We start from the raw sequence: 144,179 nt of genomic DNA on the forward strand, positions 1-144,179 counted from the left end.
ATATGTCAGTAAAGATTACTCCTCTCGGGTGTAGCCCACATCTCCTTTCTTCCATAAGAAAGGCCAATATCAACTGACTGATCCCTTCTTCCAATTCTTTTAAACCTTACTCTCTCCTCTATTACTTTGGACCTTATAGACTCATGCAAGAATGTGTGTGTGTGTGTGTGTATACATGTGTGTGTTTGAATGTGCCCATTTGTATTAATTTGTATGAATTTAATCTTCCTGAAGAAATCAGTAGATTTTGTGTTGTAAGCTAAACTGAAGTTTGCACTTACTCTGGAAATGATCCAGGAGACTAAAGCAGTGAAGCCAATTCATTTATTCCACATTTTTGGCCTTCTAATGGTCTATTCAGCTGTGTCTAAATAAGTTTTGCACGTGTTAGAAATATCCACTCTAGCACCTCTATCAGAAGAAAATGGTAAATAGTGGTATTTCTTTGATATGTCTGATTACTTTTTTTGAAACCTAAAAAATACTAGCTTGAAATAAATGGATGGTATGAATAATCCAGGTTAAAAATGATCTAATGAAAGAATGACAGTGTTAGTTAATTTAGCTTTTATTTTGATACAGCGGTGACATATAGACTTGTACTAGTTTGCTAAGCTAGTTTAATAAGCTTATTTGAGAGAATTGTGCATTCAGTGTAGTCCAGGTCTGTGACATGAGCTTACAATAAGTATTTTTTTATAAGTGGAGGAAATATTAAGGATGTGCTCAAGATGGATTGGAAATGCATTTGGATAGGAAAGTAGGGAGACAATTGAGATTCTGATAATAGTGATCAAAGCTAGAATTAGATAATTTATAGCAGTCTGTTTCAAACAATAACATACTTTGTGCAAAACAGTCTTATTTCCTTTCTTTTCCTAATTTTGCTCAAACTTTAAGTGTAATAGTTTATACTTTAAAATAACATTCCTTTATAGAGAATATGATAAAAATGATTAAGACCATAGGAAATAATGATATCTGTGAAAGAATAGCTGTTCCCAATAAAATCAAAATGTATTGTTTCAAAGTTACTTTGTACTGTAAAGATCATTTTTCCACTCAGCATTTCAGTGGCTTAGTTAAGAATAAAGGCTTTTAGAAACAATTTTTTCAAAACTCTCAATTTTCATACTTCTTAAAGTAGAATGGGAAAGCTGCCTCATATTCATCTTTGTTTTAGGAAACAGTCTAATATAGAAAGCTTTGTATCCATTCTGTGAACCTCGGGACCCGGACGTACACCCCTGGGCGATTAGGCAGCGCACACTGGTATCCAAATGATGTCACACCAGCGAGAAACCATCTGTTGTTTTCTTCGCACATTAGTGGTCCTCCCGAATCCCCCTGAAGAGTACATCGCAAAAGAAAGTTGTAGATGTGTGATCAATTGACAGAAATATATACAATTATTTTTAGCAAATAAATTCAAAACTGAAGATCAAAACTTTGGTTTAATTGCTAGTCATCTGTATATAGTCTCACCATCACTTAAATCAAGGTCGAGAATGAGAACCTTTTGCTGTTCAGTAAGGACACGGAGAAACTATGACAACGAAAAAAAATTTGTATGTAATTTTTTATGATTCACTTGTATAGCAAGCATTTCCTTACTTTAATTATGGCAATTTACTGGGTACTAAGAAATTTTCTAAGGCACTACTGTGAGAGCATCCCAAGTAAAATATGTATTAAAAGCTAATCCTTTTAATAAAGGAGGTATGCCCTAAATATTATGAGGGTCTTTGTGGAAAAGACAATTATCCCACATTTGGTGCTTTAGAATAACTAAAACCTCACACATAAAGTTGATTTTAATTCTCTTGGGTAGCATTCACTTTTTGGCATTAGACAAGCCCAATCAGATTTGAAAAAAACTTAACATTTCAACTGAAATAGGCACATCTATGATATAATTTCTAGTGATAGGCACACATGTTTTCAGCTGAGATTTTAATTGATGAAGTTTTTAATTTTCATAAATATTAATTATAGCAATTCACAGTTAATTACCTAGATTTTACTGCACATGATTATTTCCGTGTAATGCAAGTGAATATCACATAAACACATAGTACCATTATTTAATGACAGAATTGACAAAAACTTTCTCACATTAATTGGGCAAAATTTTTAAGTTAATCTTTTTTATATTTATGAAGGAACTTAAAGCCTTGTGTACTTTGGTTGAAGTCACTGGTACAATAGAATATTTCACCCAAGCTTATGTTAAAAATTATCCTGAGAGAGACTTTTTGCCTGATTCTTTATTATCTTTGGGACCTATATTTGAGGGAAAATAATGTGGTCTAGAAAATCACCCTCTCTCTCCTGGGTATAGAGGAGCATCAGTTGCATTGGCAACCACAGGTTGCTTCTTTTCTAGAAGTAACAAGTGCGTTCAAGCTGTTTGAAGGCAGGGATTGTGATTTTTATTTCTGTATCCTAAACCCTTCGTCTATATTTATGGAACAGTATCAATCCAAGGTAAGAATAAATACAGGCCCAGTGGAAAAGAATCTCAAAGAATACATATATATGGATATGTGTGTGTGTATATATATATATACACACATATATAGATATATAACTGAATTACTTTGCTGTACACCTGAAACATTATAAATCAATTATACTTCAATAAAAACAAAAATAAAAAATAAAAATAGAAGGATAAATACTGGCTCAAAGTTATACGTGACCTTGAAATTCGTCAAAATAAACCTCAACTGTTTGGGTATTTTTAAAAGTAGTCATTTGGTTTTCTTCATATTTTCTAAACTGATTCAATTTTTTAACAGACAATAGAATCCAGACGTTTATTACACGGACACGGGTTTTCAGTTACCCCGCACATACCGGCTCTGTTGCAGTTATTCAAAGAATCCACCAGCAGGCTTAAGGCCAAACAGCTGGGCGGTCCGTCTGGTTGCGAGCCCTATGTCTGGTTCAAACACTTCCCACCATCTGAGACCCCATTTCAGTTCTATTCCATTACTTCTCTCTGCCTTAATTTTCTGATTTGTTCAATGAAGGTGTCTCCTTCTTCCACTGTCCCAGAGATGTGTTAAGTACTCCAAAAATAGAAGTGGAAATGTCCAGAATGTACAGTATTAACCTAAAATGTCTGCTGCCACTTAGACGCTCTACTGGAAAAGAAAAACCTCCTTTGACCTAGCAGCTGAGTGTGAGGGTTGGAGACCATCTTTGTTTAGAGGAGTGGTTCTTTAACCTCAGATCACGTCGGAATCCCTGAGGGCTTGCTAGCACACACTGCTGGACCTCCACGCCTGGAGTTTCTGACTCGGCAGCTCTCTGGCAGGGCCGGGAACTTGCCTGTGTAGCAGGTATTCGGGTGATGCTGATCTGCTGGACCAGAGGCCGTGCTTTGAAAAACCAGTGGCGTACAGAGCAAGGCTCGGAATAGTCAGCAAGATGGGTTTCTGCCATTTACTTAGTTTTATAGAGAGACAACTTTATACAGCCACACAGGGCACCTTAAAATCCAAACAACTGCCCCACAAGCACAAGCCGTTGGTAAACCAGAAGATATTCAAGAACGTGTAAATGATTAAGAAGGCAAGCTCTTCACCACTATAGGGGGAAAAATAATGCTTCAGAGAACGTACTCAAGTGATGTCTCAGCAATGAAACATGCATCATGTAAAATAATGCGTTCTTATTTAATCGGTTAGTCCTCTTGTTTAACACAGTATTAAAGCTGAACAAAGACAACCTAGTGACTCGAGACTATTGATTACTCAGTCATGATAACATATCACACAAGGTATTGCCTTGTGTGGGAGCTTCCTTACTTGCTAATGGACAACATACTTAGACTCTCTGGAAATCAGAGCCAAGTATGACAGTTCAGAGATGTGGCATGAGTTACTGGCTTAATGTGACCCTAACATCAGTAGCGTCAACAGTCATATTTCCTACCTGGTACAGGAGGCGTCTGCCACGCAACCCCTATTAACTCTAATTGAAGTTGTACAGCTGATTTCCCTCTTGAACGATAATTCTATAAATCTCCCGCTAAGTGGCAATATATCTTACCTTTAGCACACTTTTCACTTTAAAAGGAAAGTATAAGATCAAAGATAAATTTTAAACAAGTTTGCTCTCCTATTTGTCTTCAATTTGCAGTGTTCATCAAAGCAGAATAAATGTAAAACAAAGCTGAATATTTCACATGTCACAAGCCATTGACTTAACTAGAGGACACTTAGATCCACCTTCCTAAGTGTCTATTAAGAAAGTCTTGTATCAAGACAAATTATGACATATGCATTAGTATGTGTTAAGATAAATAAGTTGTTTCCACGTTAACAAAATGAAACCATTTGTCCACAATATAAATTGCTACGTCCACATCTGTAAATTATTTGCTCAGTTCTGCTATCAGGTTTAATCTAATCCAGTAGATGTTAACGTATTAATATTTTATTAATTTTCAAATACAGAAAATATGCCAGAAAACTTATTTACAAAGTCTCTTAATAAAAATTGTTAATATTTTTGAGTGCTTACTTAGTGTCTTATATGTGTTACCTCTTTGAAACCCCTCAGCCATACCTAAGTGACTTGCCTGGTCTCACTGGTAAGTGTTAAAGCAAGGGTCAAATAGTTTGAGCACAGAATCTATACTTTCATGGCTACTCCATACTGCACCTACAAATTAATTATAATTCTAAAATCTAGCAGAATTTACTTTTCATTGAGTGTGTGTAGATTTCATGGAGCTCACAGATGGCTACATTATTTCTAGGTGGTTAAGACTTTTTTTATCTTCCAAGAGGGTAGTCTGCGAGTAAGGGTTTTCTTTGAAAGCCATGCAAGTCAAAAGCTAGTGATATTCAAATATGTTGCGCGCTATCCAGGTTGGTTTTCATTTGGAAATTATTTTGAGTCACTGGATACCTGGATCATCCTCTAAACCAGGGTTGAAAACAAGGAGTCTAGGCCAAATTCGTCTGCAGATCTGTTTTTGTTTTCTTTGTATAGAAATTTTAAAGAATTGGAAATTTGGAAATAAATGCTTATAACTAAGGGGTACACTCTCCAGCTCACCCCCAGGCCCACGACTGCATATTTTACTCAGCTGTCTGACATCCGCATTTTATCCCTAAAGACATCTGATTTGTAACCCTTGTCGGTAAAAATCCATTTTGTTTCTAACGCTAAGGTCCACCCAGGAAAGCTATGCAAAAGCCACACAGAAAAGTAAAAAGTCACAGTTTTGAAAAAGAAGAAATGAAAAATTAGCACCCTGAGGATTTCTGTGTTCCCTGATCCTTGTTGAGCAACGAAGTCATCATATAGCAGTGCTTTCTGGAAATGCAGCGGAAGCAGTTTTACCATTTACCTGGCACGAATCTACCCCTCCTTCTTCGTAGCCGGCACACACCATATTCGCTGTAATGTTGTATTCGGGCATCTGTTGTTGGCATTTCTCATTTGAGAGAAGGGGAACATCAGCTTCTTGCAATACGTCTGCAGGAGGACCTGTTCAACACGGATAATGCAGCCAGCCCGTCAGTCAGAAGTGATCAACATGCATCACTGAATGAGCCACCATCAGTCTTCTTTATTTCAGCAGTTCACGCTCATTATCAAGTACTGTGTGTACGTATAAAGGAGCTAAATGCTAAACCTCGTACTTTCAAGCACATAATAAAGCCCATCTGTGGATTTTGCCAAATGGATAACAGTAAAGCACTTCTTTAGTTTCCAAGGGCCAACAGGGTGGTAGATTAGACTAGATAGCCTTTAGGTATTTTCAGTAATTTTAAACAGTTACAGCATTACTCATGGGGGGAAAAAAGCCGACCAACATAAAGAGTTTCATTCATGGAAATTAGCAAAGGCTCAGAAATCCAGGCGTGCTTTTCATCTGGCACCTGAAAAGGTGCTCCCGGATAATGGCATTCAGCTCCTGTGTGATGCAGTGTGAGCGAGCAGGTGCACACTGAGCAGGAGACAAAGCTCAGATGAACTGTGCCCTGGTCTAAGGGCAATCAGCTTGTCAGCCACGTGCAGGTGAAGAGAAAGGAGGCATTTAGTGGCAGAGTATACTTCCACGCTTTTTACAAAAATGACTCATCTACTGGAAGCACGAATCTCTGTTTACAGGAATACTGATCCCAAGAGAGACATGAAAAACGCAGGTGTCTAGTGCCCTAGAAAAGGTAACTGGTAAGCATTTTCTAATAATTGGCAGGTTTATTTAGTTTCTCAAGAGAGGCAGAAAGTTGAGGATAAGGGGGTACATTTGACAGCCAACATTGTTGCAAAAATGCAGGTGATCTCATTTCCAGCTAAGTTTAACACCCACACTAAGAAGATAAGAAATGTATGTATGTGTGTGTATGTGTGTGTGTCTACCTGCGTGTGTATAATTTAGGTGCAAAACAATGTACGTATAACCTAGTGGTGGGTTGATAAATGTTTAATAACTGATCTTCAAGAAATGAAAAACAAAGCCCCAATGTGTATTGTCTGCCAATTAGCCCGCTGTAAACACTCCAACCACGGTCCATTTCAGGGTGCCAGAGTGACAGTGAATGTGAAGTTGGGAGCTGATGCCAGCTGGTACCAGTGACTCCAGCAGCTGGATGATTTTTAAAGCTTGACAATAGACTTTAAGTTTAAAAAGTGAATTAGAGAGGTTATGATGGAGGAGAACTTTCAGCATTTCACTGTCATTTGCTCTATGAAGATCAAGAATGGGCTGGTAGACTTAGCTTTATAATAAAGATCAAAGACAATTTTGCTGCTTGTCAAGGGGTAAAAAATTGGCTGGGTATGTGATAAAACTTTTTGGTAAAGGAAAATTTGAGCAGTGTTCTTACATGTGACATCTGTCAACATGAGTTGCCAAGAGAATAATTGAGAATACACATATTCACACACACAAAACATAAAAATGTCAGTAATGATATTTTAAGTTGACCAATTGCCTTAATTTAATTGACTACTTCATTACTTCTTAGTAAGCAACATGTTCATGATCTTCCTAGAAAATTAATTAGTGTAAAATACTCAAAGAGGGGAAAACTGAGGTTTTAGAAGTAGTTGGAAACCCTCAGACAAAGTTCATAGAATTCATTAAAATTACCATCACCCAGGAAGTATTCAAACATGATCTGTTTATTCCTAAATGAAATTGATCTCAGATGTAGATTTTTTTTTTTCTTGGCTCCATATCACTCTGAGAGACTTCCCTTAAGCCAATTAAATGCATATCTTTAGTACCAATAAGCAAATGGGAGCAAGTTTACTCAGCTCTTAAAAAAATAATAATTTCCTATGGAATAGAGTCTTATATTTTGTTAGTGGATAATTTGTTTTTTGAAGAGTACACTGTGGTCATAGATGTATTTTACTTGAAGTCCGATAGAGAAAATTTTTATCTAAGAATCATTGTTACTCTTTAGATTTCAGATTTAATAAGTCATGACATTTTTCAAGTGGAGGAAATAGAAGAATTTACAGTCTTTGACTTCAGTGTATTTTATGGATGGCAGAAATGAAGCATTTCAGCAACATAATGTAATTGCAGTGAATAACGTTTTTTGGAATCATCAGGCAAGGATTCAACTTAGACTTTATGCTCACATTCACAAGAAGTAAGGATATTTTAGCTGTGAATCCTTTGTTGCTGGCATCTGCATCTTTCCGCAGGATTCTATGCCTTTTCATCTCAAGTGCAATTAGGATTTTTAAATATCACGGCTCTGACCTGTTGTGACTGCAGAGACCAGGTTCTCCCACCAGACAATAGTTTTTCCTCTTTGCTTAACTATTGATGAGTTGTCAAACATTATCCTACATGGAGTATCTCCTATTAGGAATTTCAAAACCAATGAGCCTCACAGTTACATTTAGAGAGTATGAAGGCTTTTTTAAAAGTTTGCTTATTTTTAATATGCATCTTTTCTTTGATTGGAGAATGTGCTATTAAATGACGCTAGTGAGTCAATGGTATATCTATTTATATTCTTCAATGGACGATTCAGGCCATATCTGAGTCTCCTTGTCAGTAGGCAGAACCAGCGTGATAAAACTGATCCCCTTCTCATTTTAGGGAATGTGAGTGTGAAGCCTTTATGTGACAAATAATAATAGTTTTATTGATTTGAGAAATGTAACAGCTAATAATTGGGTTTTTGATGAGATTTTATTTTGATAAGACTTTATCCATGTTTTACAGAGATACAATTTTGTAGCCCTTGGTTATATTCATTTCAATAGCTGTATCTTTTCCCTTTATCAGAGTGTTTGTAATACTTAAATTAGATATTGAGTTTGGAGAATGCTTGAATTCCCCTCCAATAAAAATTGTAGTTTTATAATATAATTCACACAATTTGGGAAAAAAATTAAATTATGCAAATATACAACATATGAATATAAGCCTAACAGTGCTTTTAAGAGATTTTGCAGAAAACTGTTATGAGTTTTTAAAGTGTTGAAAATATTCACAGGATAGAGCAATAGCATGTTTTTTACCAGCAAATGTTTTCTTTGTTTTTGAGTCTGATAATTTACCTTGATATACAACCGTCCCCCAGCCAGCAATAGAACAAATTCTTCCTGGAGGGAAAACTTGATTTTCTTCTGGTAAGCAAATAGGTTGTATATAATCTGGAAAAATGAAGAAAACAGAAATAAGAACAGACGCACATGCATATCCAAAAGGTTTAACAATCAATCATTTTCAACATTTCATCTAAACAAAAAAAATGTGTTTTTGTTTTATCCTGGCTGGACATTTTTTTGACATCAATCTTAGGGGAAAGAAGCTTTCCAGAGCAGCACTTCTTTGCTAGTGAATCAGGTACCACTGGTGGCTTTTTAAGTTCCTCCACATTGTCTCCTAGTTACTCTAATGTAGACAATGTCTTAGTTCTGGAATTAGTCATTTATATTTGATTTCTAAATAATCACGGTACTTAATAGAATGTGGTGCCAGTTCTGTGAAAATCTTGGTAAGGCTGTTTCTCAGCATCAACTAAGAGCAACTTGTGCCAATGTTCTGAGGCTTCCTTGATTTTCCCCAACTATCTCCACATTAACAAAGCTTTTAGGCGATTGTTTCACAGAACCCTTATGGAGGCATTAGCACTGGTTGCTGGCTTTTTATGCACTTCTCCAACAACTGGCAAGCCTCCGAACATTTATTCAGCATCCACGACCTGTAAAACCCAGGGTAGACACCAAAGGGAATAAAAGGACAGGGTTAATACAACTAACCGTGGCAACAGTCTGCCCTGGACAAGTGCTCTGATGCACGTGGAGACCCAGTGCCACAGGAGCACAGAGACAGCAGCACTTCCTCCTGCCTGGGCACTGGAGAGTCTTAGAGTGAAGGCTGGAGCTGAGCAGAGCCCTTCGGGGTAAAGTTCACTCCCCCAGGTGATTTCTCGCACATTATCCAGGTATTTGGAGGAAGTCCTCCACCTGCCATTTTCATGGATGCTGTTGACTCTCCTTTGTGGGTAGCAGTTCTTACTCACTTTGCTCCTGGAACATACTCTCATCTCTCAGTTTGCTCTACTCTGACCTTTGTGGCAGGGGGATGTGCCTTTCTTGCACAGGAGAGCCAGAGAAGGCATGTATTAGAGTGTGACATTTTCTCTGGGCTGCTCCTCCGAGCCCACTGTTACAGAAGGCTCCGAGGGTTATATTTTACTGGTTAATTTCCTAGAAAGTTGGATTTAAGCACCTTGATGAAGGTAATTTAATATGTTTCTCTCCATTCCCCAATTCCATTTAAATTATAATGATTTCTGTAACAAATGATCCAACTTTTATGGACTATTAATGCACTGGTACTGATAATACTTAAATCTAATTTTGAATTAACTTGGGCAGATGAGATGACTAAAACTGATTTATTTTACCTGTGTAATTCACTTTAAATTCAAGGTGCATCATGGCAATGTCGCTGTCCTTTCTCCGTCTATTGTAATGTGGATTTATGACAATTTGATCAATCTGCCGAGTTACTATTTGAGGAGAAGTCAGATTTGATGTCATATGCAGGCCTAGGATTGCTTTCCACTTGGTTGGCTCTAAATTCCTCCTAAAGATTATGAAAAAGAAGTATAAGAAACCCTTCATCTGCCAAGTTGCTTTCTAGAGATCTTCATAGCAGGTGCTTCAGGGCTATGTGTTCTCATCCTCAGATATCCTTGAATTTCTCTGAAGAATTCTTCTTTAAAAATTTTCCATTAATTTTTATTTTTCTGATCAGATCATAGATGAAGCCTTAATTAATGCTAATCTTTATCACATCTTTTAAATCATCTCTCTTTTTTTTTTTTTTAAACTGCAGTATAGTTGACTTACAATGCTGTGTTTCTGGTGTACAGCACAGTGATTCAGTAACACATACATGCATACATTCTTTCAAATAACACTGTTACTTGCCCATCTCCCGTCTCTGATTTAATGAATCTGGGATGGAGAGGAGCACTTTTAAGAATTCATTTTCAAATTGAATCTTGAAGATTATGGTGCTGTATGGTGAGGTTTGAGAACCACTGCTTTATAGTGCATTCCACTGTGGTGACTGCATCTTGGTCCAGGGTCTCCTCAGACAACCACGCAGCTCGGGTAATAACGGAAAGAGGTTCAGCAGCATCTCTTGTTCGGGGGGGGGGGTCCTTGAATTTACAGAGTTCATATAAGCAATACAACCTATTATAATGCTTATAAACTAACACACCAACTTGAGTGATTTCCACACAATGGTTTTCCACATACAACGTTGATATTGAGAATGTACTGGTAAAAGATGACATTTGTATTGTAGGCAGATTAAATTGAAGAGTATATTGTAATTTGAAAGTGTACAGGGACTCCTAAATGTGCTATTGGCCTGCAACACCTTCATGCCAATAAATGACCAGTGAACAGCTGGAATTAAGCCACCTGAGCCATAGTCACAATGATGTAAAAATTCAGTAACACAGTCTTAGCAGAACCAGTGACTTAATTCTCAGTAGTCTCAAATGCCTAGTGTCATGTGCTATTTCAAAGGTTAAAATCCAAGTTACCTACAAATATAAAGGGGCATGAAGTTGTTTGAAGTCCATCTGTTTATCTTTCTATCTATTCATTACGTCGTTATATTTCCCAAAGGATTATGTTTGATCAAGTAGCAGTCATCCGCAAAGCCCAGGCATTCAGTAAGCGTCCACTTACAACCACACTGCATTAAAATCTGAGGGAACTTCCTTGAGTGCTTCATAGCAATAGAACAACTCCCATTTATGGGGAAGCTGCTTTGTGCCGAGCGTGATGCCAAGTACTTTGACGGCATCATCTCATTTCATCCTTATCCCAGTTTCTACGGCTTTTACAGTTGGAACAAACTGGGTGCTGACGGTTTAAAATGATAGGGTGGAGACCTGACGTGGGACTGACTTTAGAAGCTGCCCTTGCACCAGGAGCTGGGGAGCCTCATGGAGCTCTTGGCAGGGTTCTGTGGGAAAAGCTGAGAACATTAGGGGCAGGAGGGGGAGACACAGAGTTACCTAGGCTCAGCCAGGGGCTGATGTCTCTGCTCCTAGCAGCTGGTTGCAACTCCTTAACTGCCCAGATGCTGGGCTGGGAAGGCATTACGGTGCCACAGAGGCCCCTCTGATTGTCAAAAGGCCTTCTCACTCTCTCTTTTCCAGCACAGAGGAATCAGGACTTTGGTCAAGCTGGACATAATGATTATTTCAGATGTTCTGACCGCACCCACTCCCACTGAACCCTGGAACTCCCCTGCCCGCCCTGGCCTGCTCAGGGAGAAGGAAGGGATGGAGTGAAATCTCCTCCCTCATGTCCCATCCCTGAGTTTTTCCCTCTATCACAAGTTTGTTTCCAATAGCCAAGCTGATTGGGGCTGTCACTGGATTAGCATGCCTGTTAGGTAACAGCTGGTTACTCTTTTTAAAGAATTGTATGTTTTTATTCAGCATTTGATTTCTATATTTACTCAATATTTAGAAGAAATTTAATCTTAAAATTGCCACACCATGTTTCCTCCTTTGTATTTGATTATATTTATTTACACATATTATAGTCTGCATTATATGTTATATACCCAATGCATTTATATATTAAATTATAAATAATACTAACTATATTAATGGTATACCATTTAAATAATAACTATAAAAATTTGCTCAAAGGGAGTATGAGCCCATTATATAAATTCTATTTTGAAGTTAATAGAGTACATTTATTTAAAAAAATGATAGAATTATCTCCTTAAATGCTTTCTGCATATTTTATTTTAAAAAATTACATAAAAGTTCAGAGTGCTATATGCAGTTTATTTGCTATAGATTTAAGTCAATGATAAAATAATGCAGTGTCAATAAAATAATGCAGTTCAGTAGCTAAATTCCCAAATTATCTCTCTTGGAAGCACTGTACTCCATCTGAGAACCATAAATATAATTACTGATATGAGACAGCTTGTAGGTAATGCAAAGTTTAGTAATCACCATTTTCTCTCATTATTTTAGAGTTTTGAGTAGAAAACCAATACGTGAACCACCAACTGTGAAGTTTAAACATACATGTTTCAAGCTCCTGGTCTAATGTGATTTACAGGAATGTTGTTCTGACACATTCTTAACGATACCTGAAATTGTTAACGTGCTGCATGGAATATAGCATTTTTCCTGCATCTGTAAGTAGCACTGTGGAATGGAATTATCTCCCCAACACGTATCATTGCATTTCTCTCTCAAGTCTTACTCCACGTACACTTAATTTACCCACCACGAGCCCAACACCAACACAAGACCACCTCTTTCTCTCAGATGATAAAGACTTGAGAATACAGAAGTCATAGCCAATGGTACTTAAAGTTTATGAATCAACAGAAATTTGCTAAAATTCAGTTTCTTAGTTTCTACCTCCAGAGATTCTAATTTGGAAGGTTGGTGTGGGACCCAAGATTCTGTACTTTGTAATCACTGTTGGGATACTGAGCAATACAAAATCCTCCCCAGATTTTTCTATCCTCCTAAAACCAAGAGATAGAAGAATAAAGCCTTCAGAGACATCATTGCAGATGAAGAAAGGAGACATGTTCCAAAAATATCCCTGTTTCAAAGCATCTGCATTCTAATTGACCAAGGAAATGTTATAGGACAGAAGACAGGTGGGGATGGGAACAGGAGATAACCCACTGGCTAGGCAGACCCCAAGCCAGCAGAGGCTAAAGGGAAATAGGATAGCTTTAGGTAGGGAAAGTTGGCTGAACTTCTGCTACATTTAGCCTTTGCCTGCTCTGTCCAAGCAAAGTGTTTTCCTCAGTAGCAAGGGAAAGAAAGGTACAGGCTGAGAAAAAGCAGAGAGACATGTTTCTAACCTCAAAGACTAGCACACTTCTTGGTACACAGTAGGTGCTCCACAGATGCTGCACTGGATGGGATGAGCTGGCGCTACCCCACTCTATGTTGCTATGTGCTGCGGTGTAAATAATGTCACTACTCCGAACATGAAGCTATCCTCTTCTAAGTGGGATTTTCATTGTGGTAGGAAATAAACGTGGTAAGGTAGATAGAGCAACACAATATGCTAAAAGGAAAAAAAAAATCAATGGGAATATATCAATAATATAAACTGAAAGTTTTTTATGTTCTACCATTACTAACGGTGGCATAAAGCGACCTCAGCAAGTTTGCCCACCGCCAAGCCCAATGTTTACCCACAGCACAATGCTTTTGGTCCCTATTACTATTCTCCACTGAATGGAAAGGATTCCTAAGAAAATTGCCAACTCTAATTTTTAAAAGCAATTAAAATTTAGACTGCTTCCAAAACGTAGTGCTGTTGTCAGAGAGTAATGAACTTTTCAAGAATCTCAGAGGTAATTTTAAAAGAACAAAGGAGCCAGATTAAATAGGAAAACAACTTGAGCATCATATGAATCGTAATTATCCTAGTTAATAAAATGAATGCTTAATGAAGGGCCATGAGTCCATAATGAAACTTGAAAAAATAAAAGTCAAGTGTGTAAAGGGTAGTTCTATTGTAAAAGGAGGTGGACATTGAGGATCTGTTCACTTATTATTCCTTTTCGTGAGTAGGGACAAGAGTTTTATACATGTGGGTATTTTTATTTCATCTATTAAGTAAAAATCTGTTTTTAAAATATAGGTATGTACTTACTTAAGTGTAAAAAAGAGAAGTACAGCGAACCAAGAGTGAGCCAATTAATCATCAGCATTATTTGACCTGGTAGATTATTTCTCAAAACTAAAGGAATCATCTCTGAGCTCCCTTCTTCACTCGACTTCCAAGACTATCCATGAACTTGTGATTTTCTTTTCATTTCACTCTCTGCTTGTCCTAGGTTTTCCCCCTCAGCTCTTTTTCTTCTCAAACTCTAAATATTTAGAACACTCTAGAATGTTGCCTTCCATCTTCTCTTCTCCATTTACACTAATGTCATGGATGATTGCATCCCATGCCATGACTTTAAATGCCAGCTATATGCTGAAAGTTTCCAAATTTGTTTTCCAATTCTTGACTTCTTCTCTGAACTCTAGACTCACATGCCCACAACTGGCCAACAAATACCACCTGGACTCTGGTAAGAAGTCTCAATTTAATATATAAAGATCAGAACTTTTATTCCCTTTCCAATTCCATTTCTTCACATTTTCCTTATTTCAACACATCCTATTGCTCAAACCCAAACCCTTGGTTCTCCTCTTTCCTTCTCCTTATCTCTCTGCGATCATTAGTACACTCAGATGTCTCCAAGCATTTGAACTCACTAATGACATCCAGACACTTGCTCGTCTTCCTCAGCCATAATCTTAGGACCACCGTTGTTTCTTTCTAACTGGTCCCCCCAGTTTCGCTCTTGCTCTGCCCAGCAGTCTCATCTCCACACAGATGCCTGATTAGTTAACATCACTCTTCAGCCTTCCAGATGGTCTTACATCCCATTTACCATGGCCATCTGAGTTCTCACCAGGGCCTCGGATCTTGTCTTGCCCATACATCCAATCCTATTCCTACTCCTCTGCCAATCACTTCCTTGTCAACAGCAGTAGCAGGGCTTCTCGAGGTTTCTGTCTTTCTGCCCTTCCCTGTAATATAAGCATTATTAGGGCAAAGACTTTGTTGGTCTGTAAAGCACTATCATCCCCAAAACTTAGAACAATGCTTGGCACAAGATAAGTGCTCAGTAAATATCATCTGACTGAGTGAATATATGAGAAACAGGAAGCAATCCAGGAGCCAGAAGGACTGAGCGTGACCAGTGGGCACACACAACAGCCAGGTAAAGGGAGGGGAGGTGTATATCAGGCCATTTCAACACAAGTGGTAGCACAAAATAAATAAGGAGAAAGAGGGCACAGTCACGTGATTCAAGAAGATGAAATAGTTCTCAAAGTAGAAGTAACTTCAGAGCTCTGATAATGGGAGCATCTAGGAAATAAAACTTCTGGGTAGACTAAGAATTATAATGTTACCTGCTAATGAGAAATATGTTATTAAAATAACACTGAATAGAATTATATCAAGGAGATGGGTTATATAAAATTGACCAAGGGAGACTTAAAAAATACGTAATTTTAAGGAGAAACCAGGTTGGTTGGAAATTGGTAAAACCTGTTAGAAAGGCATAAATCAAAAAAGTCCTAGTGACAGAATAAGAAAATTTTAACTATCAAAAAGATGACTAGCAGCTCAAACTTGAACTCCTTTAGGAAAGAAAACAAGAGCCATGCCTTAACCAAAACCCAATGTCACTAAGCTAATCTTGCACATTCTACTGGCCTAGGAAAATGCTCTTCCTTTTTTTTTTTCGGATCTATAAACATGACTATAATCTTGAGAAAGTATTTATACTTTTAAAATATTTAAGTAATTATAGTATATTAGTAGCTAATCTCCTAAAGCCATAAGGATAGGTAGATAAATAGAGAAATTAATTAAACCCATGATGTTCATTTTTTAGAGTAGGTTTAAGTAGAAATGAAATAAATTTTAAAATATTATATTTGGATAGATTCTGTATCTAGACCTATTTAAAAATTTTGAGGCATTGAAAAGAACTCAAATTTTAAAGTGTAATTGCTGCATCAATTAGTTAAGTAATGCTACTTTATAATCAATACTTAACTGTTTAAAAAGTTGGTTTTTGAATTTTATTAGATGTATCAGTTAATTTAGCACTAAATAAAGTACAAATATTAGTGTGCATTTCTTGCCCTACTCCAAAACACCTCATCGTGAATCATCTATTTCAGAAATGTTGACACCTATTTCAAGAAATTGTTTTAATAAGAAATGAGGTAATCCATATGCTGCATTTGGTCCCCTCTGAAGAGCAAATTTAAAAATGGAAGATTGGCAAGAGACTTCTCTATGGACAATTTCATCATTGATATATGTCTGTTCAATAGATGTGATCCAGACAGTAAGTCTCTACATGACTGGCCAACCCAAGGGACTGAATAGTGGTCCCTTCTGGGATCCACGCTTAAGATTTTGCATTTTGCTATATGTTAGTGGGAAAAAATTGAAAATAAATATAAAACTCTGGTTGGTAAGTTTGCTTTACACAGTGGTCTGAGTTAATAATCCTCAAACTACTTTTTGTGTTCTAAGCTTGAGCAAACCCATAAATACTTTGTGGATGCACAAACAGGGTTTCTCATTATTGGAGATAAGAGTTATGAATACGGAAGGAGACAAGACTAGAATGTACCCTGTGGTCTTTTATTTGGACTGGAGCTATCATTTTAGGTTCATATCTATAGGTATAGAGCTACGTCCATTAGGAGGGTCTAGAAGCAGGACACACCAGCAGCTGCAAGGGGTGAAGAGGACCCTGTTTTTTTTTTTTGTTTGTTTTTTGTTTTTATTTTTAACGTAGAAGGAACTAAAATGGCTAAGTGGATTTGGGGTTTCTTACAGAACACCTGATTTGAGGGCAAGGCCAGGGAATGCATAGAGTGAACCTGGAACATCTTATTTTGCCAAAAAAGGAAAAAAGTTCTCAAAGAATGGGGATATAGTAAGACCAACAAAGGAGCAAGCATGAAGGGTTTCCCCAAAGATAAGCCTTTCTGTAAAATAACTCGCTTATATTAAAAAAAAAAAAAAAAAAAAAAAAGACAAGAAAGACAGAAGGGCTGAGAAAGACAGACAGAAAGACAGACAGAAAGGCTGACAGAAAGGCTGCTCTAGATTAAGGATGAAAGAGGCCTCACGGCTAAACACAGCGCCTTACCCCAAACTGGCTCTTGGGCGGAAAACACACAAACAAACCACAAGTGTCATAAAGGACTTACCTGCAACAATTGATAAGAATGAGTGTATTCTGTGTTAGATAATTAGATTGGGCAACTGTATTGCATTAATTAATTCCGTGATTTTCTGCCGTTATGTAGGGAAATATCCTTGTTCTTGTAAAAATCACATGGAAAGAGGCACAATGTCTAACTGACTCTCAACTGATTCAGAAAATAAACATTTCTCCAAGTCAGAGGGAATGCAAGAGTGATAAGGAAGTTTTCATAGCATAAAAGGTAAATAATTGTTGCATCTCGGCGAGGGTGCACAAGAGTTCTTTGTGCTATTATTTGCAATTTTGTGCATGTTTGAAATTATATCAATATAAAAAGTTTAGAAGATCAATGCATTACATGTGTAGAGGGTAAGTCTTAGACCCTTCTTTCATGGAGCTTTCCCACACAGGAACAGCAGCACAGTAAACTTTGTGTTGCACATTTATACAGTTCACAGTATCCAAAAGTATTGCGGCGTCTTAATTTTGTCCTGACCATCACCTCAGCAGGTAGGTATCCTACGGACACTCTACTGGTGAGGATGGTAAAACCCACAGACATTAAGTCACACAAGGTCAGTAGCACAGGTAGGACCAAAATCCTGCTCTCTGGTTCTAAGTTAACCTTGTCTTTAAATCATAGCAAAGTTGGCCCATACTTTTCAAATATTCCTTTGAAGGTTGGAAAAGAAGACAAATCAGTGAGAGAGAAACAGAACAGACACAGAGAAGTGCAGTGACATCAAGGAACACTGAGGCTCAGGGATGGGAATGGGAGGGAGGACAATATGACTGTAGACAGAGAAGACCTGTCCAATTAAACTGCTTCACCACCTACAGGTTAAATCACCTGGAACAGATTTATACTGCAGTCAGGTCACTTGTGTGGTATGGTTTCAATAAGTTGGTTGATCTGGGTTCTTTTTGTTAGGAATTTAAGCTTTTCACTGCACAAGTAGGGTTTAAAAAAGACCAATAACAGGTGGTAATTCTTAGCATACTGGTAAGAATTTTTTTTGATGAAGCTGTCTGAAATAATATCAGAAACTTACTTTCTTGGTTAGAGACATAAAGACAAAAGCCAGAAAACTCCTGGTAACAGGAAAAAGAAGAAATAATATCACAGAGCAGCTAAGAAGAGTAAAACGCAAGGTTGGTGAGGATAACTGTGAATTCATCACAATTCTATTACAGCTTACGTTTGTTTGCTTTGTTCAGACTGAAACCATGTGAAAAGACATTTTATGTCCTGTATGACTGAACATGTGTTTATATTAGATGGAATTGGTCTTCTATTTCCTTTGTATATTTGTGGTTTGAAAAGACATGGTACCCTAGACCTACAATCAGTACATCTGTGAGGTAATAATTGAAAGATGTCCCAAATATTACTGCAAGCCTGGTTGACATTTAGAAAGCATACGTTCTGTAAGAACATCAAATGGATGAATTTACCAAATCTGAGGTTAATACAGGAGGTTGCTATCTTACTAAGACCTATCTAAGTGTCACTGAAAACACTGTATTTTTTAATACCTGAAGATACCTTTTACTTGTAACATAGTTAAGGTCTAGGTTATTCATCTGTGATACGCCCAAGGCATAGAGTACATATATGAAGTCACATTTTGCAGGGGATGGGAAAACTGACGATTATGCACGTTTGTTATGATATAGTTGAAAACAGATGAAAATGTAATTATCAAAATATAATTAACAGATAAAATATGATTATCAGCAAAGTCATGAAGGTGCATTTTAGCTGTGGGAGAGGCTATGTATAGCTTAGTCACCCAGATGCAGGGTATCATGCACTGGATGAGAGAGCTTTGATGTAGATGGGCAGCACCTTGGACAGTCCTTTCGGAGCCCAGGTAATTGGCCAAGCCAGGATGCAGCTGAGGGTCCTCATTTCCAAGTTCCCAGGACTATGAGTTTGAGTTCACCCTCACTCTGGTATGATGGGTAGTTCACTACTCATTCTCCTTGACCCTCCCTAACTCCCCAACAAATCTCCCAGCCTTCTGTGGCTGGCAATTTGTCTCCATCTATCCAAGAACTATCAATGTCTGTGTTTGTCCAGAGTTTGTCTTTTAACCTGATTAACTACCACTGCATCTTCCATTCTGCACACCCAGGGCTCTTTTCTCAGAGATCCTGGACACTAGAGACTCATTTTAATCCTCACAGGTAAGGTCAGTCTCTGGAGGCCTTTTCTACTCAACCAGGGGCAGGAAATCACCCTCGTCAGGGCTTACGAATCTTTATGAGGAAGCTACCTCTTTTTCAGACTAAATTCAGACGTGTGGGAGTACGACTACCATTAGAGGGAGAAGATAAATCCCCAGATTCAGCATGTATTTTCTCATATTATACTACAAAAAAAGAGTGAGCTATGGTTAGTTGATATTTGTTCTTAGTTTTAGTTATGGTTAGTATCAAAATAGATATGATTTGAGAACTAAGTAACATTTTAACCCCAATTCACAGCAAAGTGCTTATGCATGAATTTCAAGGAGCACAGTTTTTACATTTGTAACTTGAGGGCTATCTATACAAGCTTTTTTTAATATTGACAATTTGCTGACAATAAATATTGTCCTAATTGGCTGATAACTAGCACATTTTATACGTTAAAAACTAATTTTACACCTTAAAAAATGCTTACCTTGTGAATAGGTAGAAATTTCCATTTTTATGTTTGTAGGAAACATAACACTTGATGCGAGTATCTAACAAAGAATGAATTTTAATTGAACCTTCTCTATTTTTATGCATGATTTTACTGGGAACATGATTGGAAAGTTTATAGTGTTCTAAACAGTGGGAACGTTTCCCTACTGGGAGGGTTTGGGGATGCTGCCTGAAAGGGGATGCACAGTGCCTGCCAGGATCACCTCATCTGGGAAGGGACACCATGACGTCACACTCACCCGTACACGCAGTGGGCGGCGGACACCAGCCAGTCCCTGCTGACCAGCGAAGCTCCGCAGAGCAGTTTGTTGTCGTAATACAGAGCCACGACCCAGGGCCAGGCTCCTTCTCTGGCATCATCTCCTCCAATAATCTTCGGGCTAACTTCATCAGCCACCAGTTTTTTCCCACAAGCTATTGAGATCATTGAAGAAAGAGCATCTATTTTATTTTGGTGGATTTCCTCTGATTGTGGAAACTGAGTGGCTCACTACAAAGTAACTTGAGGTGACATACTAACTCTAAACAGAATTTTAAACTGAAGGCTTGAAGGAGGACAGGATGAAATATTTACTTACCTTTATGGTTACATTGTAATAGAATCAGTGAATCCTCTAAGCACTGTTTACTGTAATAGAAGAACAATTATATTTAAAAGCTGTGCACAGAACATTTTAAAACAAAACATAGTGTAGGTCATCCTGTTTTTTCTCTTTAGTAAAACGGACTTTTAAATTTGTTACATATAAAATGCAGGGAAGCTGAAATGCACAGCAGACAATCCTGTTTAAAGTCAAATAAAGTTGAGTTTGCATCCTTAACTCTACCATTTACTCTTCATATGATTTTTGGATACGTTACTCATATCCCTGAGACTCAGTTTTAACATCCACAAAATGGGAACATTAGTACTTTACTGGAGTTTTGTGAGAGGTAAAGAAATATTTGCAATGAAGTTATTACTGTGCATTATACACAGTGAATACTCAATAAACAATAGTTATTGTTAGTTTGCACGAACTAACCTTGGATTTCACCATTCTGTAATGCAGGACATGCTTCAATGTTGCTAATCAGACAGCTATTCAGTGTTCAACACTGTGAAGCTGTGCACTTTATTCAGGGAATTCAATGATGAATAAATCATGGGTCCTGCTTTCAAGTGAGGCAGAATGTAAAAAGGCAAATATAAAATAAACTGTAGGCATAAATAATTAAAAAAACTCACTCTTTGTTTAAATATTTGGATATCAACCTTTTTCAAAGCCAAGAATTCTATTTTAAAGGAAAATTTAAACACAGAGAAATTGTTTTAAAGTGTGCTATACTTACAAACCACTAGAGGTCAGTATAACACAAGAAATTAAAGTATTTGCATTGGTTCCTGATCCAGCTACTGTAAGCTGTTGGTCACATTAACACACACATACACATACACAGACATACAGTTTTAATATTTATATACTTAACACCATCCATTGTGAATGTTGTTTAGGTGCTTGTAATTTTAGGGAAGAACAAACCAAAAAATACAAAACGTGACCCAAGATCTGTATGAGCTCATAAGTACAATCAAAGCAGTTCAGTGTTTCTGGAACATACGTGATAAGGTTCATTTGAAATGACATGCATCCATGTTGTCCAACGGATATGTCCTTTAGAATAGACATATTCAATTTAAATGTAAGGAAATATATTTATTAATAAGCAATGTGCATGTATGTATATTTACCTAGATACAGATATATTCATATGCATTCACAGTCCCACAAGGATGACGCCTCAGTTAACTGTCCTTCTATTATCCGCCCATGGTTAGGAGAGAAGTAGTTCCTAGGACGCTTCTCAGCATCCTGTCAAGTTTCATCCAAACATTTCCTACAGTTACAATACCCATCCAGGAAACCCACATTCAAAGTGCTTCACCATTCTTAGGTGTTAATAATGCTTAATACTCTGTGGCACATATAAGATGGATGCATTCTTTTCAGCAAGCACAGAAAAGATTTTGGTTAACTTAATAGTTAACCAGAAAATAAACTGAGCCTAGCACCCCATTTTCCATGTGTTTTGGGCAATCTTCATACACAAATGCACACATGCAGCATCTCAGTAGAGAGCAGTATGTTGCTTCACCTCTGGTCACAATGAGAGTGAGTACATTTGTCCAGGAACATTTAGAGAGATTAGAAAAAATAGAATTACTGTCCTGGCCTTTGGTCCTGGAGTCAGAACTAGGTTAACCTTCTGTACAGGAAAAAAGGCAGTGCCATGATCTGTGTCTTTCTCTCGCCCAGTGGGGCAGTACCAGGAGACGAATGAATGGGTTTATATCTACTGTACTGACAAAATGAACTCAGTTCTCTCCTTATATATGCCCAACAACATGGCCTTTTTTCTTTCTCTTTTTTCCTTCCAGAACTGCTATTTAAAGTGAGCTGCTTCTTTGAGGGGCTTAGAACACAGCGCAGAAGAGTGGGAAAGTGGAGGGCTCTGAAGTCAGATAAACCTGGGTTGGAATCTCCACGGTGCCTACCAGCTTTGTGAACGTGTCCTAGTCACTTACCACCACCAGGCCTGTTTCCTTATCCTGATGGGGGAGCAGTGCTACCAAACCACAGAGCTTTTGAGTGGACTGGAAATAATCTCCTTAGTTAACACCGTAATATTCCTACCATAGCATCTGCACATGATAAGGATTCAGTAAAGTGTTTGATGAGCGCTTCATATCCGGTATCCAGCACCATGCTTAGAACATATTGTCAATCAGTATATCATAAGTCCATTTCTTTTTTTTTCTTTTCTTTTCTTTTTTTTTTTTTTTTTTTTTGCATCTAGAACTACTACTAAAGTGGTCCAAAGAACTGAAGGAAAGGGAAGCTTAGCGCTGGTGGCAGCGTGAACTGTACATTTCCAGTGATATCGGGGCAGGTTGCTGGGGTCGTGCTGAGCGGCCTTTCTTAGCGGTGGGAAATAATCCCCTAGTCGTGCATATGCCTCATAAAAGGAAGGAAAAAATGGAGATCTAGTTCAGTAGACCTGCATACATGGAAGAATCATCTTCCTTGATATCCTCTTCCTTTCTTTAATTTTTAACAATTACAACCACTAGTGAAAGGGTATTTTTCAAAAGTACCAGTTTTCATGGGGCAGTGAACGTACCTCTGCAATAAATAAACACATAAATTAGCTAACTACATAAACGCATACATGTCTGATTTCCTGCTCACCCAGTATAACGTGGCTAATCACGGGAGAGATTAACAATGTCCTGGCTTATTCATGTGATGAAAGTTTCTAGTATCCTTGTCTATAAATGGTGTCTCTTTCAAATAACATGAACATACATACAATAAAGACATCAATGTGTGATGATACGGGCATTTTGGTGCTAAGCATGGAATAACCTAGTTCTTATTTTAAACATGTGTATAATTAATATGAAAGTATTTTATGCCTTTTCCTTTTTTCCTAACTCACTCTTGAATGTCTATAAAGTATAAATGAGAGACATTCTCAATACAAAAACGGCTCAGGATCTGTAATGGTAATGCACATTTAGACACGCCTTACACAAAGGGAATCGAGAAGGCTGCTTTCTCACCTGCAGATGCTTTGATTCACCCCCAATGAGACTAACAGTATCAGTCAAGGCCCTGCAAACATTCATATAAAACATTCAACTGCTAAGTACCTTGGTACTAAAAATTCTCCTTTAACAATTTGTTTTACTGATAGAGCTCACAGAAATGGCCACATTTCATGAAGAGCTGAATAATTATAATATAATATTTATATTATAATAAAAATATAATAAATATCATTATATAATGATTATAATAATATAATTATTATACAATATAATTATAATTTTGCTTTTCACTCTTAAGTATGTTCAAAAAACTACAAGCTAGCGCACCAGCGATGATATCTTAAATCCTTGTTATAGTCTCTTCTTGAAATTACTTTCTTCCCGCCCAAGCTGGCCTTTAATGGAACTGTAAAATTCAGAAGCCAGTTTCAACAAAAATTATTATTAATGCCCAAACAGGAGGAATGGCACAAACTAAGCTAAAACAGATCTTTAAATACAGGAAGGAGGTTGCTTTTAAAACATTGGTAAAAGCTGTAAAAGTGAACCTAATTTTAAAGAGCAAAAGAGAAAATGCAGGCACAACAAGAAGTCTGAACTCTTCACTGAATATCCATGCTCTGTTTGCTAGAGAAATGAATACCATGGCTTTTTTTTCTCTCTCTCTCGACGATAGCTAATTGTGTCACTCTTTTTAGTCTGATCAGCACTGGACCTTTTTATTCTCTTACAATTTCTTTCTATGGGATTTACTTGTTCATAAATCCAAGAGTAAAGATAAAGAGGATATGGAAGTAAAACTTATTGAATCTCTATCTGCGTGCTAGATAATTACATACAATACCTCATTTGACCATCCTACCATCTATCTGAGGATTAGGCAATGTTATTGGGTAAGGTCAGTTAGATGCTGTTGGCGTCACCTAAATAATAAAAAAGTTACATAACTTTCAAGATTACATGGCTAGCATGTGGTGGTATTAAAATCTGACTAGCTTCAAAATCCATTTTCTTTCTAGTCAATATAAAACTAGTAAAAGAACACATTTTGGGACCCACCTTGGTGTTAGTATTAAGCTGCCATTAGGTGCTGTGTTTAATTTTACAAACGGTCCACCTCCAGTAGAAAAGATTGGCATGGATGAGTTTCCACTCCTAAGGAAAAACACAGACAGAACAAAAACACAAACGGAAAAGACCCATAAACTAAACTTCTAGTTATTTAATGCTGTGGACATTGAAATAAATATGAAATAAATAAATAAATAAAATATGAAACTCCAGACAGACATTTTAATATTAGATCCAAACATTTTAATATTAAACTTCAAATGTTTTATGTCTAAAAGATAGTTAGGATTTCCCATAATGACATAAAATATAATTTTAATTTTTATGTAATATCTCTAGTTCTTGTTTGCTTGCTTATATATATTATTTAACAAGGCTAAAGTCAGTGTATATATCACTGGGGTGTTTGATTTTTTCATTTGACTTTCCTATGTTCAATAATTTTCACATCAATTATAATAACTTCAGAGAATTGCCATACCATAATTTATTAAACTTTTTTCCTATTGAGTGGAATTCATCTTTTTAAAAAATGCACCTTGCCTAGGAACAACCTAGAAAAAAGAGATGTTGATTGTTTACCTTTCTGTGTGTTGCTTTGATGTTGGTATTTCATTCAATTCAAAGCCTAACTGCCCTAATTTAAAGCCAGAAGCTATGTTATTGCTCTGAAATGGGTGGGTATGTAGCCTGGAAACCCACTGAGCCAGAATGGGTCAGAGAAAGAGACAGAAAAGCCTCCATGTGACAAAAGACAAAAGACGTGGACTGGTCTTTCTTATCCCTGAACACCTGTTACATCCGTGCTGTCAATTGTGAGCCTTAATTGAAGATTTCTTTTAATCATCCTCTCTCCTCTATTCTTCTGGCTTCTCACTTTCTAATCTTTTTCCTGGCTTTTATTTATTCGAGATTTTAACCTTCATATAAAAATACCCCTTTGGGCTGGAAACATCCTGATTCCCGCTATTTGCTTCTGATTAGCGGGGAGATGATATGGTTCTTATCTTTCGGGGTATCTGAAGGACCCGCCCACTTCCTCTTCAGAAGAAGGTCCAGTGTCTTCCCTAGGCTATACTCGCCCCTGATCCTTTTCTATCTGTGCATGTGGAGGAAATTTCCAAGCCACACTCATGGCTGTTATGCTCAGTAAGAGGAAAAGATCTAAGCAGAGGGTGTTCCCTCTCTCTTTCAGGTAAGACAACGCCTTAAAGAAACTGAAAGTGTCTGGTAACTTTCATCCACTGAATGGAGAGCTGAAACAATGGCGCCTGTATGTAATGTCCCAGAATTTAGCCCCTTGCACTTTGATTTTATAAACAGATAAAAGTAACTCAAGCACATAAATCAACGATTGTTCCTTTAATAAAATCTGGCGTGGATTTACCAAAGGGAAAAATGAGTGTTACTACTATTATTGTTAAAGATTAAGATATTCCTTCCATGTGGGCAGAAAAATCATCTTATCTAAGTACTTACATAAGATGTATTTGTTTTAGCTCAGAAAACAAAACAGGCATAAAAACATCCAAAGAAAATGAAAATGTTAATTTGAAAAGATGCACTTCAGTATTCACAGCAGCATTATTTATAGTTGCCAAGATACGGTAGCAGACTACTTGCCCATCGACAGATGGCAGAGGGATGAAGAAATGTGGACACACACACCCACAACAAACTATTACTCAGCCACAAAAAGAATGAAATTGTGCCATTTGTGACAAAATGGTCGGACCTGGAGGGTACTATGCTAAGTGAAACAAGTCAGACAGAGGAAGACAAATCCTGGGTGTTTTCACTTATATGTGGAATCTGAAAAACAAAACAAGTGAAAAAATATAACAAAACAGAAATAGACTCACAGATACAGAGAACAAAGGGTTGCCAGAACGGAAACGGATGGAGGGAGGGGTGAAATTAGGTGAAGGAGATTAAGAGACACAAAATGTTAGTCTGTCTCATGTTAACTTAATTCTTAGACCACTCAGTAGACCCAATAGAAGGGTAAAGGAATATTTCTTCCTCCCCAACAGTGTGTAATCTATTAAGATATTGAATCACTACATTGTTCACCTGAAACGAATATAATATTGTAAGTTAATTATACTTCAATTAAAAAAAAAAACTCGAAAGGCAGTCAGGAATGCTCTGGATCAGGAAGGACTTCACCACTGCAGGAATCTTTTAGTTAAGGACTCACACATTTAGGGAAGACAGGATGTGGATCAAAATAGATTTTAGAGAACTTTAATTTTTACCATTGGTGCAACTCCTGGTACAATTCATCACATTAATCTTGACTTTTAAGAATACCAAGGAATGTCTATCCAATCTGAAGAGGTTCTAGTTGTGCTGACTTTGCCTACAGGCTCCAGAAATATCACTGGAATTGGTTGGTTAGTGCAAATATTTGCTGGGAGGGAAGAGTTGGTGGAACCTAGTTACTCTCCAATCTCCCTTTTGTTTGTGGGTCTTCTTTTACTGCCTTTGGTCATGTTCTCAGTATCCGTATTCTGCTGAATGCCTGTATGGGCTGGATGTTCTCCTAGGTGGTTTTCTGTGTTCCTGATGCTCCACGATGAAGGACTTTCCAGGTGTCTTCTCCAGGCGAGCAGCATCAGCCTCACCAGGGGTTATCTGCAAATTGTCCAGCACCATTCCAGACCCATGTACCCATTCAGAACCTCTGGGGGTTGGGTCCGGTGATGAGCCTGTTACCAAACCCTCCAGGTGATTCTGGTACCTGCTAGCCGGCAAACCACCATCATAGCCAAATATAAAATCTGATTCTTTACTTGTTCAGGGGTCTGCTCTTTGGCTTCCACAGTGACTTCTGGCTGCCTGATAAGCAATCTCTTTGAGGCACTGACAGAGTTAATCCATATATCAGGACCCACAAAGTAGGGGTCGTCCAGTGGTCTGGCCGCTGTCACACATCTAAACCTAAGTCAGCCCACATGTACAAAAACTGCCTCCCTGTCAGGGAAACATACCACCAATCGCAATCCTCCAGCTCACCTTGAGCTAGCCATCCTTGCCCTAGAAAACAGAAGCCGGTGGCCTCATCAGGGGTCCTCACCTCCTGGATCTTGTAGCCGATCAGACCATTTCTTCCTTGCCTCTTCTAATGTTCTATTAAAGTCACTCTCACCCCAAATCCCCCAGGAAGACTGCCCTACTTCTTGTGAGGCACAGACCTCCCCAAGTCCGTGGGCTATTTACCCTTAATAAAGGACATCAGACTTGTTATTAAATTATTTTCATTTTGTCATTGGACAGCACTCATGATAATGTGGAGGAACACCCAGAAAGGTAATTTCTTAAAAATATACATCAAAGCTGTGGATTTAAGACTCCTCCATTGTCTCTGACTGGTTTTAGTCTATCGCTTGGCTATCTCTTTTAAGACAACATTGAGGGGTTGCCTTTATTTCTCTGGAAATTTAAAACAAAATCTAGACAAAGTTAAATTGCAAGAAATACTGAAATATCTGTAAATCAGTGTTTAATCTAGCATCTGTTTATTGCACTTACCTACCAGTGGCCTTGCACTGTGATGGGATTGCCAGTTAAATTTTTAACATAAGCCTATTCTAGAAGAAAGGAAGGCTAGAGGCAAAGCTTTAAGAATAAAGAATACTTAGTAGATATTAAATGCTCCATCCTAGGATTCTCAGGTGTTGTACCACAGTGATGTTTTCCCTACCTGGCTGAGAAAAACAGAGATTATGTGTGCATATGGACAAAAGACACATGTACAATTTTTATTCTAAGAGTGTGTTCTACATTTGTAGTCTCAAACTTCATATGAGAAAATAGACTGCAGTTAATGGTGTAGATATGTGGGTTTGGGTTATTCAGAATAACTGGGTAAAACATTCTTTTGGAAAAAGCTTCTAAAGTAATCACATAATTAATTTTTTTGTTAAGTATTGATATCTGCAACACCAGAGTGGTGCACAGAGGCATCAGCTCATAAACACATTTCCAGGTGTCAGTGTTGGATGTTAAAATTTGGAATTTAATTTGAGACAGAGTACTTTTCAAATCCTGCCAAGTTGAACTCATCCTTTTTTGAACTGAACACAATTTATTCCAGTTTGTATTCACAGTAAACAGAATATAAGTGGCAGCAGAAGTTGATGACAAACTACTTCTTATTTTAAGAAATGACTGAAACAATAAAAATATATTTAAAACGTTCTCGGCAAAATAAAAGGTTAGGAACCATGTGTTAAGTCACCATCTATTTTTGAGAAACAAAAATCTCAGAATAACTGAAAAATTGAACTGTTGAGAATATATTTTAAGTTCTATAATTAAAGCAAGCCTCAGTTTCCTTTTCTTGCAAAAAAAATTAGTTAAATTTTAGAGAGGCATGCTCTCAAAATTAAAACTAGAATTTGCATTAAAAAAGATCCTAAATGTGTTCCAGTTCTGCAAATTTCAATAACTGTATATGCATTTGCATGACTGTTTGAAATCTGTCGTTTGGTATTACCTAAAAATGCGCCCATGTAGCAGCACCTTGATGACATGTTAATGCCTCCTGACTGCCTGTTTCCAAGCCTTTATTACCACTTTTATAGGCTGTGCGCCCTCAGAGGGCTCCTCTGGCTTCAGGGGAACCTTATTCTGTCTGAGAAAAGAAGCATACAGATGCAACCCACCATTATTATTTTTGAGGTCATATATGAAGGCATAAAAATATACGCAGAGAGGAATTCTAGTGAGAAAAAGAAGGCTATCCCAAGGCGTCTTGCACAGTATTAAATCTGCCTCTCTTCTTGGACCCTGCTTAGGTTTCCTCTCTTTTGTCTCGCTACTCAGACTGCATGTGCTGTGATAAGAATTCCTCCCTGAAGCAGGAGCTTAGGAGGGATGTTTTAAGCTTTTGGACACACTAAAGCTGCAGAGAATAATAACAAATGCTGCAAATGCAGCAGCCAGGCACTGTCGCTCATGTCACACCCAAAAGCTGTAGGTAATGATTTGAGCCAGGTGGGATTAGTCTGAAAAGGGTTTTGGAGAAGGATGGGCTTTCCATTTCAGCTTGGAGGGAAGAAGGGCATTGATTTGGCAGGGCAGAAGGCGGGAGAGAGCATTTTCATAGGCAGGGGCGTGGTGAATGAAAGGGATTCAAGGCAAAGGACGGCAACGCATCCCACTAGGAGAGTCAGGACACGTGGGCAGGTCCTAAACACCACAACTGAACTGGATGCGTTTCAGCCACAACTGCTTATTCATTTACCATGTTTACAGCAACACATCTAGCACTCACTCAGCACTATCATAACTCTTAGCAAACTTAGATAAGCTTAATTAATTTTAGATGTTCTGATCTCAACTCAAAATTTTGTGACATATACAGAAGGAAAAAAAATGTCAACAGAAAAGAACTATCTTCACCTGATCAATTTCCCCCTTTGTGCAAGCCACTGCGTTAAGAACAAGACAGAAATCCATGGGGTCAGTCTGGTCGCTGCTCTCTGTTATCCTACAGACATAACGATATTCAGAAGAAAATGAACTCCTGGCATCTCCTACCAAAACTGCAGCTGAGGGAAGTGATACTTAGATTGTCAGAGGCAGCATCTCCATGGATTGCATCTTGGACAAAATAATCTTAATCCTTTGTAGTATATCCTTGATTCATTTGTAACATTATTTTCTCAGTACCATTGGAGTTTACTTATTTTTGAATAAGAGGCATATGATCTAAACCTCCATGTTTACTATGACGTGTTCTCAGGGCGCATGTTTTTTCAATGCATTATTACTTTGTAAGACTATACATGCAAAATTTCCTTTAGAATTTAATGTCAGAAGAAAATCTGTTTTCCCCATAGAATTGGTACTATTTATCTTGTCTCATAATTAAAGTTATGCAATTTTTAGTGTATTCCTTTTTTGTGTCATCAGTTTCAAGGAATCTCAGACACAATTATTAGTAATTATGCTGACCTTGCATGTTTTATCAATTTACCTCCTTATTTCTTTGGACCTTATTTATATCACTATTCTATTAATCTTACTGCATATACTCTGTTATAAATCACCTCAGTTTCTTTTAAAAAGATAAGGGTGCAAGGAAAAGAGAGAATGGAAGGAAGTAAGGGGAAAAAAGGAAGGGACTAAGGAAATGAGGAGGGAAACAAAACATAGAGAAGAAAGAAAATAGAAAAGAGAAAGAGGAAGGGAAAATTAAAGGAAAGGAGAAAAAAGTATGTTATTCCATTAGATTTTATCAATTTTATTCAAAATTGTCTTTGGCTCACAGAATATACAGCATTAGTTTTTTACAGGCTGATCAGTTGGAAACAGTTTTCAGAAGGGAAGCAGAACGAACAAGAACACTTTTGTTATTCATTTCAGGGGGTGATAGTTTCCTTCCTGCCTTTATCTGTTTCTATTTTAGAATTTAGAAGCCTCCCTCCACCTTCCCAAACAACAGGATTTAAGGGCATGGTGGAGGATATTCTAGTTTGGGGAAAACCGTAATTTTTTGTTGTTTTTACGTAACAAACTTTAAGTGAAAAAAATGGCCTTTGAGTAAAAAAGAAACAAACGAATAAAAATTAAACAACCCCCCCCGAACTCTGTAACAGATTTTTAGAGACTAAATAGCTATGTTGTAGAAAATTTATTGGTAGATAAGTCACAACTGACCAATTTTCTTAACTCTTTGTATGTATAATTATATTCTTGGTAATTTCCTTGCCACATAACTCTTACAAATTAGAGTGTAAGTCAAAATTAAAGAGATTTCTCTCTAATAAAATAAATGACATTTTAATAAACGAGTTCCTTAAGTCCCAATAATGTTCTCAAATACATAGTGGGAGAAATTGGGAATGATTTTTTTCCAAGCAAGCAATTAATACCAGCCTGTGTTTGGTGAAAACTTAGCCATGGAGATATATATGTATATATGTATATACCCTTTTAATGATGTCCTATTTACAGTAGTCTTTTGAAACTCTCTAATTGTGTTTGATCTATTGGGAGGAAGAAGTTTTCCTGAGAAGTTAAAATAGGCTGGTGTCAGAATGACAAGCTAAGAAATCCCCTGGATTAAGTCAGAGATGCCCTCACATAAAGCATTTAAATCTGATTACAGTAGGAAAAAAACGTTTGATTTCATTTTCACTTTTTTTTTTTTTTAATGGAGGTACTGGATGTCTAATCCAGGACCTCAACGCACATTCTGCCACTGAACTATGCCCACCTCTGACTTTGTTTTTAATACCAGATGAAATCAAACTGCCAAACTTTAGAGACGTTTTGTATAACTTGTGTGTTTTCTACTGAAACAAGTACACAAAGGTTCAGGTTCCTTTGACATGAGACAACTACTTATCTTTAAAGACCCAGGCTCTCTGGGCTTCACTCCAGCCAAGGTTCCAGTGTGGGTTCTACAGTGCCCCTAGTGGTCCATGATTAACATGCAAGGGGCTTATAGTTGGAGGAAAAATAATGACACTTTATTTTATTAACCTCTAATTGAAATATAGGCTTTCCATCTAACCACAGTATTATTAGCAACACCTATAATTTTGCAACCCAAACAAATGACAGAGATCTTCAGGTCACACTGCAGTTACTGCATACATCAAAAGTATCATTTATTCTCATCTTGGTTTAGAGTAATCATGAGAATCACCGGTCTGTCGTATTTATTACCTTAATAAAGACATATATAATACCATACTGTATTTTTAATAATTTGATAACTTGTAATTTAATAATTTGATAACTTTTTTCAATGTAATGAATTTCCTTTTGCCATTATGTCTATTTTACTTTATGCCCTTAAAAATATGTACCTAAGAAGAGGTTGGTAAGTTTCACCAGACTGCCAAAAGGGTCCATGACACACAGAAGAAGATTAAGGACACCCACCCTGACGGCGGTTCTCAGACTTTAACCAGCAACCGAATCGCCTGACAGGCTTGTTCAAAAACAGATTGCTGCTCCCTGCTCTAGACTTTCTGATGAGCTTGTCTGAAGTGGGGTTCCAGCACGAGCATTTGTATACATGCATCCCAGGTGTTGCAGATGCAGAAATTTAGCTCTAAAATCACACAGTGGGAATCACTGACCTAGACCGCCCCGAGTCTGAATGTCTGGGACCACAGCCAGGTGACTCTAACGTATCACCAGGTTTGGGAGCTGCCGATCTAGCTCCTGGATTACAAATCAGTGGCTCTCTTATTTTCACTCCCTTGCTCATAGCAAATATAGTTACCCAACCACTGTGCTTTCCCCAACCCTGTTAGATAATAAGCCTATTAAAGATTACTCTCAGGAAGTTATACGATGACTATAGTTTGCTATTAATTATTTTCTCTTTACTTATTCTTAATTAATGCATTTCTAATTCCGAAATAGGAAAAAAAAAATCAGAGTTATACATTGTAATTCAGGCAAATGGTGAGCTTCTTAGCTTGGCCAGTTAAACCAAGTAAAATAAAAATTTTTTTCCACGATCTTGCCCACAGCTGCCCCTGCCCCACCAGCCCACTGCCTTACCCATCCCTCCCCAGGAACATAGCTAAGAATAAAATTAAAATTTCCTTTTTGTGTTGAACTTATAAATTAAAAAACTAAATATTAAAACTAAAAAACCAGAAAATATTATTTACCTATTTTTGTGTCAAGATAGCAAATAAAATCATTCAGAATTGAAGGTCATCATTATATTTTTTTCACCTAATTCCTATACTTTTGTAGTTTTGTTAAGGCTTTGCCCACATAGCTGAAAAGCTGGGGACACTGACAGAAAATATGAACAAGAACATAATTTGTCCACCAATTTCTTAAACTCATCTGAAGCACAGGTTCCATTTTTCAGTTTCCCAGAAAACTATTTTCAGTGCTGAATTGTGAATGCAACTCTGTGGTGGTGCTTATACAGGAAGTTAAATTATCATGCTCTATTTATTTGTAAGACTAATTAAAAAAAATTTTACCCCTTACCCTCCATTCTCCACCAACATTTTCAAAACACCTCTGGAATGGAAGAACCTTGAAGGAATTCCATTTCTTGTTTTGGGTTTCAGAACAAGAGAGTCAGTGTGATGTTTCTGGTATCTGAACAGAAGATACCTAGAACAGGATTATCATGGGACTTAAACATGAGCACCAGCTCCTTATAGCACTGCCTGATGGGGATACATATATCTAGCTCTATTTTTTAAAAAAAACATTAGTATTTCTTAAATTTTGTGCAGCTATACAGACCCTGATGACTTCTAGCTTTTACTGGCTTAGCGGGGCAAATCAACCGCATAGGTCATTTACTGGGTTAGTAACAGGGTGGTGTGCTTTCCTAGGAAATCTCATTTTAAAAATCACTACTCTAAGTTTCCTTAACGATTATTTCTGCATCAGTATAAAATGTTTTCTTTCATACTTTGATCAGAGACATGAAAATGTTATTCAAAGTACCTTCTACTTATGCATGCTGTAAGTGGCAGGGAATGAAAATATTTCATTTAAAAAAGGGAAGGCTGATGAAATCTGCCTCATATGACTTACCAGAATCTGTGGGGAACTGCATTTTGTGCCCTATCTGCATAAATAATCTTGAGAGACTCCAGTGCCTTTTTAATAAATCGACTCCTAAATTACTTTCCACTGTACCAAACACATCATTTTAAACTCGCTAAGTTTTCTTTTGGTTACCATGCACCAGTCTAGGCAAATTCTCATTAAGGCTATAACTTTCTTTCAATTACTAGAGCTCTATGGAGACCATGTAATAAGTGCAGGCCCACAGATTAAAGTCTTTGCAGAGATGACCTGACTCATTTCTGAAGAAAGCAAGCGCCTGACCTTTATCAAAAATACTGTATCGAAGGCAGTGGGATGTACTACTAGCTTTACACCCAGTAAAAAATTTAGTTCTCTGACCCGGTCTCCATCTGGAAGGACTGTGATTCATAAGAAATAAGGTCAGTGAACCAGAGAGCAAAATCTGGCTGCGGGGAAAAACATGTAAATAGATCGTATACAGCTGTGTGGAATTGGCTGTCATCCACACGGCGCAAGCCACTGGACTAGCCATTGTCTTAGAGAGCCTTCCCTGACATGCACGAATTGCATACAGGTTCTCCTATAGCACGTTGTAGTTATCACATTATATTGCAATTATCTATTGATGTGACTATCTGTACCACATAAGCATTTAAAGCCAAAACCATGTCTTATTTATCTGAAGAACAGATAGAATATGATTGCCAATGCTTTGATTTCTGACCTGGAGTAATCAAAATCATATATTTATATTAGCAACTGTTAATAAAGTCAAATATTTCCTTTCTAATATCTTCTCTCATGTAACGGGAGTCAATAGCATGCTATCATATTTTATTTTTATTCAAATGCATTAAGAAACATTTCTGCCAAAGAAGATGTTGATCATTTTGATCTTTGTAAATGGTTCATCTTAACCCCATACGTCCTCTAGGGAACACCACAATGGAAAGCATGCCTGTGTTTCTAATCATATAGTGATTGCTTAGGAAGGTGATGAACTGGACCACAGGCTCCTGTGCAGGAAGAGCCCAGTCACCCAGGGCATTTGGATTCATCAGCTGGGGACACAATGTCAAGTAACCAATCTCCTCAGCCTAAACTTTACTAAGTTTCTCAGTTTGTAAAATAGCTCCTCCGTTTTATTGGCAGATTTAGAAGGGGAAACAAACGACTTCCAAGGGCCGCAGCTGTATGAACTCACGACTGAACTGAAGTCAACATTAAGGTAGGAATCTGGAATCCGAGCCACTTACCCAGCGCTTTACTTGAAGTGAGGATAAACAACTGTCCTTTTCAGTGTTGTGTGGATTCTTCATCAAAAAACAGTATTCTCCCTACGACCTACCTTCCTCCAAGACTCTATGTCTCAAAGCCCCCCATGTTGAAAGGGTTTCTGGTAGAACACAAACTGCAATGTGTAATTAAAGGGATAAATATATATAAAGTGCAGGAATTTTCCGACTAATATACCTAAACCAAATTGATGATGATTTACATACTGGATGACGAAACTCACTTCCTCCCTTGGATCTTGATAGGAATTGCCTTTCTGATGAGGCTGAGATCACTTGGATGAGACTCGGAGCTGGGGAGTTCCTGTTCTGAATGGGTAACATTAGAGGAGGTAAAGGGAGTCGAAAGCTCTCAATCCAATTGCAGGAAGTTATGGAGCATTTCTGATACTCCGACTGGGACCTCAACAAATTTTCTTATTGTAAAATATCTGTATGTGGTGGTTAGGTACTATCTTGGCATTAGTAATCAATTTAACTCTCCCAGTCTACTGGGAATTAAACAGCTATTACGGCGACACCAGGACCTAACCACTGCACTAACATTATTTTTAGTGGAAAATAATGTTTTGGGTTGAAAAAAAAAACACTTTGAAACACTTCACTAATGTTATTTCTAGTGGAACATAGGTTTGGGGGTTAGAAAATAAACATTTTGAAATCAATTTTTAAAAATCTGTGTATAGCATGAAGACTGTTATATGAATTATTAATCAGAGAGAGGTCCCCTGATGAGGAAAGCTATTAAATTTGATTTTGATGAACTAAGAATAGTTGAGATAAACAGGGAAATGCTGGGGGCATGTGTGCATGTGGACTTAAATTATTTTCCTTTGTAATTTTATGTAATCTTTTAAAATAATTTAGAAAATCATTCTCCAGTTCAGGACAGAAAGGAAATTATAATGATTTATAACTGACAAATATAGAAATGTATACTTTTAACATATATTTAGTTAGATATATATTTATACATATATATATTTTATATAACGAATAATTTAGTACTTCAACAGATTATTTAGCACCTGTATTTTGAGACAAAGGTAAGTCTAGATATTAGCAATGCAACAATGATAAAATAGACATGGTTCTTACATTTACAGACTTTGTAGTTGAATATGACAGGCCAGCCTGGTAATGATACAGTGCTATAAGTGATAAACGTTCACATCTGACCGCGTTTGGTTAGATCTCCAAAATCATGAATAACGAAGGGTCAGAATGGTGAATTAGAGTGGACTGATTATACAACTTAAAAGAAGTAAATCCTCACTACTTATTACCTCCCATTTTCATCTTATCACTTTTGAGATTGATGGGAAGGTAAAAAAATGAATATGATGAACTTATATATTTGATGTAATATATTATGACATTAAATTGGCAGGTATAATAAAGTTTTGGTGAGTCCATAACATGCAATTATCACTTGCATCACCCTTCTTGGGAAAGTCTTGCAATTTTGCATATGCTTTCTCACAATTATACTGCTACAAATTTCCCAAAAGAACTATTATAAACATGTTGCGAAGATACAGCAAAAGCATATTCTCTAAAGTACACTTGCAATTAGTTATATATATATTACACCATATAGCAGAAAATGGAATATTTCATTTTCTTAAAAATGATAATCTATAGAAAATATTTAATGCTATGAGAAATGTTCATGTGTAAGTAGGCTAAAAAACAGAGCATAATATGATATTTTGTGTAATTTTATAATATATTATTACTATATCCTTGTATTTATGTAATATTTATAAAAAGGCTATTAACTGTGCTTGTTTTTTGAGAATGGGGTTAAGCTAGATTTTTATTTTCTTCCTTTTGAATATGTGTATTTTCTAAATAGATAATTTTCAGAAATTTTAAATTTCTTAATAAACCCACTTTAAGACCCATAAAAAAGCTTGAGAATAATTTAAAAGAGAGCAGAGTAGAATGACTTACCCTAGTCCCAGCAGCTGACAAACATCATCTGAGATCTGGGTGGTCCAGTTCTCAGCACAAGCTACATGCCATGCGCTCTGGATTCTGAATTGCACCAAACCACTGTTGCTTGTTGTACCATTGAAAAGACGCACTAAAGAGATTAGATCAAGATGGAGTCATTTTGACCTAAGTTGATAAAAGTAAAAAATGACTCTAAACTAAACATGCAATGTTCTTAACATTTAGAGTTTAGAGACTGGCTGTATTTTTTATTAAGGGTATATTGGAAGTCTTAAGTTGAAAAATACAAATTTGGCAGGCTGAATTTTGCTCTTTCATATCAGTATAAAAGTGGAAAGGGCAGAGATATGCAATACAGCAAATAAAAAGAAAGTAAATCTTTTCTGAAGAGCATAGCTTGTAAGCTTAGTCTTTGAAAGAAGGAAAACTCAAGTTCAGCGATAACTTTAGGCATTTTTTTTCTACTTCTTTCCCCAGAAACTATTTTCTTTGGCCTGTTTCTTTTGCTATTTGTTTTCCATCATCCTCCCTTCCATCTTACAACTGTTTTGGATAGAGTGTTAAGGCCAGGTAGGGACTGGGCCAAGCTAAGCTGGCTTATCAGACAGTTAAAACATCACCAACAGTAGTTTTATCCACAGACACCATATTGTAATTCTGTAAGTGAACGTTAATTGTTTACTTGTTTTTCTTATAAAAAGAGGAAAAGCATTGACTTTAGAATTAGACAGACTTAGGTTGAAAACACAGCTCTAGCCCGTACTAGGTGTTTATAGGGAACTTTGGAAGCCATTTAACCTCTCCAAGCCTCAACCTTCCCGTGGCTGAGGTAGAATTAATTCTAACTTTGTTAAGATTGTTTGACAGCACTCAGTTATAGTGCGTGGCACATAAGAAGTTGCATTCAATATTTTCTTTGAAATAAAAGTAGGACGGAGTAAAACTAGCCATTTCTCATAATGTTATAGAGATTTGGAGTAGGACTGAATCGAAGACTCAAGGCAGGAGGAGTAGTAGATACTGAAGAATCAAGAATGCAAAGGATTAAGTCTAAGAATGTGAGTTATCAATGAGCATAACGGTGCCTCTGTATGTAGGCAACATACAGAATAGAACAGTTAGTAAGAATGGTGCTAATGTGCCTGGTGTGGGCTGTTGTCTCTTTGTGGTGTTTCGTGCTTTCTTCCTGCATATGGGTTGTCCTAGACTTAAAGTTATTAAAAGTCGTCAAATTTAAACAAACAAAAACAAAGGTCTGCATGTTAACTTTCCTTTTAACCAGGACGGAGACAGAGGTGCTGAAATCACCAGGAGATCATAACCCAAAAGTACCAAAATCTGCCCTAATAATTACAGGACTAATCTTCCTTTCTTATTTGTAGAATCCAACTGTAGAGGTTAATGGATAAGCAGTATTTTCTTAAAAAGAAAACATACCACAATGTGCTTCATCTGACCCATCTTTACAGTGTGGAAACCCGTCACAGAGATTTACCAGTGGAACACACTCTCCATCTTTACACTGAAAGTTGTCCTCCTTGCAAGGCTCTGTGGGGGAAATAATATGCATTGTATAGGATAAAGAAATGACAAATAGGCAATTCTGGAGTACCCATCCCACTTCTGCTTCCTTAAACCCCAGTTCTCTGCCACAGTGCAAAGTTATGCTGGCTTTGATACCGAATACGATTACATACTTAATTGCTCAGAATGCTTCCGCAGTAGTCCTGTCAAAGCCAGAGACGTGGCTTGAGAAAGAAGAGTGTGACTAAAAGCTTAAGCAGCTCCTTTGAGGCAGGGTATGGCTTTGGTCCCATTCCTCTCTCACAATCTCCGCTAGTCTCTCTTCAATAAAACATCTCCAACCCAAATGAACATACAGATGACAACCACTGGAATGTTATCCAAGCATAAAGAGACCTCTTGGTTTAACTGTCCAAAGGATACCTCCACACCATTACTATACAGAAATGTAGAAGTTGCTATTTGGAGGGACCAAAGTTGGACCTGGCTGGAAACAGTGAGCTGAATTAAAGCATGGTCAGGCAGGAAAAAGTAGTCTAAAGAAATGGGATCTGTAGCAGCAGTGACTTGAAAGGAAACAGGGATGCAGTTCCAAATTAGTAGGACAAGGCTGAAGTCATGGCAATGTGCTTGGACACGAAGACACAGAAGGAAAATGAAGAAGCTGGACAAGGAAGGAACTGAGTAGATCTGGTGGTTCTTGCCAGAGGTTGAGTTGTGCCAAAAGAGGCCTACTTGAAAGACACATATTCATTGCTCAAAGGGAGTGAGAACTATGTTTCCTGGATATGTTTGTTCATTCTTAAAGACGTGTGCCCTGGGACAGCCCTAGTTTCCCTGGAGGAGAAGGATTTGCTTCCCTCAAGTTGTTTTCTGATTATGGCCTGGGAGGGACATCTAAGTGCTGACACTGGGATCTCTGTTGAGGGCCACATGGGATTTGGGTCCCCTGGGAAAGGAAATGGTAGTTGGATATGGAGAGGCTTAAAGTTTCTTCCCCTAAGTGGCACATGGACAATAATAACGGGGAAGCAAAAGCAATTGAAAAAAAAAAAAAAAAGGAACAGGGAAACCTGTATTTTAAAAACTGTTAGTGAATATTAATCATTAACTACTATACTGCTTTCATGAATACACAATTCAAGTGAAAATGGTTTCCAAAACAAATGGTACTCATCTCCATAGAGACTTTCTCAATTTATGATGACCAAATGTAATGGCACTTGTAAGGAATCATTTCTGTTGTTTTAGAATCTAGGTGGTTGTCCCAAATCTGAGGGCACTGACAAATACTGTTATGTTCTAAAGAGAGGTACTAAATGTAGCCATACTAATACTTAAAAAAATTACCAAAACTAGTCTAGCAACTATAAATTTCCAGCTATCACTTTTTTTTCCAGCTATTACAAAAATGATTAGAGTTTTTTCTTAAAAAAGCCTACATAGGAAACTTAAGGAGGAGTGTTTTCATGTGGAAGACGGGAGGAAGGGGCCATCCAGCAAAGCAAGTGAGGGATGCCCCAGGAGAACCAATTCTAGGCTCTCTGAAAGAACCCAACTGGGTTGCCTTAAAGAAGGGAGGCTGTACTCTCACTCCCCAGTTGAACATTTATTACCTTGCAGAGGCATAAGGACTGCCACTTACACAGGGCTAGTACAGGCACTTTCAGACTTTTCTTTTCAACTGTAACTGCAGTAAAAAATATATTTTGAATCATACTCCAGGGTACACAGCAATGTGTATACTTATGTGTGTGTAAGTGTGCATGCGTGTGTAACTAAATTAAAATTTACTCTTATTTTGTTTTATTATTTCTATTCTATTCTATTCCATTCATTCTATCCCATTTCATTGTATCCAATTCCATCCATTCTGTTCCATAACAAGAATGCTGGGCAAAATCCAGTAAGTTGATTTCATGATATGCTTTTTAAAAAATACCAGACTAAACTGAAGTGAAGTGAAAAATTTCATGTGAGGTGGTGACTTTAGTTTCCTTAAGTTTGGGGACAGATAGCTATATCAATAAAGATTTGTATTCACATCCTGTGCAATGAATTTAAAAGTCAGAAATTTGGCTGGAACTTTCCTTGATGGTAGTTAGGTCTAGGAGAGAAGGGGGCGGTAGAGACAACCTACATTTTCTCCATGTCCAGGGCCATGCGTGAGTTTCCTTTCGGCCATGTGGGCGCTTGGAAGGGTAATGGAGTGACAGCTGCCTGTCAGGACAAGCTGGCTCCAGGACAAAGAAGTGCAGGAATGGAGGCTGGTGAGTGGGGATTGGGAACTAAGCAGAGTTATAAGACATCACAAGGGGAAGCAGTGTACTACCCGTGCGTATGGTGTGGGAGTCCTGGGGAAGGGGGAAAGGAACACTCAAAGGAACACGTAACTCTGTTCTGCACATGAGTTAGCATTTGGTCAGGAACACTGTTAGCCAGGAGAAAACTACGGTGGTGACAGAGTTTTCCTTTTGGCCTTTCTCCCAAAACTGAAGCCATGGGAAGATGGAAGGGAAAGAAAGTGGGAGAGAAGTTAAAGACAGTATTTTCACTCTCCTCTACCTTAAATTTTCGGGCCATGATTTGTGCCTGAGTTGGGAGATTTGGAAAAAAAAAAAAAAAAGCTTTGAATTAGATGATATTAAAGTTTTGGTGCTATATTTGACTGTACATTTTAATACCTAAGAGAGAGTCTTAATTACCCGGTTAAGAAAATCGCATAACCTGGAAAAGTGAAGAGATCTGCCTAAAATATCCAGGAGCAAAAAGAGAGGTTTAGAATAAAGTAGATGGAGGAAAATAAAGCTTTTTCTGTTTATATTCTCATTGAGTCCATTCTTCAAATTGAATATGCAATTTACTAGCTGTAACACCCATATACCTTGTTTCTTCATCTTTGTATGCCCAGGACTTAACAAAATGCCCGGCACACAGTAGAAAATCAGTAGATATTTGTTAGCTGTTAAGTGAATTAATTTATGTTAAATGAGTGGTATGCCTCAAAAATCAGTATGAACCTTAGTAATAAAGTTGACACAGTATAAAGAAATCTTTAAAAGTATGATTTCAAAAACTCTATTTTTAAATAAGGCAGTTGACTGACGGTAACCCTATTAATTTGAAAAATAAGAATGGATTCTATGATTTATGAAGAAAAAATTTACTTATTTGAACTTGAATGGTAGTTAAAACATAAGCTGTGGAATTATATGATCTTGGTTTGATCTGTAATTTAGCCATTTTCTTTTTATTTATTTTTGATCATGGGCAAATAAATTAATCTTTCAGAGATTCAATCCCCTTGACTGTCAAATAAGAAAAAATACTACTTATGTCTTGGGTATATCATAAGAATAAATTTAAAAAAATTAAATGTATTTAGTATACCAATATGAATACACTGGATGCAGAATCAATTTTATCTATAGCAGCAAAATTAGTAAAAAATCTTCCTTTTCATTAATATTTTGAAGTTGCCATTCTTTCTTCCAAATGCCTGTTGTGCAATTTTCTCCTCCAGATAACACAAAAAAACACACCTAATCCTTTCTTCTGGGTATCGTACAACAGTAATTGGAGCTATTTGTATACGTTACTGTAAACTTTGATAACGTCTATATTTTTTCATTCTTACCAAGTTTAAATAATAAAAAAATACTTTAAGCAAGGCATGGCTGGCCTAGTTGTTTCCATAAATCTTTACCCGATGAAAGAAACAGGTTACATATATCAAATATAATGCTATTAGGGAGACTCTTGCAAATGTAATTATCAATTTATTTCACAAATGCATATTTTTAAACCAGATTAGAAGGATGATAAATGGGCACATATTCTACAGGCAAGCATTAATGCTTTAACTGACTTTATATTTTAATTTTTCTAGTATTAATTTTCATTTAGAAAACAGGAATACTTAAAACTAGGTATACATGTGTTTAAATTTACGTATTTATTTTAACTCTATATTTAATATATATTATGAAAGTCAACAGACTAATTATGTATCCATAATCAAATATTTTAATATACTTATAGAATGTTAGTCACCACCAGTTATTTTTAAATTATCCCATTACTTTGTTTTCATAGTTTGTTAAAATCATTATGTAAAAATGAGTTTTTAATGCCAATAATTTAATCACAGATAAATTTATTAATAATTTTACTTTTTTACTAGTATAACCAAGCTACATTTAATTGGAAAAGCACATATCCATCGAATGAAAATTTAAATATTTGAATAAAAATATGAATGGAAACATGTAAATATCTGAAAACTAATTCATTTTTGTGCTCTAGCCAATGTGATTAGGGTTATCCCCTATGAACATCAAAAAATGAACCTATTTCTCTAAGATGAATGTATTGGATAAAAAAATGCTGAATGGGGCAAAATAATCACTTTTGCTTAACTGAATAAAAATGTCAAATTCTGAGAAGTGTAAATAAACTCTCTCAAAATTTTCCTTCCTATACATGAACTGGATTCTGATTTTTTGCAACATATAACGGCTCAGCTTCATTAAGCAAACTTTAATCCAAAAGTTTAACTCTCTGTGGCCTCTAATGTCTTATTTCTGATCATTTTGTGCCCATGGTGAGAGCAAGGGAAAGAAATATTGCTAAGAATTGAATTTCTCCATCTCCTTTTTATGAAGTCTCCCATAGCCCTGCCTCATTTAGTCAGCATATGCTTGGTTTGAAATGGAACTGAATTGATCTCTAAGGCACATGCCACTCAATCTGGGGAGGGCTCCAAACCCCCAAATGTAATCAGCCACCTCTTCCACAGTTGCCTGATAAGCACAATTGAATTCCAAATTAAGACTCTGAGATTCAGAAAAGTGCAATACGGGGACATGTATAGGAGAATGATCTTAATAAATCTGTATTTCATATACCTTAGTGTAAATAAAATGTTAAAAATTAGATAAAGAAAGGAGATACAAAAATACATTATACAATAGACATATATTTCAACTGAATGCTTTGGAAGGTGTCCCCAAAGTATCTCAGAAGATAAATAAAGCACATAAATGCTGAAAATGGATGCTGTGCCTTTTACGCTTTTTTCTCCTAAAATGACCAGCAAAGCAGAGCACCAATATAAACAGATCTGTGTGCTTAATCTCTCTGTTACCAGCGTGATTATCTTCCACTGCCAACTCCCTGGTTCTGTAATTGCTTTTAAGCCTTTTGGTGTAAAAATCTCCCTGGGAGAAGACTGTGCCGATGATGACTCAATCACTCTATTTTCTATTCCCCCGCAGCATCTGTCCCGTGTCCAAGAGGAACATGAAACCGCATTCCCAGTGTATTCAGCACACAGTGATGGTCATGGAAGACTCCATTCTAGCTTCAGTCAAGGGAATTTTCTCTAAATGATTTATGCTTAAATACTAATCACAGTAACTAAAATCTACCCGAAGGGCAAATCAATCTAAACATCTACACCATAAATCACCTATTTTGTGTTGGAAGCCATAGATTAAGTTCTTTTGTCTTTTATCTTGAATAGAAATTGCTTGTACTATTTTTCAAAATGCTTAGCATACTTTTCTTATTAAAGCCAGTAACTATTATTTTTGATGGGAGAGATGTTGCCACCTTCTTTTCCACGATCTATTCTCTTTCCACCTCTTTCTTCCCTTCTCATTTACTATTTAAAACATTGATTTAAAGACCTACTACTTCTCTAAAATTTCATTTCAAAATGCTTTCACTTTTGCAGATGGTGGAAGGCTCAATCATTATTTCAGTAGTTTGGATTCGTGAATAAATTCACTCCCTTATTGGTTAGAGCTCTTAGTTTTTTATCTCATTAGTTCAGACGGTTTTTCTATTCATCTCCATTTCTTTAAAAATATAGTACTTCTTTCAAAAATTCCTTGCACGAAATTCTCGGAAAGCAAGTTGGGAGCCCCTTCCCTCCAAGAGAATTGCTGTTAGGTATTTTCTTACTCTATTTTTTGCTGCTTTATAGAACAGAGCACAGAATTCTATTGCATTCAAATACAAGGGATATTAATGCCTATACATTTTTTTTTTTTACTGTGTAAGTTTCTTCTCAAAAATTTAGAAATACCACTCCACTGTTTTTAAATATTCATCAGAAAATGACTAAAATATATAGCTGGACTGACTTTTAACATCGTTGAAAGGTGATTCTATTTATTTTCCTTAAAAATGTGCTGAAAAATTTTCCTATGGAAATTTAAAATTTCAAATAGGAAATGTTATAACACTGATTTCTGCTTGTAAATTTTTTTACAATAAACGATAAGACTGTATCATTTTTCAGTCACTTTAATCTGGTCTAGAAAGTATATAGTTTTTTTCCCCCACTATACCTTTCAATATTAGTTTTGATGGGTTTTTTCCTTCTGAATGACTATCACTTTCAGCTTGTGGGTTGGTGTTTTTTCCTGCATGTCTATCACAGACTCACACATTTTTCTGTCTCTTTATATATTGTTTTAGCATTCTTGATCATGCTTTTGTGCAACATTTTTGTGAAAATGTGGTATTTTGGTGCCAGAGACTTTGAATCAGTGTGCAGTTGACCAAAAAATCATGCAGTTTCCACTGTTAACAAAAAACTCTGATCAAATCAGAAAAAATAATCTAGTAGTGGTAGAATTTCAATAAGAAATTCCTCTGCCCATAGATGAACATAGGGATAGAATTAGTAACTCAATTCAAAATAGTAGTCTCAAAATTGTCTTGATTAACATTTTCCAAGGCAGTGATTTACTTTTCTTCTATGTTTCTGATTTTATATACATTATATATGTTACCCATTATATTTATACACATATATACATAAGTACATAACATCCAGTGATATTTTCATGTCAATATATTTCCTTTTGTGCTGTTTTGAAAAATAATTATAAATGTAATTTAAAAACAAATAATTTAATTTATAAATTAAGATAATTTTAAATCATATTTTCTACATTTTCTCCTTTTTCATGTACTCTGTTTTGAGATAAATTCTAATTGTCTGTCAGTCTCAAAGTCTTTATTCCTTTTCTTTCGTGCTGTAAATTTTTTCATAGGCCTTCATAGTTTTGTTTGCTTATTTCACTGATTTTTTGATTGATTCCTGTCAGTGTTGCTCATAAATCATAAGTAGCTGCTTCTAAGACCAATCACAAAATCCAGAAGAACAGGAAGTTGGTTAGGCTACCATTTACTCCCACCCAAGTAGCTTGCATAATAACAATTCTTATGACTTATTTTCAGGGCCAGAGGGTAGATAAGCTACAGGTCAACTTCTACATTTGTAGCAAAGCTGGAAGTGTACAATTTTCTGGGATGGAGTCTAAGGCCTGGGCCGGTGGTGAATGGAGGGACAGATATTTGCACAGATAAATCTGGGATTAGATAATAGGCCAGATGAAGATCAATGCTCCAATACTACCTCTTTTCTAGACATTCTGGCTAAAGACAAACTGACCACAATCTCCTATGGAAGGGAAAGGTCAACATAGGAGGAATGTGTGTTCTGTTTACCTGACATATTTGTACCTAGAGAGAACCACTAAGTTGTGGGACAGAAGCATTTAAAATCATCATAGTCCAAGTGAAGCAGTAAGCTATAAAAATTCTCTGCAGACTGTTGAATACAGAGTAGCTTCATATCTTGCATATTTGAATGAAAAGACACACACACACACATATATATATATAATCTCCATGATGAGCAGGCAGGCCACCATTTTGTTTTTCCTGCTGATTTTGTTATGGATACTATAAAATTACAGGGTAATAAGGTTGTGCATCCCAGCAAATATCAGCATCAAATTCCTCATCCTCCATGGCAGTGTCTTTACATGGCTTGTCTCCAAGAAGTTAATGATGTTAATTTCTTAATTGGACGTTGTTGGCATCCAAACAGCTCACTTGCCTGTCTCCCTGCTGTTCTCTCAAGACGTTCTTGGCAAAAGGATCATGACAGCCAATCCTCCTTCCTTACAGTGCCAAGAACCTCTCTCTACAGTTTAAAATGCCCCTCTGCAAGGAACAAAACGCACAACTCTTGCCACACCAGAGAAGTGCAAATAGGTCTGCTGAAAAAGCAGTGTGGATTGCTGCTTTGAACAAAATCAGGTAGTGGTTAAAGAGGTTGAAAGGAAGAAAATCTCCTTTAAGATGAGGAAGAATGAATGAGTGCACTAGCATGCAAACATTGAAATTAAGTCCTGTATGTTTGGATGGTTTTGCTCCAGAAGTTACAAGGCAACATGCAATCCTGAGTGCACTTACCAGGAATCCCCAAGTGATACCCAGTAGTGAAATTTGCTTCAAATCCTCCCTTTGCCAACTCTTCATCAGTGATAAAAAGAACAGTCATCCTGTTGGTGGTTGAGAACACATCCTTTACTGGACCAGGCCCTGTGTACACAGCTGCTCCAAAGGAAAACGAGATAATTAGTGAGACAATTCTTCAACTCGAAGAAAATAGATCCTTTTCCTCAATTGTCTTCCAGATGTATGCAACGTGCAGCATGGCTCGCTGCAGAATAGCCACATGTAAGTGAGTGTGTACATTCTTTTACATTTTAGACAATGCTTCTAGGAAAGCCAACTTCCCCAATGACTTTTTCTAGTATTAATTAAGGTTTCTATACCTCTATGATTTAACAATGAATGACTCACAATATTGTCTGGCTTAGCACCACTGTTCAAAGCTCATGTTACCCTAGAAAAATGATTCTTTTCCTGCTTTTAAAGACCTTTATAAAATAACAGTGCTTATAGTCTCCCTTAATAATTTTTTGTCCAAGTTTATTCGACATTTTTTATAAGTTGAATCATTAACTTAATCCAAAAGATGAATTAATTAGAGACAAATAAACCTAAATGGTAGCTCTCAAATTATTTCCATCTAATCCCTGGGCTTGAGGGTTTCATAAACAATAAAATACTCTTGACTAAAAAACACACTCTCTCTCTATGTATATATATATGAATCCAATATACATTGGAGTCCTTGAAAGTGATTCTGTTTCAAAAGAATGTCTTGTCTACAAATTTGAAAACTATGATTATGAGATCTTTTTGGAATTCTTACTTGCTTTTCAATGATTGATGGAAATACTATGAGGTAAAATGATAAAAATGGGTTTTTCTTAGATAATGAGACACTGTAGTTTTTATTAGAAAGACAATGCAAGCTGAAAATGGAAAAACTCCTCAAAATGCGTTTATAACTGCATATATGAAAATCATATTTGAAGTTCCTCGGTTCTTGCTAGCACGAGGCTCCTTGCCTCACTGAGACTTTCATTACTTATCTGTTCTGTGTGTGGCTCTCAAAATCCTCTCCCAGGAAACTTATACTCTAGAACTTGGTGGGATTTTGCTGAAGAACTCTGCATAATGGGTGATGGATGAGTGTGGCTGGGGAACCCTCTCCACCACTCAGCTCCTTCATTGCTATAGAAAGTACCCTCTGGAGTTTTTACCCATTGGTTGCAGTGTTCATGTGATTGCATAGCTATCTGGCCAGATTTTATAGGAAATGATTAATATAGGTCTAAAACACAGTTAGATAAGACACTTTTACTTGTAAGTTGTGTTGTTTCTGCATTTCAGTTGACCTTTCATGCATTTTCATAGTTTAATGCATGACTTATCGAGAGACAATTTCTTAATAAGTAGTTCAATAGGATATTGGCTATTATTGGATCTTTACTATATGAGCATCTATTTTATGATCTAGGTATAATAATTTCCCCTGGAATAGTACACTTTTCCTCTATGTCTATTAAAAAATTAATGATCAATAAATATAGGGAAAATCAACTTTGGTCAATTTTTTAAATCATTCTCAGAGACATATAGAAGCAACTAGTACTAGAGACACAGAGAAAGTAATAATGGAACATAAAATACAAATTATTTAAAAGTTTTGCATAAAACCCACAACTGTTTCTTTAGTTTGAAGTGAAATGAAACCTAATTGAACAGCTATCTATGGACATACGATGTGCACATAATGCATAGAAAACTGCATTAAGGGTGTTCTTAGCTCTTAGTCTACAAGGTGTAATGCTTACTGTGGTGAATTAGTATCAGTTGGAAGGAACTGCTGATGCAAAGCTATTAATCCTGGCTTGCCAAGAACACTCAAGAAGAATATTATTCTGTCGTCATTGCAAACATGCCTCATATTGGAAGCTTCAGTGAAATTCGACATTACTCTGCTGTTGTATTTTCATTTTGCTAGTTGTGAAAGTGTGACTGCACTTATTCAGAGATGCTCTCAGTCCAACGTCTTGAGCCATTTGACATTCACAACACTTCAGTCGGAGACTTACCTAACAGCAAGGAATCGTCTCCTTCACCATCTCTGATTTCAACTACATCTGCAATATTTTCTAAATCAAATTCTTGAAAATGAAGCTGGATATTTTTTCCCTGTTGTGCATTTAAATTCCAAACACCTTAAAAGTAATAAATAGCAACACTTAGTTTAAACAGAATTCTTTTGATTTCTCTTAAAAACTTCAATCTCTTGAGGATTTCAAATCACTTTCCAAGATTTTTTCATTTTATAAAAAACAACATTCCAAGCTGTTTGTGTATGTATGTATGTGAAGAAATGTCTTGTGTAATCCAGAATATTTATAGTAAAATTTCAATTAAATATGAAATAATTTACTGTAATTGAATTTGTTTTATTTCATATAAAATGGAATACTTTAATCGAAGCTTGCAAATAGCCTTTTACTCCTACAATCCAAAAGTTATGAATATCTAAAGTTATGGACATTCTATTTCCATTTATTTTATTTTCCATGATTAAATTCATAGGAAAAATGAGGTGATTAAAATGCAGTTTGTACGGTAACTAAACTTTAATATTCTTTTAAGTAATTGTTGCCATTATTTATATGTTGCTAGTTCATTTTGAAACAAAACTGAAGCAAAACAACACAAATTAGTATCAATAAACACTCGTTCTACTTTTTATATTGAAGTCTAGTTGATTTGCAATGCTGAGGTAGTTTCTGGCATACAGCATAGTGATTTAGTCATTATATATATATATATATACACTTTTTTTCATATTATTTTTCATTATATGTTATTATAAGATATTAAATATAGCTTCCTATGCTATATAGTAGGACCTTGTTTTTTTAATCTGTTTTATATATAGTAGTTTGTGTCTGCTAATCCAAAACTCCTAATTTATCCCTCCCCTATGTTTTCCCTTTGGTAACCATAAGTTTGTTTTCTATGCCTGTGAAACATTTCTTTTTCTTTACTGATTCCTTAAATGATTTTGTCTTTAGATTTTGTTCTAGCCTCTTTCCTCATTCTTGATGAATATTCTCATTCACTCTTTTTTTAAAAATTGAAATATAGTCCATTTACCTGTGTCAGTTTCTGGTTTATAGCATAATGTTTCAGTCATATATGTACATATATGCATTTTCATATTCTTTTTCATTATAGGTTACTACAAGATATTGAATATAGTTCCCTGTGCCATATAAAAGAAATTTGTTGTTTATCAATTTTTTACATAATATTTAGTATTTGCAAATCTTGAACTCCCAATTTATCCCTTCCCAAGCCCTTTCTCCCCAGTAAGCAAAAGTTTGTTCACTATGTCTGTGAATCTATTTCTGTTTTGTAGAATAATTCATTTGTGTAAGATCATTTTATCAACATAGTGATAGTCTTCATTTTCTACACCCTTTTTTGAGAAGTAGATACATTTATCAACTTATTTACTGTGTATGGGTGTAGGTGTCTCAGATTAAACATGTAATAAAGGGAACACACAATTATTCCTTCTCCAACTCATTCTTGTTTTCATTCTTTCTGTCTCAGCAAACGGTACCACTAATCATCCACTCACAGAAACCTCTGCATCTTCCTTGACCTCCTCTCTCCTGCCACATCCAGCCAGTCTCCAAGGCCTGCCAACACTACCTCCTAAATCCTTGGATTCCCACTCCCTTCTCAGTCTCCACTGCCACCCTCTGAGTTCAAGCCACTGTTATTTTCATTTCCTAACTGGTGATGCGGGTGGCTCTCCTCCCTCACCATCTCTCTGATCTCACAGCCAGATGGCTCCATCTAAAAAGGAAACTTGATTGTATCACTATTTTCCTGTAAACCATTTAAAGTCTCCTCAGTGCTCACAGAATAAAATCCAAACTGCTTAACATGGTGTGAAATACCTTCACACCTCAATTTTCTCATTTGTTATCATTAATTAATTCTGCTTGGAGATTCAGGAATAAATCAAGGTCATCTACCTGTAAACTTTTGTAGGCTGAGAACCTTCCATGTCCCTCCACAGCCTCCCGTTTTTGCCCTTATTTTAACAGTACGTTAGACATTTTGTAATGCCTGACAACTTATCTGAGTCTTTATCTAGACTGCATTATGTTTGTTTCTTCTTTGCTTACCTTAATGCCTAACAAAGTAATCAATAAATATTTGTTGAATAAAAAAATAAATTTAATACATTTCTCCAAACTGTTTTTTCAGTGTTCCACTAATTTTTGGATATTTTTAGATCATTATTTTGTACAAATGACATACTTGAAAGAGATTTTCAATGTGAAGTAGAGATGATAATCTCTAGTTCCCCATATAAGTCAAATTAGATTAATGGCTGTTCATTTTTTTGAGTCCAATATCTCTTCATCATAGTGATCCTGTTCTCCTATGGAAGTGACCCTTATCTCTGGATCATTTAAAGGAAGAGAAGTTGAAATTTTCTAAGAACACATTTTTCACTGCCACTGAGACCTTTTTTTCTACTGGTAGAATTTTCTATTTAGATTGGCGGTGTAGCCATAGAAGGCAGAAGAACATGTCTGTTTCCTAGAACTACTGGAGTGGAATCTTTGTGGGATGAGCTGGGGAATCAGCATCTTTAACGCAAGCAATCCCTATGCAGCTCTAACGAGCTTTTGTATTTAGAACTGTGACCTAGAGATAAGCTTTGTATACTTTTAGCATACTAGTCTGGTCGTCTCTCTAGTCTTAGAAATTTTCAGTGAGTCTCGTTAGTTCATCTTTTATACTGGAAATCTAATCACATTATCTAGCTGTCTGTTTTACTAACTTTGGTCTTTATTTACAAAAGGCGTGGCTGTCTCCATTGGCTTTTTATACTTTACACTGACTTTATTTTATGGAACTGCAAACTTGTTTTATTCACTACAGGCATTAGATGCATAATCAAGGAGTGTGGTATCTGGAGTAAGGCTGGCTCTTTTGCTTACTGTTTTTCTGCAACTTTTAAATTGGAGGATTATGATAATATCACCTGTTTTAAAGAATGATTGTGAGAACTGACTGAAATAAGGTATATTAAGCACAAGCGCAGTGACTGGCATAAAATAAATGCTGAAAAAGGTAGCAATTAATTACGGTTACTCTTGTCATCACTATATTAAGCAATCTCATAGATGTGGTAGTTGTGTACAGAAATGGCAAATTTATAATCTACTGTGCTGTATCAAGAGGAGAATCTAACTTTGATATAGACATTTTTTTTTTCTCATGGCCTGAAAAAGAAATGACTCACAGGAAGCCTGGTTAGGGTAGTTGTTTGGGAAGTTCATCGAAGTGAATGTTGTATTGGGCTCCCACAGTTCAAAAGGTCCTCCACAGTCCGCTAAAAAATAAAGCAGAGAAAAACCATTAGTAACATAAGGTTAATTTCAGAGACATAATACTATATGCCAGCAAATTTCCACTTATGTATCTTGGAATATTCGTTTTGACAGACACATTTTAGAATGTGTGTCAGGGAAAATCATGCCTCTTAAATAAGGGGGAAAATATAGGTAAATAAATCTCCTTACTGAAGAACTTCTCAAAATCTGAAATATTCTTATGTTCTTTGTGATTCTCCAAGAAGGAATAGCACTGTTCAGTATTTCCCAAAATTATTTGGGCAAGGAAACAATTTGGATGAGCATCCTTTGTAAATAGACTTCATGCGATAAGGTATCAACCCTCTGCTGCAGATAAAAAAATGAATCTTCATAGTAGAATGAATTTTGTATCTGCCAATCTCTTATCAGAAGGGCTAATAAATCACTAATCATGATATTTCTTGTTTTTCTACTTTCTTTTCTTTTTTTTTTCTACTTTTTTCTTTCAGTAGAGAGGAAGCTTCACCATCCTGAATATTGTACTGTGGCATTTGGCCATCAAGAAAGGGAGACAAACAAAATCTCTACTTGCTAAATAATTGCCCTAGACTGTCCAGGAGTCAAGTTGGGACTGAACTTAATGCTGATTTATTAGAAAAACAGAGCACAGATCTTTCAGTTAATAGTTTGATTTTTCAAATGGGTAGGTTGAATTTATGAAGTTCTGGAGTTTATATTTATCTGACTTATTAACAGAAAATTCTAAAGTACTGTAAAAATTCATCAACTACTTTAAGTATCCTAATTTTATCTTATTTTTTATTACCATGTTACATTTAAAATGAAAAGAATAAAAGTAACCTAATTAGAAGAATATAGAAAACCGACATAAGTATATATTTTCCCAATCATTAAAGACAGATGATAGAAGAATTATTTACACTCAATAATAAACATCAGATTACAGGAGGGAAAATTAAGTGTCTCTACATTTATGGCAGTGAGTTCAGTCATATCCTCTTCTTTGATCCCTCTTTTACATGTTACTTGCCTCATTTATATAGATCCCTTCAACCCATGTGCATCTTCCAAACTTGTATGTAATAATCCTCTTAGATTTGGGTGTTATGATATGCACAGTGGGACAGAGAGAGGCAGTTGCTGTGGCTCAGAGTAGTATCATTGCCAACATATCCTGTTTGCAAGGTGACAAGCCTTGGTCTGCCTTATATGCCCTCCTGGGCCAGGCTTGTCCCAAGCCAGATGAGCTTAGCAAGAATAATAAGACCTCTTACAAAACCTTATTGTTTGCAAAGTTTCCATGCACATTGTCTCATCTGGGGAGAGAAGATGGTGTATAAAAGAAAGATGTGTTGAAGCTGGTGGATTAAAATTGTTGCTCTGAGTTAGTTATTTGTCTTTTTGAGACTGGATTTGCTTGTATATAAAAGATATATGTATATATATTAGAGATTTTCAGGGTCGTTGTAAAAATCAGACATAATTTATGAAAAGTGCCTACACATTACCTGGCATACTCAGTACTGGTTTCCAATGCATCCTTGTGAATTAGGTAATTATTATTACTATTTCAATTTTAAATGGACAATCTGGGCATTGGAGGTATTCCGTTACTTGCTAATGCTGTGCATATAAACAGTATAAAGTCAAGACTTCAACTCAGTTAACCTCAAGCTCATCTCACAGTACGTTACTGTCTCTTACTGGTTGATCAAATGAAATTATTTCAACCATGTGGTCCAAGCCATAGGCAGGGTTTAGACTGAGTCTCAGTAAGTGGCACTTGGTGGGTATGTGATGTTTACTTGGGTACATGACAAAGAGGAGGACAGAAGGGAACACAGATGAGAGCACTAACAAGTAAGGTCAACAATGGGTAGGTCTGGAAGGAAGAAAGCAGTGAACACAGGGTGCTGAAGAAGGCACTGGAACCAAAGAAAGAGTAATGATGCACAACAAGGGCAAGTGCATCTTCTGGAAGGGGTGAGGGAAAGTCTGAGGAGACTACATGCTCCCACAGCAGCTGTGCTTCTGAGCTAATCCTCTCCTTGATCATGTGACTCACTGTCTTGCAAAGACTTCTGAAAAAAGATTCACTATAATCCCTCAACTCCCGTGTACACAATGCATGTAATTTTAGCAATTCTAGGTGCCATGCAATGCTTCCTTGTCTTCTCAAGGGAAATAATGGAGAAGGGAAAGTGTAGCTGCAGGGACAAACATAAAACTGCAGATTAAAGACTGAGGAACACCAGCTCTTTCTAGTTCATAGATTGAGTCACGGCCAGCGTGGCCATTGATGCGGTGGGGGCTGGGGGGTGTTGTTGTTTAAGCATTCTCATTTTCTCTTCAAGGAACAGGAAAATGTCAAAATCATATACTCCTAATACAGTAAATAGTAACCAACTTGGAGAAGGTACTGAATGTTCACCTCTCTGAACACTTGGGCAGTACCTTACAGTACTTGACAGTACTCATTTGTAGACGAGTAGGTGAGACTTGAATAAACACACAGCCAGAGCTAAAATGTTGTCAAGTGTGACTGTTAAGTATGTCAAGGTATGAAGTTGACTTAGCATTTCTCCACTGAATAGAAACCTTGGAAAATCCATCGCTTTAAAATACTTTTAAAAATAATAAAATACTTAAATAATTTTTGAAATACATTGCAAACATAATTTTATATCAAATAACTGATCAGTAAGATAGCTCTGATCCTTGGCTTTATAAGCTATATCAGTTACTCTCTGTATGTAGATGATTGTAAGGGACTGGCAAAAGCTCTTTCAGACATTCTAAACATGACGACACAATTTATTTTCATGGTGGTGCTGCTATAATGGACATGCAGCATGTGCTTCTCAACAGAAGAGCCCAAAACTCATGAAATTCTGGAGATCACAGTCATGCTGTGTCATTTAGTAAATCATCTTCACCCAGAGATCAAGAGTTAAATAGCCTGCGTGGTACAGGGAACTCTGCACATTCACGGTTGTTAAATTCTTCCATTTTTCTTTTTCTTGGCACTGTTCTCTCAAAGATTTGTATTCTGATTAATTTCTTACTATGCCAATAGGGATTTCCACTACATGAAATATGTAAATAATGTGCAGCATCTTGTAAACTGGTTGTCCAGGATAGATATTTTTCGTGAGGCATGTCATTTTTAATCCACGCTCTGGCATAATGAGATATGTGTCAATGTGGAGGCTTACACTGTAGGGTGGAAGGAAGGGGAGGCCAGCTTTCACTTGCAGTAGGAGGGTTCAAATTAATTTACAAGATATTTGTAACATGAAATAAGGATGATAAAAGTAAGTTGCTGATGGGTACTCTTATGCGAAGGAAATAATAAGTAAATTTTAAGTTAAAATATCTCACATTGATGTTTGAATATGTTAAAAGTGGCTGATTTTCCAAATCAGCAATTATTTTTTATTATCAGAGTAACAGATAACAAGCCCTACAGTATTACAGACAACATTTTAAAAGCTGAGGTTGTAAAATGAAAAGAAAATCTGGGGTTCAGTTTGTCAAAATTTATATTTCTGTGAACAGGTTATGGTGATCAGCCATGATATAAATATTTTTTATTACAATTTGTGGCAATGTAGTTCAAATTTTATTCCTTGTGGTTTAAATTTTATTTGTCGTTAATAGCAATCTAGCCAATAATAACTCTAATAAATAAGCTATTCGTTTTGAAGGTAAGAAGATGAAAACAGAAGAGCCCAAAACACACTGAGTTAGGAATGTATGAGTGCAGTTGATGTGGGATTTGCTGAGGGCTTGAATATCAAGTCATACTAATAGTATAAAAGACCAGCAGCTCGACTTGAACGTGGTCATCAATTACAAGGGAATTAAATAGGTACTGATTTATTTTTTACAGGAATAACCAAAATTAAAAATTATTTCACTCTAAGTATAATATCAAGCCTATGAAACTTCACATAAACTTTTATTTTGTCTTTAGAAATGGAAAATGGCCTAATGATGGCAGAATTGAGCAAAATGTAGAAATAGAGTGACTACTACAATAGCTAAAACTAGCTTGTCCTTTTTCTGCCTTAATTAGTTTTAACAGTCTGGAAGTAAGTCAGGGGCTGAAATGTGGATTTCTTTTTGTATATATCTAGTACTATTACTCAGTGCGAACTTGCCATGAATCATCCCAACTGTGTTGCAAATTGGCATTATATTTGTGCAATGGAATGTTAACTTTTTTAAAGTAGGCTCAATACAAGCCCAACATTTAAATTATTTGTGCTAATGTCACAAGGCAAAAATCATAGAGCTGGTGCAGCAGCAGATTAACATCACAAAATGGAAGACTCCCTAAGGTTATGGAAACTGAATTTACCTTTCCCCAAACGAGGCACTACCTGGAGCAACAGAAAAAACTGGCCTTTGCGAGTTAGTTACTTGACTGAGGTTATTTTCTTCTTTAAATGCTCTTTAAGAGCCAAAGACAAGGCTATTAGCCAGTCAGCCATAGTTTCCCTTTGTTTCTGCTTAAACAAGTCAGTGATCTGGAACTAGAAAAGCTCTGCTCAAATAAGAATTTCACTGAACCAGTTGCAAATGGCATTAGAATGAAATTGTTCAGAATGCATTTGATGGTAATTAACATTTTCTGCTGTGCTAAATATTGCCCTGAAGTGAACCACTTGGAAACTGGAACAAATATTCTCTGGGCAAATCTGAAAGTTTATATTTTAAAATCAGATGGTTATTCTACCGTTACAATTTCCCTATTGTGAAAATATGCAGGGATATCATGCTTCCTTGACCTCGAGGTATTACCTTTTCTCTTTCCGATTGGAATAGATATGAGGACTGTGTGGGTTAGATAAAGTTTTAATATAGAGAATCATATTTATAGTTTTATTTACATATGTATGATTTTATGCCCAAAAGTTGCCTCGAATTTTCTATTTCATATAATGATGAGGTTTTGCTACTTTTAAAATATTGATCCTATGAAACTATGTTACTTTCACCTAAAATTTTTTTCTTCTTGACCACTTATTGATTGGTGAATAGAGGAACATATCGGCAGAAAGGATTATGAAGACAATCTGTTTTATTAAATGACTGCAATATCGAAATAGCAAGATGTTGCAACTGTCTGGTATCCATAGCAATTATTTATCAGACCAGCAGTGATTTTAAAGATTATAATTTTTTTGCATGGAAATGTTTTATATAATAGACAGAAACAGTGTGGGACACCTACAGAAAATGGAGACAATTTTTTCTTAAACAATGCCGTGAAGCCCAAATTATTGCATTCATGTTGGTATTCTCTACATCCGTAACCTCACCATCATTTCCAAGCTTTGATTCTGGTATCAAAATTTTGTTTGGCAAAAATGTTTGTGTCACTGAAAGAAACATACAGCCAAAATAAAAGGAGAGAGAAAGAGAGAGAGAGACTTAGTTCACACCTAATAGTATTTATTGATGATCTATTTATGTGATAGAGCCAGTCAGACACTGGTGAAGCAAAGATGAATTAGATTGAGTTTGATGTCAAGAAAAATTCTTGCAACAATTTCGTGGCCAATATTATTATGTGGGAATGCATGCTACTGTCCTGCTTTTGTTTCAGTTTTATGAGTTTCATTCTGTCTCTCAATCTTACTGCTTCCTTAAAGATTTCTCCACTCTATACTCTCTTCTCCAAAGTCCTCTATCACTTAATCCTCTCATTTATAATATTTAGGGGCATATAGTTATATGTTGTTTTTAATATTGATTAATTTGTAAATTTATATGATATAGATTATGTATTTTTCATCTAGCAGTGGTTATTGCTAAGCTTACATTTCTTGTGCAGTGCTCTGCATGTAGTAGACATCTATAAAGTGTGAATGGATGTTCGAAATATTGAGGAGTTTACGTATAACCCATACACGTATCTAAACATGTTAATACACACAATGGTAAATGTAAACCAGCCTTTCGGTGGGATGTAACTGCTCATCATGGAACAAGTATGATAGTGTGATGTCTCTCCTCATCTTAATGGCTGCCCATTTGTTTGACACGCCCAAATACTAGTTATTTGTCTTTAAAACTTCTGAGTTTTAAAAGTCAGGTTTGTTTTTTTAACTTAAAGATTAGAAGCAAGAAAAATATATAATTTTGGAAGTAAAATCAAATCTGGATAGGTTACCAGCTGATTTGCTGATGTGAATATGGGCAGACTTTCAAGGGTGTTTGGCACAAAAGGGGAAGTGGAAAACGTGCTGTGTTTCATGACAGAACTAAAACATCTATGAGATTCAATGCAAGCAAAGCTGTAGAGCTAGATGAGCTTCCAACCAGCATTATCCAAAGACAAAAGGGATGCTTTTGCATCAAAGCTACAATGTACTGAAAACATCCCAATAGAGGGACAATAGGTAATAGATGTTTGATATCATATATCAATACACAGACACACATATATAGTTTATATGTTTGTTTGTTTTTGCTCAAATCCCATAGTCTGAATCTGAAGGTGGTATGAAGTGATTTCTCTGTTGACATAAGATGGTTGGTAATATATCTTTTGCTTCTGAGATGTCACGATCCCACTTTGAGTTTAGAACACAGGTAAACACAAGCTCCATTTTGTTCGTTTGAGATAAAAAAAAAAAAGGTCCCAGAGGACATGGGAAATCCTGCTCACTGCTATTGCAAGGTCTTACAAAGGCACCATTTTAGGACACAAATCTTTTGTGTGATCTATGTATTCAAATTCCAGGCACAATCATTATTATTAAATTATTCTGGAAATAAGCTTGGTGGGTTTCAGGCTTAACCAAACTCTTCTTGAGATCTTAACATCACTCTTTAAGAAGGCTATGAGAATCTTAAGGCTTCTTCCCAAAAGATTACAGGCCATGCTACATGGCGAATAAAGTATTAGTTTGTATTAAATTGAAAATGAAATGGAAATCAGCACCTTAATTATTTTCAAAAATGGAAATATACTAAAATTATCAACAATATGAGCATAACAAAGTGATTTCACTGTGAATTTATATATAACATGTAATATTTTACTAGTTTCCATTTTACATATATTTTAAAGTTTTTGATTTTCAGTGACAAAATAATACTAGGGCAAGATAATAAAAAATAAGCCAGAAAGAGATTGGCTTAAAAATATTAATAACTGAATTATGGAAAACACATGTTAAGGTTACTTACTAGGAAGTTCTGGTGGAGGAGTTGGGACCAAGGTTGGTTCTGGATAAAGACTCACATTGCAAATCCCATATGTTAGGCTAATATCATCCAATGCTATATCACTCAGGTATGCATTTTTAAATGCATTAAAAACAACCTGTAATTCAGAGAGGCATACAATCATTTCATAAAATGATTCCACCTTAATCTTCTCTGCGTTGATTTTTTGTGTCTGTGTCCTCTGGAGAATCAATATTGCCATGTCCAAATAAATGTGGACTAGTCATCGCATAGAGAAATATTGATGAATCATGTTTTTTAAGGTCCTTCAGCTGAGCCCAACTCCCTAATTATAATACAAGTGCTCATAATACAAGTCTGAATTTTCTCTAGTGTTTTTTTTCTTTGTTAGGCAACATTGTCAGAGTTTCTCTCTGTCTCTATCTCTATCTTTCTCTTGTGATATTGTCATACTCCACTGCACCCCACCATATATACACAGATCATCTGTCAGGGGAGAGCATTCTTCTTTTAGGTTCTTCCCCCACCAATATTAAAAATCCAGGTAGCTGTTTGCTTTCTTAGAGCACACAAACCCTGAAGAGAATACACACTGATTAGATAATTTAGATGAGAGAAGAAGGAAATAAGAGAAAATATGAGTATGATACAGCTACCCAGGGCTAGCTGGCATGGATCAGAGTTCACCCAGGAAGCTGGTGAGGGTGATGCTCAGAGGACACAGACACAGGCTTGGGAGAAAGGTCCAGTGCAGATGAAACATATTAGGTTTTTAAGGACAGTGGGTATTTTTAGCTGGATTTTCCTGTATCCTCTCCTGTTTAGGAAAGGAAAGACATAAGCTGAATTCCTGTCATATGTTAATTGTCATGTGAGGCACGTTGCATACATTATCTCATTTAATTTTTCCAACGCTGATGTACAGTTATCTGTTCACTCATTTGTTCATTCATTGCACCTACTTCATGACAGATACTTTTCCAAATAGGAAGTATCTTCTCCTTTTCTCCCCCTTTCACATATGCACAAGCTGAATCTCAAAGACACTAAGGAACTTGCTCAAGATTTCACAACAAAGTGACAAAGCCTAGGTGCAAATATTTGTAGAACTTGGCACTCTCACACTGCGTGATGAGCTCATTTTGAAAATGTGGATGCAGTTTTATTACCTTTAAAAAAATTCTTGGTGAGTTGAGCCAGATTTGGTCACTGCAATACTTATTTCCCTGCTGCTGCCATCTTATTATTACCTTGGTGTTCCATTTTCCTTTACCCTTTCTGGAGTGATCAAAAAACCAACAAAGATGGAGCAGACAACTTCACAGAAGAAATATAGGAACAGAAGAAAGAAGAAAAAGGAAAAGAAGGAAAAAGAAAGATGAGAGGACTAGAGTTGAGGGTCATTGATTATTGTCTGCTTTTTATCAAGCCACAGGAAAGCACTCGGGCTTCACTGATGACAATGTCTTTCCAGATATACATCTTCTGAAAGTTATACTCTCTTGTCTGAAATTATCCAATTAAAGCATTGTTCATTTAGTCAAACTATTAGCCTAGATTATCCTATATTCTAATTGCAAACACCCTTAGGAAGAGAACACATTAAGTTGTTATGTGAAAAATTAATTCACCCTAATGTGAAATAAATGATGAGAGACTTCCCAATGATACAGATCACAGAATTTCTTGCTACAGCAAATATATGGCAATTAAGTCAGAGTGGGGCAGGGTGGAGGGATATCAGTGAGTAAGGATGTTCTAACAGGCAAAGATGATTCCCTAGAAAAGTGCAGGGCTGATATAGGTGCTGTTTGTGAAAAGTTGGAAGATCTAGTCAGGCAGGAGACATGTAGGGTTGATCTGTGCTAAAAAGTTGCTGAAGAAAGCTGAAATATCCTTTAAGGTTTTTATAAATTTTATGGCTCATTATAAGTAGTACTTCATGCAGTAATTTGTTCCTCAATAAGTGCTTTTTAATAAGTCAATGAATAAGTGAAAATAGAGGCACTTAAAGAGTTTTTTTTAGAAAGGAGGAAGATTAGGAAAGTAGAGAAAGTGCCTTGGCTACGTTCAGAAACTGAGTTAGTTTTTTTCACCGTATTACCATAAACTTTAACTATTTTCGTAATACAAATACATGATTAGAAGTTATAAAGTATTTTGCCAACCTTAAATTCCACTGTTTCATTTAATGTTACTTGTGCGTAGTTCCAATTTTCTCCATAATTTCCTTCCTTTTGGAAAATTGTCTTCTCCATGTTTTGGTCACTGCTGACGTTAACGTTTAATTTATAGACATTTTCACCATACATATAATACCTAGTTTGGAAACAAGCAAAAATGAATGATTCCTACAAGAATATGAGTATTTTAGAGTTCTTCTAAATACTTTATTGTCTTTGAAATATTCCTTTTCCCCTCTGGTGAGGGAGTTGCTAGAGAAAGAGAGAGACTCCCCCAGCATTTTGCTACTCTATCAATAGGAAAAGTAATGGGACAACCTGGGATAACATCTTATTAAAATTTGAACCTGGCAACATAAGAAAAGCTATGTTACTCATTAAATAAAACATTACTTCATATGGGTCAATAACATACCAGAAACTAAGGCAGACTGGCTCCAAAGTGGGGTCTAAAGGGAGACTTAAAAGTCCCACTCTTTCTTGTCTCCCTCCTGGTCCAGTTGGGGTAGAAATGTAAAATCCTGTAAAAACAGCAAAAACGTTTTTACTTCACTTGAATATTAGCAGTTTCGTTGTGTGAGCTGTATCATTCATAAGCAGTAAAGAACAACTTTAAGATGAAAGTGTAAGGACACATATTCAGGTAGAGCGGAGAGAATGCTAGACTGGAATCCAGAAGGCAACTTCCATAATAAATTGTTATTTAAGAATATCACTTCTCAACACTGGATCTCCTAGTTTGTAAAACAAGAGCCTTGAACTGGAGCACCACTAAGGATGTATCAGGCTCTGACTTATTATGAGTCCACATGACTGTTGCATCATATTATTATGTCCAAGTACTACTTTAATTCCAATTTATTAATGTTTTGATTAATTAACCTGTTTAGAGACAACCAGTCCATGAAGGTATTTAGATGTGCTGGTGGACTAACTCATGATATAGGCAAAGACTTAAATACGAATTTGTAGGCAAAGTTAAGTGTTTCAAAGATGGTCAGTTTTTCATTCCATTGTGTCTACTGTGTTTCTCTAAACAAGAAGTTAACTGATTTTATAATGGTCTTCTCTTCCAATTCCTTTGAATGATAACTAGTCAAATTACAAAGGAGCAGGAAGCATGCTAATTCACATAATAGCTTTCTAAATGGCTCAAGCCACTACATAAAGTGCTTTTTGATCTGGAATTCATTATTCCAACCAATGATTTGAGTTACCTGAAGTGCAGTTGTGGGTGAGACATCTTGAACATTTTCTTAGGCAAATAATTTTTTAAATTCTTAGTTTGCAGCTCATGTATTTGACAGAACACAGAAATCATGGAACAAAATATGATATAAAGCAAAAGAAATATTGGATAAATTTAATTTTATTAGAATGTAATTTTTATGAAATGCTGAAATGTAGTGTGTGTTTGAAATCAATCTCCTTTCTTTTTTTTTCCAATAGAAAAAATTTTAGAACATTTTCATAATTCCAAAAAGAAACCCATGCCCAATTGCAGTCATTCCTCATTCCTGTCACCTTTCTTCCAGCCTCTTGCAACCACTAATCTACTTTAAACCTCCATAGACTTGCCTATTTTGGATGGTTCATATAAATGAAATCATGCAACAGCTGGTCTTTTGTAAATGACTTCTTTAACTTAGTGAATATTTCAGATGAACTCATCATCAAATATCTTAGTAAATGTAACATATGCACATTCACTGGATTTAGATTACAAGATATAAAGTAGAAATAAATGTATATTTAATACTTTATATTATTAACACACTACTTATGTTTTATATAATGCTGTGATATTTCATGAGTACTTCTTTTACCTATGGAGTTGGTTAGGGCCAATTATTCAATCCAATAAAAATGTAGTATAGATACAGAGGACATGTTTCAGAATCTACTATCTAAATGCTCAACTCTAAGTCCCTTTTGAGTTGCTTAGAATATTGTTGGAGAGGAAATAATTAAAACACTTCTGAATGTCATAAATTAGTACTGAAATGGCTAGCTTATTCATAAGTATTTCTAGTTAACTATAATTACATAAATTAAACACATATCATGTTCCTACTTTTGTTTGGCCATGTTCACAATCTATTAGTTATAATTAGAAATATTTTTGAATCTATTATTTACTCATTAAATAGTAATATACTCTGGGTTTTCAGTCTGAACAAGATATCATGATGCTATGAGCTTTGTATCATTGTTTAGATACAACACCATTAGATGGACTGTCGTACCTTATGAATTTTGCATAAATAAATTGAAAAACCACAATATACTAAATAGCATATAGAATTGTATATTTTGTAATAAAGTAAAATAACATATTAAATTTTTACACTTGTAGAATCAGCTAAATTCTTTAGTTAACAAATTAGAAGATGAAGGAAATTCCTCATAAAATTATGAATTTCAAGAGTAGAGAAAAATTTACTTAGTCAAACTACCCAACTGTCCTTATACTTCATCCACGACATTTTACCTATGGGGTCACTTGACCCCTATTTAGCATATGTCAGATACAGCAGAAATCACTGCATTTCAAAGCAGCCCATTCCATTTCAACATGACTAGAAAATTCTCTTCCATCTATACCTTTTTTCTGCTTGTTTCTCCATGAACTGAACTTAACCTCCCTCCACCCAGTGCTCCAGTTGAAGAGAAAAAGTGCTGGACACGTGCTGATGGTGATGAAGAGACAGCAGAAACCAAAGAGGTAGCAGAACTTCCTGGAAACTCAAGGTCCCTCTCAAAAAGAAAATAAGCTGATATAAATCACTTTGTGAGTTGTGGTGCATATACATTAACTGAATCTAGTAGATAAACATTGAAAGTTTTGGATTGGAGAATAGTGCAAATTCAGTAAGATTCGGTCAATATTGAAGAGTAATGTTATTTTCCAAAATTCTACATCACAGGAAAGATAAGGAAATAAGGACAATATTTTTGGGAACGCTAAAGTTACACTTGTTTTAGAATAAGTTTACATGCTAAATATAAAATACAGATATCTAAAAGATTTACTGTACTTTTGAAAATTGAGCAGTATAAGTATTTTCTTTTCAAGCTTCCTAATTAGAACAGTACCACAGCCAGTTTGTGTCTGTTAAATACATCTGTGGCATGAAAAGAAAATAGTTATTATATGTAATATTTGTATAGCATTTTTCATGTACTAGGTATTTTTCTACATTTTTTTTATAACATAATAATGTAATGTTCATAATATGCCTCTAGATTCAGGTTCTATTATCATCAGCCCACTTTCCAGATGAGGGAATGGCATCTAAATGGCAGAGCTCAAATTTACACCTAGCTAAGATTTCAGATTTTGATGATCCTTATTACAACACAACACTAATCCCCAAGTACTAGAAATGACCATGATTTCCTTGAGAAAGGCCAACAAAAAATGCTTTCTTGTGAGCTGTCTAGCTCTTTTGTGACCCCTATGTTTCTGAAGTTTTCACATGTTACTAACCTCATACCCCCTGAATGTTCTGAACAAAGGGGCCACTTCTGAGCATCCCAAGATGCAGACCTGTATCAGTGGCATGGTCTCAATTCCCTTTGTTTCTAAGTGGTGTGGAGAATCAGCACTGACTGTATAGAGATTTAGGAGCTGGTGCTCCACCAGGACAAAGTTCTTTAGAAGGACTCAGAAAGTTAAAGGGCTTAGATGTTCCTCCCTAAAGCAATGTTAATTCAAAGTTTATCTGTTTCATTTAGACTTTCCTGTCATTTAAAGTGAAGGCAAAGAACAAAACAAAACAAAACAAAACAAAACAAAACAAAACAAAAAAACCCCTGCATGGATAAGAGGAACAGCGGGAGAAATTTAATTCTCTTCCATTTCAGTGGCAGGATGTTCTGACACATAAAAAAGCAGGCTGAAAGAGAAATGCCCCTTGAGGGGGAATGACTGGTAGATTATGAAATCACCGGTATGAGAGTTAGGAAGGAATTATTAAGGCCTCTCCTCCGTTCTCATTACGCTGCTGCCTCTGGTGGGCTCTGAACTGCTCTGACTCGTCTCATTTTAAATAACTCCTGCTACATGACTTTATCCTGAGACTCCATTTCGAACCCAACTATTTAAAAACCTCCACCTGACATTCAACCTGTTTCCCTTTGGTCAGTTTCATCTTATTTCTTTAGTTACTTAATCTGTTGGCAAGCTGAAACCATTTTTCTCCTGTAATGTACTTATATTCTTCAACTATCAGTGGAATTATTTTATCTCTTATTATGATGACATAAAAGTAGAAAATGATGATTTGAACATCAAAGACTTCGACTCCATAAAAGCTATCTGTCATAGTCAATAGATATAAATGCTTTCTCCACTTTCCTCTAACTACTCTTGTCCAAGTGTGGTAGAGACATTTTTCCCTTTTTTTATTGCAGTTATGGAAAAAATTGGTCAAATTATTTGACTGTTTTAGGTCAGGATTCTTTAGAGGGTTGGGGTGATTATCACTTAGGGGTTACTTCAGCTGTGCAGATGACAAATTTATCCATAGAGGATCAGGCTCTTGGAAATAATTTGTTCAGAGAAGATTAATTATGTATGAGACTATGCAGGTCATAATTTCCAGTACTAAACATGTAGGTCAGATGGGATCGGCCATCTACGCAGAGCACATTTTTGGTCCGCAGGTCCACACTGGTGACTAATTTAGCAGGATCCTGTTAACTTCACTTTTAGGTTATATCCAGAATCTGAGTTCTTACCATATCTGTTCGCATTGTTCTCAGAGTCCCATGGTTTCTTCTCTGGATTAAGTGATGGCCTTTCCCTGGTCTCCCTGACAACAGTCTTGTTCCACCATAAACTATTGTACCGGCCAGTACGAATCCCATCACTCCTACACTTAAGCAACTTCCATAGCTCTTCATTTCACTGAGAGAAGAAGCCAAAGCCATAGAAGACCCATGTAATCCGGACCCTACTGGCCTTATTCATTCTATTCCAGCCACGCTGGCCTCCTGGCTTTTCTTCAAGCTGTCGGGCACAAGCTGTCCCTTTAGAGCCTTTGCTCTGTTTCTTCTGTCTGGAGTAATCTATATGGTGAATTCCTTCACTTCCTTAAAGGTTTGATTCAAATGTCACTTTTTCAATAAGACCTGACCTGATCACTTTTTTTTTACATTTGTAACACCTCAACACCTGGCCTCCCCATTGGCCTTACTTAGCTCTGTGTTTTCCCAGAGTACTCATTCACATTTAATGGACCCCCAAATGTAATTACTTGTCAGGTGGATTGCTTATTTCTGTTTTTCTTTGCCAATATGTGTTCCATGAGAACAGAAAATCTGGCTTATTTTATTCACAGATACATTCTGAGTTCCTTGAATAGGGCCTGGGAGTCAAAAATTACTTCTTAAAGGGAGGAGTGAAAGAATACATTGGATGGGGCTTTCAGTGATTTCTTAGGGAAATAGATTAAAAGTAGTCACTTTTTATTAAGAAATACCTTCAAGGTGAAGTAGTATGGTGAACCATATTTTGTTATTCTGGTAATGTATTGTTAAAGGAACCAGGATTAGTCAGATACATTTCTACCATGAAAAAAAAATAACTTTTTAATATATTTTTACTAGATGTCATTCACAATTGACATTAAATCAGCTATTTACTTTCAGATTATAAAAATAAGAATATTGATTTTTATAATATAAATGGCCATTAATAACAAATCACGATGCACATGTGCTCAGGCTGTTTTTATATTATAAGCTATTTAATTTAGTTAATAACTCACTCACTCAGAAATTACTTATTGAGTGAAAGCTGTAGACATTCATTCATGTATTTGAAAATAACTTCCCACATTAGTGAGATTCAGGCACTCAAATGCACTGGCAATTCAAAGACGTAAAAAGATAAGGTTCTGGTTCCTGACGAGAACACTGTGGTGGAAAGAAAAAAGTAAGTAAGCAAATATAACACCACGTGATGGGAAAAACAAACAAGAAAAAAGGTGTTTTAATGTTTAACAGAAAGGAAGATTTCAACTAGGAGGGTCCAGAAAGACTTTGTAGAAATGGTGATATGTGACCCGTGTCTTCAAAGACAAGGTTAGAGACAGATTTTGATATGCATTTTTTGAATTGAATTTAATTCTCATCAGTAACAAGAAATATTATAGGATAGATTTTGTCCAAGGTAATTATCTAAATGCATAAATTTCTATTCTGTCCTTTTTGTAATTTTCCTTACTTTGTATGATCCATATTACTTCCAGATTTGTACTTTGATCATATTTGGTGTTATGAATACAGGCTTCCACGGTTTACATGGGTGGTTTTCTCACTATGAGTTGCTTACCTCTTGATAATTCCCTGTGATTTCTGGTCTTCTCAGTCAAATATTATTGTTTCAATGTTAATGTTTCCACCTGAAATTCAATTCTAATATCCCATTCACGTGCAAAATATATGTACAAAACACAACCCTTCCCTTAGGATCATGCTGTAGAATCAGCTCTTCCATAGCTTTTCTCCTGTGGACTGAATGGTTGTGTCCCCCTCAAGGTTCATATATTGAAACCCTAATTCCCAATGTGATGATACTGGAAGTGGGGTCTTTGGGAGATAATTAGGTCATGAATGTGGAGCCCTCACAATGGGATTAGTGATCTTTTAAGAAGAGACAGGATGTTCTCATGTTCTCTGTCTCCCTCCACTATGTGAGAATACAGTTAGAAGACAAGAAGGGGCTCTCAGAACCATCTCATACCTCAGACTTCCAGCCTCCAGAGCTGCGACAAATTAATATTGATTATTTAAGACAACCAGTCTGTGGTAAGCTGTTATAGCTGCCCTGACGGACTAAAAAAGCTTGTCAGAAGAAGTAAACCTGCCTCTTTATCTGTATTTCAAGAGGACATGATCTTGTATATTAAAAATTCTAAAGAATTCTTAGAAAACTAATAGAGTTAATATACAATTTCAGCAAGGCTGCAGAGTACAAGATCAATATGCAAAATCAATTGTATTTCTATACACTAGCTAAAAACAATCAGCAAGTGAAATTAAGACAAAACAGACCGAAATTCAGAAAAGTTAATTATCTCCCACAAGTCCACTTAGTTAATAATAAGTGGCAAGTCTAGGGTGACAAACTGTCTCTTTATCTCTAATACTCTCTGTGTACTTTTCAGTATTTCATGAATATATAAAAGAATATATTTCTTGAAATATTTTTACTTGCCTATTTGATTACTATTTTTCACTTAAATTCATTTACTAGTTCATGTTTAAAAAAAAAAAAGAATATCTGAAGAGACTGTCTTGCATTTAATACTGCTCACTTTGAACCGAAGAATGACACATGCGACTTTTTTTTTGGTTTATGAATTAAACACGAATTATACCTGAATCGTTGCCAAAAGTGTGGTCAAAATTTGGTCCAGTCAAGGGAGGAAAAGTGTTTCCCTGAACCCTTTCCCACTCATTATCATCATTTAGATCCTGGACCCAGAAACAAAAGCCATCCTCAAAATTACAGTTGATTTTCTCATAATCTGTGAAATAAAAAAAAAAAAACTTCAGATTTAGTCTACAATATGACTAATTATAATAGATCGAGATGAACATAATATAAACTCACAGTTTATAATTAAGTGGCATGCATAAAATTATTTTTTAAACTTTATTTGACTGTTTAACTCCATTTAGTTAAAAAAAAAACCCAGCTTTTTGTTGCCAACTGTGTTAATATGTTTCTTATGCCCCACTAGGGCTTTAGCAAAAGCATCTTGTTCTTACTCTTTGATTTTTAAATCTCACCTCTGTTGATTTACCCACATAAACTTTGTCCTCAATTTTTGTCTCTCCCTTTTTATTTACTAAATGTAATATTCTGGTTAAAATTAAGTTGATGTGGAATATTATCAGAGTTAGTTTTATGCTAATTTTTTTTACTTTGAATACTTGTATATAAAAGTTTAGTTCAATTTTCCTATTAATTCATAATTTTTCTCAAATTGGTTATTTGATTGTTTTGAAAAATGTTAACTATTTTCTAATTCATTTCCTTCCAAGTATCAGGTAGAGGTATACTTAAGAGATACTCATTAAAGAACTTGCATAATGAAACATATAATGATCTTGTTCTGGAATTTTAGGTTCTGCTACTTAAAAAATTCCATTACAGTTTTAAAGCAACTGAAGATTCAAAGGCTGAGGAATAAACAGTACTTACTATTAAGCTCTGTGCTGTTAAATGCAGTATATGTTGCATTAAAACCAATATAATCATTTTCATCAGATTCTATAAGAAAGGTGGCAGTAACTTGGTTGGAAAAAATCCTAATTGTGCCAGGGCTCTTTTCCCAGAGAGAAGCTACAAAAGAAAGTAAATGACTGTTATATTTATCTGTTTATCTATCAGTTGATCTGTCCATCCATCCATCCATCCATCCATCCATCCATCCATCTATCGATCTATCAAATTTTTTACCTGATCCTATTTGGTTAACTGAAAGAATGTCTTATGATTAATTTATTTAACTAAAACATCTCTTCTCCTATGATAATAATGTTTCAAATTATTACATATATTTGTGGTTTAAAAACTATATTTTTATTTCTAATTATTGGTTACATATACTTTAAACATATTTAAAAAAAGATGCATTTCTTTTTGAAAAAGTTCCTATAAGAAACACACAAGTTAAACAGCTATAAAACAAAAAGTGAGTTTGATTCTGTCAGGTATTTCCCATGCCACACTAACAGGGGCTAAATTCAATCACAATAATAGAAATAAGAGTATTCCTTTGGCTTTCTATGACTGTAGGACCTCAGAAAAGTACCAGGCAACTTAAAGATGGTACAGAATTTAATATTGATTTCATCACTTTTCCATCTTGATTCTAGCTACAAAAGGTAATATCTTTTTAGATTTTTGATTCTCAAATGTTAGTATAGTGCTTGGGATATAAGGAGTACTCATATGATGATTTATAAAAGCATTGCTATATAAAATTTGCTTTTATAAAAATAATTATTTAGCACATACATTCTCAAAGTGGGTGATATTTCCTCCTACGGGGTAAAAATTTGTTCTCAAGGGCAAAAGAATCTTAATTTTTAAACGTATAAAGCTCAGTTATTCATACAAGACATAAGCAGGTATACAGAATATCTGAAAAATTAAAATTTAATGGGGGAGCAATTAGGGAAAAAAAGATCTAAAAATTCCTTAGTGGGAATGGTAATAAAAAAAGATAAGAAACAATGGTTTAGCATTTTAGTTTGATGGTTTGAACTGGGCATCAAATTCAAGTTTATGAAAAGTATCATGCTTGCAAATTGAAGACAAAGCACCAGTGTTACTTACTGAGCTCCAAAGAAAGATACTGTCATAAACTACTGAAAAATTCTGTGCTCATCATATAGAAATTAGTGAGAAAATGTGATACATGCACGATAATTTCAATAAAATCGAATGGAAAGAAAATCGTGAGCAAGCATTGATTCGCATCTTTTCCCCAGTAATGCTGTATGTCAGTCTTTCAGTATTTTCTCATGAAGAACTACACTGGTTATTCATATTCCTTCCACTCTCCTGTATAACTGTGTCATCCAAATGATTCTCATATTGAAAATCTTTGTAGTCCATAAATGTCTAGTTGCTTAAAGGATGTGAATATTCTAGAAAATTTGCTTCAAACCTATCTGCCTCTCTTTCTTGCTTTCTTTTTTAAAGCAATGGAATTTGAGGGGACGGGTGGGGAGAAATGGCTACTGGTTCAATAGCACTCTTCGTGGTTGTAATCTGTTGGATTCCCACGTTGTCTAATGTTATTGCACTAGTCTAGATAGTCTGGGGTTTATGTCCTGAGATCCTTTAATATGCTTCAAAGATACACACAAACTTCTGGAAATGGTGTAGAATATTTGCATCTGTAGAGACTTCATAAAATTTTCATCAGATCCTTAAAGTTGTGACTAGAAAGAGTCCCAGACCACAGATCCAGTGGAAGGAACATATCTTATGCATTCAGGAAAGTAGTACAAGACAGTGGTTAAAAACAGAACTCCAGAGGCAATGTGAGATTTATTTCTGATTCCATGTCTTATTAGACTTCTCTGTGCCTCAGTTTTCTCTGCTTTGATATAATAACACCTTCCATAAAGATTTGTGGTGAGGAGTAAATAAGTAATTTCCATATGATAGACTACCTTGTTTATAGTAAATGCTCAGTGAATGCTAGCCATTATCCCTCTATCTCCCCCACTGGATTGTAAACCCTGAAGATGCAGAGATTATACTTAACACCTTCTGTGCCTCTGCCATTGTGTCAGAGCATGGGCAATTTGTCATCAATATTTGGGTGCATGAATTAAGATGTGAGTAAATAGAGCAATAGAGTTCGCCTACATAAAAGAGTCATCAAAGAGCTGGGACTGGAGTTAAAAGAAAAACCAATTTCCTAATCATTTCTAAAGGCTGGATTTTTCTCTAGCTGACCCAATAAACTTTCAGGCAGTAATTCTTTAAGAGAATCCGGTGTCTATTACTAAAATAAACAATACTTCTATGGATATTAAACTTGCCAAACAGCCACATTTAAGTGTGAGTTTACTCATTTATCTTCTAACAATAAGGGCTCCAGTGAATAGGTTTTGCCAAAGAGGAAAGCTGGGAAGTATAATTAAGACACAGGGGAATTTGGAATGAGGGCAATGGTCAGGGATGACAGACTTTCCACAGAGTATAATTCAGCAGATCTAGCTCGAAACTGTTTATTTTATCTAATTTATAGGAGAAGAAATTCTGCCATTGGATTAGCTTCTTTGTGAATTATAAGAGATTTCTAACATATTCAACACATATCTTTGAGTGCTCACTGTGGATCTGGTATGGTCTAAGTGCTGATGACCTGGAGAAGAAGTAACCAAGTTCCCCATTAGCCTCCTAGAAAGTTCAGATTAGTGAATTATATTAACAAATTACTTTGGAATTGATAGATGTGGGAGAAATGCCATGGGAGTACTGAGGAAGTAATTCTTAATTTTCCCAGGCACTATGTCTGGGGAATAGTCAAGAGCCTCCTGGAAGTCCAACACATTAAGCCAGTTCTAGTCAAACTTTTCCGTATAACATAACCCCTATGAACAGAAGTGAAAGCGTACTTCTAACCATACGTGAAAGTCTTCTAATAAAAGCACAAATTTTAACGAAAATGCTGTGAAAAATGTTTGCATCTACTATTTAGTTCTGTGTCTACAATATGATTATTTTTGCTGTAGGATAAATTGACAATTCAGAAAGATTCAGTATGTTTATTATGTATCTTCGGCTATATCTATGCACACTTTTGGTTTTAAAAACATGGTCTTAAACTGTTAAGCTCCAATAATATGGATATGTTGTTAACAGTCCTTTGGGAATGGAATAACAGCTAAGCACTTAGGAAGGAAAGAATGGCATAACTACACACACACAAGTGCATTTTCTCGGCTTGGCAATTTGAAATCAGTTTCAGTGTGCTGACACAGGCTGTCTTTCTTTGAGGATGTGCAAAAATATCTATGCATTTTTCTGAACAAGGAGTTAAAGGAGCACATTTACCATCTTCTACCACTTCCATACCCAGTACAGATAATTATTACCACCAATGAATTGAATATTGTACCTTCATCAACACAACTTAAAGAAAACATTTTTGAACTAATTATCCTATTAATCTATTCTGATTTACCCCAGTTTGCACACTTACTTGGAGAAGACCCTATTTACTCTATACAATCTGTCTTTATGAAATGCCCACCTTCCTCTGAAACTTTTTACCAGATAAACTTTTTACATCATGACTGTATGTAAAAACGACTGAAAAATGCCTTTAGAATTTGTTTATACTGACTTATGCCTTAATCAAGTATATAAGAACTGTTTATGGTACTGAATACTTTTATTTTCTTATAATTTCTTTAGAGAATATTGTTTTCCTTGATTTAATTAAACTATGTAGACATTTCCCATGTGATAAAGATAATTACATTATTTGAGATCCACATTCTGAATTGTAATTTAATGAAAGTAAATTTGTATACATCTCTCACAAAAAGAAATTGCTAAAATATTTAGAAAAAAAGATGGGATTGTGAATCAAGAATGAAAGTATTATTTCATTATCAGCATTATTACAAAATTAAATAATTTTAGAATTGTAAGAAATGCTATTGCTATCCATTGATTACATACTGTAATACCATGATATATAAACTGTTGGTTTAAATTTAAATCAGCAGATACTGGGTTTTACAATATATCAGGCACATGCTAGATGTTGGAGGTAAGGAATTTTTACCTTCTTGTCTTTCAAAAAAGTATTATTTTTGAATTTAAAAAATGTAATTTTAACAGGCAATGTCATTTCTCATATTTTTCCAAGTTAAATGAAAACAATTAAAAAACTTTAAAATATATTTACATTTTTTAAAAAGTTGTTATAATTTAAATTTCTTAGATTTTTAGATTTTCTTAGATTTTTTTTCTGTTTTGATATTCAGTTTCTTTTTTGCATTTTCACAATAATTATTTGTGCATTATTCACATCGCTACACCTTACGATTTTAAGATTTAGTTATGTATTACTGACAGTCTAAGCATATGAAGATAGGTAAAATTAGCATTCAGGCAAATGATATTTGAAGAGAAGGGAACCTGAGGGAAATTTACACCTATCACTTTTGGGCAACTAACCTCTATGAAGTTAGTTTTTATCATTTGTAAAGACTGTAATATCACCTACATAATATGGTTAGGGGGAGCATTTTTTGAGTTGAAGTGTTGAGAACACAACTTTCCATATTGCAAGTGATCAAAGTATGCTAAAACTTATTATTAATATCACCTTAGCCCTTGGAGAAATTTATATGAACTGGCTTATTTGTCCAGATATGTAAATATTTATGTTGACATTAATTTTAAGGAACTAGATTTATCAACTACAGAAATAAATAGATTATGAAATGGCTGGTCCATTCATTTAAGCCAAATGTGACTTACCATGAGTTCATCTGTTTTATGTCTACTCATGATTATATTTGTGCTCGGGGCTTGTAAAGCACAATGAATAAATACATTGTGTTTGAAGTCAGAGTCTGAGTCTGATTTCTATCTCCAACACTAACTTTGTCGACTTGTGGTCATTTAACTTCATTAGACCTCATTTTTGTCTCTTGTAATGCATACTTTGAAGATTTATTGAAAATACTAAATAAGAACATTCACATAGAGTCCTCAGTATGATAAGTCCCACCTTAAAAGCACCTAATAAAAAGTACATATTATTATCATATGCTTGGCTAGTTCACAAACCAGTAAGTCAATCAAAAACTTTTATTCGATAGAATCTAGCTTTTAATTACTCATGAGTGCAATGTAAAATCCAAAATTATTAAAAGAAATGCAACTATTACATAAACTTTAATAACAGGTGTCACTTGTAACCTCATCTTAGCTCTGCACTTGACTATTCCCCAAAAGTGTGAGGAAAGCTAGTTATTCCAGGGACTCCATTTCTACATTCTTGCCTTCATCTTTATTTTATTCCTTCCTGGAATTTAACTCCTACTTTTACTGGCTACTATGAAGAGGTCTATGCATTTGGGGACCAGATGGAATAACGTGGGGTAGACACACACATATCGTTAGTGCATTCCCTGCCTCTTCTCAGTTTCCATCGATGTCTATGTGCATAATGACAAATGGTTACATAGTAACAATACCATCCACACCTACCATTTACAGAGCCTACAACCTGGTCTAATTGCTTTACACACTGTTAGTAATAGTCCTGCAAGAGACTGAGAAGCAGAGTGCATACTGAACAATAGAAAAAAAAAAAGAGATTCAATGTTGAAGAAAAATCGTCATTTTTTAGGGTTTGAATTTTGTTTAATGGGGAGTAACAGAAACAAAGCATAGTAGAATTCCACCTGATTTTTAAAGCATCAGTTAGAAGAGGATCATGTGAAAGAGTAACTATTTTATTCCTAAGAAGATTGATATCATAAAGCACTAAAATATTAATTTTTATAATGAGTAATGAGGACTAATTTTGTTTTCCTTTCAGTAACTTAAAGTACAAGTTCACATTCAGTTCAATATCAAAGGGAAAACATGTCATTCCAAAAAGTTTTCCACACATTTTCATTTTGATAATGGAGTGTTATTTGTTTTAACTTACCTCTTAAAATCTTGCTTGAACCCACACCTTCATAAATATTTAATACATCTGTATAATATGTATTAAAATAATCGAAGCTCAATTTAATGGAAAGTCCTTGTTTTACTCTGAATTAAAAGCAAAAAAATAGATGATTACACTCTTAACAGTTGGTACAACAGTTGGTATTCTTGAATTTGGATGTATTTTTCTAATTGTGATAAAAAACACTTAACATGAAATAGACATTCAATACATTTTTAAACATATGGAACATTATTTTTGACACAATAAGCACAATATTCTATGGCAGGTCTCTAGAACTTTTCCAATTTGTATGGATAAATTCTGTATCCATTGAACAGTAACTCTCATTTTTTTCTCTCCCAGCCCCTGGCAACCACCATGCTACTTTCTGTCTCTATGAGTTTGAACACTTCAGACATTTCATATTTATGAAATCATGCAGTATTTGTCCTTCTGTGACTGGCTTATTTCACTTAGCATAACGTCCTCAAGGTGCAATCATGTTGTCACGTATGACAGGATTTCCTTCCTCTAATGACTGAATAATATTCCATTGTATGTATAGACCATGTTTCCTTTATCCATTCATCTGTCAACGGGCGTTTAGGTTGTTTCCACCTCTTGGCTATTGTGAATAATGCTGCAGTGAACATAGGAGTGTTTATCTTTTAGAGATCCTGATTTCAATTCTTTTGGATAAATACCCAAATACGGGATTGCTACATCATGTGGTAGATCTATTTTTAGCTTTTTAGGGAGCCTTCATACTGCTTTCCATAGTAATTACATCATTTTGCTTTTCAACCAACAGCACACAAGGGTTCCAATTTCTCCACATCCTGGCCAACATTTATAATGTTTTGTTTTTTTGATAATGGCTATTGCGATTTTGATTTGCATTTTTCTGCTGATTATTGATATTGAGCACTTTTTCATATGCCTGTTGGCCATTTGTATGCCTTTTTTTGAGGAATATCTATTTGAGTCCTTGGCTCACTTTGTAATTGGGTTATTTGTTGTACTTTGCTATTGAGTTTTGTAGGCGTTTCTTACATATTTTGGACATTAACCTTTTATAAGATATATGGTTTGCAAATATTTTCTTCTATTCCATAGGTTGCCTTTCCATTCTATTGTTTCCTTTGCTGTGAAGAAGGGTTTTAATGAGATGTCCTGCTACTTGCTGATTTTTCCTTTTGTTGCTTGTGCTTTTGTTTCCAAATCGAGGAAGTCATTATGAAGATCAACGTTAAGAAGCTTTCGCCCAGTGTTTTCTTCTAGGATTTTTACAATTTCAGGTCTTATGTTTAAGCTTTGAATTCTTTTTGAGTTGATTTCTGTGTATGGTGTAGGACAAGGGTCCAATTTTATTCTGCATCTGAATATCTAGTTCATATTTTAATTTTCAGATATTCAGTTTGGGGAAAAGGTGTTTAGGACAACACCTATTTATAATTCCACTGTTTCACTGAAGTGTAGGTTAGGAATGTGAATAATTCTTGAGTGCTTCGGAAGTACAATGTTCCCCTGAACTCCTCAGAAAGGAGGAAGGCTGAACAATAAAGCAGAGCAGGGGTGATGATAATGTTAAAGACGGCTGGAGGTTGAAAGGGCTGATAATAGAGAGAGAGATCTCATCTCCAAAGCCAAGAAGGAGACTGAGAAGATACTTGGCTTCAGAGGCTGGCTGTGGAGGCTGCTGATTGAATAAGGGCTCCTGGCCAGGGGCATTGCAAGCTAGGAATTTTGGTAAATTATCAGTAGTACCTTGATCAGTTGGGGAATTGGGAACATTCATCACAAATGTAGTTAGTTTTGAAACCCTACGTTTCATTGCTGGGAAATGTCCATGTGGGGCAAGACCTCTGGCTTGGCAAGCCCTGTATTAGGTTCCTGGTGTGGGGCTGGAGTTCAGTCCTCTAGGAGTGAGGCTGACAGCACTGACATGTCAATGACTAGCAGGACAGCATTAAAAACATCTAGACAGAAACTCAGGTTTTTGGATCTGACCAGTTTTTGGTGCTACGGAGGTGATTTTAGAACAATAGTGAGTTATTACATGTGGACCTCGATCCTGGATATCAGATTCAGCAGTTCTGGAGTGGATTTGGGGATGTATATTTTTAAATACTTCAGGAGTGACTGTGATGTGCTATCAGGCTTGAGGGCCACTGGAGGAAGACAGGTAAACCACAGGAGGAAGACAGGGCTGGAAGGAGATCAGTGTGAGGGGGCAGGAGGTCCTTCCAGCCCAGACCGAGAGGAGGAGAGCACAGCAGATGGTGACAGCTGATTATAAAAATTCCGCCTCTGTTGGGTCTCTTTAACGATGACGAAAGTGAGACCTGCTAGTGAGACCTTAAGGGAATCCAGCATCAAAGGTGGAGAAGACTGAAGAAGAAGAAGAAATAAGCAGCCTTCAGGGATGATTTCTGTTCTTTTGATGAAAGTTTTGGTGTCTCCAGGCAAGAATATAGTTAGGTGTTTTTTTTTTTTTTAAATGATGTTTTCAAGCTATGAAACTAAGGCATGCAAGAGAAACTCACTAGGAACCTATGTGTTCAGAGGCCCTTTACTTTTTCAAAACAGACAATTGAAGGTAGAAGAGAGAAACAAGTGCATACTGTTTTCTACTTTTCTTCTGATTCAGAAAGACCATCTTTACTTGCAATAAAACACAGGCATTTACAAAGGTGAGATTAATGAGTGAATATTGTATCTGATGTTTTTATAATATTAGACATGGTTGCCTTCTGAATTTTTGAGGGGAAAGGATACTTTTCTAAATGTAACATATATTTTACATTTTTGTATCAATAGTTACTTTTTTTAAAGCCCACTTTAATGGAGCACTTAATATAGTGCTAAGTGTTTTACATTTATTATTACATTTAATCATGATCTTGGCCCCTGTAGTTAAGAGATGTTGAACTCTATAGATACAGAAATTGTGTATCTAAGAGATTGAGTCATTTACCCGAGATCACACATCTTGAATCTAAAGAAGCCAAATCTGAATGCACAGAGACTGTCTCCAGGGCTCACATTCTTAGTTACTGACACTCCGCTACTTGTGGTCTTAATGTAATTCAAAAATATAGTTTAATTGCATCTTAACCCTTTCTCTGCTAGTTTCTTCAACTCCCAAGCTTGTAGGAAACATCACTGTCTTTGCTCTACTTTGATCACAGTTTGGAAAAACAAACTGTCAGGTACAATGCAGTTCTAATATAGTGATCAGTCTTAAGAAGAAAAGATACTTAGATCATTTACATAATTAGTTAAATCATAATTCTATCATGAAGTATAGTATTTATTTAGGGTGATATTTTAGATTCTATGGGTTTTAAAAACATCCCTAGATTAATGGTATATTTCTTAAAATAGCTTTAAAAGTTAAGTAATGAAAAAGGAAGTAAAAAGAATAAAACTGTGTAAATCCCTAATTAACATAGTGTGATTATTACCTAAATGATGTTACTATTATAGCAAAAATTTATTCTGCTTGCTAATACAACTTCCGTGTAGATTTGACGTAGCTTTGTTAAGAAGTGGATTTGACAATTAAGTTATTATTATTCGGTATTAATAAAACTCCAAAGATTGTGTGAAGAAATCATTGTGCACTTAGGAATGTAGATTAATTAGAAGTTATGTTCTTTCCATGTTCAAAGGAAGTAACTGAAGATTTTTCTAACATTTTCTGCTGACATTTTAGGTAAAGAACAGAATATTTTTCATTTTATTCATGAACAATGATAATAGCCATTTTTAAACCCTTCTTTTTAAATATGATGTGACTATATTTGAAATGATATCCTCTAAATTGTTAATTCTTCACTTGGCAGGAATTACTTAAAATTGCCATTTTTAATACAAAATCTTATCTTCAGCACACAAGTAACATGTTTTTAGAGCCTGAAAACAGAGGAAATTGTGCTCCTATTTATATCACATAACTTACACGGGGCTGAACTCCCAGACAGAGATTGTTTAAACTGAACAGGATGTCCTTCTTTCCCTGAACAAGGCCAAGTAAATGTGTTTAGAACAATCGTCCCTTCATACCTCATCTCATCTCTGGACTATATCTACACAGGGAAACAACCCCTGTGAATCTTCATGGGGCCGTTTCCTATCATTTCTTTGGCAAGAACCCGAGGCTCTGTCGTTTCACCTCCTTTAATTAGCTGTTATATTGATTCCCTGTTTTCTAGTGAGTCATCACAATCATTAAAATAATTACACAGTAGGTCAGATTGGGAAACCATAATCCCATCCAGCTGTTAAGAGAAATGAACTAACTAGAACGCATTTCTCAAAGCGAATTCCACAGAGCACTTGTGCTGAACGCTCTGTGGGGGAAATGTTCAGTGGCTTAATAGGAAATATATACACACATACATACAGTTTACTCTTGGACAGTACTGGCTTGAAATGTGTGGGTCCGCTTATACATGGATTTTTTTCAATAAATGCATTATCCAAACCTAGAACAGAGGGCCAACTGTAGTGTTCAATGTTAAGCATGGATTTTAACTGCATGGGGTGTTGGCACCCTCACCCTCCTGTTGTTCAAGGGTCAACTGTATATTTTTCAGGAGATTTACTTACATCTTGGCTTATTTAAGGCTATGAAAAGTCTTATACTTTTTAAAAGTTATAATGAGTTTATTCCAATGTTCCTTATATTAAATTGAGTACAAATAATCTTTCCTTTGGAATATCTCAGAGAAACATCAAGTACTACTCTATGAAAAATGTTTAGGCAAAATATTAAGGTAGATCAGCCATCAGCATTTGACTATTTTGATCGTCATAATGATTGGATTACTCAGTTGAATTTAGACTTGGAGGTCAAATGTATAGTAATTGAACTGTTACTCAAGATCCAGCAAACGAGATGAGTACAGGCAGTGTCCCAGCTCTGGATCTGCCATGACCAAATCACACCATAGCAGATTTTCATCCAGATGCAAGCTGAGTGAGAAAGGAACTATCCTGTCGCCAGGATGCAGCTGAGTGAAATACAGTTTCTTGTGATACACAGAAATACATGTGTGCTCTTCATTTTGGGAGCATCTGACTTACGCCAACCATAGGGGAAAAACTGCTATGGAGTCCAATGAGATGGCCCCATTTATCTTCTAGAAAGCAAAATTCCTTTTTAAAAGGTTAAGAATGAGAGAGAAACTTCTTGGATAGGTTACCAGTTGGAAAGGTTTTGCGTCACATTTAAATAGTTACTGAAAACAAGTGTCCAAAAAGTAAACACATTACTAAGGATGGTAAACTTACTGTATCACAGGAAGACTTTATGACTTAAGAATATGGAATAGAAGATGGTATATTACCGTATAATCCACCGGCAAATAATACTTGATTGAGAGGGCTTTGGATAATGGGCAGCATCGAAGGACCCAGCAGATCCAGTCAACAAAAACTTTCCGTCACAAGCTGTGGCTGTGAAAAAATGGCGACTAATGTCAGACAAAAAACGATCTTCGAAGGATTTCTCAAATGAAAGGCGATTCAAACTGGCTAACGAACCTTTATAGAACATGCGACTAAATCTGTATAAAGCTATTTCTCAAAAACAAAATAATCAAATGGAAGTAGATCAAATTTAAAGCTTTAAATCTATTAGCTATTTTCATATATTCTTACATATTCCATTATAGAGGACTTTAGAAAAGCATTCTGTTTCTAAATGCCCGTAGCTAAGTTGCATTTTTAGTATATTCTTCCATAATTGTAAGAAAACAAATATATCTGAATTGTAAACTTCCAATTTAAACAAACAACTATGTTTTGTTTTCTTTTCCCCATGAAATTAGAGCTAGGGTGAATTTCAACCACATGCACCAAGCGACACGTCTCTGTGAAAATATGGTCAGAACATGGCCAGGAAAATGATACACATGGTACAAGTGGCCTGGAGAGAGTCTTCCATTCAGTCTTCTGGACACAACTTTTATCAAATTTCATCACTTTTTCTCCTTTTGTATGCAATCACAATCTAGCTTAATATTTTCATTCAGTATTCCAGTATATGTGTTTTTCCTCGTCAAGACAACTTATTTTCTTCTTTTAATTCTTGCAGAACATTTATTTCACGTACCTCTCTTTAATGTCATGCAATTCATTATTAGTTGTCTTAATTTATGTCTGAGTCATTTCCAACCATATTAAAATCATCTTGAAAGCATGAACCAGGAGTCATAACTTGTAGCTTTTTATTTTATACTTCCTATGTATAGTCTGTGTTAAAAATAAAATTTATTTAATCTTCACAATTTTTAGCTTTTCTTAGGTTATTTTCTGTATACTTAGTTCTGTTGATATCCTATGTTGAATGACTCTTGGAATGTGTGCTTTTTTTTGGTACATTGTTAATTCCTCATATGCCAGACTTGATGGAGGGCCAGGAAATCAAAGAAAGTTACCAAAATTAAATTGTTGCTCCTGGAATCTGAGTTCTAGATTAAACTAATCCTAAATTGGTAAATGGAAAAGCCCATTGTAATGTTACACAGTTATTCTGTCAAGTTATAAAATACAAGCTACTATATGACATCAAACATTTTTATGAACAAAAGGAAGAAATTGAACAGCATATAGAAATCTTGCTATAAATCTCACATATTGGTTGGCTTTTTGCTATATACTTTTTAAAGACACAAATGGTAAAGGAATGAAAAAAAGTTAAATAAATTTTACGATTCAAAGTCTGTTTAAAAATAATGGCCTAGGAAGTAATTATATTGGATTATGATAGCCCAATTCCCAGCAGGAGAAAAAAAAAAAAAGGAAAAAAAGAACAAATTAAGAACAAAAAAGATAATAACCCAATCTCACAGACTTCAAGAAATGAAAGAGAAAATATTATGGCTTGTTGAGAGAACTGCATCACTTTTTGTGTAATACTTACTGGAGTAAAAAGGACAATTAAGGCTAATTTGTATGATTTGAAGATTAAACAGTAAAACACGTGACTTTATTAATTCAGAGATAAATCATTTTCTAGTTGTAAAAAAATTTTGTCCTTCATTCTCACCTATCTGCCAATCACAAACCATGCCAAATAAATGGGACAATTAATTCCTTAGTTTCAATGACCATAAAAACGAAAATGGTGTCTGGGTGTATTTTAAGTGATATATGGAGACTTTTAAGCATAGTTTGTCAAGAAACGTGTTGACTCCAAGACTATAAGCAGTGCAAGGAAGTCCACTACTATTGTAAATAGTTTATATTTAAACTCTGATACTTAGGAACCCAGTGAGAAACTTATACGCAAAGCTGGTAGCATTTCAGGAATTCTTCACATCCATTCATTACATATTTTGGGGAAAAGTATCAACAGCTTTCTGCTGCACGACAGGATTCATAATTTTCCAGAAAGCTGAGTTATGTCCCTGATGGCTGAGGTTGTTGTATGTTTGCTGTACCCTTTTTCAGTCCCCTTCTAGACATGTGACTAGACTGCACTTTCCAAAATGGGTCATATGACTGATTCTGGTTAATAAAATGTAGAAGTAATTGAGTTTATTTGCAGATGTGATTTCCAAAGAAGATCTATGACATTCTTCTATTGTCTGTCAATATGGTGGTGGAACTGGCATCCTGAATGCCTACAGAGCACAGCCTCTTGCCATCTTTTTTGGACTGTGATGTAAGTGATAAATGACCTGTAATCATCTTACATTGGTAAGACTGTTTATCATAATATTTAATCTGCCCTAAAGAATATGATCAATTTGCCTGTTCAGTTTTCCATGAAATTGCTGAGTTTTAGTGAAAGTGGGTCACCTATAGGTCAAGTTCTGCTCTAAAGGGCCTCTGGGAATCCTGCATGTGAATAAAGAGTAAGAAGAATATTCTTGAAGATATCCACAATAAAATTACAAGAGTGTTGAACTAGTTACAATAACACAATTCAGAATGCCAAATTATTATCATTTCAAGATGCAGACTTGTGCTAGGGACTTTCTCTTAAATTCTTTCCTTTAATTTCAGGATGTTTTTGGAGAATCTAATTTTATATTAGATAAGCAGGATAGACTTCTGGAAAAACAAATATTTCATCAGCAGCTGAATAAGATTACTGAATGTTCAGGATCATAATTTTTTAGACTACAAAGTGCTATTCCACGAAGCATCAGAAAAAAAATTTTTGCGTGAGAGATAAATGAGCCTGTCAAATAATACCAGGTATTCTATTGCTCTATCTGAAATGCTGCCTGCAGTGGGATGGGATTCCTAAAGGTATGATCTTAGGACCCGCTGAGAGCGCCCTCTGCTGGCTCAATGTTTACTAGTTGTCTGCTCAGGGCACTGAACTCTCCAGGACACGGAAATCGAACACGATCTATGCTCATTCACCCAGGTCCTCTGGGCACATACATGTGAGACATGCAAACAATCAGTGAGGACACTTGCCAACTTCCAAATAGGCCTGAGCGCTGGCCTAAAAGCTGTGAGTCAGCATCTCTTCTTCTCACAGGTCAGCTAAAAAGTGAACTTTCTTTCCTGCTGATGCAATTCACATCAGAAGGAAAACAATTTAAAGAAATCTTGATTCTACTATAGTCAGCTATAAGTTGTGCAAACCTAAATCTCTAAAGACTAGTAAAGGAAGCTGCGTGAGGAAGTCAACATTAATAAGACTCTATTAATAACACAAATTAGAATTAGAGCTCACAGCTGGAGGGTACAAAAGAGAAAAAAGAGAACAAAGGTCAATTTCATAAAGAGAATTCTCTTAAAATGATTTTGTGGTGAATGCAGGTTGATGGACAAGGGCTTCCGTGTAGAAATTACACTACTAGGAGTTCAAGGTGGTGCTTAGGTGAAGAACTCATCACCATTAATGATTAAGTAATGAATGAAACAACTTACATGCCTGAAAATCCTAGACAGATAAAGGTAAAGTAATTGACTGATTTGTCCACTTCCTTATTCCACAAAGGCTTTAAATTCCTTTTCAAAGCTAGGTATAATGCTAACTTTAAAATACAAATAATGGATGGACCTAGAGTTTATCATATTAAAGGAAGTAAATCAGACAGAGAAAGACAAATGTCACATTGTATCATTTATATGTGGAATCTAAAAAAAAATGATATAAATGAACTTGTTACAAAACAGAAAGTGACTCACAAACGTAGAAAACAAATTCAGCCGTACCAAATTCAGGGAACGCGGGGGAGGGATAAATTAGGAGTTTGAGATAGTTTGGGATTAGCAGATACAAACTATGATATATAAAACAGATAACAAGATCCTACTGTGTAGAACAGGGAACTATATTCAGTATCTCATAGGAACCTATAATGAAAAAGAATATATACATATATATATGTATAACTGAATCACTATGCTAAACTCTGGAAACTAGCACGACACTGTAAACCAACTATACTTCAATAAAAAATAAAATAAATAAGTAAGATACAAATAATGAAAAGAATCAAGAAAAATGGAACATGAGGATCTAGAGGTTTAAGAAAGTGACATGGACAGTGAATTGACACTAAAGTTCATTTAACACAAATCCTTCATGATATTGAAAAATAATAATGCAGTGTGATTGTGTCTTTAGGCAAATTTAGAGGATTTAGTTCTGATACTGAGGTTAGTGTCATGAGTTTATAGTGACTCAGAAGAAGAATTCATGGCCTTATAACTTATTTTAGGATAACTTATAACTTATCATTGAATATTTCTATGATTATTTTTTGATATGCATGGATACTAATTTATTTTAAAAATGATAAACTCTGTGACAGTGGTGAGCAAATAATAGGTGTGGTTCATTTTCTTATTATTTAATTCATCTTATATATTTTCCCCCATTTAAAGTTACCGATCATCATTACACAGGCTTGAAAGTCCATGTCTCACTTTGATACATATTATTTTTGAAATATAAATCAATATCGCCTTTATTACCTCACGATGGCACACTTGTTTCAGATACTCTCTGACAAGGTTTTGAAAACCACCTAAAAACCGTAGCAAAAAAAAAAAACCAAAAAAAAAAAAATAGATATTGCTTTCTTCTTCTTTGAGTAACTTGGTTATATAAAATAGATTAAAAAAATTCTGTAGCCTGCAATTTCTTCCAATATGCTCTGAGTGCACTTCAAAGTGTGTGGTTAAACTTTGAAGTCTGAATTTTATCCAAGAACATTTGAATTGGGATTGCTTACTAGAAGCTCTTTGGTCAAGATGCCAGTTTTTGAGCTGGTCTTGAGAAACGGACAGACTGCCTGTCTTTTCAAGTATGTACCAAGTGGAGAGGTTAATTTTTGCAACTTTGGTTGGTATTGGAGCATTCCTCTTCAGTTAACGTCAAGCAACAAGAACAAAGGGTAACAAATAGTAGGAGACCAAGTGTAGCAAATTGTATCTACAGCCTTTACACATTTCAGGAACTAATAGTGCTCATGGTCAGTTTTTAAACTGACCATAAACCACACCAAAAAATTGATTTCCGCTGTTTAATTTTTCAAAAGCAAATTATAGGCTGGAGTTATGTAATTAGTTCCTCATACTGCTTACCAACCTGTACTTAATCTACGTGGTAATCTTTCATTACCCAGCTATAAAACGAAGAAATAAGCCAAAGATTAAAGATGTTTAAATCACCTAAATGATTGGCCATGGATATGCCATGTTTGGTGTTTGGTGCATAGTAAGCACTACTTAAGTGTTAGTTAATAATAACAATAACAGTGATCTTTAAAAAATTATTAGCACTCAAAACAGATGCCAAAATTTACAAAGAAAACACAGATTTTTAAAATTCATCAGCCATGAAGATCTTATTCATAACTGATTTTCCTTATTCACAGAACTGCAACTCAGGTACACTCTTTGTCTGTGTTTTGTTTCTTGGCCAAAAGGTGAATAAAAGCAACAATTGGAATTAAGGAGTGGTGATTACTGAGTTAGAGACTACTAAAATGGCAAAAATAAAATGACAGATATTATGATATGAAGGTGAAAAAGTGTCCAAATTCATAATAGTTTGTAATAGTTTAATAAGAGATGAAAAATAATGTCACTCTCTTCCCCAGACAGGGTTAACCACAGCCTTTTTCTATAGTTGTCAAATAGAATTTGGTTTAATCGATTAATATGTTTAATATCATATGATATAGCTTAGAAAACTTTAATATAATTATTTTTTAGATTTTTGACTAAATTATAAACATGGCTATGGAGATAGCTCATTCTCCAGTAGTTTCTGGCACCTGAGGGGTGAGTGTGTGTGTGTGTGTGTGTGTGTGTGTGTTTGTTTGTACACAGTGGAAGAAGATGAAAAGGAAGAGGGGAGAGGGGAGGGAAGGTCATTACTTACCACAAATTTTATGGTCTTCATCAGAACCATCTGGACAGTTTAATTCTCCATCACAAAATAAATCAATTGCTATACACTTCAGTGCATCAGCACATGGCCTTGAATCAGGTGGACACTCTATTGAGATGTTTCCTTTTGAAAAAGATTCAATTTATAAGTTTCTTGCACAGTAGATTTAATTTCCAACTAATGAGATGTGTACAAAGTTTGGATATTTATTATGTACTTTTTCATCACTTAGGTAAATATACACTTACTTACAAGCATGTATTTCAATTCCCAAAAGAAGTATTTATTTCATTTAGTGAATCGATTTAATTTGTAAACATTTAGAATTTTAAATTTTGAAAAAAGATACATATTTCTTCATAGGTGTTAAATATGATATTTACTTTGTTGATTTTAACACTGATAAATCAATACTACAGTTTGGACATTTAGCCCCCAGTATTTACACCTCCTAGGGTTGTTACGTATTATACGGGCAATTTATTGAAATGTGTATCATATCATCTGCAGTATCTTGAAGCCACTTCATTTACTTAAAAACTTACTATTTGAAAATATAGTGACTGAAGACAAGGTTTTCCATATTGCAGACCAAAGTTTGTCAAAGAAAGCTATTTTATAGTAAAATAAAACACTTAAGATCCCCAGTGCACTGAGCAAGAGAAACCCAATAGCTATTTCTGTTCAATATCTCCTTGCTTGGGTCAGAAGTTATTAGTGAGGGGGGGAAGATGCAAACATAGCTCTGAAGGGTTCCATGCCATCCTCTGTCCAGGATCTGATCAATTTGCACCTCTCAGCCTGTCCTGTCCTTCACCTGCTCCGCTTCCTCATTTCTAAATATAAAGATGGACTAAGAAACACATTTTACCTTTAAAATTTGACTTGGAAAATTTAGGTGCAATTCTAAAAATATACTTATATGCCCACTAGATGAACACATATCTTTTTATATTTCTGAGAAATGTGAGAATTTGAATACTTAGGTCTATGATTAGAATAACAATGATGGTGTAAAGGTTTTGGAAAGTCTTTAAGCTCAATAGCATTTTTTGCTATTGTTCTTAATCTTAAAACCCGCACTGCACTGCCATCTGCTGGATTGAAAAAATAAATTTGATTTTGAAATTTCTCTTTATACCCCATAAAATTAATTGGGAAAAGAAAAGTGCTGTAATCAATCTGCTAAGCCAATACTTAATTAGGAACATTATAGACAGGGTTGCTGCGTATGTATACAACTAAACTGGACTTTTGTAATTGGCTACAATTAAAATGGATATAAACCACTGGGGAAATCATGGAGCACCTAATATCTAAAACAGGACAGGATAAAGACAAGAGCCACTCCCAAATGACTGAATACTCCCATTTAGGAGAATAAAAAAATGATAAAAATGACAGTGAATAAACTCATATGCATGTTATAATTGTTGATATATATGAGACACTCATCAAGAGAATCCTCAATTACTGAGTCCCCGTGAAAGGCATTGTGTTGACAGTATTCCACTAATGCTTGATAAATAAATGAGAAAAAAGCACATTATTCTAGAAACTCTATGTCTCATGTTAACAGTAGTTAATAGAATTCTAATTGTTCAGCATCTAGAAGAACAGATTTGCAGATATAACTAAGACAATAATTTTGTCTGTCCTAATGCTTCTCATGGGAACTTTACTTTCTGATGCTTCACGACTTTATCTGTTGCTTTTAACTCTACAGAGTGAACTTCAAAACCACACTGGCAAGTGACACCACTTGGGACCTTTGATCTCAATTAATGATCGTTCATTCACTTAACTAGTGTTTATTTTCTGCTCATTTATGTCATGGATTTTTAAGGGATAGAGATAAAAAGACGAGGAAGGCGGAGAGGCTATCATCATGGAGCTTGGAGTTTAGTGGGAGACTGGTTCAGAACTAATCATTTTTTTAAAAAAAGAGATAGAAAAAAAGTGATATGGGAACACCAAGAACTGGACTGCACCAAGGATTAGTTTTCTTCTGAGGCATGGATTGAAAACATCTTCATATAAACTATGTTTTGAAGGATGCTAAGACATGCACAAGGAAGAGAGGAATGTGGGACGTATACATGGAGATGCCTCAGAAGCACATTAATATATGGAAAATAGAGGCATCTAACTTATCTGTATGTAGGATGCTTGTTGAAGCTATGGTAGGGAATGTGGTGCCAAATCTTGGGGGACTTTTAAAAAAATCTTTGTAACATATCAAAAAAAATTTTTTTCTATAGGCCATGGCATTGAAAATTTTTACATATATGTGTGATATGATCAGTCCGTGTTTCATAAAGCAATTCCGGGACTAAGTGGAGACTCAAGTGAAGGGAGCAGACCAATTAAGAAACTGTTTCAGTGGTCAAGGTGAACGTTGCTAAGGGTTGGAACTCTTGCACTAGCAGAGGAGACAGGGCATATTCAGTCCACTTGCTATTTTACAAGTAGATTCGATGAGCTTTCATGACCAAATGTGCTCCTGATTGGAGGGGGGTGGATAAGGAGATGCCGAAGATGACAGCTTTGCTTTTGGGGTGGCCAGTGCATTGCCAGTGGTCATTCGTCATGACAGTGACTGTAAGCGCAACAGCTGGGGGGATCACAAAATGACTCTAGTCTGAAATATTCTGACTTGAAGGTGGAAATACTAGAATCTTGTTTAGGTTGTACACTCTATCTCTCTGGACTTTGTTGCATAAACACTCAGCTGTTTTGGTCTGTGAATAAAGAGAAGTTCCTCATATTGAAACCAATATGGAAAATATGAATGTCGTCTTGTTACATAGATGGATTGTTTTAGGATTTTATCAGGTTGTATTTTTACCTAGTCTTCTGTCTCCCTCTCATCTCCTTACATGCACACTATCATTACAATTTCCAACAAAACTACGAAAAAAATTAGCCAGATGCTAGTTTGTAGAAATGACCTTCCGTTCTTAAAACTAGAGTTCTTTGACTTGTGGATTACTTAGCTTTCCATTCCATTCCTTAATTTTGCTCTAGTCTTTCTCCTTTTCTAAGAAATCTATCCTATACTTCTCAATAGGGAATTTTTAGGAAAGGAGCTAAGGAATTCTATTGAAGGAAATGTACACAAAGAGAATAATAATTGATTCTGTTTATTAGAAGCTGATCAAGTTGCCTGAATATTAGTTACTGTTCTCTTGAGTGGGAAAACACCTGGCATATTTTTATGTCTTTATGGTTGTTTATCTTCAGGATATTAATTTTTTTGCATAGTATGAAAACCCACCAGTAAATTAGTATTATTTGGAATTCTGCAAATGGGAGGTTTTAATTATCTATTTATATTTGTATTATGAAGGATTCGTATACACTCAAATGTGATTATTTCAGACTGAGCACAATAATTTCCAGAGATTTAGGGTGAGAAATCTTTTGTGCCTATTTTGTACAGCCACTGTGGTGAGCATTGTGGGGGACAAAAAAGACTGAAATCCATTATTTTTTTTCCTTCCAAACCAGTTACAATAAGTGTTATATACAAGATTATAATTTGAAAATCATATTTTGGAAATCTGAGGTTTATTTGTTTTTCCTATGATTTAAATGAGGGTAATAATAATGCTTGGTGGCCAAAAGTGAGACAAATTAAACTCAAGGTCCTTATAGCTCACTTAGTAATGAAATTGTAATCTGAATCCATGAACGTTTGCTCTGAGAGACCAAGTTCATTTCATTGTACTGCATTAGAAATAGAGATCACCTTACAGAAATTCTCATCTACTTTGATAGAATAAATTTAATCTTTTTGGCAAGACTATGGCTGTTCAATTCAAATGAAATTACAGTGGAAAGATACTTTAATAGTTCTGATATCATGTGCATCAAAATGTCTTAAATTACGGGAGAGTGCTTAGCTGTATATACATATATATATGTTGTTCTCTCGAATGCAGAGGAAAAAAATACTTAAAGTCAAAATGCATTTTTATGTCAGATACAGTGGTTGTGCCTTAGTCCTGGGGCAATTAATTCAACTGAGGAACATAATTCTACTTTAGTTTCTCTTGACTCAATTTCATGTTCTTCACTAAATCAGCCAGTTCTTTTTCTTCAGTTCCCAAAGCCTTCCACATAGTAGAACTATAGCAGGATTGCATTTTCTTTGAGACTGAGAAAGCCCATGATAGTGAAACTTTTGTTTTTCTGCAATCATTGCCTACACAGTAAGCAACAAAAGACTAGAACAGGCCATTTTCTAGAAACCCTTCAAGCATATGAACAATTGCCCCAAAGAGCCCCTCCAGGCACTCTGTAGCAGCCAGGACATCAATTGGTGTAATGCACCCTCAGTTCCCATCTCTCCCCTTAGTGTTCCAAGTGGGTTAGTAAAACTTTACAGTAATTGGCAACAAAGGCAGCTGAACAATAGAACACGATCCTCATGGACTTTGTACCGCTATCATCCAAAAATTCTCTTCGGCAGAATTTATAACAGTACTAACGCCTGGTATATGATGCATGCATTTGTTGATTTTTCTCAAACTCTGTCTTCCAGGCATATAAAAATGAAAATAAACTTAACATCCCTGAAAGGCATATTCATAATAAATTACTGCTTGGAAATTGCGGTTCTCAAGTTTAATTGCCTCGTTCCCCTCTATAAATCTACGGTCTCTTGCCATATGAGAGGAGTAAATGGGAAGGATGATTGGGGACTCACAATCCAGTAAAAGAGGGAATGTGATATTTTGCTACCTACTTACTTTAATATAATTCTTTGAGGTTTGATTAAGGTAATTCAACACAGTCTCTAATAACAGGAAAAGGAAGTTTTTTTTCAGATAAATGATCAGATTAAAATTAGCATGACCAAGTACAATCATCTTGTTTTAACCTTAGTTCATTTTTTGAAAAGCCATTTTATAAGAAATATCCAACTGCTTTTTTACCTTTTTCTAAGTCAGAAGAGGGAAGGGAAAAGGATCTAATATAGGTTATATCCCTCCTTTGTGCCAGTCATTAATTGAGATAGTACAATGGTGTCCGTATTTTCTCTCTTCTTCATGACCACTCTCTAAGGTACATATTTTAATCTTTATCTTTCAGACAACAAATACAAAGTTCAAAAAGACTAGGTAGCTTGCCAAACATCATGTATAGGTGGGATCAGTTACAGGTAGATTCACCCATGCCCTTTCAATGACTGAGAATTGCATGTTACTTTTTGGTCTTCATTTTGATTATCATATGCCTACATAAAGTGTAAAATATAGGACTAAATATGTACTGATCCCATTCCTACAGTTTACATGTAGGAAAGGAGATTTCTGCTCCCCTCCCCAGGAGAGAAAAGCATGGGTTGAATATTACTCTCATGCTCTCTGTTCCCTAGGCACCATCTCCTTCGGCCAGAGGAAACTGGGTTGTTAGCAGACATTTGGTCCTGCCTAAAATGACCACAGGACATTTGCTCCATAAGACATTTCGGTCTTTGAGATCTTTGGTCCTTAAGACATCTGGTCCATACCAAAAGATCCTTGAAAGTTGGTCCTATCTAAAATGTCCACGACTGTAATTTGGTCCATGACAAATGGTTTTGGATGGGGCCAAATTATCAAGGATCTTTTTGGTGTGGACAAATTTCTTATGGACATTTTGAACAGGATCAAATGTCCCACAAGGAACTGGGCATATGGTTCAGTCACTTCTTGTATTTTTGGTGGGTTTGTCTTCAGGATAGTAAAGGGAAAAACTTGTTTGAAATCAAGAGTTTCTTGATTTAACACTGATTTTTTCCCCCAAGTCATTCCACGTAGTTCTCCTAGGGCATTTTACACAACTGAGAGGTCCTCAATATGTTATATGAATCACTCAATGAATCAATAAACAGACAGAAATAAAAAAACAGAGCACTCATTTAGATATTTGTTGCTTTTAAATTTTTAGAAATAAATCTCTCAAAATATGTTAAAATTATTTTTTAGTTGATTTTTAGATTAAAAGAATTAGCTATTCTCCATCCTAAAAATATTTTTTTGCAAGCGTGTTGAAAGGTGATTTTAGATGCTATAAATAGTTTTCTACATTGGAGAAGGGACTGGGGGCTCAAGAGCAGCTTTATTTTTCAGTATGTTGTGCTACTACGTGGATAACACCTAAATACAACCCTAGGCATGCTTATCTTACCGCGGAAGACCTCTGTGCGTTTGGAGATGTGAAGATCTGTTTCATAAAGCATTTTGATTAATGATTCACGTATCACTTTGCTTTTCAAACATCACACCAACCATTTTATTCAAGAATTATTAAGTCTCATCCAGAGGGTATTTATAATTTCACAAGTGTTCTCTCCTTGTGTGTATATAATATTTGATATAAATTCTAATAACATTAAAATGGTGGTATTATTTTAGGAGCTGAAGATCTATACATTATTGCCTTTACAGAGTATACCTAAAGAGATTAGGTACACACCCAGATCATTTAACATGAAGAGTAAGTTAGGACCAGAGAAGACACTTTAGTTAACCAGCAGATAGACAAAAGCACAGTAGATCATTACTAAGAATCCAGAGAAACTGTCACATCAAAGACATCCCAGGAGTTGGCACAAAGTAGGCATTTAATGAAAAATTGTTGGATGGTTGAATCCAAGGCTACTTTGGTACTGGTTTGGCAACATATGAGTGTTAAGAAGAGACAGCAAGCATCTCCTATTTGTATACAGAGAGAATAAATGAAGAAAAAATCCCTCACATCTGATGAAACCTACATCCTCTCTGGCAAACATTTTAACCTTGTTGGTGGCATTCTTAGCAGTAGATAATAACCATGGCTCTAATAGATGGAGGAATGGAGTGAGGTCAGATAATCCAGGCATTAATTAGCTGAAATATATTGTTAACTTTTGTAGAATCTTAAGCTAAAACTGTAAACTTTTATGCTTTAGTTTTTAAAATCTATTAGATAGGGGTACTATTAAATGCCGTATTATCAGAGAATTCTCAGGAGCCCCAAAATCAAACATTAGCAAAAACTTTTTTAAAATAAGAGAAGTAATATTATTAAAACCTACCTTGAGTTGGCAGAGGACTTCTAGTTGTTAACTTGTCTATAAAAATAAATGACATTAAAATAATGATTACATTTTAAAACTGATTATTAGGAATTCTTTCTGTTTAATATTTTACTTGACGTTTTAAAAATTACTATGAATTATTGGTGTTTATTAACTTAAGAATATACTATTAGTATTGGGATCTAAAAATAAATCTTTTATATTTTTATTGATTCTTCAAATTACAGAGCAGAGGTTTCTAGATTTATAAGTCATCTTTTATTCTTTAAATAAAGAAGATGATGTTTTTTAATTTTCAGTAACTAAACATAAGGATTCATTAGTTTCATAATGGCTGTAGACTTAAATGTTCTAGGTTAATCTGATGTTATTTGAAATAGAAGCTTGAGATATGCTTAGACCACGGGCTTTAGAATCGAAAGGAATTCGTTTTAATTCCTGATTTTGACGTGTAGCAGCTGTGACTCTGGGTATGTTCCTGATTATTTATTTATTTTTAGGTGGAAAAAATATTACCTCTGTACAGAATCACTCTGAGAATTAAATGAGATAATGTTTGTAAAATGTATACCCAGTCCAAGTAGATACTTTAAAAAATAGATTTTTCAAATATTATAAAAATGGCCATGATTATAGATAATACTGAAAGTCATATCTTTATGGTTTTATCACAATTTACACATTAAAATCATTTTATATAAATTTTATATTAAGAATGATTTCTGAAATATTGATAAAAATTTTATTATTCACAATTTATAGGAAGCAGATTTTCAGAGGTTGAAATGCCCAGTGATTCTGGTAGTTAGCAGAGAAAGGATTAGTTTTCAAATCTTCTGACTTCAATTTAAATAATTTTTCTACAATGGAGTGATTTTACATTTTAAGGTAACTCAGGTTAATTCTAAAATTATTGATAATTTCTCAAAGCACCCTTTTAATAGTGTGTATGATCTTGATAAGACAAAGTGAATTTCTAAATTTTATAAGTAGTAGTGACTGATTATAGTTAGAAAGATGGAGTGAAGAAAATGCCAGAATAGAGCAAAAAGTTAACTTAAGCCCTAGATTCTTCTCTCCAAAGAGTGCAATACATTTTGCAAGTTACCATTTGATTATCTTTTAAACTCCTTTCCCTCATTTTTAGTGACCTTACAAGTGTCATGGCTTCATTTTCAAGGCTGCATGAACAGAGGCATATTTTGAGAACACACACCCACACACACCCACACCCACCCATATATGCATATATGTATATAGAGTTTAAAATATGAAAGGAGCATTGAAATTGGAAATGCATATCCTTGCATATGTAACTAGGTGTTATGAACCCTGCAGTATTATGAACTACATTATTCCTAAGCAAATGTATGCTTTTTACATTTTGATGTGAAGACTAAATGTCTCAGAAAGAGTTGTCAGGAAAAAAAAGTTGAATCCTTCCCTAACGTCATTTTATGGAGTTTTACGGTCACTAAGTTACATATTTTAAAATGCCTTAAGTACTGACCTGAAGTTGTTGCAGGACTTATTGTAGAGAAATTCTCCAAAGATGCTGGAATAAAGTAAGTTTGATTCAAAATTAGAGCTTATGGTATAAATAGATCACAAAGAACTGAGTGCAGTTTGAATATTTATTCAGAGTATCTGATCTCTTAGAGTTTCCATTTCATCCTATCTCATACTGAATGTTCCTATTATTTAATTGTTTCATTATTAGTTGATTGTGGTGCATTTGATGAATTTCCAGAATCTCTGTATATTCTCTCTATAAAATTTACCTATGCAACATGGGGGTAGTAAAGATACCACATAATAGGATTGATGCCAGGAGTAATTTGTTGATAAGAAAAACACCTGTTTTAGCTAATCTGAATTAGACAAAGATCCAAAACCGTCTCTTTTCCAGCAGCTGTGCCAGAGGGGACCAAACCATCACTAGAAGGGGCACGTAAGCCCTTTGGCTGTAGCACTTTAGTTCAGCAGCACTTCCTACTGAACAGGCACCGTACTACACACAGGAGACCTGGTGAAAGTAAACTGTGCTCGACGAACCTGTACTATAGAGAAAAGGAACTCGAGGTCCTCGATTTAGTATCTTCCATTACAAAATCAAAACAAAACAAAACACATCTGCATGTTTTAATATACTTGATTCAGAAGCAAATCTCTACTGACTGATCTCATTCTGGAGCAAAACTATTTGAACTGGCAACAGGTGATATAAAATTTGCCTTTATTCCACTTAAAATGGATATTTATATACCGATCAGCTTTCTAACATCTAAAGTTTTCTGAATTCCAAAACATATTTAGCCTCATGGTTTACAGATTAGAGACTGCAGATCTGGATGGGTCTGACAAATTACTATTGTTTTCAACGAAAATAGGACACAGTGTAAATGTCTGTTGAATTAAGTTGAACGAAGGATAACCAGAATGGAAAATTTACAATAACCTAACACTCATGGACATTATTGCCTTGCTATTATTTTTGATGCCCTGTATCTCTTCCCCTTTGATTTATTTTTATCTGAACACTATTTATCATTTAAAAAATGAGGTTTTTTTAAAAGTAACAGGGATGAGTCAAACTCATTAGCCTCTCTTTTTACTTCCTCTCCTTCTTTTAAGTCCTCAGTTAGAGACTGGACTTGCCACTCAGTTAGGTAATCTAATAATCTCTACGATTCTATCAGAAAGCAATGAGCATCACTCTCCAATGGAGGGTTTCTGCAAAGTCTGGTTGTGCTTGGCCAATGCCAAAAATGTCATCAGAGCCACGAACGTTTATGAATGCCAATATTTTCAGAACCCTTTTGATATTTGATACTTTACAAACTTTTTATCACTGATATTTTTCTCCAAATACAGTTTTCCATATTTCACTTTTCTTATGTAAATGTGTTACCTCAGGCAATAAGACAGGTTCCTGAAGTCCAGGGTGATCCCACTGCCTCTCTGGTATATAGCTAGAATTTTCATTTCATAGCTTAATGAATCAAAGAAATCAAATAATGTTCACAGATACCTGTGATATCGATGCTGTTCACATCAATATGGAAAGTGACCAGTTGGCTGGATTTATTTGCTTCAATGCCTTGAATCAGTTCTTCTTTTACATTTTCATCTGACACCCATTGGAAGAAGAGAAGGTCAAATATGACTATGATGCTGCCATTTCTGCCAAGCAAAAAGTGATAGAAGAGAAAAAAGTCAGCCTCCTTCAAGTGGTTTGTGCCCAATTTATGCCAGGTGTCTTTGAAATTCTCCACAGTTATCCTCTTATTAATCCTTATTACACCTGTACAACGTAGGGCACGTCAAATATCATCTATGTTTCACAGGTGGAAGAAAAAGAAAAGACTAAATGTTTCTCCAAGAATACAAAAACATAGTCAGAATTAGAACCTGATACCCTGACACTTCTGAGTCCCACATCAGCACACTAATCGCTAGGCCAGGCCAGAGTCATTTATGTCAAATTAAACAAAATCACATGGTATCATGACATTTATTTTCACTTTACTGTTTCAAAAAAGTGAAGAGTGCGGATCCTTCATTTTTAACATTTGACTTCTAAGTAGGAAGAAGTCTAAAGTAGATTCACCGATTTCAAAGAAAATTTTTCTATATAGTTAATGAAGGCCTGAGATTTAGCTTACAGCAACTGACTTATATCTACTTTTTCTTCTCTATTTTTAATAAAAATATAGAAATACACCCTGATTTCAAAGGGTAGAAAGAAGACAAGCATAAGTGGGTTATTGGGGATGTATGGGATTTTCAGTCTCATGGTCAAAGGCTGGGATTATCTTGCCTACATCACCTCTGACCATAACGTTAGAGTTCAGTTACGTGGCCCAAGTTATCTTCCCTTTTACTTCATCTTCTCTGAAACATGCATTTTAAAAGTTTTCTTCAGTGGTAATTTGTTTATACTTTAAAGAATCATAAAAATGCATAAATTTTTGACCCAAGAGGGATACTTGAGAGATGTGCCCTCTTCTGTCTCCATTTCTACTTTGCTACTGTGCTTTTAGGCTACAACCACTTTGGAGACAAACTCCAGCTCTCTGGTCTTCATTCTGCACCCCTCAGGAAGCTGGGGGAGCTCAGGGTGTACTTGGATCCTTAAGAGGCAGACTAAGGAGAACAAAATTTTGCCTATAGTTATGTTTGCTGGTTCTGAAATGTAAGCAATTAGATTCATATCCTTGTGATATTTGTAAGATAAAGAGTTTCTTGAAGGTCTTCATCAACTCCTAAAGAGTCTGTATACCTGTCTTAATAGAGCCTATAGTAAATGTCTTTTTCCCTTCATGACTATATACAGGATCAAAATGCTCCTGAAAGATTGTAGTGGGTCAGCATTTACACTCAGTAGAATATTCTTTTTTAGTTTCTGTGCTAATTTTCAGGTTCAGTTTAGCAGAAGTGATTCCCTTAACAGTATACTCTGATCAATAATTGCACATTTCACCTCTATTAATAATTTTAAAATGTTAGAATGTTAACTTTTCAATCATTTGATTAAATCATAGTAACCAAATCTTGTAAATGACAAGGCTTCTTAGTAACTATTTAGTTCAGGGTTCCCCAGATTTATTGACCTGTCGAATCTCTTGTCCTTGACAAGATAGACTTTGTCATAGACAATGTTTTTATCTACTCTTCCACACTTGTTAATTTTTCCGTGCTAGACAGTCCCTAATTTTATTTGAGAATAACTCTCTATTTTGTCACGGCTTCTCCAATCATTCTTTGTGTCAATGATGGTTTTATTCATAGGTGTATGACCAGGCCCTGGTTGGTGAAATAGGAGGGGGCACTGATGGGAAATGTCTGGGAAACATTTCCATATTTAATAAAATAAAGACCTGTGGTGGACTACTACTCCTCTTCCTTGAATGTCAATACGTTTAGATGCGATTGTCAGAACGGTTACATTTATTTTGGGGCCATGAGGCAAGCTCTGATTGACAAGCTAAAGATAGCATAGAGAAAGAAGGAAAACACCTAAATTCTTAATTGCGTCACTGTCGTTGTACCACTGAATTAACCTCTGATGAAACCTCCAGATTTGTTGCGATGTCAGACGATAAACAATTATTGTTCAAGGCACTTTTATTGTCATGTGTCCTGTTAAGTGCAATTTAAAAAATCCTAACTGGCCCACAACTCTCAGGCTTCATCCCACATTTAAAATGAAGCTCCAGAAAAAAGAACTGACTCCATTTTTACATCTGATGTTGGCCGACTTTGTAGTTTCAGCAATAAGGAGAATGGGACTCAGAATAATGCAATTAACTTTGCCTAGAGTTATACAGCTTATTAGTATCAGAGAGAGGAATTAAACACAAAACCTCTGTTTCCCAGATGTGTTTTTATATAGTTCCCATCCCCCACCCCTATAACCACCTCTGTCAACACCATTATGAACTATTTTGCAGTTGGAAAGACAATACAACACATTTGCCCACGTGTGCAGGTCCAGGTTTTAACTATCTTACTTTGTTGCTAGAACTTTATATCCAAATAGATCGGGAAAATATCTGGGTGAACTCTTGGGGGGGAAGAAATAGATATTTTATTGCTTCCCTACTTTGGCAAAAGAGCATCTTCCCTCGCCTTTCCCTTGCTCCCTCCCTCTCCCCCTCCTCTTTCTCCTCCTTTACTCCCTTCTTTTTCTGCTTGTCCTCCCTCCTTCTCCATAACCCCTTCTTCTTCTTCTTGTCTCCTTAGCCACCCTCACACCCCAAATTCTTAAATGGACAGAGTTAAATATGGTTAAAATAAAGTGAGGTGAACAATGTTCATTAGTTGCTCTGTCTTCAAGTCCACATATTCCTCTCATCCTTGGTTGCATAGCAGATAGTTTTAATTCTGATTAGACTGGATTTTTCTCTTTGTGTAACTTTCTCTTTGTGTAATATTTATTTGACTGAAAACTTGCCTTTATTTCATTTGGCTTAGGGAGTAGAAGAGGTAAGGTAATTTCAGTAGAGAGAGTGCAAATCTGGAATTTTCTTTCACTGAGTTGAAAGTAACTGAATTAGCTCATCCTCAGGCATAATGAAACATCTCTGCATGAAAGATGTTTTCTTAGTTGTGAATTATACATCGTATTTAATAATTTACACTTTGCAAGGACAGGAGTTACATATCCTATTATCCACATACAGTTGTATTCTCTTAAAATTTATTTCTTATTCAGTGTTTATGTTGAGATAAGACAGCTACATAGTAGAAATCAGGAAAACCATAATAAGCGTTTGTGTTTCACCTAATAAGAAAGCTAAAGCTTTTATTTCAGTAGTTTAGCAATGATCTCTATCACTGCTGTGAGGTTGGATTTATTTATTACGGTAATGAGAATTCTTCTTTTAGGGAAAGAAAAAAGAAACAATGGCCATTTTCATTTTCATTTCAAAGTACTTGTTCCAGTGGAATCACTGAGTCTTTTTCTTTCTTTTTTTTTTTTTTGAGCAGATAAATCCTATCATTATACAGAAAGCCTGCGTACAATAAATCAAATGTTTCTTATCTCTTATTTTCCTTAATGATATTGATAACCTCTAGGGCTGCTGAATAAACAAAAGTCTTTCTTTTCCTAACTTTGTGACTCATCTGTGCTCAAAGGGCAAAATCAGCTTCGTATTGCCACAAAGGGTAAACAGACCTTTATTAAAGGAATCGACTGCTAACTGCTCTTTGAGTCAAAGCGCTTTCCACAAAGCAGAATAACAGAAAGGGTTCCCAGAGGAGGGTAAACCATTTGCTTGTCCTGCAGTGGCTCTGTGAACACACACACACACACACACACACACACACACACACACAATTTTGCAGGGAGGCAAGAGTTGATGTTAAATAATATTTTTAAAAGGAAGAAGAGATAGATTAATGACCAAGTTTAGTATTCCGAGCAATTTGACTATATACACGTGCATGGGGTGTGATTTTCATTAAAATCAGTAACAAAAATGGAAATAGGTGCTTTAAAGGATTTTTAGATGTATTTTTCACAGTTGGTGTAGCTATTGTTAGTGGGAACTCAGTTATTTTCATTTTTTCATTTTATCAATTGGAGATTAAAATGAAAATAATTTATAAAGCTAATAGGCGTCTGCCACTTTCTTCTATGAGTGGAGTATGTCATTGTACATGCAACTATTTAAAGTAAACCTAAATATTTGCTAGTTACTTTCTTTCCTGCCTCTGAATTTCTTTTCTTATCCTTTTCTTCTCAGTCTCCCAAAGTACATACCTGTAATTTATCTTACAGACATTTTCATGAAATTTCCTTGCATTGCATCTTTAACAACTCACTTCTGATTTAAAAGTAGTTCAGCTACAACTAGGTGAAAATCTCTCTACACTGATGAAGTATATTATTTGAGTATCATTATAAAATATGTATCAAGTTTTAGGCTCTATATTGGTCTCCTAGGTAGCTGAAGGGAAAGAAATAATTCTTGAGCTCAAATAATTTATAGTTTCAAATAAAGTGATTTTACCATCTAGAGAAATAAAAGATTACTTAAGTATCAAAGAAAATGCTGGGGTTTTGATAAACCACCAGACCTTGTACACAAGTCTATATTCAGCAAATTTTCCACTTTTAGAAAAGCAAAGTTATCTAGCATGTTGTAAACAGGAAAAGACAAAGGCTTCCATTAGGAAAACTATCCTAATAAACTCTGCACTAGATCCTGGGCTTTGCGTGGATTTCACTGGGCGGAGCCCAATGAGGGTGAGGCAGGTACCCGCAATACCTCTCCTTAAGGAAGACTACAAGCTTTGGGAACTAAATGCGAACTGATGCTTTAATATGGCTCTCCACACTCAATCTTCTCCAAAACCGGAAAAGAGAAATTGGTTCCACTCACTCCAAAGTAGCTAAATAGCTCTAAAAGTGAAATAAATTCTTGCATGTATGGTTCTGCCGTCACAGAATAAATGCTAAGTAAGTAGTTTAAAACAGCACTTTAAGAAAAACAAACTATAATAATAATACTAACCTTTCCTGAGAGCCCACATGTCTCCTTCTAGACCCGAAGTTAGGCCAGTAAAAGAGGCTGTCAGAGATTTTAATCCCTGGAAAACAGGAGTAGAAGCCTCTGTATTGTAGACAGGAATGAAGACTGCATGTAGATGGGGGAAGGGTTGACTGGCTACTGACACTAAGGCATCACGAATATGCAGTGGGATAAAGGATGATAAATACAGATAGAGAAGTAGGTGAGAAAAAGAGACTTTTTTTTGGTATAAAATGATGAAGCTTTGTGCTTTTCTTCATTATGGCTTCCACTGAGTGGATATGTTTTGTTCCGACAAGAAATTGCAAGCCCTAAAGTTTCCCTCTGCCCATTAACTAATCCTCACTTGGCCTTCTGTCATTGCTTTTCTAAACATAACCTCTTCACTTTTGACTTGACCTCTTTACCTCTACTTGGTCACTAAGAACTAGGGACTCTTGCTAATGTCAGGACTCTTGTGAAGACTGTACACCAAGTGTCTTCAGTGCCAGGCTCCCTTGTTCAATGGTTTTTGATCTGAGATAAGAGATCATCAGCCTTTCTATAAGAGAGGCTCTTTGCATTCTCCAATGACCTTGAGTCCCCTATGGCTCCCACTTGATGTACATTGAACATCACACTTCTATGCAACTGCATTTAATCAGCTTCAGCCTTGTCCCTGTGTGTCTGCAAGACTTGAACTCAGGAGAAACATGTTAGCATGGGACCAACTTTCTAGAGCTATTAGTATTATTTGCTACATATACAGAAGTTTCTACTGTCCCACTTTTCCCAATCCTCACAAAAATGTTGAAAATTCAACATGTTCCATTTTCTCCTAAAAATAGTGACACTCTTTTACAAATATTAACAAAAGGTCACTATTTTGTGATACTGTGCTTTCTATCTAGCTAAAATTTTTGAGCTTTACTTACTCAAATCGTAAAACTCTTGAGTTTTTATACTCATTTTTCAGATTACTTGATTGAAAGATCTCATCTATCTGAAAACAGAAAAGTTTAAACAGGTATATTAAATCTAAGATTTCATTTAAAAATGTAAACAAAGTAATCTTTATATTCTGCTTAGAACTGGATTGGAGCAATTTCTTTCTCTGTGATAATGGGTCTCATACCTTTAAATATCCTAAGCATATTATATTTATTAACTAATTGTTTCAAAAAGAACAGGATCTGTATATCTTTTGGCAAGTAGTTAATAAAACTATGCAATGAAATTTTAAACTAGGTGAAAAGAGAAGGTCTCCTACCATTTGCTGAATGTCAAAAGCAAGAACTTTGAAGTCCACTGAGAGTTTGTCTTGCAAATTAGGATTATATATAGCTCCAGATGTTATTTTGAATGTCCCTCTGGTTTCATGACTTTTTCCAAATTCTGCATCTAGATGAATTAATAAGAAGCAAAACACTGAAAATATGAATTATGAATAAAGGAGAATATGTACCTGCTGGTTAAGACATGGAAGTAAAGTTCTGGCTTAATGTGTTGGCCCTGGAGTTCTTGTTTTTCCCTCTATAGTCATCATGTTTTATAATCAGCTACTTTTTATTTTTTAAATTTTTAGGTATCTGGTTGTTTTAAAAGATTGAAAAATGAACTTCTTTATCCCATTTTTTTTCTTTTCTTTGAAGTCTAACCAACACTCCAAGCTTCCAAGTTTTTTTTTTTTTTTTTTTTTTCCGTTTTCTTTGTTATTGAGATTCCTATTGGAAGTTACAGGGATGATCAGCTTCCGCCAATTATGGGAACTCATTCAGGGAAACATGGTGAGAAATGTACCATTAAAAGTTTTGCAGTTGCTTTCAGATACTTCTTGAACACCTAGCATCCAGGGACACTGCTGGTTTCCGACATGTAGTTTGCTGTGAAGATTTTAGTGTGTGTGTTACTTTGAAACATAGCCTTGAAGTTGCTTCTTTCATCCTAATAATTATAAAATTGGTATGTATGACCTTTTGCCATCAGATGGAGACTGTCATTACTGGAGAACTTATTGAGAATGCTGCAGACAATTTGTTATCTCAATATGAAAAAATGTAAGAAAAAAGCTAACAAGTTGAATATAAACATGAGTAATTAAATGTGCCATTAAGCCCAATACAATCCCTTTATCAGCATATTTTCTTTGATATATATTTATATTTAAAATGAATTGCTTCAGGTGAAACTCACACAATAATGAAATCATTAGTAAAGGTAGTCATAATGATACATTGACCAGGTATGAGAACATGTTATTTCTTCTTATCCCAGATGGGGAAATTGGGATATAAATTCACTAAGAAAATTTCCCAAGATGATAAAAGTGACAGATCTGGAATTTGGACAAAGGACTGACTGACTTCAGAATCCATGATCTGTCATATATTGACACAAACCTCCTATTCCAGAAGGAACATTAGAATTAATATTTTAAACAATAAATGTATGCTTAGTCTGAACAGTTATCATTACACAATTGATGTAACATATTATTATTATACTATTTCATTTGTTTTTTAAATACTCAAAATTACATTAAGATTTGAGTATTTAAAAATGAAAGGCAAGGAAAGACTGAGAAACTGTCACGGATTGGAGACTAAGGAAACATGAAAACTAAATTCCATGTAGGAATCTGCACTGGATTCGGAACAGGTAAAGGACTTTAGTGGAAAAACTGATGAAATCTGAATGAAGTGTGTGGTTCAGTTAATAATACTGTACCAGCTTTAATTTCTTGGTTGTGGCCATCGTACTACGTATATACAAGACATTGACATTAGGGGAAGCTGGATGAAGGTTATAAAAGAACTCTACAATTTTTGCAGCTTTTTTTTAAAGTCTAAAATGATTTCCAATAAAAAGAGTTAAAAGTGTATTAAAGTAAAAGTGTGTATTAAAAGTAGTATGTCTTGTGTCCTCTGGTGTTCTATTCTAGACTTATCTCAAATCCCTTTTTATATTCAGTAGTTCACAATTAAATCATATTAATATTTATAAGTATTTTCTATTTTACTGGTAAAATAATCAACCTCTGTATTTTCACTGAGCATCAAAGATTCTAATGGACTTTCAAATGGTTACATATCCTTGAAGTTATTCACAGCATTTAAGTAAGACCACAGCAGCTACTTTTCTAAAAGTCTCCAGGAGCCTCTATAATTTATTTAATTGTTCATATAATTACATAAAATATCCACAAGCCTTCTTTCTCTTTAAAATGGACCCCTTGCATATAGCTATAGTAGTTAAATAAACCAGGGATTATATTGGAATTATTTTATAAAACTATAAATTACATTTATTATATTCTAACTTAAACTTACTTATTTACTTGGCGAAAAGAACCAACTCAAAGGCGGAGAATTTTCTTGGTAAAACCAAAATCACTCACATAAAAAGGTTTGGCCCTGTGAGTTTTCAGAAGGAATTAATATGCCCATATATAATTCATCATTTTAAAAGAATGCAAACATTTTCTGAGAAAAAATAAATCCAGGTTTTTGCTATGCTGCCATTAATTTAAAAAATTATCCTATAAATGAATAAATGGTAAATAAGGGCACAAGTTCTGAAGTTGGATTGTCTAGTTTGCACTACCTAGTCATGTTTCAGATTTAAACAAGTTACTTAAAATTTGTCACTGATTTTTCACATATCAAACGATGGTGACAATAATAACTAACTCATAGATTTGTTGTAACAAGAGAATACAGTTGAAGATCTTTGAAAGCAGTTGGTACAGGTAATTTAGCTCTAAATAATAGTTACCTTTACTTATTTTTTTCTGTCAATCACAAATTGCTACTCAGGCAGCTTGAGATCTTTTAAGTCCATGATTACAACCAAATTCCCTTACATTGTTGCAATTCAAATTGTTGTACTAATAAGAGAAAGAAGATACAATTCTCCAGAAATAAAGAACATTATTTTTCTTTAACTTGGCCTATTTATCAGCTTCTATAGTGAACAATGTTTGATTATGTTTATGATTTACATCAGAACAGATCCCTGGGCTATGTTGAAATTGAGAAACTTACCATTTTTTAATTTTCAAAACAATCTGGCAGGGAGAGTTTAGTTCATGGTAGAGTGTGTGCTTGGCATCCACCAAGTCCTGGGTTCAATCCCCAGTACCGTGATTAAAAATACATTTAATTAATTAATTAATTAATTAATCCCCCCCCCCCCCAAGAGATACAAAGTGGCTGAATGGATTGGATTAAAACCAACAACCAACCAAACAAAAACTTAGTCTCAGGCATGAATTCTGAATTAAATTCCAAATTATATACAAACTGTTTTTCCCTTTAATATTCTATGAAGTGAACTACAGTGGAGCATCTGAAAGCAATATAAATACCTTGTCACAAAAGCACAGCAATGAATACAATATACTGGCAGGATTCCTGAGATTAAAGTGTGTACATTCATCTGAGAGCACCTTTAGTGGCCAGCTCCATGGGACTTACCTCCTTCTGATCCCTTGATTCCCAGCCAGGACACTGCGATTAAACCAGCACAGAGCACCACCAACATGACAAAGAGAGCTGCAAACATGACCTCATAGGTGCTGAGAGAATGGTGCCTTGCAACTGCCCTTCGCTTTGACCCCATTTTTGGCTTTTGAAGGTGGTGCTACTCTAAGAACTCTGAGAGAGCAGAGAATCTGGCATCAACTGCAGAGCAAAACCTCTCAAGTTTTCAAAGAAGATTTGTGACACAACAAGTCTACACTAGTCTTCCTACTCCAGTGTAACTGAGTTGTGTATGTCCCTTTGGGAACATTACGTCTCTATACATTAAGTAGTGTTGTAAGCTCAGTTAATCTTTAAGAAGATATTAGTGAGTGAAGGAGTGCTTAGAGTTGTAAATGTGAATCACCTCAACAGGCCAGATGTTGAGATGAATGAAATTAAATACATGTTGTAAACAAAAATTATACTTTATCATTCTGAGAGCTGAATAAATGTGAAATTCATGGTAGTAGATTAGTCACTGGACACACGCACATGCTATTTGTAGAGAGTTCCTGACAGATCAACCTTCTACCCCCTGACTCAGGTCATTATTGAGGGATTTTTCCCGTTTTATGTAGGTGTAGACATTCTAAGGTAACTTTTATGCACAGGTATATATAAAGCCTAATATATATATATTAATACATACATCTCTCTTCCCAGCCTCCCTGTATCCCTTTCTTTCTCTCTCTCTGTATGCATGTATTTCTTTATTGAAGCAATCACAGATGTTGCAATCTTCATTATCTCACCCATGTGAAGTTATGCAATGTAAGGTAGTATTGATTTAACCTAAAGGAAGGTCCACTTGAACAAGGCATTATATGCCTACTTTTTATGGCCTCACGCTATTATCAGTGAACAGGAGCAGCCGCTGTGAGAGGAATTAAGTGTTTGTTTCTATTTTAAGGAAGTATTCTGGGTGGGGAAGATATTACTCAGGTGACCTAAACTTTATCTTTTTAAACATACCAATAATAACAAGAGGACCGGTTGCAATAACTGCATTCCTAACTGGAGTCCTATGCTTTGTGGGGAAATCAAGACTCTTCTCTGATCGTTAAAGTAAAGTTAACCATTGGAACTTCCAAACTTTGAAAAACCATGAGCTTAGAATTAAAAATTAATTATTATAAAACCAAACTTGTTCTGAAGTGAACCAATTTGTCTAGCTCTGGCCAGTAAAACTGGCCAGAGATAAGGAAGTTCTAGATCAAGAGCCCTTAATAAGCTGGAGTTGTGGCATTTTATAATGGGCTAGAATAACCCATAGCCACTTTCGTTTCTTCTTCTTTACTTTTGAAAGAAAACAACCATGTATTGCTCTCTGAAGTCCTTGCTGAAAGCAATTAGAAGTAAATAAATACATGTCATGGAATATATATGTATTTTTTATTTAACTGAATTCATACTAACTGTATTCTTAAACACTTTACCCAGTAAATGAGAAATGGCACTGATGGAGGTGGGAGAGCTTCATTTTACTTATATTCTAGGAGAGGATTCTAATAGGCCAGGCCCTCCCATACAACTAGAGCCTGGGGACTGACCCTTGAATTCGGGGATCCAAGAAGATGGAAGTATAATTACTGTTTCCTTCATTAGGGCTGTTGCAGATGCAACTGCTTTCAGAAAATTGAGTAGAACTTTGTTACATTGATTCTGAATTTATATAAGGGAAGGAAAAGAGAGCAAAACGAGTTCACGTGCTCTGCTCCAAGTACAGGGTAATAATATATTCAATATAAGATGGAAAACCAAGAAGATACAGTCACTTAGAAAATATATACAAAAAAATTTTTTAAAAGATGGAAAACCAGAAATTATATACTTAGGTTCAGAAATGAAATCAGCATTTATAAATTCCCCTTAAACTATATGTCTTAAGTAATTATATCTCATATGCTCAAATAAATTATTAGAAGAATGGCTTTCTTGAAAAAAGACATAAACTTATGAAGGACAGACTGAAATAAAATAAGCAGGTTGATGTGAAAGGGCAAATCATATGTCTTGAAGTTTTAAAAAGTTACTAAAATAAAATGGAACTTGCCGTATCAGATAACAGAACTCATTACACAGTTATAATAATAAAGAGGGAGTGATATTGGTCCAGGAGTAGAAAAATCTCTCAGTGGAACAGAATAAAGATCTCACAAACAACTTGATTTGTATATGGAAATGTCATGTATCAAAATGACAGTGTTACCAACAGATACAGAAAGGATCAGTGGGTCAGTGGCTTATTCATCTCGGGATAAATAAAATTAGATCCTTATCTCACACTCTGAAGGAAAATAAATTCCAGGTGAATTAAATATACAGAAAAAGTATAGAAAAATGTTTGCAGAAAATGTGGAAAGATGTTTTTCTGTTATAGGATACTAAAGGAGTTTTTTTTTTTTTTTTTTTAAGCATTAAAAAGTAAAAGGATGAAGTAGGGAAGGAGAATAATGATAAATTTAGCCAATAATAAGACCAACAGTTTTTTAAAAAAGATATAAAAAATATAGTAAAAACTCGAGACACAAAGTAGATTGTTTCCTTTTTTAAAAATTGTGTCTTTTATTTTGGCTACAACAGAACAGAATTAAGACAAAGATTTTATGAGTTTCTCAAATGTATTTGGAAGGCAAGCCAAGGAAAGTCCATAAGAGGAGTTGGGAAATGAAAAGTCGGGGGAAAAGAAGCCAATAAAAGCTGTGTAATCAAACCAGGAACCACCATGGCCTCAGGAACATAATCCTGCTGGGGAATGTGAGAGACGCAAAGAAAAGTCCTCAGAGTTCTCCCAATTAATAGGCAAGGAAGCAGGGATTTTTATTCACCAAACAGCCTTGCTCACTGGTTGAGAATAATTTCTGGGATTTTAATTCTCCTACTTTCAGCTCTCCCTGTGTATGGGTACAACATTCATGGAAAGTCAGCATGCAGAGATGAATCAGAGCATATATGCGGAGGACTCTGACAGTTTACAACTGAAAAACATTTTTCAGAATTCAGAATTTCTACTAATTAACTAACAAAGGACAAACAGCAGATAATTAACAAAAACACAAAACCAAACAAGTAATAAAGGAACAAAATAGAAGCACACAAATGTCTATAGGTGCACAATTTTAGTAGATGGTCAACTTCAGTAGTAATTATGGAATTCCGACTAAAATTAAAAAATGAAATGTTATTGCCTGCAAGTATACTAGCAACAATTAAGTCCATATTTAAGCGGTGGCATTTATCACTTGTGAGAAAGAAAATTCAAATAATCATAATGAAGAGCGATTTGGTAATAGCTACCAAAAAATACACACATACAATTTGACGCCCAAATTTATCTTAGATGCAGGCAATGAGACAATACTCATTACAACACTATTTTAAGCCCCACAAAATAGACAAACCTTGTGTCCATCAACAGGAAAATGAATTGTACTGTTTTTATATAATAAAATACTATACACAAGTTAAATGTGCAAGAACTGAAGCTGTATTTACCATTCTGGAAATAATAAACTTTTACACATGTAAACATGTTGTACCCCAGGATCTGGCCCTGCCCACCAGCAGATAGTTAGATAGATAGATAGGTAGATAGATAGATAGATAGATAGATAGATAGATAGATAGATAGATAGATAGATAGATAGAACATTCCATCCAATAGCAACAGAATACATATTCTTTTCAAGTGCACATGGAACATTCTTCTAGGACAGATCACATGCTAGGCCACAAAACAAGTCTCATTAAATTTAAGAAGATTGAAATAGAATCAAGCATATTTTCTGACCACAATGCTACGAGACTAGAAATCAACTACTATGTTGTACACCTGAAACTAATAGTAATATTATAAGTCAGTTATATTTCAGTAAAAAAAACCAAGAAACAAGTTTCAGAAGGATATATGCACTGTTACACTATTTAAGTCAAAAAAGAAAATAACTGGTTTAGTAATGCAGTTGTTGTAATAAAAGTTTATGTAGGATTGATAAATAGAAAATTCAGTGTGGTGATTGCTTCTAAGTAGGAAGGGAATTGGAGAGTATAGGAGTGGAATACCAACCAAGGAGGTTTCAACTGTATTTGAATTGTGTCATTCTTTTAAAATTTTTTAAATAAATGAATCAACCATGTTAACTTGACAGAGTTAGATGTTTAGGACATATGAGTTAATAGTTTTCTGCATTTTCCCATTATATATATATACACACACACACACACACACACAAACACACACACACACACACACACACACATACAGAGAGAGAGCACAAGAAAGAGAGAAAGAAAAGGGAAGCATATGATTAAAGTCCTTGTGATATTAGTTTTCATCTTTGAGGAATGTAGAAGTTACAGAATAACCCCTCCCTACCCCACTTAAGTCAAAGTAATTGAATATCTATAGCAGAGTAAAACATTTATTTTAAACATATACTTAAAAACTTAGCCATAAAATCTAGAATGATCTAAATGAAGTAGAAACAAAGAAGAAGAAACAAATATCTGGCTTGTGAATGAAGATATCCATAGCTCTGGGTAGGGAAGCATCCTTAATGCTCTTAATGAAGCTTTCAATGAGGAAAGCAAAATTGTGACCCTTCAGTAATGAGAATGACATATTCCAGTTAAGTGAATAATGAAGTAGGAAGAGACTTGAAGATAGTGGTAGATAGAGTAGGTAGAGTTTGAACTTTTAGAGATTCCTAAGGGAGGATTACTGTGGGAGCCCATGACTGGGTTAACAAATTGTAACAGATCCCAGCCGCTTATCTCCTTAAAGAAGATGTGCTTAGTAACTGCCTTGAGGTTTTAGCAATGACCCAGTCCCCAGGCTATAAACGCTGGGCATGCCTGCTGTTAGTCTTCTATCTGCAAAACAGCCTTGGGATGGAATGGTAAACAACTTATAGAAAACTGCAGACTCAGAGGTGAGAAGGCTGGTTAGCCAATGATGGGTAAGATCCCCTGAGGGGGGCAACCTAAGGCAGGAACAGCCGCCTGAGTCCAAGTTGTTAAGCAGCTGATTCTCATACATTCCGCCCTGATAAGGCTCAACACAAACAAAAAGGGTCTTCTGATCTTGAGGCAAACACCAACAATAAACAAAGCCTTTGTACTCATTGTGATCCCACTCTGTCCTTCCCTAAATTCCTGCATTCCTCTTTTGACTATATTCAATAAATATGGGAGATTTGAGAGGCTCGTGGAGTTGGCTCCCGACTCCCTCTCGCTCTCTTGACTTTTCCACAGAGTGTTAAGTAATTCATTCCATCTCGTTGGGACTTCTGCTGGCCAGAACCCACAGATTATGATGATTTTAGCCTATAATAAACAAAAGGATAAAAGTAGGAAAACTAAGAAAATTAAGAGTCCATAAGCTCTTGTTAATATGATCGAATCAAAAGAATCAGAGGGTTAAGAATTATGGTGCAAAACATAATCTATTCATTTGCTCAACCAATGTGTGATTTTAACTCTGACTTTCCTAAGTAGCTGAAGGAATTGCAGAGTCTCTAAAGATTAAGGCCCTGAGCATTTATAAGACATTTCTTTTTCTATGCAACACAATGTGAGAAACCCCTGATACCTTTCGTCTTTAAATAATTTCCTGTGACTAGGCTTTTATTGGACAAATTTCTTGAATAAAGTTTAAGTTAAAAAAAGAACTAACATAAAAAAAGAAAAATCAATATTTCTCATCAGGAATACTTCTGGAGATTCTACGATTTTCTCTCTGAAAATGTGTCCAAATTCCCCAGTCAATTAACCTTAACTTACCCTATGATGCATGGTTCAAACGTGACAGAGCTGTATGAAATACACATTTGCTCATCTCCAAGGCTAGCTATTTCTTTCCTTTGAGTTTTCACATAATTTTGACACATTAATACCTAATTGGTAAGACTCTTAATACCTTAAGTGTTGCAAGAGGACCGTAATCCTTCTTTGTGCAAGGTCTGAGAACTATTTTATAAATATCTCATGTCATAAGAAAGGGAGGGAAAATAAGCCTTCAAATATTATTAAATATTTTTGTCAATAAGACTCCTTAGATACTATAATCCCAGAGATTTGCTTGGTAGATATTGCTAGATATTGTTCTTTAATTGTTTTGACAACTGAAGAAAAATTTATATATAAAAATGTGGAGCAGTATCACCCTTTCCTCAGAAGCTTGCAGGTATCCCTCCACTATTCTCTGGACTCAAGTATTGAACTAGACCTCTTTTATGGCAGCTCCGTTCATCTTTGATTGTGTGTGCATCATCGTCAACCAGTTTTTCTCTGTGTGTGTGTTATTTTAGGGCTAATGGAGTCTATATTCTCTGAGTTTATTCATATGTGAGAAACCTTCCTCTTTCTTTTATACTTGAATGATACTTTACTGAGGATTATGTACATGGGCCAACCATAAGTTAATTGTTTTTCTTGGAATGCTGAAGATATTTTTCTAATATTGGTTTTCTGACACAGAACACAATTGTGAAAATGGCTAAAGCTAATTCTATACCTTACTTTTGTATGTGACATGTTTTATATTTCCTTGAATGCCTAGAGTATTCCTTTTTCACACTTGAAGTTCAATAGGAAATAAATTGGCATTGATTATTTTGAATTGAGTTTTCTTGGAATGTTGAGTACCTTACGCAATGTCCCCTTCCTCTTAAAATGAACATTCCTTTATTAAAATTTTGAAAGTTTTGGTTGTTCAATTTACTAGATGTCTTCTGGGGTTGGAGTCCAGTTTTTCTTGGTTGGATTCTGTTAGTTCTGTCTTTATATTTATATATTTCTCCTAATTATCACCATATCTGTAACTCCCTCATGCATTTAAATTATATGCAGTGTTCAACTCTGTTTTTTTTTTTTTTGTTCTCTGCTGCATCTAATTTACTGCTAATTTGTATAATGCTCTTGATTCAGATTGCAGTTGGTTTTCTGAGTTATAATTTTTCTCTTTTAATCTAATTTCATGTTTTATTATCTTATTGAATTATTATTGTCCTGAACTTATTTTCTTATTAACTGATCTTATAATAAATAGTACTGTAGAAAACTTCCCTTTGGTTGAATTTGCTTTTAGATAAGAGTCAGATTTTGGGGGCAACATTTTATATACTTTTCTCTTCTCCCCCCCTCCCTTGCCTCTTTCCTTCAGAGGTATATTTGCATGGCTGCCCTGCTATTTCTTTTTACTTGGTTTCTGGTTCACTTAGACCATCCTGCTTAGGCTCTTTCCCATGGCTTTCCCATAGAGGAGCTGAATTCTCCTTGCATCTCTATGAACTCCAGTTTGAAGAGTATATAGGATGTGTATATATATATATATATATTTTTTTTTTTTTTTTCTTTTCTGTAAACTGAGGGGTTGGAGGAAGGTGTTGAGGGAAGAGAATGAACTCATGGGTGGCTAAATACAACGTTTGTATGACAGGTCATATTCCCTTCTCTCTTTTGCAAATTTGTCAAACACCCTGTGCCAAGGTTAGTACATAGTTACTAACCATATTAGTACAAGGGGGTTTATTCTGCTTGTGAATTTGCATGAGACACCGACTGCACTGCATACTATTTCCTACAAGTTGATGAGGAGCAAAGAGAAATCACAAGGCCCTGTGGTTTTCTCTCATCTCCACTGAGATCCCCTAGTTGTCACTGGCCACTAGGGCTCACTAGTCTTGAGATAGTTTCTCCTTTTTCTCGGGCAACTGACACCAATATGACCTGCTTTTCTGCAAATTGCAAAGTATTAATGAAAATTAGGATGTTTTTGAGTTCTTTTCAGCAACATTGATGGGGAGGAGACAGTTTGTAGGTGATTGATAGAAAAAAGAGCCACATTAAGCCTCATAACATTCTTGCTATTGGACAAAGCATATGTCATGAACTTTGTTTTTGTTGTTGTGTTCTTATTTTTGTTTTTTGGTTATTCTTCTTGTTTTTCTTTTTTGCTTTTTTGCTGCTGGTGGCTTTTTCACTAGCTTATAACTAGTTTATAACTTATTTAATTAGATTCTAGAGAAGGATGCTTTAAGCTTCAGCTTTAATTCAGATTTTACCCACAAGTCTATTCAATATGATTTCTAAAAACCACAATTTCATTCATCTAAAACTGTACCAAAAATTAATTTAGATGTCATATCAAAGCTTCCTGGATCTGAAAAAGTCTGGGTACACAATTGTAGTTAGTTCATTTATGAACAATATATTCAGCTGAATACTATTTTACTAAAGGATACACACATGAAAACTGAAAATGAAGAGAATAAAATCCTTTTAATTAATAGTAATCTGTTGATCATTTGATCAAAGAGTAGTTGGATTCTTCTAATACTTTTAGGTTGATAGTAAAACAAAATCCCTAACATGCGGAAATACTCTATTTGAATCACAAAAAATTTACCCTTGACTTGCTAAAAATGTGTTTACCATTCAAAGAAGATGATGTGATGTTGTGAAAAATGCACTAGACATGGAGACAGAAGACCCACCTTCACATGTAGGCATGGACCCTTATATGCAACCCAGAGCATTTCACTAAATCTTTTTGAGCTTCCATTTGCTCATCTGGAGAACAAAGTTATTGATCTTAAAATCACTTTCATGTCTAAAATTTCATGAGTTTATGATTTTTATGTTCCCTGCCAAAAGAAAAGATATGATTAATGTCTCTTCATGTTAAAAAGTCTTTGTTTCCCAGATTTCTTTCAAAGATTCACCTCAAAATCACCTACATGAGACAATGTCTTTTAACACACTGTCTTAAGATCTTTTCCTTCATCTTTCCTACTGGACTTTCATTCCCGTTGCAGCTTCTTTTTATCCTTCTCTTGTCTGACTGCAGTGAAGCCATATTTACTTTCCCTTTGCTAATGCAAATTCTGCTTCCTAACTCTTCATCCTTTGTTCCCGCTCCACACGGGGCTTCGGACCTTGCCGTATGAAAGTCACTCTCACCAGGCATCTCACCCTAATCTACTTTTGTCTGTAAAGTGGATTATGAAACTTTTGAATCAAAGGCATTATACCAGAACATGCTGAACTGCATAGCACTTAACTGTTCCATAAGAGAACTCTATTCATGGCAGTATTCAAAAATAGACCTGTATTTCAGGAAAGAAAAATGAACCAGGCTGGGAGAGATTGGTTTTTCCTAGTAGGGGTTACCACACTTTTTATATCATCTTAGTTGGTTAGTAGGGAGCTTTGAAAAAATATCAGCATGTTCTTCCCTATCGTTTGCTAGTTTAGGTCATTTTCAGAGAAACCCCCCATGTATCCAGAATCCTAACCAATTCACAACCCCATGATTTTGTATTGTTGTGGCAGCCACATCTGTAGCTCAGGATGGATTTATCCTCTCACCATGTTACTTTTTAACTTTAATCATCTTAGTGCCTGGAGGTCAAAAGATTTTTTGATATTGAAAGGGAGTCAGCCTACTTGTCAAAGTTTCTCAGTGCTTTTTTATCTAATTGCCCTGCTAGCATCACCAAAGTCTTACATCAAGCTTTTACTTTTCCCATACAGTAAGTTTCCCACATCAACTTGCTAAAGCAGTTTTCACTGTCTTGTCATTAAAACAGTTCCAGAAAGCTCGTCTTCTTTTCTTTCTTAACTGCAAGAACAAAGATAAGATCCAATTAAGAGATCATCCAGTTAAGGAAACTGAAGTTCTTGGCCTTGATCTGGGCTTCAAAATCCTCATGTAAAATTCTGCACTTCATTTTAATGACTGTGTCTTTTTAGATATCACCCAAATAAATCCTTTTGGTACTATTTTTTTTTTTTACTAGATAAATGCACAGCTTCTTCATATGGATTTTATTTACTTCTTTATTATTGTCAGTTCTTCAATGAACACGGTCAGGTAGGTAGTAAGCTTTTGCTAAAATAATGTATTATAACAAGAATTATGTGTTTAATGATGTTTCTTGCTGCTACTGATAAGAGACGAAACTATTTACATTGAAAATAAAATAACTGGCAGTAACCAGGAATGTAGCTTTGAAGTTATTATTTTAAGATGACAAAGTCAATGATAGAGGCATGAGATTGGTAAAGTTGGTTAGACACAAGGAATTAAGCAGGATAAATATAAATTAATTGAGATTTCTTCCATTTGGTCATTGGGGTGACCACATAAGCTAAGAAAAAATTTATATAAACATAACTCTGGTGGAGATGACTCTCTCCCTGTGTTCCTTCTCCCTCTGTCCTTTTTGTGATGGAACTCCCTGAGTTTTACCCGTGAGCCACCAGAAACATCCGTCTTTCAGTTTGGACGTGGTGATGTGTTTGATTTCAGGAGGGTGGGATGAGAGAAAGCTGCAGGTGCAACCTCTGGATTACCTCTTTAAGGAGCCTTGCTGGAATTTTCTTCTTTCCTCCTGGAAGCTATAAAATGGGAAAAAGTAGTGGTCTTGGAAGTTCCTTGTGAATAGCAGAGCCAAACCACATGCCCTGGCCTTTTATATCTGCGCTAATAGTGAGAGGAAAACAAGCATCTGTTTTATTTAACCAACCTATTACTTCCTTACCTCACTTCTACAGTAAACTGTAACTATTGGATTTTGATGAGGAATTTAAATATAATTCATGATGCACTTCTCAAAGATTTTAAAATATCTTTAGAAAGTGCTTACTTGTGTGTTTGAAAGTAGAAATTCTTTAATTATAATATTTTAATGACTTTATTTTCTTTTCCATGAGTAAGTATTCCAGTGTCAGAATGTGTTAGTTCTGAGCTTAATAGACTGCCACTAGATTATTAAGGTATCATGGTCATTTGTCTTCTTGGTTTCTTTAAAAATTTTTCTAATTCTTATAACTTTAAAGTGTTTATACTCCATATTAACCTTTAATTTTCCAGAACTCCTAGATTAAAATTCAGATCATCCTAAATATCTTTTGGACAGTGGAAACGTGTGGACGTACTGTTAATATAAGGCATTTGTTTTGAGAGCCTGGTTTTGCCATCTCCCTAGTTTGAAGGACATTGGGTCCCTATGATTTATCCATGTCATTCACAAAATAGAGATGATATTCTTTAGTTTGTGAAGTTCTAATATTTGGCCAACATGTGAAATCCTTTGATAAAGTCACAAACTATTTGCAGCGTATTCTTAAGCTTTTTAAAAATGTCTTTTGTTTTTGACTTTAAAATATCCAGAGCTTTTGACTTTCTTTATCTTGTGCTATTGGACATGATAAGCTCATTCATTCAAGAATATAAACACTTCCTATCCTGCTGATACCTCGGGTGTACTTATCTATCTTGGACACATTTTCTATGATCTTTATTTTGTTTTAACGAGGTTTTAAGACATTAGTTCTGAAGACAAAGCCTGCTTTTATTAGGTTTATTTGGAGTAAACCATGCCAGCCAACTTTCTATTTCTTTGAAGATAATGGTAAAATGATCATATCAATGCACATTTTGGTTAATTGTAAGATTAATGTTTTTGTGTAAGGTAGCAGTTTGAACTGAGATTGGATATAGAATAAACTCTAATAAAAAAAAAACATGTTGATTCTAACATTTCAGCCAAGGTTCGTATATAACTTCTCAAAAAATAGTGTCAAGATTTTGGACTTGTTAAGCCTAATCATCATCTATTTGACACTTCTGCTCTTAGATTGTTTTACCCTTTTCACCAAAAATATGTTATTAAAAATTCAATTAAAAAGTCTCCGATTTGTGAAGGTGAGAAGACAGCAATAAATCCTTCCAACATTTTACATAATCCTACTATTGTCTCCCTTATATAAAAAGTTCTGCCACAGCAAATAAGCAGGTGCTATGACAACCCCATTGAGAACTCTGGAGATAAAGAATAAACAGAGATGCTGTAGAGAGATCTCAAAATACAGTTGCGTAATTAAAATCTGCAATTAAAGCATGCAATTAAAATAGCTAATTTCTTTTCAATAGCAGAAGACTACTTAGAAAAAACTATTTTTGGAAACATTTTAAGGTTCCTACTACTTAATTTAGCATCTATGCTGACCAAGGTTTTGTTACTTCACAATTCAGTTAAATTAAGCTTAATAACCCTGTGATAAAAATAGACCCGAACCCCTCAGATGTCTGTATCCTCTAGATGTTTCTGATCTAGAAAATAAAATAAACCTCTTAGTGAAATGATCGAAATAGATTGTCAGGAACTAATGTTGCTCAATGCATATTGGTCCATACTATGAAAATAATTAGGAGAATATTGTTATCATAAGCAGTTCAGTCAGAACTGCAACCTACATGCATATAAACACGCACACGCACACCTATTCACATGTATATCCACACACATAAAAACAGACACACACAACCACTAATTGTGATTAGAACTAATCACACATACACATAACACATACTCAGAATCACATACACATTCATACAAAAGCAAAACACACGTATATTCACACACACAAACATAATTGGAATATAATTGCCAAAGTGCTGTGTACTTTTCATGAGGAATTTGTTAGAAAAAATTTAAAAGCTGATCTTCCCTTAGCAGAGTTGTTGTTGGGAGATGTTGAGCGTGCCTAGCAATGTAAGAAAAACAGTCACTTGGCATCCTGGTCTCTTTCTTCAGCAAAAAGGGAATTAACTGTGCTATTCATTTGTTCTCTCAGTTATAACCAATTAAGGCAAAAGAAATGACACCTTCTCTCCACCTCTCCCAAACACACCCTCCTCTGTGGGTTCATTTCATCCATTAATTTCTTTAATCTTTAGTACCAGCTGGCAAACTATACCCAAAATAGAGGGTCTAAGGGATACCCTGCTTCTGTGGATCATACATGAGGGAGTTAAGTCCCTTCTTCTGAAAAGTGTCCTGTGGTATTTTCTGCATCTCTTACCATTTTTACCTGTAGTGGCCAACTGGAATGCGAATGTCATTCTACACCCAAGGAGGTAGAATCCTAATGATTTTATAGCCATGAAGCTAGAAACGACAGTGGCCACATCTTTGGGAGAGTGGAATTATCCTCCTGTGTATATCAGATGGCTAGGCTATACCTGAAGCTTGAGCCAAACTTCCTGTGCTTGGGGGCTGCTGTAGATGTGGCCTCTTGCTGATGCAGGGAAAATGGCACCCCCTTGATAGTTATAAAATAGTGCAGCTGCTACATACAGCTGTATGTTTAGTTTCCAGGAGAGTATACTCTCATTTAAGTACTTTGCAATAAACCTGACCAATCTCTTCTAGAAAACATTGTTGAAATTGGAACCAGCAGGAAAGGAAAATGGGTTGACTATGGGCTGTTTATTGAGTGTATGCTATCAGTATATCTAGATCTAAGCCAAAGCAACAGAATTCCCACCATTTGTGATTGTAGAAGACTGCATCATTGAAAAAATATTATTTTACTACCCTAGTCAAAAGTGTCCTTCTCTGCTCCATTGATATCAAGCTTGACCATGACCCTTGTAGTGTTCCTCCTAAAGTAGAAAACACATCCTGCCATGTTGTGAGCTTTTTTTTGACTAATGAAACGTGAGTAAAAACAAGTCATTATTTTTCCCCTCTGCAATGAGAAAAGCAATCTCCCAGATAGGGCTGCTCTGTCAACCTGGACCACAAAATGAAGATACCATGAAGCAGAGTCACAGCTGACCAACAGTAGGCATGCAACATGGGCAAGAAATGGATGTTCGTTGTTGTGTGTCACTGAGACCTGAGAGTCATTTTCTTATGCAGCATAACTTAGCCTATCCTGACTGACAATGAAATCGTGGAGATATGTATGAGCAAAGGGAGAGGAGAAGGGTGCTGTTCTTTCTTAAACATCAGACTAGAAGTCACAAATCTAAAGTTCCCTTCTTGATTTTGCTAATAATGTTAACTTAAACAACTTAACTGAATCCCTCAAGTTTTAGCTTCTGCATTTATAGAATGAATGGTTTGGAAGAGGCAATGTTAGCCAGCTTTAGCATCATTGAGTTTATGGTAAGATAAACAGGATTGCTAAAGTCACTATTTGCCTTATTTCAGGCTGTGACAACAGAATACCATAGACTGGATGGCTTATAAAGAATAGAAATGTAATTCTCACAGTTCTGGAATCTGAAGTCTGAGATCAAGGTGTCAGCATGGTCAAGTTATGGAGGGGCCCGTCTTCTGGTTGTAGATGGCCATTTTATCATTGTATCCTCACATGGCAGAAAAGAAAAGGAGGAATCTAGGGCCTCTTTTTAAGAGCACTAATCCCATTCATGAGGGCTTCATTTTATAACCTAATCTTCTCCCAAAGGCTCCCACTTCCTAACACCATAACACTGGGAGCTAGGATTTCAACATATGAATTTTGGAGGAACACATTTAGTCCTTGACACCATTATCTCGCTTTGCTATAATCTCTTTCCTTTATTTCTTTATTAGGTAGCTGGGAGGTACTTTGTGGTTGGACAGAAGACAGAATCAATTGAACTTGCTTTTTCTAGGTGGTTTGGAAAAAGGATCTTTAACATTTAAAAGGTGTAATAAAAATTCATGGGTTGTGGTGAGAGTTAAATCAATCACCAGCAGGACCTTGTGCATAGTAAAACCCATATGTTACCTAAAACAATTAACAGTTTGATTTAGTGATATTGTTATTCTTGATGACACCATACTGGATTAAGATGTGTAACATATAACAAGCACGCTGGATCTTGCTGCTGCAGGAAACAAGCTTTTGATCTTTGATTTCCTGTGAAGTACAAATAGCATAGCTGCGCTTGGGCAGTGAGGAAGGTACTGCCAGTGGGATTCACCATGTAGATGTCACTCTGGGTCTCAGTTACATTGCAGACATCACTGCAGTGAGTCCCAGCGACATATAATCAAAGAGTTTCCTGGGGAATGGGCTTTCTTTCTCTCCCAAGTGGTATCTACAGAGGATATGAAGAGGTTATATCTTTACCACGCAAAGTTTAGTCTCTGAACTCCATCTGGAAGCTTGTCAGAAATGCAGAATCTCACCAGAATTATTTACCAAGAATCTCTATTTTAACAAGATGCCCAGGTAACTTATATGCACATTTAAGTTCTAAAAGCACAGACTTTTCAAAGAATAAGCTTGAGGAGAAACTTGGAAATTCTCTTTTTAACTATTATTTTAAATAACCAGTTGGAATCACCGTACCATTGAATACTACACCACTAATACTGAGAAACACTACATACTGATAAATGCTACTGAGAATATTAATACTAATAAATACTAATCTTGGGAAATAATACTGGAAATATTAATGCTACAAATACTAATCTCAGGAAACAAAACGAATATAGGGTTAATGTGACCTGTAATGACATAAAAATATGCAATATATTAAATACTTCAAATGGGCTCTCAGTCTTTGCATGAAAGAATCTAGAATTTTATGTTCCAAGACTTTGGTTGCAGATTTCAGTGCTCTGTCCTGATTGTGAAGGGAAGGCATTTCTTTGCTAAAAACAAAAACAAAAGAACGTTGGCTTTGAGTCCTACTTTTGGTTTAGATCGTGGCCTCTTCTTACTAACTGTAAAACTGTGGATACTTTTTACATAATTTCTCTGAATGTCAGTTTCTTCATCAATATAATGGGGATGATAATTGTCTGTTAAGGGAAAACTTCAAAAAAGTTCTCCATTGAGATCAGATACTCTTATGCCTGGTCAGGTAACAATTTTCCTTTTCTTAGGGTTCTAATAACATTCAGCCTAGTGTTTTAATTTAGGCATGCTAGAGGTCAGCATTTTTTTTTAAAGATAACTACACAGTTTCATTAAAGAAAAATAGATAATATTTGCAATTTCCATGCCTTTTGGGACTGTGCTCTCGGCCTATTGAATGTACTTCTCCTTAATCTATCTATGGAATAGTTTGCTCTTTTGTTTAAGGTCTGAGTAGCATTTTTCTGATATAAAATTTTGCCCAGAAAGATAATGGATTAAGTCTCAAGGAGACTGTAAGTAGATTTCATCATCCGCTTTAAGTTCAACCTTCACTGCCCTAAGAAAAATTATTGTTGACACATCCCTTTGGTCATGTCCGCTGAAAATTACAATGCCAGCTTTGAGCAAAAGACTTCTCAGACTATTGGTGTTTCTGCCTTCAGGCAGAGGGCTGAAAGCCATGTATTATCCTTAATAGACAGTAAAGGGAAGGTGAAACCTTTGGAGTCTTGATACTTTGTCATCTTTTGTATGATTTTAAAAAATCACCGTATGCACTAACTCAGAGGAGAAACATGTAATTTTGGAGGAGATCCTAAGACATCATTTCTGAGATCATTCTGAAAATAGGGTAAAGTGAGATAAAACATAATATAGACAGTTACTGACATTTAATGATCATTTACGATGCTATGTGTAATTCTAGAAACTTTACACATATTTATTTATTTAATTCTCATAATAACACTATGGGTTGGGTTCTCCTGCTATTCCCATTTGAGAGATGTGGAAAGTGAGGCACAGAACATTTCACCAACCAGCCTAAGGTATCAGAGCCAAAATACACCAGTTTCAGGAAATAGATTCAAGTAGTCTAGATCTAAACACTAAACTCAGTGGTTTTCATATATGTCAATTTAGGTAAACTCCAACTTGATTTTTCAAATGCCCTTCTTGGTATAGCTTTAGGCTAGGCTGGCCACAAAATAAATTTATGAGATTTGGAAGGTGAATGTGAAACAGTGGCTACTAAGTTGGAGGTTGGTGCCTCGGCTCCCAGCATCACTGTAGGTCTCACCTTGTAGCTGAACTGCTAGTTCATCTCATTAGCATGGGCTGCAGCCAGCACAGACTTCCTTCTGGTTCTTTAAGTTGTGGGCCTGGCTCACAACTTGGTATGCAGTGCCAACATGAAGAGTTCTAGCATCTTCCACAGGTCACTAAAGGCTCCATGTTGCAATAGAAACAAGACAAAAAGCAGATATGGCTTTTAGTTTATCCCCCGGGTTTTGGTTTGTCCCCATGGGTTCTTATTTCTTTTTCATTTTTCTCATTTTAGGTACAGATTTTATTCATAATCGCTCACCTTGCTGATCTATAGCCTGTCCACTCCCAAATGCAGAAGCAATAGTTTCTATAGATTTCACCACTTCTTGTCCACGGTTCCTTGTTAGTGGCTTTTCTCTGACCCTCCAACCGCACCTTCCCCGATCTTTCCTTTTGTGCATTCCTTCATAATTGTGAGAATCTAATCACCAAAATGAGTTTCTTATTCCATATTGCTCAGTGATTCTCTGTCCCTAATAGAACTCTCACTGGTGCATATGTCTATAAAACAAAGATGATGATTGTCTATAAAAGAGAGTCTTCCCTGAAATTAACAGATTATAGCTCAATGTGTTTAGCATAATGCCAGGGACATTAAGATCACTTAGTGACATTCTGTGTCATCCTCATCTTCATCTTCATCCTCTTCCTCCTTAAAAATTTCCTGGAAGCATTATCACAAAGCAAAACAAAAAGGAGAGATTCAAGTGCACTTTAGTTAAAAGAAGGAATAGTTTCAACCAGGCACCAAGAGTTTGCCTAAGTATTTTAATGGGAAGAGGTTTCCTTCACAGGTTCTCAAATGGGAAGCACTTATATTTTCCACTTTTAAAGCAAGTATTTTAAACATCCTTCATCAAAAGTTTCTTAGTGTTATCTGAGGCTTTATCATTATTCAGGTTTTTATTTAGCTCAGCAGTAATTTCCATACCTCATAACCTCTGCTAACTTGAGAGACGATTCTGTCCTCCAGCCCTTTCATAATGCTTTTCACTCTCTTCACATCCGAAAATCTTGCTTAAACTCCAGTGCCCAGACTTCTCCCAATTGTCTAACAAAGCTCCAAGCCCAGCCAAACGTTGTGGAGAAACTATACAGACATTTCTTTATGCAACGCTCTTGTTTTGACATCTCCTTGAGTCTATTTACATGCAGTCATTTCCCAATGCCAGTTAAAGTCAGAAAAAGTGATTCACCACGACATTCTTGCAAAATATGACAGATGGGCTCATTAGTCTTTTGATTCATAAAACCCATGATGCTGTTGTGCTTAAAATAAGAAGTACAAAATAAGCAAGTCCCTGATAGGTTTAATTCGGAGTGAGAGCTAAATAATGCCAACTCTGCAGATTCATGCAAAGAACTGACAAAAGGAGCAGTGGGGGCAAAAAGGACTGAACACATGAATGCATTTTGCTTTATGAAATATTATGAGCTATGAGCTGATGGTTGGGAAGGAGCTGGGGATCCAACAGCTAGACAAAAGCAGTGCAGAAAAGCAAGAGTGACTTACTAAGTCACATGCTGTTCATGTTTTCTTGATGTAAATACAACAGTAGAAAAGATGAAGAAACTAAACAAATGAGCCTTCATAGAAAGCAAAAAGAAAAAATAAGATGCTGGACATTTTAAGGGAAAAAAAATCCTTAGTAATGCATGACTAATACAATACAGAATAGTATCTGTTCACAAAGAAGCCAAAATAAAGGAAGGCATCTTTGGAATGTCGACAGTAAAATCTCTTCAAGGAAACAGGTAGAGTAGTGGTGCCAGCAGAAAAGTATTCTTATTGAAATTTTCACTCATATTGATTGGCCATCCAAGTTTTGTTGCAATCAGCAAATCTTCCTGGTAGAACTCCAGTCAAATCTGAATTTAAAATTACAGAGAGTTGGTTTTCAAAACTTACCTGCTCTTTGCCTTTGTATGCTGCTTAAAGGAAGTCTGCATAGATGGCAATATTTCTTCAACTTTTAAGAAATAATTTAAAAATCAAGAGATGGTAAAAAAGGAAGCCACATCATGTAAATCTTAACTGAGCAAAAAGCTTCCATAAGTAACCTAAAACATCTCTATTGTTGGAGAAGCTCCGTGTTTTCGGTTTCTCCTGGGTGAGTCTGTTTCTGTCACTGTTTTCCATGGAATGTGACTCATAAGTTATATATTAGTCTTTAGTCACTGCTTATGTAGTTAGATAGATAAATCATTTTAAACATTTAAATATATATGCAGATAAAAACTTCTCAAAGTTTCAAATGTTGCCATAGTATTATCTTAATGGAAAACTGTTTTGCCGTATTCCACATTCAGTGAAAGTGTCTAAAAATATCTTCCAAATATATACTTGTACACATTTCTCTTGGATATTTTGGTGATTCAGATACATCAGTATTCTGAGCTTCAAGCAAGCTTGGTGTCAAAATACTTTAATGATCTGAGTGAAACATGACAAGAATGCATTATGTGGTAGGAAAAGAGAAAGACATTAACACTGAGTTTTGGTTCTGCACCAGGCTCTAAGCTATGAATGGAACAAATGTTAACAAAATCTCTCTTCATTCATATATTTATTCCCAAAATATTTGCACAAAATCTTTTCTACCCCACATATCTTCTTCTGTAATGATGTCTTTGTTTCTTTTTGCAGCTTTAAGAACACACAATGCTTTTTTTATAAGCTCTTACTTAACTACTATATGTACTCGTAAATATATGTATATACACACACACACACATATAGTTAAGTGACAGGTTCCCTAATTAGTTATAATTTACAGATACAACTTCATTTAATCCTCATATGTATTCTGTAAGGTAGGAATTAATACTATTCCTTTTATATGGAGGAGGGCACCGAGGAATAGAGAGGCTCATTAACTTGTCCATTGTCACTTAGCGAGGAAGTGGCCGATTCAGGATTCAACCTAGGGAAGATGATCTGGCCGCAGGGTGCTGCCCTCCTGGGCACTAGTATGACCTGTAGAGCAAGGGACTCCATGAGGAGCTGAATTCAATGACCATAACTCTCTGGTTAAAAAACTTTCTGTTTCTTGGTTTTATTAAAACGTCCTTTCTGATGAGTTGGTACCCTCAATCACATGTGCTCCATTATGAAGGTCTGGTGAACTCAGCTTATTTCCTGCTCACCAAAGATTTCTTTCTCCTAAAATTGTACATAATAATTGACAAAATTTGAAAAATAAAGTGGTGGAAAAATGTGTTGCCAGATGGTTTACCAATGAATCATATAATGATAATATATTTCAGTTCTTCCTAGTTTACCCCCATGTCAAAATAGGAGGTATTAAAAGAATAGGCATTTTATGACTGGGACGTTGTGCTGTGCACCAGAAATTGACACATTGTAACTGACTATACTTCAATATAAATAAATAAATAAATAAGAAAAAGAGTAGGCATTAAAACAACAAAATAAAATTTTAGTTAAATTTTATGGAACAAAAAAATAAACTAACATTTCTACCCTCCACCATGCCGATTTAGAGTGAATTAATCCCTTTTGGAGTTTGTGAGTATTATGATGTTATTGGAACTCCTTTCACTGTGACTTAGTTTTGCTGGTTGGTTACTTGGTTCTTGCAGAGAAAATGATCTGCTCTCAGCATCATGTTGACAGGGAATGTGTACACTGCAGCAGCCCTTGGAGAATGTTTCAGCTCCCCACCTGCCACTTGCTCATTTGTGTCCATCTGGGGCAGACAGGATTGCCTGCATAACCAAAATTCTGCCCCTCTTCTTCTTCGCTAACAGAACCCCAGTTTTGATCAGGGTGTCAATGTACACAGCCCTCAACAAAACATCCTGGTTAGTCTAACTCTTGACCTACCTATTTTCCTCTTTCCCCACCTCACTTGCTATTACAATTTAATAAAGTCAAAATGCTAAAGACTAGGAAAGAAAATCCTTACCTTTTCTGTATCATTAAGCGGCTGTTCTGAAGCAGTCAGACCCTTTGTTTGGACTGTGCTCTGGGAATCAGAAGTTATTTGTTTTAGTCCCAGCTGGTAGAGGACTCTAGTTACAGCCAAGCCACTTATGACTAGTTGACTCTCAGAAACAGAGCTGCTCCGTGGAAACCCATTTCCTCAAAGGCTGTCCCATTGAAGACAGGACGTTTCCATTCACTGGTTTATTTTCTCTCAAGAAAAAGTCAGCGATGTGGGGTTCTAATTGCTCTTGATTTAACCCCTTTGTCTGATGTAGGAGCAGATTTTGGTGATGTTCAAGACCAAAGCCTTGCTCACTGGACATGAGCTTCTTTCATGGTAACTGTAATGTCCTCTCCTCCTAAATACTTAAAATTCAAAAGTGTCACCAAAGTGTGTCTGGGGATTTATATTTTATCATGAAGTTGGCCTAATAAATGTGCTTACTCAACTCTTTCTTCAAATCAGGGAACTGCCTATTATTCATTTAATTAATCCCTTTTCTTCAACTATGTAATTCTTTTTAGAATTCCCAATTTGCATACAGAGAAACTGGATTTAGTATCCATGCCTCTTAAATTTTACTTTATTTTCATATGGATAACATTTAACACTTAATAAATGTTCATATATAAACACATATATGTGTGTATATAAATATATAGGCTTATCCCTCCAATTTCTCAATGTTTTCAGTTGGTCTTTTATGGCCTTGATTTATATTTCTTCATTATTCAATACATTTCTTTGAACTTTTCCATTTGGTACTCATGTTTGATCATCTGAAAACAATTTTTAATTGTCTCAAAATTTTCTCTTTCATTGACTCCAATTGCAAAGAATAATGAAATATTTCTCTGGAAAGAAAGAATTATTATTTGATCTGTGACATTTCTTCTGGTCAAATGTCTCTTGCAACACTAAATTAAGGAACATTCACAGGAGCAAAATGAACTTTGGAAAGTAATATATACTCTGTGCCAATTCAGGGCCTGTCTTGTGTTATCAAAATTCTTACTAAGAAATCTGTAAGTAGTAATTGGTGAGGTGCAGGCACACTGGAGAAGGGCACTAGACAGCCCAAGGAAGCTATGTGACGAGCAAGGTATGAAGATGGAAGCGACTCCAGAACTAACAACCTCCCTGTGCTAAGGTGGTGCCCAACCAGTCAGCCTTTTCTTTTATTAGCACGCCTATGTCCCAAATGCAGAGTGATTTAGAAATGTTGCTTTCTGTGCCTGTGAGTCACATGACCTCCACTAGCTATCACTATATGTGCTGTGTGACCTGTCCTGGATCCTTTCTTGAAGGTAAGTCAAATTGATGCTGGGTGACACGTGAGTCTTATTATTTACTATGTCTCATAAGTCTTGTCAATATCAATCCAAGACTACTGTTCCTGGTCAAGAAGAGTGGGCAGAAAATTGTCCAGGTGGCTTCCTTCCTTGACTGAGGAGATATCCAGTAAAGACAGACAAGGAATTGTTCACCTGCTACATCAGATTATAGAATAGAAAAGTGTGCTCCATCTGGGCTACAAATGCCCCAAGAGCTGATCTAGACTTGGATCTTATTGCTTTATCATGCCATGTCTCAGATGTCTCAGATTATGACAGAATTCCTGTGCACTTATTACCCATACAGACTTTTCCTCAGCACATGCTGAATTTCAGTCATATTGACACATTCCTCAATTATAGTCTTATGTTGACAATGTTATATAAATTTTGTTATGGTTATTTCCCTTAATTTCATCCTTTTCAAGTAAAGATTTCAGAAGTTTCCCCCTGTTTCTTTATCTTCTTTGTCTTCTTAAAGACAATATTCAATGAATGTAAACAGATTGATTTAAACCAACATCCTGAATAGAAATTAAGTTTTTGATTTTTAATCATTGTGTACATCTTTTCTTCTTTTTTAATAAGAAAATTTCCCAAATCATCTTATGAGGCAACCTAATCCATTGTTGGATAACTTGAATAATTTACTTAAAAATTATACAATATAATATTCAATATAATATTACTTAGTAAAATTTTTATATATTTTTGTAAGTTCCTCCTCTTTAGAAAGCTTTATCTATACAGTTAGCAATATCAACTGGATGCATACAATATTTCCAGAGTACATTTTCTGAACATTTGACAAATGTGCTTTCCGATTATCTCTTGGCACTTCCTCAGGATTGGATTTCTACAACACAAAGATAAACCTCCTTTATTTTTACAATTTAATGTGTTAATGACTTCACTTTGCTTTTCAAAAAACAATAAAAAATTTGGAATATGATTCAAATAATTTTAATAAAATTATGTTCTTATGTTTATCTTAAGCTTCAGCTCCTACCACTTATCTGAAACATTAATTCTAAATAATTTGTAGGTTCTGGACTATATTTTGCTTTTTCATGACCTCACTCCTTAGTATAAAGTGTCCTCTTAGTCTAGAGTTATCTTCTCCATTCCTCTTTGCTACCTAGAGCCCTCTTTTTTATTCTTTAAGACTTATTCCAAGGGTGTTCTCCTCTGATAAGACTTCTCTGAACTATTTTGTTAGTTGGAGACACTATTCCTCTGGTAGTCTTCTGAACTAACTTATCTAATGTAGAGTAACCTCATAAAAATGATGTAAGCTTAGTTTTGTGTTATGTTATGGGTTGAATTGTTCCACCTCCAAAAAGGTAAAGTCTTAACCTCCAATACCTCAGAACATGAACTTGTTGGGAAATAGGGTCATGGCATATGTAAATAGTAAAGTTACGATGAGCTCATATTGGAGTAGGGTGCCTTGAATCCAATGTGACTGACGTCCTTATGAGAAAGATGGACATATGAAGACAGAGAAAGAGATTGGAGTTATGTTGCCACCAGCCAAGAGATGCCCGAGGCTAACAAAGGCTAGAAAAAGGCAAGGAGGGATTACCCCCTTAGAAGTTTGGGAGAGAACACAGCCTGGCTGACACTTTGATTTTAGACTTCTAGCCTTCAGAACAGGAAGAGAATACATTTCTGTTGTTTTAAGCCATCCACTTTGTGGTACTTTGTTATGGCAGCCCCAGGAAACTGGTATGTCAGGATATCTTAGGTATTATGGGAAATAGTCAAATTGTCTTTTTATAGTTTTATACTCATTAATCATCACATAATTTTTTCTCGGAAAAAAGTTGACAGTAATTATTCATGACAACTATTTTAATAAAGTAAGTCACACAAAGATTTCTATGTACTTTTCTTAGAAGGATGAAATTCTTATTTGGAAAGAAACTGAACAGGTAAAACTTAAAATAACCTTGTGAAAATCTCAGTTCATAAAGCATGCAAATGTACTTTTTTAATGTTAACATTAAATAACAGCAAGCGTCCTGCCTGCTAGACCTACCTTCAGTGGGGCAATGGAGACATTTCCATATTCTACCATCGCTAAGAATATCTGTCCTTTTAATTTTAAAGCAGTCCAATACTCCAACTGATGGGGAGGTGTGACCTGATCCACCCCGACTGATGAAACAAGGAAAGATTTCAGGAACAGCAGAATGAAGCCAGGTTGATGCTGTTCACGTACTAAACACTCTTGTGTTGAAAATGAAAAAGCAGGAGAAACTTTGATTAACGTTCGGAATTTCTGCCTCATCATTTCTCTTCAAAATAACAAAGTTTAAACCGAGCCCCCCACCCCCAAAGGCCAGTCACCTCAGATTTTGGTAAGTGCCAAATATATTGTACCTTCCAGTCACTGGCACTAATTTTATACATTTTGTAAAACCTTAAGATTAATATTTTGTTCTGGAGTTCTGCAGAGATTGTGTAATTGACTTTTCTCTCATTTTAAATACTTGAAAAACATCTATCCATCATTTTACTCCACTTTCCTCAGATAAAATCCAAAAACTATACTTATTCAAGAAAAGGTAAACATCATTGTTAATTCCTCTTCACATCATCCTTTATATCAGCATATGGTAAAGTAAAAGACAGACGCTGAGTGTTTAAGCAGCAACCATAAATATTGCTCGGCATCTGTGTGATCCTTTATGCTGTCTCTTTCAAGCACCTTCACGTGACTGCATATCATAAATTACTGCCAACACTATAACCTGATTCTGAGCCATAGTAGGAATGTTGACAGAAACGACAATAATACAATAACAAATCACACTCTAACTATATGCAAAATATATGTGCATGCATACATACATTCAGTAATTTTTGTGGAAATTTGGGGCATGTGGAAAATTGACACACTGTGAGTGTTGGCCTAGAAAATAAATCTAAAGCAGAAAACCTCTGTGTCAGACATGGGTGCACATCAGCTTATATTAATTTTTACAGCCACCATTTAAAGGAAGTTGAAATTTTTCTAAGAGAACACCGAACTCTATTTAATTAATGACTTCAAATCATCACAAAAGAATGCTTTAATGCAGAATGTTGTAGATCATTCATTTGTTTTTTCTGAAAGTCACAAAGCTCCTTAATCCATATGGTTTTCTTTTAAATCTTTTAATTAATCTATGCTCTACATTCTTTCTTATAAATCTTCTCTCCTATGGTTAAACAATGTTGAAAACAATCTACTCTAAAAAGTCAATTCTCCCTTTACATCCAATTCTAGATAAAATCTCTACCATGATTCTCAGGAATTACTGCTGGCCATTGGAGGTTTGCCTGCATTCATCTCCGCATTTGCTTTTACAAATTTACCCATGGCAAATGGTATTTTTTGTTATAATGCTTTGCATTTAAATAGTTCATTACATTTAAAATTAATGTAATTCTGCTAATAGCTCCATGTTAAAGGAAGCAATGATTTCTGTGATCATATTATTGATGGAGAAACTAGTTCAGAGAAGTTAAAAGATGTACCCAGAGATAGTCAGCAAAAGAACAGTTTAGTTGATGATAACAAGGCAAGAACACCTATTTTTCAGCTGTCTTCAATCTTTTCTTAGAGTAGTCTGTTCAGCATATGTAATAAAATTTTGGAAGAATTTCAGAGAAAGATAGTGAACACGTTTTTTAATTTTAATAAAAACTTGTAAGCATCAGAGTCATCAAAGTATAAAATACATAGCTGAGAATGTTGCACTATTTTTCCAATTCAAATAGCAGTCATCACCTTTTCTTTGAGAAACAGGCTTTTGAAAAGAGGTGAGCTAATTTTAGACACTAGGACTTATAAAAGCATCATGATCAAAGTTGCAACAATCAGTAATGAGAAGGCAGATTAAGGAGAGGTATATGTTAAACTGGAATTACGGATGGACAAGAACAGGCTGCTTAGATTTAGAAGCAGAAAATTATAACATGGGGAAAGACTGGATATCAGCTCTATTTTTTTTGGTGGGGGAAGTAACTAGGTTTATTGATTGATTGATCGATTGATGGAGGTAGTGGGGATTGAACCCAGGACCTTGTGCATGCTAAGAACTCACTCTACCACAAAGCTATACCCTCCCCCCTGGATATCATCTTTAAATCTCTTATTAAAGTGTAAAATATTTTGAATAGATAACAGTGCAATCCAGTTCAGAGAGGCTTATCCAAAGCTAGAAACCACTTGAGAAAGATTAGAGGTCTGAGATAATGACTTAAAAGGGCATAGACTATTTTCATGTGGGATGGTTGTGAAGGAGGCAGGGAGTTATTATGGAGTCCTGTAATTAAAGAGCATGGGGGTTGCTGGATTCCCAGACAAAGTGCTCAGAGAAAGTTACAGACTAATCTTACCTTTGTGGATTTGCTTAGACAAACTGCAGTGGTAGATCTTTCCATGGGGGTCAATACAGAGAGCTGGTGTAACCTGAAAGGAAAAAGCATTGAGTGCTGAAATCCCATTTCCCTGCCAATTTCATAGATCTGGTGTATATCAGAATCTTGGACACATGTATTTTTAAATGTGAAATTTTTAAAATTTGAAATTAAATAATGAAAGCACCTCAATGTTTTAAACAATTAGACAGTATTCATGCATTTTGAATAATTGTGCATTTTAAAACTTCAAATAAGGCTTTGTTAAACTCTCATCATGATCTATTCATATGAATAAATAGGCATTCATTGTAATACCTTTTCTTTAAAGATCTGATTAGAAGTGAAATCAGTGTAATATAGTGATTGATAATAATATATATATATTTTCTGCTTAAAAGATAATTATTTCAATGCTGCAAAATAATCAAGGCACTGCCTGAAAGCAAGAGGTAAGATGAACTATTTGAACAATTGAATATATAGGAGATTCTTGACAAAAAGTAAGATTACGAAAGTTACCAGCTTTAGAGCACATTGCTTTTATTAAGTTCCCTCCTCTGGTGAGCAAGTTCTTCCTCAGTTTAACACAATCTCCTATTCATTTTATCCTTCTTTTCCTGTCTTCTTACTTTACTGCAATTGTCTTTTTTGTTATTAAAATTCCTATCTCTCCAATGATATGGTTTACATTTTAATATCAATGAACTGTTCTGTCTTAGTTATTCTGAATTTGATTTTGATTAATTTTATTTAAAAAACATTATTCTCACATCTTCTCTGCTCTCTCCGTCAAGTATGGATCTTTCCCGAGAATGATATTTATCCTACTTTGGCCCCATTCACTTTTGGCGTAGATGCACTTGATATATTTGCTAGCAGATTATCTACTGTAAGTGATGAAACCACGTGACTACTTATGTGAACCAAATAAGGGCATTTTCTATATATATACATATATATATATCTATCTTGTCATTCACACTTTCAAACTTTTATTCCAAAAGGAAATTAAGCTATAAACTAGTTCTTCATACTTTTAAATAAATTTTTCAAAGTCATCAGTGTTAGGTTTTCTTTAATGATGCACAATTTTCCTCGGCATCTTTGGGAGTGGAAATTCACCTCCATCACACATGGCCAAAGCACCACAACCTCCAAATTACATCTCTTATTAGATTGAGTTTGTGACAGCTTATGAGTCTCTTTCAATTATTCAGCAAATTGACAAGAAGTCAAAATATTACTGCTTATTTTTTTTTACCCAGTTAGTCAATGGTAATTCCTCCTAAGCTAAAATCAAACTATTTATCACAAAGTTTATCATGACTTTTTCATTCTGGGGTTCATACAGTGTTCTGAGTGAATAAAAAAGTGTGAAAACAGAGTATATTTTAGCATGTTTCTGATTTATAAATTCCAGTTAGCCTGAAAAAGAAAAAGTCAACTCCGGAGATACAGATACAGTTACTCACCATAAAGTATTATGAAAGAAATTATTGAACAGGTTAGAGGAAACAGGTGACTCTGAACATTAATAAAAATTAAGTTCAGATATATCAGCTTTGTGTATTCCCCACCCTTTACCCAAGGCTCTCTGCGGACATTTTGTTTGCGTATATTTACAATTACAAATAAATTAGCAAGCTAAATCTAATTAAATAAGTATAGAAAAATACGAAAGGAGGACACAGCACGGAAGAAGAGACAAAAATAAGAACTAAAGCTGGATGGAAAAAAGAAACATACGGGACTGGATCTCAGGAAACTGCTACCATCTTTCTAAAATAAAATTCAGAAGCTTCTGTTGAAATGGAGGGAGATTCTCAATTTGTCCCATGAGTCCCCTTCTCCTTTGGCTAATTTCCTCTTGACGTTAATTTTCACTCTTACCATCAAACCTGGCCTCAGGGGAGCTGCTCTTTAATACTGTATTCTACAACTTAAGTCTAGAACATTTAAATAATAGTTAATAGCCACTAGCAGACAGCAGGTTAACACAGAATTTCAAAACAGAAATATCTGGTTTAAATAACTTACTGCTATAGACTGTGTCCAGCCAAAATTCACGTGTTGAAACCTACCCCCTAACATGATAGTATTTGGAAGTGGGGCCTTTGGAACATGATTAGATTATAAGGGTAGAGCCTTTGCGAATAGGATGAATGCCCTTGTAAAAGAGACCCCAGGGAGCTCCCTCCTCCCTCCTACCACATGAGGACACAGGGAGAGGACAGCAACCATGAACCATGAAGGAGCTCACTGGACAGAATCTGCAGGTGCCCTGATCTTGGACTTTCTAGCCTCTACAACTGTGAGAAATAAATTTCTGTTGTTTATAAGCTCCCCTGACTATAGTGTTTTGCTATTTATAGCAGCCTGAACAGCTTAAAACAATTATTTTAAACTTACGGTCCAATAAAGGAAAATGGTCATGTGCAGGTACTGGTCTGCCCAGGTAGGGCAGAGACTGTAATTAATCAACACCGTCTGGGCATAGGCAGAATAATCTTCCATGTTCAAACCCATTAGCTGGGGAAATAGTTTTTCTCTGGTTGGCATTTCAAAATTGGATTTCCTCATTGTTATATATCTAACATACAATTAACCCGATCACTTTCAGAGAAAGCTACAGATAACCGTAGATATGTGGTCTTCCCTAATGATCATTTCAACATAACACAATAATCAAACATTCATATAAAAAAGACATAGATATCTAATGTTGTGGAAAGGGAATTATCCTTTTGTGAAAGAGGGTTACAGGTGCAGCGCAGCATCATGTGAAGTTTCAGTACTGGGGATCCTAGCTGTATATATAAAAATGAAAAGTTGGGAATTACTGGAAAAATTTAAAGAAAATGGGGAACACATTGCTTGAGAAAGTTCGTAGTGAAAATTATAGTATTTTTACCTTTAAAAAGGAGAAAATTTATATTTTTCCCTCTCTATGTTTGATTCTAGAAACACTAAGTGTGGTGCTTTGGATATGTAAAATCCCCATAGGGATTCCTCTTTTATTTTTCAAAGCAGTTACCAATATTTAAAAAAATTCCGAACTCTTCACATTTGTGTTTCATAAATCCTAGAACTGTGTACAGGTGTGATTGTCATTGTGGTGGAATAAGTAAAGCAAAAAAAGAGGAAAGAAACCAAGAAGGCTGGTTTGACTTAACATATATATGCATGGAATGTCTACTACAAATATTTTTTGATTTTTTTAAAAATTATTGATTTATGGAGAAAAATGATTTGTTGACACCCTGATATATTCTTTTATAATTTATTTCATTTAACAGATTTACTGACCTTGCCTACAATGTATATATCAGGGCTGAGAACACAGACATGATCCTATTTTAAAAAAACATAGTGTTTTACAAATTTCATGTGTTTGAGAATCATCTGGGTACTTAAAGTTAGATTAAAAATAAATAATAATTTCCAGACCCACCCTCAGGGAATCTGATTTCTTTGGCACTAGTTGACCCAGGAAGGTGCTTTTTAGTTCAGTCTCCCAACATGGTCCACTATCTTCTGGTTCTCTTAGCACACTTAGAGAATACTGGCCCGTGCGTCAGAAAAATGGATTATGACATCATGTCTCAGGTCTTAGATCTCAATACACTTAGCTATAGGAGAGCCACTGAGAATGTTGAGTCTGGAGCCAGATTTCCTCATTGCACAGACCAGGTGATCTAACACACGCTCTAGGAACTTGGGGGATTAAGTAAATGTCCTGCCACATTTCCACCATCTTCAATATGGAGATAATAATAGTCCCTTCTGCATAGGGCTGTTTGATGATTAAATAAGGCAATAGATAGAACACCCTAAGAAGATATACGATGCATTTTGAGGAATCAGTAAGGATCTTTCTTTTTGTTTGTTGCTTTTTTGAAAAATATCAAAATTCTAAGCATTGAATATGATCAAATGTAAATTTACTAGTATATGCCTTATAAGGACAACATGATATATTTGTATAATTTTAAATACCATGTTGTACTGTGGTTCTAGTCTAATATTCAGAGGCCCAGAATCCATTATATTTGCATTTAGTTTACAATTTTTATTTATAAATGTCAAAAACCACTGTTTGGATAAACTACTTTGTATTGTTTCTGCTGTTAGGTTTAGTAAGCCAAAAGGAAAAAAAATTAACTACCACATAATACCATAAATAAAACATTTTAATCAATGATTTGAAAGGTGCCTGGTATTTTAAGATATATCCCAGTATGTGTTTTATTCTGTTTTTGAAACAAAACTAGCTCTCCAAATATATTTGATAATTATGCTGCTCATAAATGCGAGTTGTATGAACCTAGTTGGTAAATGAAGAATAGATGTTTGAGTAATTAAAATATATGACTATGATTTGCATTTCTGACCTAAAGGCCACACCCAGAAGAGTTTTTGCTTTTTTTTTTTCCTTTTCTTGGGAAAAGGAAGGGAAGAGGCTAATACTTATCAAATAAATTATGACCTTATTCCAGGAGCTTTTGAAAATGTAGTTTTATATGAAACATAGAATTTCTATATAAAATACAGAATTTAACAGTTCACACCCAGAAAATAAAACAGTCTTTTGTGCATTCATTTCTATTTACTGCATGTAGTCATGCTGTGAGATGAGGATTATTAATTTATTTTGTTATCAAAAGTTGGGTCCACTCACTTGTGTAGCACGGGGTCAACCTACTGACACCAGGTTGTGGTAAAGGAAAGTGCAGCATTTATTATAAGGAGCCAAGCAAGCAGTCCAGGACAGCTAATGCTCTAAAAGCCCAAACTCCCCAATGGGTTTCAGCAAAGCATTTTTAAAGGCAAGATGTGTGAGGGGCATCCCAGGGTGTGTGATCAGCTCATGCACAATTCTCTGATTGGTTGATGGTCAGGTAACAGGGTGGTGTCACAGGGTTTAACATTATCAATCCTCCAGTATGTCTGGGGGCTACATGCTTGTGTTCATCAAGTAGTTAATTTCTTCCATTTGGTGGGGGTTTTAGCATCTGTAAAAAAAAACTCGTAATGTGCATCAGATACTATTGTCTGGCTACTTCAGAGAAGAGCCAAAGCAGAGTATATGGGGGAGGGGCCTGTCCTGGGAAGGCCCCATAGGGTCCTGCTCAGTTAAAATTTCCTAGATGGGAAGTAGCTCAGACTTGGGGTGACTTGTCAAACTAGTACCTGCATGTGTGTCTTCTACCTCAGGGTCCCTACAAGCCCTAGCAACATTCTCCTTTTCCCTTGTGTAAACAAGAACTCCTGACATTACCATTTACTGAGTGTGTGATTTTGGTTAGATTATTGAACTTTTACATACTTTAGTTTCCTCCTGTATGAGATGGGGGATACTCGTTGAACCTCTTTCCATAGGTCCTTGTGACAGTAGTTGAGTTAATTTATATCAAGTGTTTTAGAAGAGTCCCTGGCACATGACTAGCACTCAATGCCTACCACTTATTTTTGTCTTTTTATTTTTTAAACCAAACTTTCAAAATTTTGATTATCTTAGCAATGAGGAATGCCTAGCCCATCACTAAAATCCTTGAATGACTCTCCAGTCATTTTACACAGGCTTCAATGGGAAATGGTCTTTGCTCTGAGGTGACCCAGGAAAATCACCAATCTTCTCTTCCAAAACAAAGACAAATCCACACAAAATGGAAGAAAAATCCTGAGAAAATACAAAAGAAAAGACAAATATCATTTATAAGTTCCAGCCCAGTTTTTTCTTAAGACACATACTCTTCATGTTTCTATAGATACAGGACAAATGGGGAGGGAGAGGATGACTAAATCCCAGGTCCCAGGCAAGTCCCTGGGATGAGCCGCATCAAGTGAGGGTCCTTGGCTTTGCATAGGAAAGAATACAAGAATGAGCCATAGTAAAGTGAAGGTAGATTTATTCAGAGAGATGCACACTCCATCCACAGAGTGCAGGCTGTCTCAGAAGGCCAGAGAGGCCATGAGACATGGGAGTGTTTAAAGTAAAAGTAGATACACACTCCATAGAATGTGGGCTGCCTCAGAAGGTGAGAGAGCTCCCATGAGGTGCAAGGTTGTTAGTTTTTATGGGCTCAGTAACTTTATATGCTAACAAGTGGGAGGATTATTCTACTTTGAGGAAGGGGCTGGGATTCCAAGGAATTGGGCCATCACCCATTTTTTGACTTTTTATAGTCAGCCTTGAAACTGTCATGGCATCTGTGGGAGTGCTGTTTAGCATGCTAATGTATTACAATGAGTATATAATGAAGCTCAAGTTCTACTGGGAGTTGAATCTTCCACCATCTTGGTGCTAATTGCTGTGTCATTCTCTTACTGGTTATGCCCTGACCTCTTCCCTCCTGTCTCACTATCACTTACATTTCACTTGTCTTTTATTTTCAACTTGCGGTAGAAATTGATTGAATGAAAACTCCCATGGAATAAACAGCTACAGAACATAGTTCATTCAATACGCAGTTTTGCATTCTTTTACATGTAATGCACATTAGTTTTCAGGTTAATGAAAATAATCTTAACTTCAAGTTTTTATCGCTTGTATGAATTATTTCAAATTAAATAGTATGCACATTTCATTGTTTCACATGTTTTTCTAACATTCTATTCCATCTGGGGTGGTGTAATAGAAGGATCTATTTTCTTCTGAAAACGTCTGTCATAGTTTGAAAGGATCAATGACTAGTCCCTGTGTTTCAGTGGCACATAGCTATTTCCAATGAGCCTTTAAAACTTAGAATCCCAATGCATTTTTGTCTGCTTAAGAATTTTAAATCTTCTTACCTCATTCTGTGATTATGCCATCCCTTGACAATGGTTTCACTAAAAGATTTTCAAAAGCTGAGTCCTGGGAGTAGAGACAAGTTTCAACTTTGAATGCTATTTTCTGATCAATTGGAGCGCCTTAATCCTCTTCTTCCTTTACTTGACCATGCTCTGGTAAATAGCTGTCAGCAAGGGAAGAAGTTCAATACCTTTGGGCCATGACCCACTTAAAAGCTCCTTCTGCTGGGAGAAAAATCCACAGCAGTCTTAAATGTCGGTATTCTCCTGGCATCCCCTGGCGTCAGCCTCAGGGGCTCGATTGCCATGTGTATATATAAATTCCAGCCTTTTCAAATAAAACACTGGAAGTTATTACATCTGTCAGGTGAAACAAAGGTAAATATGGGACTGGAATATAAATATTTAGTCCATATATACACAGTAAACAATAGGAAAGCTGGAGAGACATTCCAATATTTGAACCTGGATAATAAATGCTATGGTTATGTATGATATTCATTATAAACTGGATGATTATTTTTATCTTACTCATTTCAAGATAATCCACAATTAATCACTGGTACAACATTACAATGCAGTGTTCTGTCAAATTTATGCAAAAGATTGACCTAATTTTTTGAACACTGAATGCTATTTTTTTTTCACATCAGATATAGTGATTTTGTTAGAAATTTTATTATAATACAATTCTGTTCACCGGGAGTTTGGACCCATGTAAAAAGGCATTTTTTAATAAAAGGCCGATCATGAACATGAAAAGGATAAGATGAAATAATGTGCCAAACACTGCTATCAGTGTACTAGTTGTTATGAAATTATTTAACTATAAGCAAGTTCATAAAAAAACCCTGCTAAATTAAATGTTCATTTTTATTTTTATTTAGTCATAGATTTGTCTGCCACACCGCTTTTGTAAGTTGATAAGTCATGATATTGTGCAAAGCTGCAATTGTGAAACTCCCCAAAATGAAAGCCAATATTCTTACCAGGAGGGATAAAACTCAGTTTCCCAATGTGCAACACTGAGGTCTTCAAGCTGACCTGAGACTCCAGTACAGAAGAGTCCTCTGTGCTTACCTGGGCTCTGGTTTGTCTTTCTTTCAATAGTTTTCTGCAATTACAAAAAAATATATATATATTTCTACCAGACCGTGTGCTTTTCTGGACACTAGCATATTCTATTTGTTATTAAATTCACTTTTGTTTTTGTTTTTTTCTTCCACTTTGTTTTCCCCTGGCAGAGAAGGTTTAGTTTTTATATGACAGTTCAAGATGAAAACAGAGTAAAGGCTACAACTTTTGGCTCAGGTGAATTTAGAGGCAATCATTACTGTCAATCCAATGTCAGGGTTCATACACATGGCATGCCCAAAGCAATTACTCTCCTAGTTGTGATTTTATTCTCTCATTGTGACTTTTGCATCCAACTTATGCAACTAAATTAAAAAAAAGTATTTGTTGTGATTTCACTTGAGACCAAAAACTCCACTCTGGACTTCCTAGAAGCCTGTGCAGGATTGAAAGATGACGTCCTACTTTGTGGTTCTTGGAGAGAGATCAGCTAGCAATAGATGAGCTAATAGTAATGTGATGGTCCTCCAAGTACATAGAGACTGAGTGAGTTAGCAACTTAGTTAAGCCTCTTACAACAGGATTCTTTGGGTCTGCACTATTTTTAGGCATGGTTTGTTGAAATTAGCACACAGGTATGAGGAATGGAAATAACTTGTTTAGGTTATTCTCTACTTACAACTCAAAGACACACACACACACACACAGACCACACACATAAACAAACACAGGAGGACCATATGATACAACATTAAGATTCAGTAAGATATTCTGATTTTGAGTGCTGCATTGTTGAATAGGAGTACAGATAAAAGTGAACTAGGTGAAAAGTTCAATACAGAGTTTATACTATAAACCAAACAGAAAGCACTTACTTACTTATCTTTAGTTCCTTGAGACTAAGTTATCAAAGGTAGAAATGTGAGTGTTGGAAATTTAATATTGGAATATTTGAAGTCTTTTATTCTATAATGGTGACAATGTCATATAAAGAACTCAATTTACTAAGTTCCAAAGAAGATACTCATACTTGTAAAGTTAAACTCTAATTTGAGATTTGGGCATTCTGAAAATCACTTTTAAGAAAAACTGGTTCGATGTTAAATGCACTATTTTTTTCCCTTGTTAATGTAATACTTTTTTTTTTTTTCATCCTGATGGGGTTTTCTCCTTCAATTGGAATTACAGGTAATTAAATTATTCAATTAGGATAGAATATTTTCTTTTTCCCCCAAAGCCATTTTAATATGAAAATACATGGCTTTTCTTAGGGGCATATGTGTGGATTTTTAAATTTTAATGTGTGGATAAAACTGTATTATTGTCAATGGAATCAAGTAATTGTAGTCCTTCATAGAAAGCTATTAGATAGTTTCCAGATATTTTCTCGTCAATATTTGAGTTACACGAAAAATATATCTGCAGTTAGGAAATAATTGATCTGGTGAAGTCATGACCTCTACTTGCCAGAGATACCAGAACTTCAGTTTCTAAATCCCTATTACGCTTCCCAAACCTCAAAATTACTCATTTATCAAAATTCTCTTTTGAACATCCTCTTTGCAAGGAAAATGCTGTTTATCTTTTAGTCCTGTGCTCAGGGAGAGAAAACTTCCTTAAATTTCTCAGCAAGGCACTTGGCTTTATATCAGATATCAACAATGAAAATAGTGAGTTTGGGAGAAAGAGGTATAGTTATTTAACTACACAAAATACTTTAGTAGAAAAAGGATAGCAAATAATTGTTAGTAATTTTAACAACTGAGAAGATGAAATCAAGTCTAAAGGGGAAGTAAAAGTAAAATGTCTCTCCTTGCACAGCACTGAAGAAAAATCTAGATACAATTTGATTTGGTTTCCTCAGAAGCATTAAGTTCTTGCTACTCGCAGATTACTAAAATGCATAAACCAAACCCTTTGCAAATTATTTAAAGTAAAATGAATTCCTTGAGTAAAATTGAATGAATGTAATTAACATGGGAAGTAAATCTTTTAATTAGAAAAGTCAAATAATTATTTTGCTTCAAAGAAATGAAATGACTGCAATTACATTTTGAGCGGATAATACAGAATTATTTAATAGATAACTTTAAAGAGCCCATAGGAAGGGAATTTAACTAGTCAGTAAAATATTTACAGGGCATTCAGGGATCAACTTTCTCTTCCAGGAGATTCTTAAGAACTTCAGCATTCATTTCCAAATCCTAAAATAAAATGATTGTCCAACATCACAGTTTCATTGAACAACTACTTACGCAAATTTGTTTTTATCTTAGAAATTATGAGTCAAGTAGGATTTTTAACTATTAAAATTATATTATTTAGAATTCACTTTAATAAAACATATACATGCATAAAGCCCACTTATTTTACCAGTTACTTTTCTCAGTGTTTAGGACATTTAAACTGAACAACTTCGTGTTTCAGGAGAAATTTATTAACAAAGCTGAAGAGAGCTGTCTAGTTTCCTAAATTCCAATATGATACTCAAACCACTAAGTTAAGATAATCTTTTTAAAAATAGCATGGGGAAATAGTACAAATATTTAGCAAGATACTTACTAGAGAGCTGATTAGAATTGTTAATTA

General features: G+C 35.4%; 1 protein-coding gene across 2 annotated transcripts; it reads right to left on the reverse strand.

Annotated features, from left to right (window-relative positions):
* Positions 1 to 547: 547 nt before the first annotated feature.
* TMPRSS15 (transmembrane serine protease 15) lies at positions 548 to 107,479 on the reverse strand. 2 transcript variants are annotated; one of them, XM_010977399.3, is made up of 26 exons: positions 107,219 to 107,479; positions 104,014 to 104,144; positions 103,679 to 103,746; positions 97,754 to 97,905; positions 96,233 to 96,277; positions 94,720 to 94,755; positions 87,645 to 87,776; positions 81,631 to 81,739; positions 76,271 to 76,377; positions 70,270 to 70,410; positions 69,440 to 69,589; positions 62,467 to 62,572; positions 62,037 to 62,187; positions 59,869 to 60,004; positions 52,572 to 52,661; positions 49,333 to 49,458; positions 47,276 to 47,416; positions 38,912 to 39,022; positions 37,472 to 37,604; positions 24,672 to 24,767; positions 20,599 to 20,648; positions 20,260 to 20,434; positions 9,909 to 10,090; positions 8,554 to 8,649; positions 5,369 to 5,508; positions 548 to 1,347 (listed from the first exon to the last, which is right to left on the reverse strand). In XM_010977399.3, exons 1-26 carry the CDS (start codon positions 107,361 to 107,363, stop codon positions 1,192 to 1,194), a joined length of 3,105 nt encoding a protein of 1,034 aa, XP_010975701.2. In that variant the 5' UTR covers positions 107,364 to 107,479; the 3' UTR covers positions 548 to 1,191. The 2 variants fall into 2 exon arrangements, with proteins under 2 accessions (XP_010975701.2, XP_010975702.2); XM_010977400.3 differs by lacking the exon at positions 96,233 to 96,277 and having other exon boundaries at positions 1,128 to 1,347; positions 107,219 to 107,363.
* Positions 107,480 to 144,179: the final 36,700 nt, after the last annotated feature.

The sequence above is a fragment of the Camelus dromedarius genome, chromosome 2, assembly GCF_036321535.1.
Source record: "Camelus dromedarius isolate mCamDro1 chromosome 2, mCamDro1.pat, whole genome shotgun sequence".
NCBI lineage: Eukaryota > Metazoa > Chordata > Mammalia > Artiodactyla > Camelidae > Camelus > Camelus dromedarius.

Coding starts and splice junctions, on each gene's coding strand:
- TMPRSS15 (XM_010977399.3), bottom strand. CDS start 107,363: ATGGGGTCAAAGCGAAGGGCAGTTGCAAGGCACCATTCTCTCAGCACC. Junction 103,747..104,013: donor CTTTTGACATTCAGCAAATG/GTAGGAGACCTT, acceptor TTCTGTTTTCAG/ATAGATGAGATCTTTCAATC. Junction 47,417..49,332: donor AGACGATTCCTTGCTGTTAG/GTAAGTCTCCGA, acceptor CCTTTGGAGCAG/CTGTGTACACAGGGCCTGGT.